Raw genomic sequence first — 144,179 nt, forward strand, 5'->3', positions numbered from 1 at the left:
ATGATGTATACGTGTACACCTGTGGGCTATTTTACCAATGACTTCGACTGACCACAACAGCTATATGCGCCATGATAATTTTCCGGTGGGGCAGTTTAATTCACGTAATGTACCCGTTGTGGCCGGACGGGATTGCGGATGACATAATGACCCGCTTGTCATGACGGTCTAGTACAGATTTTCGGGATAATGTGGAACTTAAAAAAAAAAAATCTTTGTTGAGAAGCGAAACATTGATTCTCCAACCTCTCTAATCCGAGAACGGCGCGTTACCATCTGAACTACATTCCATTGGTTTTGGAGTTGCCAGTTATCGATCTCGGAGCTTTTTACATGCAAAGAGACACGCCCTACTACTGAGTTTTACCCACTTATACATTTGAACGCTATGTTAGCTAAAGTAACTGTACATATTCCTTGAAAATCATTGACTGAAAATGGTGTGATATTTTTTCTATCATATTTTGAGGATTTTCATGTTTGGAGAAATTGAAATTACTACCATTCACAAAAAAATTATTGATATTCCGATCAAAATTTACGGTGCGTTTAGTGAGCAAACTTTAATAGTTGACTGCATACTCATGTGGAAGTATGATGATTACGTCAATAGATTTACTTTTAATGCACAGTAATGGAGTAACAAGTTCATTTGATAGGAAAGAAATAACTATGAAATGTACAGAAATTGGAATTTAGAGCATTTTCATAATGAAAAAAAAATCTGAAGACGATGCAAAGTGCAGTTCAGTTTCATAAACAAATTAAACAACCATAGGGACATCACACACCCCTGCCGCAAACCGACTTTCACTGAGAACCAATCACTCTCCTCCCTTCCTACTCGTACACATGCCTTACATCCTAGGTAAAAACTTTTCACTGCTTCTAGCAACTTACCTCCAACACCATATACTCTTAAGACCTTCTACAAAGCATCCCTATCAACCCTGTCATATGCTTTCACCAGATCCATGAATGCTACATACAACTCCATTTGTTTTTATAAGTATTTCTCACATACGTTCTTCAAAGCAAACACCTGATTCACATATCCTCTACCCCTTCTGAAGCCACACTGCTCTTCCCCAATCGGATGCTCCGTACATGCCTTCACCCTCTCAATCAATACCCTCTCATACAATTTCCCAGGAATTCTCATCAAACATATGCCTCTGTTGTCTGAATACTCATTTTTATCACTTTTGCCTTTCTAAAATGGCACTATGCATGCATTCCACCAATCCTCAGGCACTTCACCATGATCCATACATACACTGAACATCCTTACCAACTAATCAACAACACAGTCACCTCCTTTTTTAATAGATTCTACTGCAATACCATCCAAACCCGCCGCCTTGCCGGCTCTCATCTTCCGCAAAGCTTCCACTACCTCTTCTCTCTTAATCAAACCATTCTCCCTGACCCTCTCACGTTGCACACCACCCCGAACAAATCACCCTACATATGCAACTCTATCATCAATCACATTCAGCAAACCTTCAAAATACTCACTCCATCTCTTTCTCATTCCATCGCCACCTGTTATTATATCCCCATTTGCCCCCTTCACCGACGTTCCCATTTGTTCTCTTGTCTTAAGCACGTTATTTACCTCCTTCCAAAACATTTTTTTATTCCACCTAAGATTTAATGATACTCTCACACCCCAACTCTCATTTGTCCTCTTTTTCAACCCTTGCACCTTTGTCTTGACCTCCTGCCTCTTTCTTTTATACATCTCCCAATCATTTGCACTCCTTCCTTGCAAGTATCGTCTAAACGCTTATCTTTTTTCTTTTACTGACAAGTTACTTCATCCCACCACTCATTACCCTTTCTAATCTACCCATCTCCCGCCTTTCTCGTGCCACATGCATCTTTTGCACAAGCCATCACTGTTTCCCTAAATACTTCTTATTCTTCAACCACTACCCTCACGTCGTTCACTCTCACCTATTGCCATTCTACACTCAATCTCACCTTGTACTTCCTCAGACAAGTCTCCTTTCCAACCTCATTTACTCTCACCGCTCTCTTCTTCCCAACATTCCCTTTTTCTTTACATTTTGAAAGCCTCTACAACTCTTCACCTTCGCCTCCACAAGATAATGGTCAGACATCCCTCCAGCTACCCCTCTCAGCACATTAACATCCAAAAGCCTCTCTTTTACACGCCTATCAATGAACATGTAATCCAATAATGCCCTTCGACCATTTCTCCTACTCACATACTTATACTTATGTATATGTCTTTTTTTAAACCAGGTATTTCTAAGCACCAGTCTTTTTGCAGCACACAAATCCTCAAGTTCTTCACCATTTCCACTCACAATACTGAATACCCAGTGTATACCAGTTTTACCCTGCACTACCACATTACTCACCTTCGCATTTAAAACACCCATCACTATAACCCGATCTCGCGTATCAAAGCTGCTGACACACTCACTCGACTGCTCCCAAAACACTTCTCTCTTATGATCTTTCTTCTCATGACCAGGTGCATACGCACCAATAATCCCCATCTCTCTCCATCCACTTTCAGTTTTACCCACGTCAATCCAGAATTTACTTTCTTACGCTCTATCACATACTCCCACAACTCCGGCCTCAGGAGTAGTGCTACTCCTTCCTTAGCTTTTGTACTCTCACCAATCCTGAGTTTACTCTAGGGAAAGAAATAAGTATCATAGTGGCCCACTATTGAGTTGCAGATGGTCACATCATGATCATGTGTGTCACATCAGCTTCCAGAGTATTGCGTGGTCTAACAATTGGCGGGGGAAAACAAGCAGCCAGCTCTCGAAATGAAAAATCAAATCAATACCTACGCGAGCGCTCTACTACCCCATGCCAAATGTCGAAATCAGGGATTTTCACTTGCAAATTAAACGCTCTTTCATTGAGGGACACCTGCCTTGTATATTGGACCCCCCCCCCCCCACACACACACACACAAACGCGCGCCCGCTTAGGTTACTAACACAACTTACATTTTTTCTTGAACTGCATTGACTCTGAAATTGACTGAAAGCCGTATCAATATTTTTACTAACATGCTTTAGATGTGATGATATATAGAGCTAGAAATATCATTTATATTCTTAAAACATAAAATGACGGAATTAATTGATCTCACTTTGCGTTTAGTGAGGAATGGAGCGACATTGTATGTTGAATGGGTAAGATTTATACAAGTAGAGAAATGGGATTTTAGATGATATTGACAAGCAGCGAGATTATGAAAATTTTATAAGAAGCATAATGAAAAGAAAAAATTTTGGAAAAGAAATATCGTTTTGATATTGACAACTAGTTAAACCTTCTTATCAAGTAGATTTTCTTTACATATACGGCAAAGTTAAGCTAGCTCTCAGAATGATGTCAAGAATATTTCTTTTATTTTGCTTTTTTCTCCACTGACTTTGTATTTTTCCTTTTTTTTCACAAATGCTGCAGAAGAATCTTTTTTCTTCCTTAAAGGTAACTTTCTTTTTTGTGGATTTACATATGCTTACTTGGCTTTAAAGTCAACTGTTTACAGTTAAGTTTTTAAATGCATTGAAAGCTCTAGTAAAAAAATCAGTGTTTATGAATAGCTGACAGATATATATCAGGTTTCTCCCAGTATCATTATGCATTTCCAAAGCATAATAAAGGATCAGTGAGCTCGTGGTTTCAGCCATTTTCAAAGTTGTTGGATCATAAAGAAAATGGTAAGTTACTTTAGCTCTCCAGGCATTTAATATGCAAAGTGGTAGAGCGTTCGCTTTGCATGTGAAAGGCCCCAGGTTCGATCCCTGGCACCTACATGGCCATTGGGGTTTTGCCCAGATGATATAGCGCTAGCTCAGCATACTTCGAATTATAGGGAAAGAGGTTTCAAAGCAGCCCACCCTTGAGTTGCCGATGGCCACACAATAATCAAGTGACGCAGCATCTTACTGAGCATTGCTTGGTCTAGCTATTAGTAAGTTATCCAAGCAGCCAGTTCTCGGAAACAAAAATACTTATAGAAGAGGGAAAGTGTACCAACATTACGGCGTAGGGCAAGATGGTCAAGTTACCATTCCCTATACCACTTCTAACTACCATAATATCCATATGCATCATGACAATCATACAGCCCGTTGTGTCTGGTCGAGGTGGTGGGTGACATAATGGCCCACAGGTGAAAGTGGTCTGGTACAGATTTTCCTGGCACAACGCGTAACTGCAAAAGGATATATATTGTAGAGATACGGGACATCGATCCTCGTACTTCTCGCTTGCTATGCGAGCGCTCTACCATCTGAGCTACATCCCCATTCTGGATATCGAATTCAAGGCTTTTCACTTGCAAAACAAACACTCTTCCACAAAGATACACCAACCATGTATACTGGAAAGCTAAGGTGAATAAGAGGACTTTCAATTTTTCTTGAATTGCATTGACTCTGAAAATGACTAAAAGCCGTATCATATTTGATTATTACTATATTTTGAATGTAATGATGTATGGAGTTATTATCATTTTCATTTATAAAACCTATATTGACAGTTTTAATTGAAACTAAAGTACGTTTAGTGAGTTAGGCTGTAAGCGGTTAACTGCAAAGTGAAGCGTGTGTGGAATGATTACAGTAAATAAACTTATTGCAGGGAAATGGAACGACAGTGTATTTTGGATAGATAAAGTTCATAAAAGTAGAGAAATGACTACGAGATATTGACAAACAGCGAGATTATGAAAATTTTGTAACGAGCATGATGAAAAATATATTTTGAAGAAATATATCGTTTTCATATTGAGAACTAGCTAAACTTTCTAGCCTTGTAAATTTTCTTTGTTTAAAGTTATGCTAGTTTTCAGGATGAAGTCAAATACTTCTCTAATTTTTTGTCCTCTTAATTTCTACTTATTTTTGTTTTTACCAATATTGCAGAATAATCTTTTTCTTCCTCATGTATAAGTTATTTGCTGTGAATTTACGTACGCCTACTTGACTTTACATTCAACTGTTTACGGTTCAGTTTTTAAATGCACTGTAAGCTGAACATACCAGTTTTTATGAATAGCCGAGAGTTATGTATTAGGTTTCTCCCAGTATCATTATCCATTTCTAAAGCACAATAAAGGATCCGTACCCTCGTGATTTCACTCCTTTTCAAAGGTGGTGAATCATATACAAAATGATAAGTTACTTTAGCTTTCAAGGCATTTAATGTGCAAAGGGGTGTACGTAGCTCAAAGGCAAAGCGTTGCAGAGGAATCTTTTCTTCCTTAAGTATAAGTTTATTTACTGTGAATTTACATACGCCTACTTGACTTTACAGTCAGCTGTTTACAGTTCAGTTTTTAAATGCACTGTAGGCTCTGCTGAAAATATTCTGGTTTTTTTTTTCTTATTTGAGAGCTCTTGTCACGGACAAAAGTTCCTATAAAGGCCAGGACTTAATTGAAATATAGAGAGAATTATGAAAAGGAAAAAGAAAAGACAAGGGAAAGCATTTATGATTTTTAGAGGACGTGAAATGCCTTTCTTTTGAAGTGTGCCAGGTCAAAGTTATTGGGAAATACATGAGAAGATAGAAAGTTCCAAAGCTGACACGTGTAGGGAAAGAAAAAGGTGTCAAAGCGGCCCCGCCTTGAGTTGCTGATGGGTGCGCAATAATCATGTGACGTAGCAGTCGTGTTCTGGCTAGTCGTGGGGGAACACAAGCAGCCAGATCTCGGGAGCAAAAACCAAAATAATACCTATAAAGAAGGAATGTGAACCAACATTGCGGCGTAAGGAAAGCTGGTCAAGTTAACATTTCACTGGCCACTTCAACCTACTGGAATAACCATATGCATCATGACAATTTTGTAGCAAAACAGTTGAAACCACAAAGTGCACTCGTTGTGTTCGGTCAAGGAGGTGGATGACGTAATGACCCGCTGTTGATGGTGGTCCGGTACAGATATTCCTGAAACAACGTAAAAGCACCAAATTTGTTTTGTGGAGGTCTTAGGCAGCGATTCTCGTACCTTTGCACGCCAAGCGAGCGCCCTACCATCTGAGCCATTTATTTGAATTGCGAACGCGCTTCCACTGAGGTACACCCACCATGTATAGTGGAACGCTCAGGTAATTAAAACAACTTTTGAATTTTCTTGAATTGCATTGACTCTGAAAATGAATGAAAGCCATGTCATATCTTCTTACTATTATAATTTGAATGAAATGATATATGGAGTTATCAATATCATTTTCATATATAAAACATAAATTGACAGTCATAAATGAACTTTCGGTGCGTTTAGTGAGTTAACTGCATAGTGAACTGTATGTGGGATGATTATAGTCAATATAGTCTATTGCAGAGAATTGGAACGACAGTGTATTTTGAAAAGATAGAATTTATATAAGTAGAGAAATGAGGCTTTAGATGACATTGACAAAGAACGACATTATGAAGATTTTATAAAGAGCATGATGGAAAATAAGAATTTAAGAAAAAAATATCGTTTTGATATTAAGTTCAGAACTAGCTAGACTTTCTTGCCTTGTAAATTTTCTTTGCAGGAACAGCAGAGTTTTAGTTGGTTCTCAGGGTGAAGTCTAGAATCTTTTTTATTCTAATCTTTACGAGTTACTATAATTGTTGTATAAATATCTTACTCCTCTGAGAACCTAATTTTACTGTTAGTTTATATGCGCCATCTTAGATTTACAACCACCTATTTACAGTTAAGGCTTTTAATGATCTGTTTGCTCAGTTGAAAATGCCAGTTTATCTTATAGAGCTAGGAGTTATATTCAGCTTTTTCCCAGTATCACTAACTTCGCGGTTTCTGTCATTATCAAAGCTGCAAGAGATTGTAACTCAGTTGTAAGCGTTTGCTTTGCATATAAAAGGCCCTAGGTACGATGACAAGCACATCCATGATCATGGGAATCTAGCTCAGATGGTAGAGTGCTCGCTTTGTCTCCAAAAGCTGGATAATTCTCTCAATTACATAATGAAAAAATGTAAAACATCCTTTGCATGTGAAAGGGTCTGGGTTTGACCCACAGCACATCCATGGCCATTTTACCTCAGATGATGAAGCGCTCGCTTAGCATGTGAGAGGCAAGTGGATCGATGCGCCGGATCTCAAGAAGCTGGATGATTTTTGCAGCTATATAATATATTAGGAAAATGTGTACCACCACTTTCACCAAAGGTTGTCATTTCACTAGCCACTTTCCACCGACCACAATAACTATTTGTATCATGACAATTTTGCAGCAAAACAACTTAAACCATATATTGCACCCATTGTGTCCGGTCGAGGTGGTGGGTAACATAATACCCGCGGGTGATTGTGGTCTGGTATATATTTTCTTGGTACAACGTATAACTGCAAAAAGAGATATTTTGTGGAGATGCGGGGCATTGATTCTCGCACCTCTCGCATGTTAAGCGAGCGCTCTACTATCTGAGCTACATCCCCATGTCGAATATCGAACTTAGCGTTTTCACTTGCAGAGCGAACGCTCTTACACTGAGATACAGCCACCTTGTACAAGGTAACGAAAACAACTTCTAATTTTTCTTGAATTACATTGACTCGGAAATAGACTGAAAGCCGTATCATATTCTATAACTATTACATTCTAATTGTAATTATATATGGAGTAATTAATATCATTTTCATCTATAGAAATAGAACATAGATTGACGATCTTAACTGAACTTACAATGCGTTTAGTGAGTTAGCTGTAAGCAGTTGACTGCAAAGTTAAACTATTGCAGAGTAATGGAACGACGTGGCATTTTCAGTAGATGAGATCTGTATAATGTAGGGAGATAAGACTTTAGATGATACTGACAAACAGCAAGATTATGATTTAATATGGTACACAATGAAAAAAAAAATTTATGAAAAAAATATCGTTTTGATATTGAGAACTAGCTAAACTTTCCTGCTTTGTAGATTTTCTTTCCGGGAACAACAAAGTTTATCTCGTTCTCAGGATGAAGTCTTAGATTTTTTTTACTAGTTTCTATTAGTCTTTTCTTTATGAATGCTGTACAAATATCTTTCTCTTCTATAAGTATAATTATGTTTACTGTTAATTCATAAACGCTTTTTTGAGTTTACAGTCATCTATTTACAATTAAGTCTTAGAATGTTCTGTAAGCCCTATTGAGAATATTACTTCATTTTCTCTAGCTGAGAGGTATATTCAGCTTTTCCCAATATCACTATACTCGCGATTTCAGTCATTTTGAAAGCTGTTGCATTTTATGGAAAATGATAAGTTCATTTACCTTTTCAGGCATTTTTGACCTGCAAGATACTGTAATTCAGTTGTAAGGGCGTTCGTTTTGCATGTGAAAGGCCTGATTCGATGAAAAGCAACTCCATGATGATGAGGATTTACCTCAGATGAAAGCGTGCTCGCTTAGCATGTGAGGGGTGCTTGGATAAATGCCCCTCGTCTCCAGATGCTGGATAATTTTATCTTTTATATAATGTAAATTTATTCACCCGCCTTCACCTGTAAGCTACTATTCTACCAATCATGTTGACTCACCACAACAGCTATATTCACCACGGTAATTTGCAGTGGAACAGTTTAATTCACATAATGTATCCGTTATGGCCGGATGGGTTTGGTAGATGACATAATAAACCGCAAGTGATATAGCGTATAACTGAAAAAAGAAATGCTTGGTTGAGATGCAGAACATTGATTTTCCTACCCCTCTCATGTGAGACCAGCGCGCTAACATTTGAGTTGCATATCATTGGTCCTAGAGTTGACGTATATCGATCTCGGAACTTTTTACATGCAAAGAGAACACTTTGCTTCTGAGCTTCACCTTCTTAATTATTTACATCCCTTTGAGGGTTGAATGCCTGGGAAGCTAAGATAGCGTTTCATTTTCCATATAGTCCATCAACTTTGAAAATGAATGTAACAGCATACATAGTTTTTCATTATAATGCCTTGAAGACGTATAATGATACTGGTAGAAGCTAGATATTACTTCCAGCTGCAAAAAATAATCTGGTATTCTGAATAGAGCTTACAATCCAGATAAAGATCTGTGAAGAGTTCACTATAGACTCAAGAATGCGTATGTACATTTACCATAAGTAAACTTGATACTTTTATAACATTTGTAAACGATTTTTTTCTCTTCTGAATATCAGTTTATAATCTATAAACGAGAGTATAATTGATCCCTTCATGTTTCCTGAGAATTCATCCTAGGATTCTTCATAAGTAAACCAAAAGCGCTACAACTGAGTGCACCCCCTTGCAGGTTCAGTACCTAGGAAAATACAGTAACTTCACTCTCCATATAATCCATCAGCTTTGAAAATAACTGAAAATGCGGGAATAGTCTTTCATAATACTGCTTTTAAAATGCGTGATAAGACTGGGAAAAGTTGAATATTACTCCCAGCTATGCAAACGAGATGATATAATCAAAAGTGTTTATGATTATCTTAAAGAGTTATTTCAAACTGTTGACTGTAAACTAAGGAAGGCGTGTATAAATTCACATTAAGTAAACTTATCCGTAAGGAAAAGAAAGATGTTTGTACATCATTTACAAACAATTCAGACGAATTTGATAAGAAAACAAAAATTAAAAGAAAATACTCGACTTCATCCTGAGAACCAGCTGAACAAAATTTTGCTGTTCTTGCCAAAAAAAATTTGCATTACACAAAGTTTGGTTGGTTCTCAAAATCAAAACTATACTTTTTATTTTCAATTTGCCTTACACTATATATGAAATCTTCATTATTCTTTTTTTCATCAATATAGCCTGAAGACCTGTTTCTCTACACTTCATAATATTCTTAATAGAGCTTGATGTTGCATTCCTATTGATCAAGCGTAAGTTTATTTCCTGTAATCTTTATACATCCGCTTCAGTTTACCGTCAACTGTTTACAGTTATCTCCTTAAACACATTGTAAGTTTTATTAAGAATATCAGATTGTTCTACAGGTGACAGTAATATCAATTGCCCCATATATGATAGTCAGACATTATGATACCTCACTGTCATTTTCATAGTCAATGCATTTCAAAGAAAATGGAAAGTTACATTAGCTACCTTAGCGTTCGTATATACAAGGGGCTGTATCTCAGTGGTGGCACGTTCGCAATTCATGTGAAAAGCTCCGAGTTCGATATCCGGCACCTCTAGGGCCATTGGGGTGTAGCTCAGATGGTAGAGCAATCGCTTAGCATGCAAGAGGTACGACATCCCCGCTAACTTAACCTTTTTTTGTTATGCATTGTGCCAGGAGAATCTGCTCTGGACCACTTTCACCTGCGGCCCATTATGTCAACAAACCACTGTTCCACTGCAAAATTTCCGTAGTGCATATGGTTATTGTGGTCATTCAAGGTGGCGGAGAAATAGTAACTTACAGGTTAGGGTGGTGGTACAGATTTTCTTGGGACAGTCTATACTTAAAAAGAAAAAAAAAGAAAGTCCAGGTCATGAACATGCGAGGCTTCGCTCCTCGTACCTCTTGTATGCTAAGGAAAACCTCTCCCATCTGAGCTACATCCTCATGACTATGGAGGTGCAAGGAATCAAACCCTTCGCCTTTCACATGCAAAGCAAAAGCTCTACTACTGAATTACAATCCCTTGCAGGTTGAATGCCTGGAAAGCTAAACCAACTTTTCATTTTCCATACAAATCAACAGCTTTGAAAATTACTGAAACCCCGTACACAGTGCTTCATTTTAATGGTTTGCAATGTATCGCGATACTGGAAGAAACAAAAATGTTACCACCAACTTTACAAAATGAATTGATTTACTCGATAGAAATTGCAACACTTGACTGTAATTTCAAAAAGTTGTCTGTAGATTCACAAAAAGCAAACTTATCCTTGCAAAAAATATGTTTTACAACATTTGTAAACAACAATTCTGGCGTTTTATATAAGAATAAAGAATTTGAGTTTATATAGTATACATACACAGAAAAATTGAAGATAAAAGAATCATAAACTTAATCCTGAGAACCAGCTAAACTTTACTGTTTATACAAAAGTATCATGACAACAAAGTTAAGCTGGTTCTCAATATCATAATATATTTGTTCTTTTATCTTTACATTTTTAAAAAGTAATGAAAAGGAATTCAAACAGCAACAGACCATTGGGTCCTTTCGAGGATGTTTATGATAGTGAAAATGTTAAAAACTCCAGAATAGTGGGGTAAAAGTTAGACGGCATAAAGATGTCTCAAATAGAATAAGCTGCAAAGTGTCGTTTTTACTATGGAAGCACAAATAATGAAAGTTGCGGACTTGAAGCGAAGTATATATCAAGCCTATTCTTACACACATCTTGATTTAAAGCAGTGCTTTCAACCACTCTACTTGGCAAATCGTTCCGTACGTTAACAATCCTGTTGAAGAAAAAGTACTTCCCCTCATTCGAGGTAAATCGTCTGTCCACGAGTTTCTATCCATTCCTACAGTAGAATCAGGCAAATCAAGTCTTATGTAACTTGATAGAGCAAGATTATCAAAGCCTTTGATCATTTTGAGTTCTTCAATCAGATCGCCTGTAAAGCTTCTCTTTTCTAAGCGAAATGGATTCAAGTCGTTTAATTTCGTCTAGTAGGCTTTGTTTCTCAGTCTGGGAATTATCTTGGTAGCTGTACTTTCTCCATTCTATATACGTCTTTTTTTGAGATAGGGTGACCAAGACTTAGGACAATATTCAACAGGTGGACAAACTTATGAATTGTAAAGAGTAAATTCGAAGGCTCTACCTGTGAAGGGAAGAAGTTTGTTTGCTCTTCTCGCTGCTTCTGTGCACTCCTTACTTGGTTTTAGGTCACTAGAGATTATCACATCCAAGTCTTTTTCATTACTTACTCTTTTTTACTGTAATAGTCATACATCCGTTTCAGTTTACAGTCAATTATTTACAGCTAGCTCCCTAAACGCACAGTTCTATTAAGAATATCAATTTATGTTCTACAGATGACAGTAACATTAATTTTTTCACGTACAGGTACCTTCAAAATATGATAGTCAAACAGACTGATACCGTATTGTTATTTACCAAGTCAATGTATTTCAAGGAAAATGAAAAATTAGCTAAGCTACCTTTGCGTTCAAATATACACAAGGGGCACTAGCTCTGTGGTGTAGCGTTCGATTTGCATGTGAAGATCCCCGTGTTCAATCCCTATGTAGCTCAGATGGTTGAGCGCTCGCTTAGCATACGTGAAGTACAAGGATCGATGCCCCGCATCTCCACAAATTGAACTTTCTGCTGTTATACTTTGTACCAGGAATATCTGTGCTAGACCACCTTTACCAGTGGGTCATTATGTTTGACCATTATATTTTGAAGATATCTATATACAAAATGATTAATGTTACTTTCATCTGTAGAACGTAGATTGATATTCTTAATAGAACTTGTGCGTTTAAGGTAATAGGTGTAATCAACTGAACCTGGTATAGGACTACTACAAAAAAATAGAAAATATGTAGAAATATTTGACTTGATGCATACATATACAACGTAAAGTTCTTTTGATGAGAATGAAATCATAAAATGTAGCGAAACAAGTCTTCACGGCATATTTGGAAAAAAATTGTGAAGATTTAATACAGCGTAACGAAAATTTTAAAGGAAAAAGAGAGATAAAAGAATTTTGATATTGAGAGCCAGTTAAACCTTGTTGTCATGCAATATCTCTGCATGAACAGCAAAGGCTAGCTGGTTATCAGGATTATGTCTCGATTGATTAATTTCATTATTTCTCTGTATTCAAAATTAATTTTTTATCAAACTCATCAAAATTGTTGTTTGCAAATATTGTACAAGCATACGCGTTTTTCAGTTTACATTCAACAGTTTACAGTTAAATCTTCAAATGCACTATCAACACTTTTGAATATATCATTTTGTTTGTATAGCTGTGAGTAATAGTCAGTTTCTTCCAGCACCGATGTATATCTTCAAAGCATCATAGTGAAATGCTATGGTCGAATTTACAGTCTGTTTCAAAGCTGAAGAATTATGCAAAACTAAGTTATTTTACCTTCCAATGCACTTAACCTGCTCAGTTTTAGCATAGTCTTTAAGCGTTTCCATTGCATGTGAAAGGTCCAGGGTTCGATTCCTGGCACCTCCATGGCCATGGATTTTTAAGTCAGATGGTAGCGCACTTCCTCAGCATCTGAAAGGTTCGGGAATCGATGCCCGGTATCTTCACAAGCTGGAACTTTTTCGCAGCTGTGCACTGTACCAGGAAATAATGTACCACCTCCTTCACCTGCTGTTTACTATTTCATCAGCCAACCTTGACAGATCACATCAACCATATATATCACGACAAGTTTGTAATGGAACAGTTTATGTCATATGTTGAACCCTGTGGCCGGTCGAAGGTGATGTTGATCTTGTAAGGGTTGGAGCAATTACGTTTTAAAAATCAAATTACAGTTACAGTTATAGATACTTTCCATTTCTTAAATCACACATATGATTATAAACACATTTAGTTGATCAGTTATAATTACAACTTCCAAAACTTGGAAAAAAATCATTTTGGTAAAAGATACACTAATTTTGCATTGTAAAGTTATCCCTTATTTACAAACAAGTGTCACAAACTATTTTGAAAAAAAAATCATTTTAATAGAAGTTACGTATGGTAATTAAAAAGCTGGTAATTTTTCAAACAATTCACAATTGCACTTTATCAATTGCATTGAACGGAAATAAGTGACACCAAATTGAGTTCTGTCATCAGTGAAAAAATTTTCGGCAATGCTGAAAACTCGCTCTCATGAAGCAGATGTAACAGTACATCCAATCACCTATTTTGCTAGGTTCTTCAGTGGATGCAAAGTTTGAGACATTTCAGTATAGCATTGGGTCACTTAGAAATGCTCTTGTTATGTAAGTCAATCCAATTTGAACCTAGGATCCAAAAAAGCCGCTGCTTTAACATATCTCATTTCCATGTAAGGATCCAACCTTTTCTTCACAGAGTCCAATTGGACTTTAGCTAGTTGTTCACAGGACTGTAATTGGGTGTTATGATTATGAATTTGATTCTCTAGTGAAAATTTAAGTCCCTGGATCACTGGTTCAAAAGCAGATATGGTCACCTTCTTCTGCCCCTCCACAACTTCCATGGCCTCTGAAAAGGTTCGAGGAAAATCACAAGCTCCTTTAAGACAGAAATCTCTACTGGCTTAATTTTCTTACTCCTCTGGTCTCTCTGGGACAGAAGACCAGTTGCATTATTCACTTCTACAGAGTTTTTGAGTTTGTATAATGCTTTGTTTTTCTTATCATCGGACTGATATTTTTGTTTGGGTAGGGTCAAGGGATCAATAGGGCGGACTCGAACGCTAGTGAGTACCGCTTCCGCTACCGCCGTTATTTTTTGTACCAGTACCGCTACCGCCACCGCCTGTATCTTAAAAGCCCCGCTTGCCCACCTTTGTATTTACAAGGTAACCAGCACTACTTTCCTCCTCCTTCACAATTACAATTAAATTACATTTACTTGATCACAATTGATTATGATTACAATCAATCACCTCAACTTTATTTTCAATTACAAATTACAATGTTTCTGTAGTTAATTGCATTTCAGATGAATTACAATTACAATTACTCCAACCCTGACATGGCACAGATTTTCCTGATGCAATGTATAACTGCAAAAAGGTTCATTTTTTGGAGATGCTTGGAAATTATCAGAAATAAAGCCAATATTTCCTTTCCTAAAGTGCTCAACGATTGTACACTCATTGTTTGAACGTCAAATAACATGAAACGTTTTGAAGACATAATAAGACTATCTGTGTAATAGCATAGATAGTTTCAGGGATCCACTGCAGTTTGTGTATTGAAAAAAAATAAGAATGTGCAGGTTGCAAGTGTGACTTTCATGAATGAGATAAGCAAACATTTAGACAGACATAACTCAAAAGCAAGAATTCTATACATTTATTTTAGCTCTGCCTTTAATACAATCCAGCCACAAATTTTGTTAGATATATCAATAGGGATCGATGTAAACTGTAACTTACTGAAATGGATCTTCCACTTCTTAACAAAGAGGCTATACCAAGATAGATTACGCTAAGTCTAACATAACTTTTACTAATACAGGTGCACCCTAGGGATAAGTTTTCCCCTACATTGTTTAGTTTGTATACTGAGACTGTAGAGGTACTTTTAGCAATTGCACTATTTTGAAATATGCTGATGATACAGTAATCATAGAAGAAAATGTAAAGGATAATTGTAATAATTATATTGCACAGGTTAGTTGCTTTTTTGAGTGGTGTTAAACAAATCATCTGCACTTGAATGTAAAGAAAACTAAAGAGATTATAATAGATTTTAAGACAAAAAACTACATGTACCAGACTTGATTACAATCGAAGATGAAAATTTAGAAAGAGTCAGTATAAGTCTCTAGGCAAATGCTGGTATGGCATATAAGAAATGTAATAAAAGAATTGCACTTTGTACTTACCTAAGAAAAAGAAAAAGTCTGAATATAGATGACACAACAATTAATATCGTTTATAGGTCAACTATAGAATCAATCTTATGTTTTTCAAATACCGCCTGATATGGCAGGCTAATCTAGTAAAGATGAAATAAGCTTGATAAAATTGCTAAGAAAGGTAGGAAATTGGGTGCAAACACTAAAGCATTAGACATGCTGTATCAGGAATATGCAATGAAGCAGATGAACATTATGCTAGATGCAACCCATCCTCTACACTAGGGATTCTCACCTTTTTGATCCCAAGCACCCTTTTCACCATATGTCAGAATATCATTCCCCTTTTCTAAGATTGTCTGACTCAAAAGGTGAATTCCAAATTTCATGCAAACACTATTGAAAAAATTCATTTCTTCTATATTAGCACATATACATTTACTTGGGGCTAATGGGGAGGTGATAATAAGTAGTGGTGATGTGAGAAGGAGATGGATTGAGTATTTTGAAGGTTTGTTGAATGCGTTTGATGATAGAGTGGCAGATATAGGGTGTTTTGGTCGAGGTGGTGTGCAAAGTGAGAGGGTTAGGGAGAATGATTTGGTAAACAGAGAAGAGGTAGTAGAGGATTGGCGGAATGTTTGCATAGTGCCATTATACAAAGGCAGAGGGGATACAAATGAGTGCTCAAGTTACAGAGGTATACGTTTGTTGAGTATTCCTGGGAAACTATATGAGAGTGTATTGATTGAGAGGGTAAAGGCATGTACAGAGCATCAGAATGGGGAAGAGTAGTGTGGTTTCAGAAGTGGTAAAGGATGTGTGGATCAGGTGTTTGCTTTGAAGAATGTATGTGAGAAATACTTAGAAAAGCAAATGGATTTGTATGTAGCATTTATGGACTTGGAGAAGGCATATGATAGAGTTGATAGAGATGCTCTGTGAAAGGTATTAAGAATATATGGTGTGGGAGGCAAGTTGTTAGAAGCAGTGAAAAGTTTTTATCGAGGATGTAAGGCATGCGTCCAAGTAGGAAGATAGGAAAGTGATTGGTTCTCAGTGAATGTTGGTTTGCGGCAGGGGTGCGTGATGTCTCCATGGTTGTTTAATTTGTTTATGGATGGGGTTATTAGGGAGGTGAGTGCAAGAGTTTTGGAAAGAGGGGCAAGTATGCAGTCTGTTGTGGATGAGAGAGCTTGGGAAGTGAGTCAGTTGTTGTTCGCTGATGATACAGCGCTGGTTGCTGATTCGGGTGAAAAACTGCAGAAGCTGGTGACTGAGTTTGGTAAAGTGTGTGAAAGAAGAAAGCTGAGAGTAAATGTGAATAAGAGCAAGGTTATTAGGTACAGTAGAGTTGAGGGGCAAGTCAATTGGAAGGTAAGTTTGAATGGAGAAAAACTGGAGGAAGTAAAGTGTTTTAGATATCTAGGAGTGGATTTGGCAGCGGCTGGAATCATGGAAGGCGGAAGTGAATCAGAGGGTGGGGGAGGGAGCGAAAGTTCTGGGTGCATTGAAAAATGTGTCGAAGTCGAGAACGGTATCTTGGAAAGCAAAAATGGGTTTGTTTGAAGGAATAGAGGTTCCAACAATTTTGTATGGTTGCGAGGCGTGGGTTATAGATTGAGTTGTGCGGAGGAGGGTGGATGTGCTGGAAATGAGATGTTTGAGGAAAATATGTGGTGTGAGGTGGTTTGATCGAGTAAGCAATGAAAGAGTAAGAGAGATGTGTGGTAATAAAAAGAGTGTGGTTGAGAGAGCAGAAGAGGGTGTTCTGAAAAGGTTTGGTCACATGGAGAGAATGAGTGAGGAGAGATTGACAAAGAGGATATATGTGTCAGAGGTGGAGGGAACGAGAAGAGGTGGGAGACCAAATTGGAGGTGGAAAGATGAGTGAAAAAGATTTTGAGTGATCAGGTTCTGAACATGCAGGAGGATGAAAGGCGTGCAAGGAATAGAGTGAATTGGAACGATGTGGTATACCGGGGTCGACGTGCTGTCAATGGATTGAACCAGGGCATGTGAAGCGTCTGGGGATAAACCATGGAAAGTTCTGTGGGGCCTGGATGTGGAAAGGGGGCTTTGGTTTCGGTGCATTATACATGACAGCTAGAGACTGAGTGTGAACGTATGTGGCCCTTTGTTGTCTTTTCCTAGCGATACCTCGCGCACATGTGGGGGAGGGAATTGTTATTTCATGTGTGGCGAGGTGGCGACGTGAATGAATAAGGGCAGACAGTATGAATTGTATACATGTGTATATGTGTTTACGTCTGTGTGTTTATATATATGTATAGGTTGAGATGTATAGGTATGTATATGTGCGTGTGTGGACGCGTATGTATATACATGTGTATGTGGGTGGGTTGGGCCATTCTTTCGTCTGTTTCCATACGCTACCTCGCTAACGCGGGAGACAGCGACAAAGTATAATGGAAATATAAAGTAACATTTACTTGGCTTATCTTTATAGAGGAGTTCTACAAATTTGATAGCAAAAACATTTTGATGGATCTTAAAACTTGAATAGAAGTACTGTAGTTTTTTGTACATTCATAACTAATTACTTAACATACTAAACTGAAGCATACTTCAGTAAACTCAAAGTTCGTTAGAATGCCAGGGTATTGTAATGCAATAAACAAAAAGGTCAGTGGAATGCCAGGGTATTGTGACTCATTTTATACTGATGAAGATCACAGTCAGTGAGAAATATGTTTTTTCTTCCCCATTTCTTGGATATGCGGATTGCTTGAAAGGGCACAACTCACATAATTTTCAACCTCCAATTTACTTCGTTGCTTCGATATCATTTGCAACAGAGTCGAATAACCTAACTCACAAAGACATGTCGGCAAAAATGGAACTAGTGAATGGATAGATTTTTCTGCTACTTTTGGGTAGGAATTGCACGTCAAAGCCAAAATTCTGTAATTGATTTTTCATCTATCATATCTCTTGCTCCCAATTCCCCTCCCCCCTCCCCATCCACTGAAACCCGAGAATTCCCCCCTGGATGAGAACCTTTGCTCTACACCAATACTGTGTATTTTTCTAAGGTCAGGAAGAAGATTGCGTCTGCCTATACAGCGCCCCGATAGATTCAGGAAATTATTTGTACCAAAAAGCATTCTACTGTTTAACCATCTAAAAGAATAGATGATCCTTTATGTGATATTTTTGTTGCACTTTCATGTGATATTTCATAATTTGCATTATATAGTTCTTATACTTGTTAACCTTGAATTGAGCTTCTGGCCATAATTTCATTATGTATGATGTGTGCAATTTCAAAATAAAGACATCTTATCGTATCTTATCTTATATTCGTACCTCTTGCATGCAGAGCGAGCGCTCTACCATCTGAGCTACATCATCTATGGACCTGGAGGTGCTGGAAACCGAACCTAGGGATTTTCATGTGCAAAGGGTAGGTTTTGCTACTGAACTATACCCCTAAGGTACCCTTTCACTTCCTCTGATATGCATTGATTCTGAAGATTCTCACTAATTATGTATTTGAAGATAATTGTATAAGGATTAATCAACATTATTCTTATCCACAGAACATAAATTGATATTATAGATGGAACATACAGAGCTATTAGGGAGTCAACTGCAAGTATTTAAATGAAAACCTACGCGAGTGTGTGATAATTACAATACGTAAACTTACTATCTATTTCAAAGCATAAGAACGTTAGGCTCTTTCGGTAAGAAAGAAATTACGAAATATAAAAAAACTAGAATTCGGTCATTTTCATGTAGAGGAAAATTATACATAAAGCGAATCAAAAACTGAAAAGCAAAAAAAAAGGAAATCCTTTTCATATTGAAAACCAGCTTAACTTTTCTGTCATGATCATTTTTGCATGAGCAGCAAAGTTTAGCTGGTTCTCACATGAAGATTGTGTTTTCCCTTTTATTGTTTCTGTGTGTTTTTCCTTCAAATCTTCAATTCCATCTAAATCGTCTGAAATCTTGTTTATAGATATTCTAAAAGCATCTTTCTCTGAAAGTAAAATTAAAAAGGAAAGATGAAAATATCGTTTGGATTTTTAAGACCTGCCAAACTTTACTGTCACGCAATAGGCTCTTTTGTCTCTTCAGATTTTCTCTGTATATGAACTTCATCTTTTCTTACTCAAAAGCACCTGATTTGTTCTTAACAAATGTTGTCCAAGCATATTTCTTTTCATTACGGATGAATTTGCTTACAGTGAATTTACAAACGTTTAAATCTAAGTCTTTAAATGCACTGTAAGCACTATTAAGAATATTGGTTTATATTCTATAGCTAAAATTAGTAAATAACCTTCCCAGTATAATCATATATCTTCAGAGCATTATGATGAATGAATATGCTCGTGGTTCCAAATTCATTATATGGAAAAGTTACATAATTTCCCAGACATTTAACCTGCAAGGGGTATAGGTCAGTGGTAAAGCGTTCACCTTGCATGTGAAAGGCCCTGAGTTCGTTCCTCATCATATCCAGGGCCGAAGGGATCAAGTTCAAATGGTAGAGCGCTCGCTCAGCATGACAGAGATACGGGGATCGATGACCTGCATTTCCACAAACTGGATCTTTTTTTCGCAGCTATGCACCGTACCTAGAGAATGTTTACTACCACCTTCACCTGTCAGTTGATATTTAACCCGCCACCTCACAACAACTATATGTACCACGACAATCTTGTCGTGGAATAACTTAAGCCACATTGCTCCGGTTGTGGCCGGTCGCATGTGAGAAAATCTGTGACAGATTTTCCCGGTACAATGAATAATTGCAGAATGGCTCATTTTGCGGCTGATGCCTACCTCTTCCATGCTAAGTGAGCGCTCTACCATCTGAGATATATCGCCATGACCCTGGAGGTGTCAGAAATCGAACATGATAAGCAAACGCTCTACCACAAAGTTACGTCCTCTTGTATATTTGAACGTTAAGGCAGCTAAGGTAACTTTTCATTGTCCTTTAAATTCCATGCCTATCTAAATGAATTCGGTATCATTATTTATGTTATCATGTTTTGAAGATAATTATGCATAGAGTGATTAATATTACTGTCATCTATGAAACAAACATTGATATTCTGAATAGATCTTACAGAGCATTTAGTGAGATAACCGTAAACAGCTGATGAAACTGAAAATGTTTAATGATGATTACATTAAATCCGATTACCCATAATGAAGAGAAAGACTTCGAACTCTTTTGATAATAAAGAAATTATGAAATGTATAGAAACAGGACTTCAGCCATTTTGATATAGAAAAGAGATTATGAAGATTTGATATAGAGCAAAGTGAAAAGTAGAAAGGAACGAAAAATATCGCTATGGTATTGAGGACCAAATAAATTTTACTGTCATGATAATTTTCTTTGCATCAGCTGAAAAGTCCAGTTGGTTCTCAGGAGAAGTCTAAGATTTTTTGTCTTTTCACTTGTTTCTTCATCAAAACCGTCTGACTTGATATTTACAAGTATTGTACAAGCATATTTCTCTTCCTTAAAGATAAGTTTACTAACTGTGAATTTAAGTGAGTCTTTAAATTGTGTAAGCTCTATTGAGAATATCAGTTTATTTTGTATAACCAGGAGTAATAATCAGATTCTTCTAGTGTTATTATTCTTCTTCAACGCATTATAATGAAACTCTACTCTAACGAATTCAGCAATTTTCAAAACAGTTGGATTACATAGAAAATGAAAAGTCACTTTAGCTTTTACCACTTATCTGTCTAGCAAAGGGGTATAGCTCAGTGGTAATGCGTTCACTTTCCTTGTGAAAGACCCAAGATTCCATCCCCGGCATCTTCATGGACATGGGGATGTAGCTCAGACTGTAGAGCGCTCGCTTAGCATGCGAGAGGTACGTGGATCGATGCCCCGCATCTCCACAAACTGGATCTTTAACGCAGCTGTACGCCGTAACAAGAAAACGTTTATCACCACTTTCACCTGTAAGTTACTATTTCACCCGCTACCTAGCAACAACCATGTGTACCGCGACAATTTTGTAGTAGAATAGATTAAACCACATATTGTTCCTGTTGTGGCTAGTCGCAGTTGAGGTGATCTAGTGAAGATTTTTCCTGATACAACGAACGACTGCAAAAAGGTTCATTTGCGGTGGCGCGTACCTTTCGCATGCTAAGCGAGTGATCTACCATCTGAGGTGCATCGCCATGTCCCTAGAGGTGCCGGTGATCGAGCTATGAGCTTTCACATGATAAGTGAACGCTCTTCCACTGATCTACATTTTCTTGTATATTAGAATAGTAAAGTATGTAAGGTAGCTTTTCATTTTTCTTGAAATTCGCTGCTTTTAGAAAGGACAGTTCGGTGTCATGATTTTTTTAATATTATATTTTGAAGGTAATTATGCATGGAGTAATTGATATTACTGTCATCTATGAAACATACATTGATATTCTGAATAGAACTCTCAGAGCGCTTAGTGAGTTAACTGTAAACAACCGATTAACTGAAAATTGCTAATGATGATTACATTAAATACGATTACTCATAATGAAGAGGAAGACTTCGAACCCTTTTCATAAGAAAAAAATTATGAAATGTAAAGAAACAGGACTTCGACCATTTTAATAAAAAAAAAGAGATTATGAAGATTTGTTACAAAGCAAGTTGAAAAGTAAGAAGGAAAGAAATATATCGGTATGATATTGAGAACCAGATAAACTTTATGTAATTTGATGGTTGTTAGGACGAAGTCTAGGATATTATGTCCTTTCATTTGTTTCTCTCTCTATCTAAAGTTCATTCTGTTTTTCATCAAAGCCGTCTCAATTGCTGTTTATGAATGCTGTACGAACACCTTTCTCATCCTTAAAGATAAGTTAACTAACTCTGAATTTACGTTTTTAAATACGCTGCAGGACCTATTGAGAATATCAGTTTATTTTGTATAGCTAGGAGTAATAATTAGTTTTTCCTAGTATTACTATATCTCTTCAACACATTATAAGGAAACACTAAGCTCAAGGTTTGAAGTCAGTTTCAAATTAGGTGGATTATATAGAAAATGAAAAGTCACTTTAGCTTAACAGTTATTAGAATTGCATTCGCTCTGCTCGTGAAAAACCCCAGATTCCATCCCCAGCACTTTCATATGAAATCCATGGGGATATAGTTCAGATGGTAGAGCGCTCGCTTAGCATGCGAGAAGTACGGGGATCGATGCCCTGCATCTCCACAAGCCTAAACTTTTTTTTTTTTTTTTCAGCTATACGCGGTTTCCAGGTGAAGGTGACTTGGCACAGATTTTCCTGATACAATGTTTAACAGGAAAATGGGTTTCTTTGTGGAGATGCAAGGTCGTGGTGGCTGATGAAATAGTAACCCACTGGTGAAGGTGTTCGTAGACATTTTCCTAGCACAGTGTATAGCTGCTTAAAAGATCCACCTTGTGGAGATGCGGGGCATCGATCCCCGTACCTCTCGCATGCTAAGCGAGCGCTCTACCATCTGAGCTACATCCCCGTGGTCTTTTGAAAGCGCTAGGGACGGAATATGCGGCATTTCGCGTGCAAAGCGAAAGCTTTGTCACTGAGCTACATCCCCTTGCAGATCAAATACTGGTAAGTTAAAGTGACCTTTCATTTTCCATATAATCCATCTTCTTTGAAAACTACTGAAACTGCGAGTATAGTTTGTCAATATAATACTTTGAAGGCGTATAATAATGGTTGGAAAGGCTGATCATTACTCCTAGCCATAGAAAATGTATCAATATTCTCAATAAAGTTCACAGTGTACTTAATGAGTTTAATATAAATAGTTTACTGTAAATTCAAGAAAACGTAAGTAAATTTACTGTTAGTGAATCTATCTTTAGGGTAGAGAAAGATGCTTGTACATTTGTAAACAACAATTCAGACAGTTTAGACGGAAAGGAAGATAAAGTTTGAATAGAGAGAAACAAACAAAAATGCAATTAAAAAATGTCCTAGAACTTCATCCAGAGAACCAGCTAAACTTTGCTGCTCATGTAAAGAAAATTACCATGACAGCAAAGTTCTTGGTTTTCAATATCATACTGATATTTTTCTTTCATTTCAACTCTTCATTTTGCTCTCTAACAAATCTTCATAATCTTTTTTTTATCAAAATGGAAGAAGTCCTGTTTCTTTACATTTCATATTTTTTTATCTTATCAAAAGAGTTTGAAGTCCCCTTTCTCTACATTTTGAGTAATCGTATTCAATGTAATCGTCATTCGCCATTCTTATTTTAATTAGATGTTTACAGTTATCTCACTAAATTCTCTGTAAATTCTATTAAGAAGATCGGTGTATGTTCCATAGATGACAACAATACTAATAACTTCAAGCATAATTAACTTCAAAACAATAGTAAGAAATTATTATACCAAATTGTCATATCTGTATTGCCAGGAATTTCAAGAAAAATGAGAATTTACCTTATCTACCTTAATGTTCAAATATACAAGAGGCTGTAGCCCAGTGATAGAGCGTTCACTTACCATGTGAAAGCTCTGACTTTGATCTCCAGCACCTCCAGGAACATTGCGATGTATTTCAGATCATGGTAGAGCGCTCAATTAGCATGCAAAATGTAAGCATCACCGCAAAATGAGCCTTTTTACAGTTATTCCTTGTACCAGAAAAAAGTTCTAGATACCCTAACCTGCCACTGGCAATAATTGGAATAATATGTGGCTTAAGCTATTTCACTACAAAATTGTCATGGTACATATAGTTGTTGTGAGGTGGCGGGTTGAATAGTAACCAACAATTAAAGATGGTGGTAAACATTCTCTTGGTACGGCGTATAGCTGCGAAAAAGTTCCAGTTTGTGGAGATGCGGAGCATCGATCCCCCGTACCTCTAGCACGCTAAGCGAGCGCTCTACCATCTGAGCTACATCCCTGTGGCCTTGGAGATGCCGGAGAACAAACTCAGGGCTTTTCAAATGCAAAATGAACGCTCTACATCTGAGCTACATCCCTTGCAGGGTGAATGCTAGGGAAATTTAAGTAACTTTTCCTTGTAATCCAACTGCTTTGAAAATGACTGAAACCGCGAGCACAGTTATTCATTATATTGCTCTAGAGACGTATAATGTTACTGGGAGAAGTTAATCACTAATCCTACCAGTACAATATAAACTAATTTTCTCAACAGAGCTTACAGTACATTTAAAGACTCAAATGCAAACATATGACTGTAAACTCAGAAAGACGTATGTAAATTCACCGTAAGTAAATTCATCCTCAAGAGAAAGAAAGATGCTTGAACAGCATTTTCAAGCAATAGCCTGGACGCTTTTGACGAATGAAATATGAAGTATTGCGTGACAGCAAAGTTGAGCTGGTGTTAAAAATTCAAGCAATACTTTCATCTTTCATTTTCTACTTTTAGTGAAAGACGTTTCACAATATTTATAAACAAGAGCTCAGAGCATTGAATTACAAATGGTGAACTGAATGTGAAATGCACAGAAATAATGAAAGGAAAAAATAATCTTAGTCTGAGAACCAACCAAACTTTGTTGCTGATGGAAAAAAAAATGTAATAGCTGCAAAGATAAGCTGTGTGTGTGTGTGTGTGTGTGTGTGTGTGTGTGTGTGTGTGTACCCTATCCTGAATCAGGTACCCATTTTACCGACGAACCCCAGGGCTGGATGAAAAGCTGGGTTGACTGTGGACCGACTGCTGCAACCAGTGCTCGACCCTAGGGGTACCGTGAATGCGTCACCGTCACTGTTTACTATTCAATTTCTAGGTATCAAAATGGAATTCCAGCTATTTTTTTTTTTACACAATTTCTTTCGTATCAAAGAGCTTAACGTTCTTTTTCTTTGAATCTAAAAGTAAGTTTACGTATCATAATTGTCATACACCAGCTAAAGTTTGCATTCAACTACTTACACTCGACTCACTTTAGGTTCTGTATATTCCATTCAGAATATCAATTTATGTTCTATAGATAAGAATGATACTAACCTTTATAGGATTAATCTTCGAACTATGATAGTAAGAAATAATGATAACGCATTCTCATTTTCAGAATCAGTGCATTTCGAGGAAAATTAAAAGTTATTTAAGTTATATATATATATATATATATATATATATATATATATATATATATATATATATATATATTTCTTTTTCTTTCATACTATTCGCCATTTCCCGCCTCAGTGAGGTAGCGTTAAGAACAGAGGACTCTGAGGGATTATCCTCACCCTTCTCTGTTCCTTCCTTTGGGAAAAAAAAAAAGATGAGGGGAAGATTTCCAGCCCCCTGCTCCCTTCCCTTTTAGTCGCCTTCTACGACACGCAGGGAATACGTGAGAAGTATTTTTTCTCCCCTATCCCCAATTATAATATATGTATATATATATATATATATATATATATATATATATATATATATATATATATATATATATATATATTTTAATATACTTAATCACTGTTTCACACGTCAGAGACGTAGCGTAGGAAAGACGAAGAACGACCCACCCACACATATCCATATATATATATATATATATATATATATATATATATATATATATATATATATATATATATACATAAACGCCCATATACATATATGTATACAAATGTACATATTTATATTTGCTTGCCCTCATCCATTCTCGTCGCCACCCCGCAACACTAGAAATAGCATTCCCCCCACCCATATATATATATAAATATATAAGAAGGAACCAGGGAGTGCTGTCTTTTGTTATATTATTATTATTGTTTATTATTATCATTATTATTATTATTATTATTATTATTATTATTATTATTATTATTATTATTATTATATCCCTGGGGATAGGGGTTTAAGAATACTTCCCACGTATTCCCTGCGTGTCGTAGAAGGCGACTAAAAGGGGAGGGAGCGGGGGGCTGGAATTCCTCCCCCTCTATTTTTTTTTTTAAATTTTCCAAAAGAAGGAACAGAGGGGGGCCAGGTGAGGATATTCCAAAAAAGGCCCAGTCCTCTGTTCTTAGCGCTACCTCGCTAATGCGGGAAATGGCAAATAGTTTAGAAAAAAAAAAAAAAAGATATATATATATATATATATATATATATATATATATATATATATATATATATATATATATATATATATATATATCTATTTATTTTCTTTTATTTATTATACTTTATCGCTGTCTCCCGCGTTAGCGAGGTAGCGCAAGGAAACATTCGTTCACACTCAGTGTCTAGCTGTCATTGTAATGCACCCGAAACCACGGCTCCCTTTCCACATCCAGGCCCCACAGAACTTTCCATGGTTTACACCAGACGCTTCACATGCCCTGGTTCAACCCGTTGACAGCACGACGACCCCGGTATACCACATCGTTCCAATTCACTCTATTCCTTACACGCCTTTCACCCTCCTTCATGTTCAGGCCCCGATCACTCAAAATATTTTTCAATCCATCTTTCCACTTCCAATTTAGACACCCACGTCTCTTTGTTCCTTCCACCTCTGACACATATATCCTCTTGGTCAATCTCACTTCAATCTTTCGCTCCATGTGACCAAACCATTTCAAAACACCCTCTTCTCCTCTCTCAACCACACTCTTTTTATTACTACACATCTCTCTTAACCTTTCATTACTTACTCGATCAAACCACCTCACACCACATATTGTCCTCAGACATATCATTTCCAGCACATCCACCCTCCTTCGCACAACTCTATCCATAGCCCACGCCTCAAAACCATGTAACACTGCTGGAACCACTATTCCTTCAAACATTCCCATTTTTCTTTTCCAAGATAACGTTCTCGACTTCCACATATTCGTCAACGCGCCCAGAACTTTCGCCCACGTCTCTTTGTTCCTTCCACCTCTGACACATATATCCTCTTGGTCAATCTCACTTCAATCTTTCGCTCCATGTGACCAAACCATTTCAAAACACCCTCTTCTCCTCTCTCAACAACACTCTTTTTATTACTACACATCTCTCTTACCCTTTCATTACTTACTCGATCAAACCACCTCACACCACATATTGTCCTCAGACATATCATTTCCAGCACATCCACCCTCCTTCGCACAACTCTATCCATAGCACACGCCTCAAAACCATGTAACACTGCTGGAACCACTATTCCTTCAAACATTCCCATTTTTCTTCTCCAAGATAACGTTCTCGACTTCCACATATTCGTCAACGCGCCCAGAACTTTCGCCCCCTTCCCCACCCTATGATTCACTTCCGCTTCCATGGTTCCATCCCCTGCCAAAGCCCCTCCCAGATATCTAAAACACTTCGCTTCCTCCAGTTTTTCTCCATTCAAACTTACCACCCAATTGACTTGTCCCTCAACCCTACTGTACCTAATAACCTTGCTCTTATTTACATTTACTCTCAGCTTTCTTCTTTCACACACTTTACCAAAATCAGTCAACAGCTTCTGCAGTTTCTCACATGAATCAGCCACCAGCGCTGTATCATCAGCGAACAACAACTGACTCACTTCCCAAGCTCTCTCATCAACAACAGACTGCAAACTTACCCCTCTTTCCAAAACTCTTGCATTCACCTCCCTAACGACCCCATCCATAAACAAATTAAACAACCATGAAGACGTCACACACCCCTGCCGCAAACCTACATTCACTTAGAACCAATCACTTTCCTCATTTCCTACACTTACACATGCATTACATCCTCGATAAAAACTTTTCACTGCTTCTATTAACTTGCCTCCCACACCAAATATTCTTAATACCTTCCACAGAGCATATCTATCCACTCTGTCATATGCCTTCTCCAGATCCATAAATGCTACATACAAATCCATTAGCTTTTCTAGGTATTTCTCGCATACATTCTTCAAACAAGCATCTGATCCACACATCCTCTACCACTTCAGAAACCACACTGCTCTTCCCCAATTTGATGCTCTGTACATGCCTTCACCCTCTCAATCAATACCCTCCCACATAATCTTCCAGAAATACTCAACAAACGTATGCCTCTGTAATTTGAGCACTCACAGTTATCCCCTTTGCCTTGTACAATGACACTATGCAAGCATTCCGCCAATCCTCAGGCACCTCACCATGAGTCATACATACATTAAATAACCTTACCAACCAGTCAACAATACAGTCACCCCCTTTTTTGATAAATTCCACTGCAATACCATCTAAACCCGATGTCTTGCCAGCTTTCATCTTCCGCAAAGCTTTTACTGCCTCTTCTCTGTAAACCAAATCCTTCTCCCTAACCCTTCCACTTTGCACACCACCTCGACCAAAGCACCCTATATCTGCCACTCTAACATCAAACACATTCTACAAATCTTCAAAATAGTCACTCCATTTTCTTCTCACATCACCACTACTTGTTATCACTTCACATTTGCACCCTTCACTGATGTTCCCATTTGTTCCCTTGTCTTATGCACTTTATTTACCTCTTTCGAAAACATATTTTTATTTTCCCTAGAATTTAATGATACTCTTTCACACCAACTGTCATTTGCCCTCTTTTTCACCTCTTGCACCTTTCTCTTGACCTCCTGCCTCTTTCTTTTATACATCTCCCACTCATTTGCATTCTTTCCCTGCAAAAATCGTCCAAATGTCTCTCTCTTCTCTTTCACTAATTATCTTACTACTTCATCCCACTACTCACTTCCCTTTCTAATCTGCCCACCTCCCACGCTTCTCATTCCACAAGCATCTTTTGCGCAAGCCATAACTGCTTCCCTAAGTACATCCCATTCCTCCCCCACTCCTCTCACGTCCTTTGTTCTCACCTTTTTCCATTCTGTACTCAGTCTCTCCTGGTACTTCCTCACACAAGTCTCCTTCACATACTCACTTACTCTCACCACTCTCTTCACCCTAACATTCTCTCTTCTTTTCTGAACACCTCAACAAATCTTCACTTTCGCCTCCACAAAATAATGATCAGACATCCCTCCAGTTGCACCTCTCAGCACATTAACATCCAACAGTCTCTTTCGCGCGCCTATCAATTAACACCTAACCCAATAACGCTCTCTGGCCATCTTTCCTACTTACATACGTATACTTACGTATATCTCTCTTTTTAAACCAGGTATTCCCAATCACCAGACCTTTTTCAGCACAAAAATCTACAAGCTCTTCACCATTTCCATTTACAACACTGAACACCCCATTTACACCAATTATTCCCTCAACTGCCACATTACTCACCTTTGCATTCAAATTACCCATCACTATAACCCGGTCTCATACATCAAAACTACTAACACACTCACTAAGCTGCCATATATATATATATATATATATATATATATATATATATATATATATATATATATATATATATATATATATATATATATATATATATATATATATATATATATATATATACATACATATATATTCTTTCTTTCTTTCACACTATTCGCCATTTCCCGCATTAGCGAGGTAGCGTTAAGAACAGAGGACTGGGCCTTTGAGGGAATATCCTCACCTGGCCCTCTTCTCTGTTCCCTCTTTTGGAAAAAAAAAAAAAAGGCGTAGAAAGCGACTAGAGGGGACGGGAGCGGGGGGCCAAAAATCCTCCCCTCCTTGTATTTCAACTTTATAAAATGGGAAACAGAAGGAGATACGCGGGGAGTGCTCATCCTCCTCGCAGGCTCAGATTGGGGTGTCTAAATGTGTGTGGATGTAACCAAGATGTGAAAAAAGGAGAGATATATAGTATGTTTCAGGAAAGGAGCCTGGATGTTTTGGCTCTGAGTGAAACGAAGCTCAATTGTAAAGGGGAAGAGTGGTTTGGGAATGTCTTGGGAGTACAGTCAGGGGTTAGTGAGAGGACAAGAGCAAGGGAAGGAGTAGCACTACTCCTGAAACAGGAGTTGTCGGAGTATATGATAGAATGTAAGAAAGTAAATTCTAAATTAGTATGGGTAAAACTGAAAGTTGATGGAGAGAGATGGGTGATTATTGGTGCATATGCACCTGGGCATGAGAAGAGAGATCATGAGAGGCAAGTGTTTTGGGAGCAGCTGAATGAGTGTGTTAGTGGTTTTGATGCACAAGACCGGGTTATAGTGATGGGTGATTTGAATGCAAAGGTGAGTAATGTGGCAGTTGAGGGAATAATTGGCATACATGGGGTGTTCAGTGTTGTAAGTGAAAATGGTGAAGAGCTTGTAGATTTATGTGCTGAAAAAAGGACTGGTGATAGAGAATACCTGGTTTAAAAAGCGAGATACACATAAGTATACGTATGTAAGTAGGAGAGATGGCCAGAGAGCGTTATTGGATTACGTGTTAATTGACAGGCACGCGAAAGAGAGACTTTTGGATGTTAATGTGCTGAGAGGGGCAACTGGAGGGATGTCTGATCATCTTGTGGAGGCGAAGGTGAAGATTTGTATGGGTTTTCAGAAAAGAAGAGAGAATGTTGGGGTGAAGAAGGTGGTGAGAGTAAATGAGCTTGGGAAGGAGACTTGTGTGAGGAAGTACCAGGAGAGACTGAGTACAGAATGGAAAAAGGTGAGAACAAAGGAGGTAAGGGGAGTGAGGGAAGAATGGGATGTATTTAGGGGAGCAGTGATGGCTTGCGCAAAAGGTGCTTGTGGCATGAGAAGCGTGGGAGGTGGGTTGATTAGAAAGGGTAGTGAGTGGTGGGATAAAGAAGTAAGATTATTTGTGAAAGAGAAGAGAAAGGCATTTGGACGTTTTTCGGAGGGAAAAAAATGCAAATGAGTGGGAGACGTATAAAAGAAAGAGACTGGTGCAAGAGGTGAAAAAGAGGGCAAATGAGAGTTGGGGTGAGAGAGTATCATTAGATTTTAGGGAGAATAAAAAGATGTTTTGGAAGGAGGTAAATAAAGTGCGTAAGACAAGGGAGCATATGGAAACTTCAGTGAAGGGGGTTAATGGGGAGGTGATAACAAGTAGTGGTGATGTGAGAAGGAGATGGAGTGAGTATTTTGAAGGTTTGTTGAATGTCTTTGATGAGAGAGTGGCAGATATAGGGTGTTTTGGTCGAGGTGGTGTGCAAAGTGAGAGGGTTAGGGAAAATGATTTGGTAAACAGAGAAGAGGTAGTAAAAGCTTTACGGAAGATGAAGCCGGCAAGGCAGCAGGTTTGGATGGTATTGCAGTGGAATCTATTAAAAAAGGGGGTGACTGTATTATTGACTGGTGGGTAAGGTTATTTAATGTATGTATGATTCATGGTGAGGTGCCTGAGGATTGGCGGAATGCGTGCATAGTGCCATTGTATAAAGGCAAAGGGGATAAGAGTGAGTGCTGAAATTACAGAGGTATAAGTTTGTTGAGTATTCCTGGGAAATTATATAGGAGGGTATTGATTGAGAGGGTGGAGGCATGTACAGAGCATCAGATTGGGGAAGAGCAGTGTGGTTTCAGAAGTGGTAGAGGATGTGTGGATCAGGTGTTTGCTTTGAAGAATGTATGTGAAAAATACTTAGAAAAGCAAATGGATTTGTATGTAGCATTAATGGATCTGGAGAAGGCATATGATAGAGTTGATAGAGATGCTCTGTGGAAGGTACTAACAATATATGGTGTGGGAGGCAAGTTGTTAGAAGCAGTGAAAAGTTTTTATCGAGGATGTAAGGCATGTGTACGTGTAGGAAGAGAGGAAAGTGATTGGTTCTCAGTGAATGCAGGTTTGCGGCAGGGGTGTGTTATGTCTCCATGGTTATCTAATTTGTTTATGGATGGAGTTGTTAGGGAGGTGAATGCAAGAGTTATGGAAAGAGGGGCAAGTATGCAGTCTGTTGGGGATGAGAGAGCTTGGGAAGTGAGTCAGTTGTTGTTCGCTGATGATACAGCGCTGGTGGCTGATTCATCTGAGAAACTGCAGAAGCTGGTGACTGAGTTTGGTAAGTGTGTGAAAGAAGAAAGTTAAGAGTAAATGTGAATAAGAGCAAGGTTATTAGGTACAGTAGGGGTGAGGGTCAAGTCAATTGGGAGGTAAGTTTGAATGGAGAAAAACTGGAGGAAGTAAAGTGTTTTAGATATCTCGGAGTGGATCTGGCAGCGGATAGAACCATGGAAGCGGAAGTGAATCATTGGGTTGGGGAGGGGGCGAAAATCCTGGGAGCCTTGAAGTATGTGTGGAAGTCGAGAACATTATTTCGGAAAGCAAAATTGGCTATGTTTGAAGGAATAGTGGTTCCAGCAATGTTGTATGGTTGTGAGGCGTGGGCTATGGATAGAGTTGTGCGCAAGAGGGTGGATGTGCTGGAAACGAGATGTTTGAGGACATGTGGTGTGGGGTGGTTTGATCGAGTAAGTAATGTAAGGGTAAGAGAGATGTCTGGAAATAAGAAGAGCGTGGTTGAGAGAGCAAAGAGGGTGTTTTGAAATGGTTTGAGCACATGGGGAGAATGAGTGAGGAAAGATTGATCAAGAGGATATATGTGTCGGAGGTGGAGGGAACAAGGAGAAATGTGAGACCAAATTGGAGGTGGAAAGATGGAGTGAAAAGATTTTGAGTGATCGGGGCCTGAACATGCAGGAGGGTGAAAGGAGGGCAAGGAATAAAGTGAATTGGATCGATGTGGTATACCGGGGTCGACGTGCTGTCAATGGATTGAATCAGGGCATGTGAAGCGTTTAGGGTGGGCCCTGGAGGGTTCTGTGGGGCCTGGATATGGAGGGGAGCTTTGGTTTCGGGCATTATTGCATGACGGCTGGAGACTGAGTGTGAACGAATGGGGCCTTTGTTGTCTTTTCCTGGCGCTACCTTGCACACATGAGGGGGAGGGGGATGTTATTCTGTGTGCAGCGGGGTGGCGATGGGGGTGAGTAGTGGCATACAGTGTGAATTGTGTGCATGTGTATATATGTGTGTGTCTGTGTGTGTATATGTATGTGTACGTTGGGATGTATGGGTGTGTATATTTCCGTGTGGTTAAGTGTATGTGTATACATGTGTGTGTGGGTGGGATGGGCCATTTCTTTCGTCTGTTTCCTTGCGCTACCTCGCAAACGCGTGAGACAGCGACAAAGCAAAATAAATATATATATATATATATATATATATATATATATATATATATATATATATATATATATATATATATATATATATATATATATATATATATTCAAGCTAAAAGTTTGTTTTCTAAATTGTTTCTTACATTTTTCATATGTATATATATGTATGTGTGTGTGTGTGTGTGTGTGTGTGCGTGTGTGTGTGTGTGTGTGTGTGTGTGTGTGTGTGTGTGTGTGTGTTTATATATGTATATTATCCCTGGGGATAGGGGTGAAAGAATACTTCCCACGTATTCCTCGCGTGTCGTAGAAAGCGACTAGAGGGGACGGGAGCGGGGGGCCGGAAATCCTCCCCTCCTTGTATTAACTTTCTAAAATGGGAAACAGAAGAAGGAGTCACGCGGGGAGTGCTCATCCTCCTCGAAGGCTTAGAGTGGGGTGCCTAAATGTGTGTGGATGTAACCAAGATGTGAAAAAAGGAGAGATAGGTAGTATGTTTGAGGAAAGGAACCTGGATGTTTTGGCTCTGAGTGAAACGAAGCTCAAGGGTAAAGGGGAAGAGTGGTTTGGAAATGTCTGGGGAGTGAAGTCAGGGGTTAGTGAGAGGACAAGAGCAAGGGAAGGAGTAGCAATACTCCTGAAACAGGAGTTGTGGGAGTATGTCATAGAATGTAAGAAAGTAAATTCTCGATTAATATGGGTAAAATTGAAAGTTGATGGAGAGAGGTGGGTGATTATTGGTGCATATGCACCTGGGCATGAGAAGAAAGATCATGAGAGGCAAGTGTTTTGGGAGCAGCTAAATGAGTGTGTTAGCGGTTTTGATGCACGAGACCGGGTTATAGTGATGGGTGATTTGAATGCAAAGGTGAGTAATGTGGCAGTTGAGGGAATAATTGGTATGCATGGGGTGTTCAGTGTTGTAAATGGAAATGGTGAAGAGCTTGTAGATTTATGTGCTGAAAAAGGACTGATGATTGGGAATACCTGGTTTAAAAAGCGAGATATACATAAGTATACTTATGTAAGTAGGAGAGATGGCCAGAGAGCGTTATTGGATTACGTGTTAATGGACAGGCGTGCGAAAGAGAGACTTTTGGATGTCAATGTGCTGAGAGGTGCAACTGGAGGGATGTCTGATCATTATCTTGTGGAGGCTAAGGTGAAGATTAGTATGGGTTTTCAGAAAAGAAGAGTGAATGTTGGGGTGAAGAAGGTGGTGAGAGTAAGTGAGCTTGGGAAGGAGACCTGTGTGAAGAAGTATCAGGAGAGACTGTGTACAGAATGGAAAAAGGTGAGAACAATGGAAGTAAGGGGAGTGGGGGAGGAATGGGATGTATTTAGGGAATCAGTGATGGATTGCGCAAAAGATGCTTGTGGCATGAGAAGAGTGGGAGGTGGGCTGTTTAGAAAGGGTAGTGAGTGGTGGGATGAAGAAGTAAGAGTATTAGTGAAAGAGAAGAGAGAGGCATTTGGACGATTTTTGCAGGGAAAAAATGCAATTGAGTGGGAGAAGTATAAAAGAAAGAGACAGGAGGTCAAGAGAAAGGTGCAAGAGGTGAAAAAAAAGGGCAAATGAGAGTTGGGGTGAGAGACTATCAGTAAATTTTAGGGAGAATAAAAAGATGTTCTGGAAGGAGGTAAATAGGGTGCGTAAGACAAGGGAGCAAATGGGAACTTCAGTAAAGGGCGTGAATGGGGAGGTGATAACAAGTAGTGGTGATGTGAGAAGGAGATGGAATGAGTATTTTGAAGGTTTGTTGAATGTGTCTGATGACAGAGTGGCAGATATAGGGTGTTTGGGTCGAGGTGGTGTGCAAAGTGAGAGGGTTAGGGAAAATGATTTGGTAAACAGAGAAGAGGTAGTAAAAGCTTTGCGGAAGATGAAAGCCGGCAAGGCAGCAGGTTTGGATGGTATTGCAGTGGAATTTATTAAAAAAGGGGGTGACTGTATTGTTGACTGGTTGGTAAGGTTATTTAATGTATGTATGACTCATGGTGAGGTGCCTGAGGATTGGCGGAATGCTTGCATAGTGCCATTGTACAAAGGCAAAGGGGATAAGAGTGAGTGCTCAAATTACAGAGGTATAAGTTTGTTGAGTATTCCTGGTAAATTATATGGGAGGGTATTGATTGAGAGGGTGAAGGCATGTACAGAGCATCAGATTGGGGAAGAGCAGTGTGGTTTCAGAAGTGGTAGAGGATGTGTGGATCAGGTGTTTGCTTTGAAGAATGTATGTGAGAAATACTTAGAAAAGCAAATGGATTTGTATGTAGCATTTATGGATCTGGAGAAGGCATATGATAGAGTTGATAGAGATGCTCTGTGGAAGGTATTAAGAATATATGGTGTGGGAGGCAAGTTGTTAGAAGCAGTGAAAAGTTTTTATCGAGGATGTAAGGCATGTGTACGTGTAGGAAGAGAGGAAAGTGATTGGTTCTCAGTGAATGTAGGTTTGCGGCAGGGGTGTGTGATGTCTCCATGGTTGTTTAATTTGTTTATGGATGGGGTTGTTAGGGAGGTAAATGCAAGAGTTTTGGAAAGAGGGGCAAGTATGAAGTCTGTTGGGGATGAGAGAGCTTGGGAAGTGAGTCAGTTGTTGTTCGCTGATGATACAGCGCTAGTGGCGGATTCATGTGAGAAACTGCAGAAGCTGGTGACGGAGTTTGGTAAAGTGTGTGGAAGAAGAAAGTTAAGAGTAAATGTCAATAAGAGCAAGGTTATTAGGTACAGTAGGGTTGAGGGTCAAGTCAATTGGGAGGTGAGTTTGAATGGTGAGAGGCTGGAGGAAGTGAAGTGTTTTAGATATCTGGGAGTGGATCTGTCAGCGGATGGAACCATGGAAGCGGAAGTGGATCATAGGGTGGGGGAGGGGGCGAAAATTTTGGGAGCCTTGAAAAATGTGTGGAAGTCGAGAACATTATCCCGGAAAGCAAAAATGGGTATGTTTGAAGGAATAGTAGTTCCAACAATGTTGTATGGTTGCGAGGCGTGGGCTATGGATAGAGTTGTGCGCAGGAGGATGGATGTGCTGGAAATGAGATGTTTGAGGACAATGTGTGGTGTGAGGTGGTTTGATCGAGTAAGTAACGTAAGGGTAAGAGAGATGTGTGGAAATAAAAAGAGCGTGGTTGAGAGAGCAGAAGAGGGTGTTTTGAAATGGTTTGGGCACATGGAGAGAATGAGTGAGGAAAGATTGACCAAGAGGATATATGTGTCGGAGGTGGAGGGAACGAGGAGAAGAGGGAGACCAGATTGGAGGTGGAAAGATGGAGTGAAAAGGATTTTGTGTGATCGGGGCCTGAACATGCAGGAGGGTGAAAGGAGGGCAAGGAATAGAGTGAATTGGAGCGATGTGGTATACAGGGGTTGACGTGCTGTCAGTGGATTGAATCAAGGCATGTGAAGCGTCTGGGGTAAACCATGGAAAGCTGTGTAGGTATGTATATTTGCGTGTGTGGACGTGTGTATGTACATGTGTATGGGGGGGGTTGGGCCATTTCTTTCGTCTGTTTCCTTGCGCTACCTCGCAAACGCGGGAGACAGCGACAAAGTATAAAAGAAAAAAAAAAAAAAAAAAAAATATATGTGTATATATATATATATATATATATATATATATATATATATATATATATATATATATATATATATATATATATATATATATATATATATATATATACAGAGAGAGAGAGAGAGAGAGAGAGAGAGAGAGAGAGAGAGAGAGAGAGAGAGAGAGATTGATAGATAAGATATGGAAAACGCAAACAAAATATAAGAACACTCGGGAAAACGAAGAACATAGCACATAAAAGTAAGAGATAACACTACAAGCGAGACAAACAACAGAATCATGAAGGGTAGCATCAGTAAAAATCTAATATAACATGTGGAAACAGAAATATAGAAAACTTACAGTTAAGCTAAATCACAGAAAAATAGTATTACACGAGGCAGGAATAAAGAAAATCCATCACCAAATACACTAAGTAGGTCAAGCGAGGCTGACATGTTCGCTCGTAATGAACAACAACATGGTAGGTCACTCTGGAAGATTCAGTCGAAGTAATATGGTATGTGAGTACTGATACAGACTTGCATCTGGACCATCTTCTTTAAACAAAGTTAACATACATTGAATAAACCAATCATATATATTTTTCATTATGCTGAAGGAACCACCGTGTGCAGTTTGAGAAATTGTTTTACAATAATTGTTCTACAATGAAATGAATGTGGTACATAATGTTGTTGTGGCAGGTGATTTGGTAACCCGCAGGTAAAGGTGTTCTGGAATAGATCTTTCTGGCACAAAATATAACTGCATAAAACGTTTAGGCTTGTGGAGATGCGGGGCATCGATCCCCGTACCTCTCGCATGCTAAGCGAGCGCTCTACCATCTGAGCTACATCCCCATGACCCTGGAGGTGCCGGGGATCGAACCCGGGGCCTTTCACATGCAAAGCGAACGCTCTACCACTGAGCTACACCCCCTTGCATGTTCAGCGCTAGGGTAGCATAAGTAACTTTTCATTTTTCCTAAAATGCACTAGATTAGAAAATAACTGATTCAGATTCCATACATTTCCGTTAGTATAAACTTAAAATAGCAATATGTGTAGTAACAAAATTATACAGGGATCTTTCTCTGTACGATAGATAACTTTACATTGTGTTTTCAAGATATGCAGTCTACAGTCACATGTTTCTGATAAGCTCCATAAATGCTCGGTAAACTATGTGACGAATATCAGTGTGGTTTCAGAAGTGGCAGAGGATGTGTGGATCAGGTGTTTGCTTTGAAGAATTTGTGTGAGAAATATTAAGAAAAACAGATGGATTTGAATGTAGCATTTATGGATCTAGAGAACACATAGGATTGACAGACATGGTTTGTGGAAGGTCTTAAGATTATATGCTGTAGGAGATAAGCTACTTGAAACAATAAAAAGTTTTTACCAAGGGTGTTAGGCATGTGTATGAGTAGGAAGAGAGGAAATTGAGTGGTTCCCAGTGAAATTTGGTCTCCAGCAGGGGTGTGTGATATGCCATTAGTTGTTTAATTTGTTTATAGATGGAGTGCTTGAGGAATTAGATGCAAGAGCTTTGGATGGAGGGGTGAGTATGCAGTCTCTTGGAGATGAGAGGTCATGGGAAGTGAATCAGTTGTTGTTTGCCAGTGATACAGCTCTGGTGGTTGATTCGAGTGAGAAACTGCAGAAGTTGTTGACTGAATTTGGAAAAGTGTGTGAAAGGAGATAGTTGAGAGTAGATGAGAATAAGAGAAAAATTATTAGGTTCGGTAGGATAAGGGTATGATATTGTTGGAACTACTAAAGTTCCCATCTTCCACACATTCGTCGTCGCTCCCAGAACATTCACACCTTCCACCACCCTGTGACTCACTTCCTCTTCATTGGTTCCTTTTGCGACTAAGTCCAAACCCAGATACCTAAAACACTCCACTGCCTCAAGTTTTTCGCCTTTAAAACTTGCATCCCATTTATCTTGTCCTTTATCCTACCAAACCTAATATTTTTTCTCTTATTCACATTTACTCTCTATTTTCTCCTTTCAGACACTTCCAAACTCAGTCACCAACTTCTGAAGTTTCTCACTCGAATCAACCACCAGAGTTGTATCATCGGCGAACAACAACTGATTCACATCTCGGGACCTCTCATCTCCAACAGACTGCATACTCACCCCTCAATCCAAAGTTCTTGCACTTAATTCCTTAACCACTCCATCCATAAACAAATTAAACAACAAATGGTATATGACACACCACTGCCGGAGACCAAATTTCACTGGGAACCACTCAATATCCTCTCTTCCTACTCATACACATGCCTTACATCCTTGGTAAAAACTTTTCACTGCTTATAATAGCTTACCTCGTACAGCATATAATCTTAAGACCTTCCACAAACCAACTCTGTCAATCCTAAGTGTTCTCTAGATCCATAAATGCTACATACAAATCCATTTGCTTTTTTAAGTATTTTTCACATACATTCGTCAAAGCAAACATCCGATCCACACATCCTCTACCACTTCTGAAACCACACTGATATTCTTCACATTTAGGGAGTTTACCAGAAACATGTGACTGTAGACTGGAAAAGGTGCATAGCTTCACAACTCGATGTAAAGTTACCTATCGTACAGAGAAAGATCCCTCTATAATTTTGTTACTACACATATTGTTTTTTTTTTTTTTTTTTTTTTATACTTTGTCGCTGTCTCCCGCGTTTGCGAGGTAGCGCAAGGAAACAGACGAAAGAAATGGCCCAACCGCCCCCCCCCCCATACACATGTACATACACACGTCCACACACGCAAATATACATACCTACACAGCTTTCCATGGTTTACCCCAGACGCTTCACATGCCTTGATTCACTCCACTGACAGCACGTCAACCCCTGTATACCACATCGCTCCAATTCACTCTATTCCTTGCCCTCCTTACACCCTCCTGCATGTTCAGGCCCCGATCACACAAAATCTTTTTCACTCCATCTTTCCACCTCCAATTTGGTCTCCCTCTTCTCCTCGTTCCCTCCACCTCCGACACATATATCCTCTTGGTCAATCTTTCCTCACTCATTCTCTCCATGTGCCCAAACCATTTCAAAACACCCTCTTCTGCTCTCTCAACCACGCTCTTTTTATTTCCACACATCTCTCTTACCCTTACGTTACTTACTCGATCAAACCACCTCACACCACACATTGTCCTCAAACATCTCATTTCCAGCACATCCATCCTCCTGCGCACAACTCTATCCATAGCCCACGCCTCGCAACCATACAACATTGTTGGAACCACTATTCCTTCAAACATACCCATTTTTGCTTTCCGAGATAATGTTCTCGACTTCCACACATTTTTCAAGGCTCCCAAAATTTTCGCCCCCTCCCCCACCCTATGATCCACTTCCGCTTCCATGGTTCCATCCGCTGACAGATCCACTCCCAGATATCTAAAACACTTCACTTCCTCCAGTTTTTCTCCATTCAAACTCACCTCCCAATTGACTTGACCCTCAACCCTACTGTACCTAATAACCTTGCTCTTATTCACATTTACTCTTAACTTTCTTCTTCCACACACTTTACCAAACTCAGTCACCAGCTTCTGCAGTTTCTCACATGAATCAGCCACCAGCGCTGTATCATCAGCGAACAACAACTGACTCACTTCCCAAGCTCTCTCATCCCCAACAGACTTCATACTTGCCCCTCTTTCCAGGACTCTTGCATAACACCCACATATTGTTATTTTAAGATTATACTAACGGAAATGTATGGAATCTCAATCAGTTATTTTCTAATCTAGTGCATTTTAGGAAAAATGAAAAGTTACTTATGCTACCCTAGCGCTGAACATGCAAGGGGGCGTAGCTCAGTGGTAGAGCGTTCGCTTTGCATGTGAAAGGCCCCGGGTTCGATCCCCGGCACCTCCAGGGTCATGGGGATGTAGCTCAGATGGTAGAGCGCTCGCTTAGCATGCGAGAGGTACGGGGATCGATGCCCCGCATCTCCACAAGCCTAAACGTTTTATGCAGTTATATTTTGTGCCAGAAAGATCTATTCCAGAACACCTTTACCTGCGGGTTACCATATCACCTGCCACAACAACATTATGTACCACATTCATTTCATTGTAGAACAATTATTGTAAAACAATTTCTCAAACTACACACGGTGGTTCCTTCAGCATAATGAAAAATATATATGATTGGTTTATTCAATGTATGTTAACTTTGTTTAAAGAAGATGGTCCAGATGCAAGTCTGTATCAGTACTCACATACCATATTACTTCGACTGAATCTTCCAGAGTGACCTACCATGTTGTTGTTCATTACGAGCGAACATGTCAGCCTCGCTTGACCTACTTAGTGTATTTGGTGATGGATTTTCTTTATTCCTGCCTCGTGTAATGCTATTTTTCTGTGATTTAGCTTAACTGTAAGTTTTCTATATTTCTGTTTCCACATGTTATATTTAAATTTTTACTGATGCTACCCTTCATGATTCTGTTGTTTGTCTCGCTTGTAGTGTTATCTCTTACTTTTATGTGCTATGTTCTTCGTTTTCCCGAGTGTTCTTATATTTTGTTTGCGTTTCCTATATCTTATCTATCCATCTATCTATCAATCTATATGTATGTATATATATATAAATATATGTATACACACACATATATATATATATATATATATATATATATATATATATATATATATATATATATATATATATATATATATATATATATATATATTTTGCTTTGTCGCTGTCTCCTGCATTTGCGAGGTAGCGCAAGGAAACAGAAGAAAGAAATGGCCCAACCCACACCCATACACATGTATATACATACACGTCCACACACGCAAACATACACACCCATACATTTCAATGTACACATATATATACACACAGAGACACATACATATATACCCATGCACACAATTCACACTGCCTGCCTTTATTCATTCCCATCGCCACCTCGCCACATATGGAATACCATCCCCCTCCCCCCTCATGTGTGCGAGGTAGCGCTAGGAAAAGATAACAAAGGCCCCATTCGTTCACACTCAGTCTCCAGCTGTCATGCAATAATGCCCGAAACCACAGCTCCCTTTCCACATCCAGGCCCCACACAACTTTCCATGGTTTACCCCAGACGCTTCACATGCCCTGATTCAATCCACTGACAGCACGTCAACCCCGGTATACCACATCGTTCCAATTCACTCTATTCCATGCCCACCTTTCACCCTCCTGCATGTTCAGGCCCCGATCACTCAAAATCTTTATCACTCCATGTTTCCACCTGCAATTAGGTCTCCCACTTCTCCTCGTTCCCTCCACCTCTGACACATATATCCACTTGGTCAATCTTTCCTCACTCATTCTCTCCATGTGTCCAAACCATTTCAAAACACCCTTTTCTGCTCTCTCAACCTCGCTCTTTTTATTTCCACACATCTCTCTTACCCTTACATTACTTACTCGATCAAACCACCTCACACCACACATTGTCCTCAAACATCTCATTTCCAGCACATCCACCCTCCTGCGCACAACTCTATCCATAGCCCACGCCTCGCAACCATACAACATTGTTGGAACCACTATTCCTTCAAACATACCCATTTTTGCTTTCCGAGATAAAGTTCTCGACTTCCACACATTCTTCAATGCTCCCAGGATTTTCGCCCCCTCCCCCACCCTATGATTCACTTCCGCTTCCATGGTTCCATCCGCTGCCAGATCCACTCCCAGATATCTAAAACACTTTACTTCCTCCAGGTTTTCTCCGTTCAAACTTACCTCCCAATTGACTTGACCCTCAACCTATTGTACCTAATAAGCTTGCTCTTATTCACATTTACTCTTAACTTTCTTCTTTCACACACTTTACCAAAGTCAGTCACCAGCTTCTGCAGTTTCTCACATGAATCAGCCACCAGCGCTGTATCATCAGCGAACAACAACTGACTCACTTTCTCTCTCCTCCACAACAATATATATATATATTTTTTTCTTTTTTTTTTTTTTGCTTTGTCGCTGTCTCCCGCGTTTGCGAGGTAGCGCAAGGAAACAGACGAAAGAAATGGCCCAACCCACCCCCCCATACACATGTATATACATACGTCCACACACGCAAATATACATACCTACACAGCTTTCCATGGTTTATCCCAAACGCTTCACATGCCCTGATTTAATCCACTGACAGCACGTCAACCCCGGTATACCATATCGATCCAATTCACTCTATTCCTTGCCCTCTTTTCACCCTCCTGCATGTTCAGGCCCCGATCACACAAAATCTTTTTCACTCCATCTTTCCACCTCCAATTTGGTCTCCCACTTCTCCTCGTTCCCTCCACCTCCGACACATATATCCTCTTGGTCAATCTTTCCTCACTCATTCTCTCCATGTGACCAAACCATTTCAAAACACCCTCTTCTGCTCTCTCAACCACGCTTTTTTTATTTCCACACATCTCTCTTACCCTTACGTTACTTACTCCAACAAACCACCTCACACCACACATTGTCCTCAAACATCTCATTTCCAACACATCCATCCTCCTGCGCACAACTCTATCCATAGCCCACGCCTCGCAACCATACAACATTGTTGGAACGACTATTCCTTCAAACATACCCATTTTTGCTTTCCGAGATAACGTTTTCGACTTCCACACATTCTTCAAGGCTCCAAGAATTTTCGCCCCCTCCCCCACCCTATGATCCACTTCCGCTTCCATGGTTCCATCCGCTGCCAGATCCACTCCCAGATATCTAAAACACTTTACTTCCTCCAGTTTTTCTCCATTCAAACTTACGTCCCAATTGACTTGACCTTCAACCCTACTGTACCTAATAACCTTGCTCTTATTCACATTTACTCTTATATATATTCTTTTTTCTTTTATACTATTCGCCATTTCCCGCGTTAGTGCGGTAGCATTAAGATCATAGGACTGGGCCTTTGAGGGAATATCCTCACCTGGCCACCTTCTCTGTTCCTTCCTTTAGAAAAATAAAAAAGAAAACGAGAGGGGAGGGTTTCAAGCCCCACGCTCCCTTCCCTTTTAGATGCCTTCTACGACACGCAGGGAATACGTGGAAGATATTCTTTCTCCCCTATCCCCTGGTATAATACACATACATACATATATATATATATATATATATATATATATATATATATATATATATATATATATATATATATATATATATATATATATATGTATACATATATTTCATTTTATTTATTTTGCTTTATCGCTGTCTCCCGCGTTAGCGAGGTAGCGCAAGGAAACAGACGAAAGAATGGCCCAACCCACCCACATACACATGTATATACATACACGTCCACACACGCAAATATACATACCTATACATCTCAATGTACACATATATATACACACACAGACATATACATATATACACATGTACATAATTCATGCTGTCTGCCGTTATTGATTCCCATCGCCACCCCGCCACACATGGAATAACAACCCCCTCCCCCCTAATGTGTGCGAGGTATCGCTAGGAAAAGACAACAAAGGCCCCATTCGTTCACATTCAGTCTCTAGCCGTCATGTAATAATGCACCGAAACCACAACTTTCTTTCCACATCCAGGTCCCACAAAACTTTCCATGGTTAGCCCCAGACGCTTCACATGCGCTGGTTCAATCCATTGGCAGCACGTCGACCCCGGTATACCAAATCATTCCAATTCACTCTATTCCTTGCACGCCTTTCACCCTCCTGTATGTTCAGGCCACGATCACTCAAAATCTTTTTCACTCCATCTTTCCACCTCCAATTTGGTCTCCCACTTCTCCTCCTTCCCTCCACCTCTGACACATATATCCTCTTCCTCAATCTTTCCTCATTCATTCTCTCCATGTGAGCAAACCATTTCAAAACACCCTCTTCTGGTCTCTCAACCACATTCTTTTTAGAACCACACATCTCTTTTACCCTATTATTACTTACTCGATCAAACCACCTCACACCACATATTGTCCTGAAACATCTCATTTCCAGCACATCCACCCTCCTGCGCACAACTCTATCCATAGCCCACGCCTCACAACCATACAACATTGTTGGAACCACTATTCCTTCAGACATACCCATTATTGCTTTCCGGGATACTGTTCTCGACTTCCACACATTCTTCAACGCTCCCCCCCTGCCCCACCCTATGATTCACTTCCGCTTCCGTGGTTTCATCCGCTGCTAAATACACTCCCAGGTATCTAACACACTTCACTTCTTCCAGTATTTCTCCATTCAAACTTACCCCCAATTAACTTGATCATCAACCCTACTGTACCTAATAACCTTGATCTTATTCACATTTACTCTCAACTTTCTTCTTTCACACACTTTACCAACCTCATTCACCAGCTTCTGCAGTTTCTCACATGAATCAGCCACCAGCGATGTATCATCAACGAACAGCAACTGACTCACTTCCCAAGCATACTTGCCCCTCTTTCCAAAACTCTTCCATTCACCTCCCTAACAACCCCATCCATAAACAAATTAAACAACCATGGAGACATCACACACCCCTGCAGCAAACCTACATTCACTGAGAACTGATCACTTTTTTCTCTTCCTACACGCACATATGCCTTACATCTTCGATAAAAATTTTTCACTTGCCTTCCGCACCATATATTCTTAATACCTTCCACAGAGCATCTCTATCAACTCTAACATATGCCTTCTCCAGATCCATAAATGCTACATACAAATCCATTTGCTTTTCTAAGTACTTCTCACATACATTCTTCAAAGCAAACACCTAATCCACACATCTACCACTTCTGAAACCACACTGCTCTTCCCCAATCTGATGCTCTGTACATGCCTTCACCCTCTCAATCAACAACCTCCCATTTAATTTCCCAGGAATACTCAACAAACTTATACCTCTGTAATTTGAGCACTCACCTTTGTCCCCTTTGCCTTTGTACAATGGCGCTAAGCAAGCATTCCTCCAATCCTCAGGCACCTCACCATAAATTTACCAACCAGCCAACAATACAGTCACCCAATTTTTTAATAAATTCCACTGCAATACCATCTAAACCCGCTGCCTTGCGAGCTTTCATCTTCCGCAAAGCTTTTACTACCTCTTCTCTGTTTACCAAATCATTTTCCCTAACCCTCTCACTTTGCACACCACCTCGACCAAAGCACCCTATATCTGCCACTCTATCATCAGACACATTCAACAAACCTTAAAAATACTCACTCCATCTCCTCACATCACCACTACTTGTTATCACCTCCCCATTTGCCCCCTTCACCGATGTTCCCATTTGTTCCCTTGTCTTACGCACTTTATTTACCTCTTTCCAAAACATATTTTTATCCTCCCTAAAATTTAATGATACTCTCTTACCCCAACTCTCATTTGCTCTCTTTTTCACATCTTGCACCTTTCTCTTGACCTCCTGCCTCTTTCTTTTATACATCTCCTACTCATTTGCTTTATTTCCTTGCAAAAATCGTCTAAATGTCTCTCTCTTCTCTTTCACTAATAATCTTACTTCTTCATCCCACCACTCACTACCCTTTCTATTCTGCCTACCTCCCACGCTTCTTCTGCCACAAGCATCTTTTGCGCAAGCCATCACTGCTTCCCTAAATACATCCCATTCCTCCCCCACTCCTAACCATATAAATTGTCAAAATGGTTAGTTTCTTTATTAAGCCCTTTAGTGGGTAAGGTATCAAATTCTAATATCATGAACAATGTAGATTTAGTCAAAAAGCTAAACAATATCAATATTAATGTTGATTTGAAACTAGTTAGCTTTGATGTTTCCTCACTTTTCACTAAAGTTCCAGTTGATGACCTTTTAGAATATCTATTTGATGTCTTGGATGATATACATTTAACTGTTTCAAAGTCTAATTTTATTGAACTGATAAAATTGTGTATTAAAGACTGCGTATTTCAATTTAACGGAGATTATTATGCTCAAAAATTTCGTATGGCAATGGGTAACCCTCTTTCACCTGTAATAAGTAATCTTTATATGGAATTTTTTGAAACAAAATTACTAAAGGATATCTTACCTTCTAATGCAATTTGGTTTAGGTATGTAGATGATGTTCTTTGTGTTTGGCCAACAAATGAAAATTTACAAATATGTCTCCCCTTACTTAACAATTTAGTACCATCCATCAAATTTACTGTAGAAAATGAAAATAATGGTATGTTACCATTTTTAGATTGCATAATCCATAGACAAGGAAACAAGTTTAAGTTTAGCATATACAGAAAACCCACCAATGTATGCTAATATATCCATTATTACTCATCTCAACATGACAGAGTTAAATTATCATCATTTCAATCTATGTTCCTTAAGGCATTACGTATTTGCAGTCCAGAGTTTATTGATGATGAGTTTGAGAAGATATATTCTATTGGATCTAACTTAAAGTACCCTTGATCTTTCATTGATAAATCCCTTAAGTTAGCAAAGAAATCGTTTTACAGAGTTAAGCCCAAACCTCCCATTGACACCAAGAATCTTTTAGTTCTCCCTTTTAATAATACTTTCACTTTGCTTCCCATGTTGCTTAAATCCTTTAATGTAAATGTTGCCTTTAGCAACAATAATACTATAAAGAATATCTTAATCAGGAATTCACCAGAAAATTCTCTTGGTTGCACCTATAAAGTGCCTTATAGAAACTGTGATAAATTTTATATTTGTCAGACTGGTAAGGATCTTTCTGATAGACTTAAGCAACATAAATATAGTATAAGAACGGGACAAGAACCAAGTGCCTTGTTTAGTCATGTTAAAGGCTATGATCATTGTATTCACTGGAGTAACCCCATCTCAGTTATTAACTCAAACTCTATTACCAAGAGAAATATCATTGAATCTTCTATTATTAGATACACAAAGAATCAAAATCTTGATATTAGTGATGGTCTATACAAATTAGATAATTTTATTGTTGATAAGATTTGTAAAATGATAAGTTTATGAACACTCGTTGTATGTTTTGGACAATCACATGTTTACCAAATAGCGTCCTAGCTTCGTCTCTTCGATGTATATCAACTGACTGTTATATTTCTTTCTTGTGTCTCCCCTGATGATGTGATTATTACACGAAAGTGCACTTGGGAACTTTTCGTCTTTCATTTTCCCGGTGGACTCATAGGAAAAAAGTGGATCATAGGGTGGGGGAGGGGGCGAAAATTCTGGGGGCCTTCAAGAATGTGTGGAAGTCGAGAACATTATCTCGGAAAGCAAAAATGGGTATGTTTGAAGGAATAGTGGTTCCAACAATGTTGTATGGTTGCGAGGCGTGGACTATGGATAGAGTTGTGCGCAGGAGGATGGATGTGCTGGAAATGAGATGTTTGAGGACAATGTGTGGTGTGAGGTGGTTTGATCGAGTGAGTAACGTAAGGGTAAGAGAGATGTGTGGAAATAAAAAGAGCGTGGTTGAGAGAGCAGAAGAGGGTGTTTTGAAGTGGTTTGGGCACATGGAGAGGATGAGTGAGGAAAGATTGACCAAGAGGATATATGTGTCGGAGGTGGAGGGAACAAGGAGAAGAGGGAGACCAAATTGGAGGTGGAAAGATGGAGTGAAAAAGATTTTGTGTGATCGGGGCCTGAACATGCAGGTGGGTGAAAGGGGGGCAAGGAATAGAGTGAATTGGAGCGATGTGGTATACCGAGGTTGACGTGCTGTCAGTGGATTGAATCAAGGCATGGAAAGCTGTGTAGGTATGTATATTTGCGTGTGTGGACGTGTGTATATACATGTGTATGGGGGGGTTTAGGCCATTTCTTTCGTCTGTTATCTTGCGCTACCTCGCAAACGCGGGAGACAGCGACAAAGTATAATAAAAAAAGATAAAATAATGTATATATATATATATATATATATATATGTATATATATATATATATATATATATATATATATATATATATATATATATATATATATATATATATATGTATATATATATATATATATATATATATATATATATATATATATGTATGTATATTTATATATATATATATATATATATATATATATATATATATATATATATATATATATATATATATATATATATATATATATATATATATATATATAAATATATATATATATATATATATATATATATATATATATATATATATATATATATATATATATATATATATATATATATATATATATATATATATATATATATATATATATATATATATATATATATATATATATGTATCTCGACTTCCACACATTCTACAAGGCTTCCAGGATTTTCGCCCCCTCCCCCACCCTACGATCCACTTCCGCTTCCATGTTCCATCCGCTGCCAGATCCACTCCCAGATATCTAAAACACTTTACTTCCTCCAGTTTTTCTCCATTCAAACTTACCTCCCAATTGCCTTGACCCTCAACCCTACTGTACCTAATAACCTTGCTCTTATTCACATTTACTCTTAACTTTCTTCTTTCACACACTTTACCAAACTCAGTCACCAGCTTCTGCAGTTTCTCACATGAATCAGCCACCAGCGCTGTATCATCAGCGAACAACAACTGACTCACTTCCCAAGCTCTCTCATCCACAACAGACTTCATACTTGCCCCTCTTTCCAAAACTCTTGCATTCACCTCCCTAACAACCCCATCCATAAACAAATTAAACAACCATGGAGACATCACACACCCCTGCCGCAAACCTACATTCACTGAGAACCAATCACTTTCCTCTCTTCCTACACGTACACATGCCTTACATCCTTGATAAAAACTTTTCACTGCTTCTAACAACTTGCTTCACACACCATATATTCTTAATACCTTCAACAGAGCATCTCTATCAACTCTATCATATGCCTTCTCCAGATCCATAAATGCTACATACAAATCCATTTGCTTTTCTAGGTATTTCTCACATACATTCGTCAAAGCAAACACCTGATCCACACATCCTCTACCACTTCTGAAACCACACTGCTCTTCCCCAATCTGATGCTCTGTACATGCCTTCACCCTCTCAATCAATACCCTCCCATATAATTTACCAGGAATACTCAACAAACTTATACCTCTGTCGAGAACATTATCTTGGAAAGCAAAAATGGGTATGTTTGAAGGAATAGTGGTTCCAATAATGTTGTATGGTTGCGAGGCGTGGGCTATGGATAGAGTTGTGCGCAGGAGGATAGATGTGATGGAAATGAGATGTTTGAGGACAATGTGTGGTGTGAGGTGGTTTGATCGAGTAAGTAACGTAAGGGTAAGAGAGATGTGTGGAAATAAAAAGAGCGTGGTTGGGAGAGCAGAAGAGGGTGTTTTGAAATGGTTTGGGCACATGGAGAGAATGAGTGAGGAATGATTGACCAAGAGGATATATGTGTCGGAGATGGAGGGAACAAGGAGAAGTGGGAGACCAAATTGGAGGTGGAAAGATGGAGTGAAAAAGATTTTGTGTGATCGGGGCCTGAACATGCAGGAGGGTGAAAGGAGGGCAAGGAATAGAGTGAATTGGAGCGATGTGGTATACCGGGGTTGACGTGCTACCAGTGGATTGAATCACGGCATGTGAAGCGTCTGGGGTAAACCATGGAAAGCTGTGTAGGTATGTATATTTGCGTGTGTGGACGTATGTATATACATGTGTATTGGGGTGGGTTGGACCATTTCTTTCGTCTGTTTCCTTGCGCTACCTCGCAAACGCGGGAGACAGCGACAAAGCAAAAAAAAAAAAAAAATATATGTATATTTATTTATTTATTCATTTACTTATTCATTTATTTTCCTTTGTCGCTGTCTCCCGCGTTAGCGAGGTAGCGCAAGGAAACAGACGAAACAATGTCCCAACCCGCCCACATGCACATGTATATACATACACGTCCACACACGCAAATATACATATCTATACATCTCAATGTACATATATATATATATACACACACACAGACGTATACATATAAACACATGTACATAATTCATACTGTCTGCCTTTATTTGTTCCCATCGCCACCCCGCCACACATGGAATAACAACCCCCTACCCCCCTCATGTGTGCGAGGTAGCGCTAGGAAAAGACACCAAAGGCCACATTCGTTCACACTCAGTCTCTAGCTGTCATGTAATAATGTACAGAAACCAAAGCTCCTTTTCCACATCCAGGCCCCACACAACTTTCCATGGTTTAACCCAGACACTTTACATGCCCTGGTTCACTCCACTGACAGCACGTCGACCACGGTATACCACATCGTTCCAATTCACTTTATTCCTTGCACGCCTTTCACCCTCCTGCATGTTCAGGCCCCGATCATTCAAAATTTTTTTCACTCTATCTTTCCACCTAAAATTTGGTCTCCCACTTCTCCTCGTTCCCTCCACCTCTGACACATATATCCTCTTGGTCAATCTTTCCTCACTCATTCTCTCCATGTGAACAAACCATTTCAAAACACCCTCTTCCGCTCTATCAACCACACTCTTTTTATTTCCACGCATCTCTCTCACCCTTACATTACTTACTCGATCAAACCACCTCACTCCACATATTGCCCTCAAACATCTCATTTCCAGCAAATCCACCCTCCTGCGCACAATTCTATCCATAGCCCACGCCTCGCAACCATACAACATTGTTGGAACCACTATTTCATCAAACATACCCATTTTTGCTTTCCGAGATAATGTTCTCGACTTCCAAACATTCTTCAATCTCCCGGGATTTTCGCCTCCTCCCCCACCCTATGATTCACTTCCGCTTCCATCGTTCCATCCGCTGCCACATCCACTCCCAGATATCTAAAACACTTTACTTCCTCCAGTTTTTCTCCATTCAAACAGACTGCATACTTACCCCTCTTTCCAAAACTCTTCCATTCACCTCCCTAACAACCCCATCCATCAACAAATTAAACAACCATGGAGACATCACACACCCCTGCCGCAAACCTACATTCACTGAGAACCAATCACTTTCCTCTCTTACTACACGTACACATGCCTTACATCCTCGATAAAAACTTTTCACTTCTTCTAACAACTTGCCACCAACACCGTATATTCTTAAAACCTTCCACAGAGCATCTCTATCAACTCTATCATATGCCTTCTCGAGATCCATAATTGCTACATACAAATCCATTTGTTTTTCTAAGTATTTCTCACATACATTCTTCAAAGCAAACACCTGATCCACACATCCTCTACCACTTCTGAAACCACACTGCTCTTCCCCAATCTGATGCTCTGTACATGCCTTCACCCTCTCAATCAATACCCTCCCATATAATTTACCAGGAATACTCAACAAACTTATACCACTGTAATTTGAGCACTCACTCTTATCCCCTTTGCCTTTATGCAATGGCACTATGCACGCATTCCGCCAATCCTCAGGCACCTCACCATGAATCATACATACATTAAATAACCTTACCAACCAGTCAACAATACAATCACCCCCTTTTTTAGTAAATTCCACTGCAATACCATCCAAACTTGCTGCCTTGCCGGCTTTCATCTCCGTAAAGCTTAATTACCAAATCATTTTCCCTAACCCTCTCACTTTGCACACCACCTCGACCAAAACACCCTATATCTGCCACTGTATCATCAAACACATTCAACAAACCTTCAAAATACTCACTCCATCTCCTTCTCACATCACTACTACTCGTTATCACCTCCCCATTAGCCCTCTTCACTGAAGTTCCCATTTGCTCCCTTGTCTTACGCACCCCATTTACCTCCTTCCAAAACATCCTTCCTCTTTCTTTTATACCTCTCCCACTCATTTGCATTTTTTCCCAGCAAAAATTGTCCAAATGCCTCTATCTTCTCTTTCACTAATAATCTTACTTCTTCATCTCACCACTCACTACCTTTTTAATAATCCCACCTCCCACGCTTCTCATGCCACAAGCATCTTTTGCGCAAGCCATCACTGCTTCCCTAAATACATCCCAATCCTCCCCCACTCCCCTTACCTCCTTTTTTTCACCTTTTTCCATTCTGTACTCAGTCTCTCCTGGTACTTCCTCACAAAAGTCTCCTTCCCAAGCTCACTTACTCTCACCACCAATCTTTCCTCACTCATTCTCTCCATGTGCCCAAACCATTTCAAAACACCCTCTTCTGCTCTCTCAACCACGCTCTTTTTATTTCCACACATATCTCTTACCCTTACGTTACTTACTCGATCAAACCACCTCACACCACACATTGTCCTAAAACATCTCAGTTCCAGCACATCCATCCTCCTGCGCACAACTCTATCCATAGCCCACGCCTCGCAACCATACAACATTATTGGAAACACTATTCCTTCAAACATACCCATTTTTGCTTTCCGAGATAATGTTCTCCACTTCCACACATTCTTCAAGGCTCCCAGGATTTTCGCCCCCTCCCCCACCCAATGATCCACTTCCGCTTCCATGGTTCCATCCGCTGCCAGATCCACTCCCAGATATCTAAAACACTTCACTTCCTCCAGTTTTTATCCATTCAAACTTACCTCCCAATTGACTTGACCCTCAACCCTACTGTACCTAATTACCTTGCAATTATTCACATTTACTCTTAACATTCTTCCTTCACACACTTTACCAAACTCAGTCACCAGCTTCTGCAGTTTCTCACATGAATCAGCCACCAGCGCGGTATCATTAGCGAACAACAACTGACTCACTTCCCAAGCTCTCTCATCCCCAACAGACTTCATACTTGCCCCTCTTTCCAAAACTCTTGCATTCACCTCCCTAACAACCCCATCCATAAACAAATTAAACAACCATGGAGACATCACACACCCCTGCCGCAAACCTACATTCACTGAGAACCAATTACTTTCCTCTCTTCCTACACGTACACATGCCTTACATCCTCGATAGAAAATTTTCACTGCTTCTAACAACTTGCCTCCCACACCATATATTCTTAATACCTTCCACAGAGCATCTCTATCAACTCTATCATATGCCTTCTCCAGATCCATAATTGCTACATACAAATCCATTTGCTTTTCTAAGTATTTCTCACATACATTCTTCAAAGCAAACACCTGATCCACACATCCTCTACCACTTCTGAAACCACACTGCTCTTCCCCAATCTGATGCTCTGTACATGCCTTCACCCTCTCAATCAATACCCTCCCATATAATTCACCAGGAATACTCAACAAACTTATACCTCTGTAATTTGAGCACTCACTCTTATCCCCTTTGCCTTTGTACAATGGCACTATGCACGCATTCCGCCAATCCTCAGGCACCTCACCATGAGTCATACATACATTAAATAACCTTACCAACCAGTCAATAATAGAGTCAACCATTTTTTAATAAATTCCACTGCAATACCACCCAAACCTGCTGCCTTGCCGGCTTTCATCTTCCGCAAAGCTTTTACTACCTCTTCTCTGTTTACCAAATCATTTTCCCAAACCCTCTCACTTTGCACACCACCTCGACCAAAACACCCTATATATCTGCCACTGTATCATCAAACACATTCAACAAACCTTCAAAATACTCACTGCATCTCCTTCTCACATCACCACTACTTGTTATCACCTCCCCATTTGCGCCCTTCACTGAAGTTCCCATTTGCTCCCTTGTCTTACGCACTTTATTTACCTCCTTCCAAAACATCTTTTTATTCTCCCTAAAATTAAATTTCTTTTAAACTATTCGCCATTTCCCGCGTTAGCGAGGTAGCGTTAAGAACAGAGGACTGGGCCTTTTTTGGAATATCCTCACCTGGCCCCCTCTGTTCCTTCTTTTGGAAAATCAGAAAAAAAAAAAAAAAACGAGAGGGGAGGATTTCCAGCCCCCCGCTCCCTCCCCTTTTAGTCGCCTTCTATGACACGCAGGGAATACGTGGGAAGTATTCTTAATTCCGTATCCCCAGGAATAATATATATATATATATATATATATATATATACATATATATACATATATATATATATATATATATATATATATATATATATATATATATATATATATATATATATATATATATATATATATGTATATATAGAATATATATATATATATATATATATATATATATATATATATATATATATATATATTTTTTCAAACTATTCGCCATTTCCCGCGTTAGCAAGGTAGCGTTAAGAACAGAGGACTGGGCCTCTGAGGGAAAATCCTCACCTGGCCCCCTTCTCTCTTCCTTCTTTTGGAAAACTAAAAAAAAAAAAAGAAAAAGAGGGGAGGATTTCCAGCCCCCCGCTCCCTCCCCTTTTAGTCGCCTTCTACGACACGCAGGGAATACGTGGGAAGTATTCTTTCTCCCCAATCCCCAGGGGATATATATATATATATATATATATATATATATATATATATATATATATATATATATATATATATATATATATATATATATATATATATATATATATATATATATATATATGTATATATATATATATATATATATATATATACATATATATATATATATATATATATATATATATATATATATATATATATATATATATATATATATATATATATATATTTTATCATTTTGCTTTGTCGCTGTCTCCGGCGTTTGCGAGGTAGCGCAAAGAAAAAGACGAAAGAAATGTGCCAACCCACCCTCATACACACGTATATACATACACGTCCACACATACAAATATACATACCCATACATCTCAATGTAAACATATATATACACACAGAGACACATACATATATACACATGCACACAATTCACACTGTCTGCCTTTATTCATTCCCATCGCCACCTCGCCACACATGGAATAACATCCCCCTCCCCCCTCAGGTGTGCGAGGTAGCGCTAGGAAAAGACAACCAAGGCCCCATTCGTTCACACTCAGTCTCTAGCTGTCATGCAATAATGCCCGAAACCAAGGCTCCCCCTCCTCATCCAGGCCCCACAGAACTTTCCATGGTTTACCCCAGACGCTTCACATGTCCTGATTCAATACGCTGACAGCACGTCGACCCCGGTATACCACATCGATCCAATACACTCTATTCCTTGCCCACCTTTCACCCTCTTGCATGTTCAGGCCCCGATCACTCAAAATCTTTTTCACTCCATCTTTCCACCTCCAATTTGGTCTCCCACTTCTCGTTCCCTCCACCTCTGACGCATATATCCTCTTGGTCAATCTTTCCCCACTCATTCTCTCCCTGTGCCCAAACCATTTCAAAACACCCTCTTTTGCTCTCTCAACCACGCTCTTTTTATTTCCACACATCTCTCTTACCCTTACACTACTTACTCGATCAAACCACCTCACTCCACATATTGTCCTCAAACATCTCATTTCCAGTACATCCACCCTCTTACGCGCAACTCTATCTATAGCCCACGCCTCGTAACCATACAACATTGTTGGAACCACTATTCCTTCAAACATACCCATTTTTGCTTTCCGAGATAATGTTCTCGACTTCCACACATTCTTCAAGGCTCCCAGGATTTTCGCCCCCTCCCCCACCCTATGATTCACTTCCGCTACCATGGTTCCATCCACTGCCAGATCCACTCCCAGATATCTAAAACACTTTATTTCCTCCAGTTTTTCTCCATTCAAACTTACCTCCCAATTGACTTGACCCTCAATCCTACTGTACCTAATAACCTTGCTCTTATTCACATTTACTCTTAACTTTCTTCTTTCACACACTTTTCCAAACTCAGTCACCAGCTTCTACAGTTTCTCACATGAATCAGTCACCAGCGCTGAATCATCAGCGAACAACAACTGACTCACCTCCTAAGCTCTCTAATCCCCAACAGACTGCTGCCCCTCTTTCCAAAACTCTTGCATTCACCTCCCTAACAACCCCATCCATCAACAAATTAAACAACCATGGAGACATCACACACCCCTGCCGCAAACCTACATCCACTGAGAACCAATCACTTTCCTCTCTTCCTACGAATACACATGCCTTACATCCTCGATAAAAACTTTTCTCTGCTTCTAACAACTTGCCACCCTCACCATATATTCTTAGTACCTTCCACAGAGCATCTCTATCAACTCTATTATATGCCTTCTCCAGATCCATAAATGCTACATACAAATCCATTTGCTTTTCTAAGTATTTCTCACATACATTCTTCAAAGCAAACACCTGATCCTCACATCCTCTACCACTTCTGAAACCACACTCCTCTTCCCCAATCTGATGTTCTGTACCTGCCTTCACCCTCTCAATCAATACCCTCCCATATAATTTACCAGGAATACTTAACGAACTTATACCTCTGTAATTTGGGCACTCACTCTTATCCCCTTTGCCTTTGTACAATGGCACTATGCAAGCATAGTTTAGGAAGAGAGGAAAGTGATTGGTTTTCAGTGAATTTGGTTTGCAGCAGGGGTGTGTGATGTCTCCATGGTTGTTTCATTTGTTTATGGATGGGGTTGTTTGGGAGGTGAATGCAAGAGTTTTGGAAAGAGGAGCAAGTATGCAGTCTGTTGGGGATGAGAGAGCTTGGAAAGTGAGTCAGCTGTTGTTCTCTGATGATACAGCGCTGGTGGCTGATTCATGTGAGAAACTGCAGAAGCTGGTGACTGAGTTTGGTAAAGTGTGTGAAAGAAGAAAGTTAAGAGTAAATGTGAATAAGAGCAGGGTTATTAGGTACAGTAGGGTTGAGGGTCAAGTCAATTGGGAGGTGAGTTTGAATGGAGAAAAACTGGAGGAAGTGAAGTGTTTTATATATCTGGGAGTGGATCTGGCAGCGGATGGAACCATGGAAGCGGAAGTGGATCATAGGGTGGGGGAGGGGGGCGAAAATTCTGGGAGCCTTGAAGAATGTTTGGAAGTCGAGAACATTATCTCGGAAAGCAAAAATTGGTATGTTTGAAGGAATAGTGGTTCCAACAATGTTGTATGGTTGCGAGGCGTGGGCTATGGATAGAGTTGTGCGCAGGAGGATGGATGTGCTGGAAATGAGATGTTTGAGGACAATGTGTGGTGTGAGGTGGTTTGATCGAGTAAGTAACGTAAGGGTAAGAGAGATGTGTGGAAATAAAAAGAGCGTGGTTGAGAGAGCAGAAGAGGGTGTTTTGAAATGGTTTGGGCACATGGAGAGAATGAGTGAGGAAAGATTGACCAAGAGGATATATGTGTCGGAGGTGGAGGGAACGAGGAGAAGAGGGAGACCAAATTGGAGGTGGAAAGATGTAGTGAAAAAGATTTTGTGTGATCGGGGCCTGAACATGCAGGAGGGTGAAAGGAGGGCAAGGAATAGAGTGAATTGGAGCGATGTGGTATACCGGGGTTGACGTGCTGTCAGTGGATTGAATCGGGGCATGTGAAGCGTCTGGGGTAAATCATGGAAAGCTGTGTAGGTATGTATATTTGCGTGTGTGGACGTATGTATATACATGTGTATGGGGGTTTGTTGGGCCATTTCTTTCGTCTGTTTCCTTGCGCTACCTCGCAAACGCGGGAGACAGCGACAAAGCAAAAAAAAAAAAAAAAAAAATATATATACATATATATATATATATATATATATATATATATATATATATATATATATATATATATATATATATATATATATACATATATATATATATATATATATATATATATATATATATATATATATATATATATATATATATATATATATATATATTTTTTTTTTTTTTTTTTTTTATACTTTGTCGCTGTCTCCCGCGTTTGCGAGGTAGCGCAAGGAAACAGACGAAAGAAATGGCCCAACCCCCCCAACACACATGCATATACACACGTCCACACACGCAAATACACATACCTACACAGCTTTCCATGGTTTACCCCAGACGCTTCACATGCCTTGATTCAATCCACTGACAGCACGTCAACCCCGGTATACCACATCGCTCCAATTCACTCTATTCCTTGCCCTCCTTTCACCCTCCTGCATGTTCAGGCCCCGATCACACAAAATCTTTTCACTCCATCTTTCCACCTCCAATTTGGTCTCCCTCTTCTCCTTGCTCCCTCCACCTCCGACACATATATCCTCTTGGTCAATCTTTCCTTACTCATCCTCTCCATGTGCCCAAACCACTTCAAAACACCCTCTTCTGCTCTCTCAACCACGCTCTTTTTATTTCCACACATCTCTCTTACCCTTACGTTACTCACTCGATCAAACCACCTCACACCACACATTGTCCTCAAACATCTCATTTCCAGCACATCCATCCTCCTGCGCACAACTCTATCCATAGCCCACGCCTCGCAACCATACAACATTGTTGGAACCACTATTCCTTCAAACATACCAATTTTTGCTTTCCGAGATAATGTTCTCGACTTCCACACATTCTTCAAGGCCCCCAGAATTTTCGCCCCGTCCCCCACCCTATGATCCACTTCCGCTTCCATGGTTCCATCCGCTGACAGATCCACTCCCAGATATCTAAAACACTTCACTTCCTCCAGTTTTTCTCCATTCAAACTCACCTCCCAATTGACTTGACCCTCAACCCTACTGTACCTAATAACCTTGCTCTTATTCACATTCACTCTCAACTTTCTTCTTCCACACACTTTACCAAACTCAGTCACCAGCTTCTGCAGTTTCTCACATGAATCAGCCACCAGCGCTGTATCATCAGCGAACAACAACTGACTCACTTCCCAAGCTCTCTCATCCCCAACAGACTTCATACTTGCCCCTCTTTCCAAAACTCTTGCATTTACCTCCCTAACAACCCCATCCATAAACAAATTAAACAACCATGGAGACATCACACACCCCTGTCGCAAACCTACATTCACTGAGAACCAATCACTTTCCTCTCTTCCTACACGTACACATGCCTTATATATATATATATATATATATATATATATATATATATATATATATATATATATATATATATATATATATATATATATATATATATATATATATATATATATATATATATATATATATAAGGCATATATATATATATATATATATATATATATATATATATATATATATGATAGTTGCGCTTCAGATAGTTAAAGGGCATTTAGGGAGCTAACTGTAAACGGGTTACTGTAGACTCGAAAATGTGCATTATTTGAAAACTGTAAGCAAATTTACCATTCATGTTGAGATACATGCCTTTGAAATTTAGTTACTACACATAATGTGATCTTAAGAATAAACCAATCACATATATTATTTTCATGATGCTGAAGGAGCCACCGTGTTCTGTTTGACGAATAAACTGTCCTACAATGAAATGGATGTGATACATAAGGTTGTCGTGGCAGGTGATTGGTAACCCGCTGGTAAAGGTGTTCTGGAATTGATCTTTCTGGTACAAAATATAACTGCATAAAAAGGTTAGGCTTCTGGAGATGCGGGGCATCGATCCCCGTACATCTTGCAGGCTGAGCGAGCGCTCTACCATTTGAGCTATATCCCCATGACTCTGGAGGTGCCGGGGATCGAACCCGGGACCTTTCACATGCAAAGCGAACGCTCTACCACTGAGCTACATGTTCAGTGCTGGGGCAGCAAAAGCAACTTTTCATTTTTCTTAAAATGCACTAGATTTTAAAATAGCTGATAGAGATACCATACATTTTCGTTAGTATACTCTTAAAATAACAACATGTGTAGTAACAAAATTATACAAGCGTCTTTTTCTATACGATAGGTAACTTTACTTCGCGTTTTCATGCAATGCGCCTTTTCCAGTCTACAGTCATATGTTTCTGGTAAACTCCCTGAATGCTCTGTAAACTATATGAAGAATATCCGTGTGGTTACAGAAGTGGTACAGGATTTGTGGATCAGGTGTTTGCTTTGAAGAATGTGCGTGAGAAATATTAAGAAAAACAGATGGATTTGTATGTAGCATTTATGGATCTGGAGAACATTTAGGATTGACAAAGATGGTTTGTGGAAGGTCTTAAGATTATATGCTGTACGAGGTAAGCTGCTAGAAGCAGTGAAAAGTTTTTACTGAGAAGGTAAGGCATGTGTATGAGTAAGAAGAGAGGAAATTTAGTGGTTCCCAATGAATTTTTTTCTCCGACAGGGGTGTGTGATATACCATTAGTTGTTTAATTTGTTTATGGATGGAGTGGTTAAGGAATTAAATGCAAGACCTTTGGATGGAGGGGCGAGTATGCAGTCTGTTGGAGACAAAAGGTTCGGAGATGTGAATAAGTTGTTGTTTGCCGATGATACAACTCTGTTGGCTGATTCGAGTGAGAAATTGCAGAAGTTGGTGACTGAGTTTGGAAAAGTATTCCCTGCGTGTCGTAGAAGGCGACTAAAAGCGGAGGGAGCGGTAGGGCTGAAAATCCTCCCCTCTCGTTTTCTCTTTTTTTCAAAAGAAGGAACAAAGAAGGCGGCCAGGTGAAGACATTCTCTCAAAGGCCCATGCCGCTGTTCTTAGCACTACGTTGCTAACGCGGAATATGGCGAATAGTATGAATGGTCCCAGAATATATATATATATATATATATATATATATATATATATATATATATATATATATATATATATATATCCCTCAAGATAGGGAAGAAAGAATAACTTCCACGCATTCCTCACGTGTCGTAGAAGGCGACTAAAGAGGACGGGAGCGGGGAACCAGAAAGCCTCCCCTCCTTGTATTTTAACATTCTAAAAGGGGAAACAGAAGAAGTAGTCACGCGAGGAGTGCTCATCCTCCTCGAAGGCTCAGATTTGGGTGTCTAAATGTGTGTGGATGTAACCAAGATGAGAAAAAAGGAGAGATAGGTAGTATGTTTGAGGAAAGGAACCTGGATGTTTTGGCCCTGAGTGAAACGAAGCTCAAGGGTAAAGGGGAAGAGTGGTTTGGGAATGTCTTGGGAGTAAAGTCAGGGGTTAGTGAGAGGACAAGAGCAAGGTAAGGAGTAGCACTACTCAGGAACCAGGAGTTGTGGGAGTATGTGATAGAGTGTAAGAAAGTAAACTCTAGATTGATATGGGTAAAACTGAAAGTTGATGGAGAGAGATGGGTGATTATTGGTGCATATGCACCTGGGCATGAGAAGAAAGATAATGAGAGAGGAGTGTTTTGGGAGCAGCTGAATGAGTGTGTTAGTGGTTTTGATGCACAAGGCCGGGTTATAGTGATGGGTAATTTGAATGCAAAGGTGAGTAATGTGGCAGTTGAGGGAATAATTGGTATATATGGAGTGTTCAGTGTTGTAAATGGAAATGGTGAAGAGCTTGTAGATTTATGTGCTGAAAAAGGACTGGTGATTGGGAATACCAGGTTTGAAAAGCGAGATATACATACGTATACTTATGTAAGTAGGAGAGATGGCCAGAGAGCGTTATTGGATTACGTGTTAATTGATAGGCGCACGAAAGAGAGACTTTTGGATGTTAATGTGCTGAGAGGTGCAAATGGAAGGATGTCTGATCATTATCTTGTGGAGGCGAAGGTGAAGATTTCTTGGGGTTTTCAGAAAAGAAGAGAGAATGTTGGGTTGGGAAGGAGACTTGTGTGAGGAAAGTACCAGGAGAGACTGAGTACAGAATGGAAAAAGGTGAGAACAAAGGAGGTAAGGGGAGTGGGGGAGGAATGGTATGTATTTAGGGAAGCAGTAATGGCTTGCGTAAAAGATGCTTGTGGCATGAGAAGCGTGGGAGGTGGGTTGATTAGCAAAGGTAGTGAGCAGTGGGATGAAGAAGTAAGATTATTAGTGAAAGAGAAGAGAGAGGCATTTGGACGATTTTTGCAGGGAAAAAATGCAAATGAGTGGGAGAGGTATAAAAGAAAGAGGCAGGAGGTCAAGAGAAAGGTGCAAAGAGGGCAAATGAGAGTTGGGGTGAGAGAGTATCATTAGATTTCAGGGAGAATAAAAAGATTTTTGGAAGGAGGTCAATAAAGTGCGAAAGACAAGGGAGGAAATGGATACTTCAGTGAACGGCGCTAATGGGGAGGTGATAACAAGTAGTGGTGATGTGAGAAGGAGATAGAGTGAGTAATTTAAGGTTTGTTGAATGTGTTTGATGATAGAGTGGCAGATATAGGGTGTTTTGGTCGAAGTGGTGTGCAAAGTGAGAGGGTTAGGGAAAATGATTTGGTAAATAGAGAAGAGGTAGTAAAAGCTTTACGGAAGATGAAAGCCGGCAAGGCAGCAGGTTTGGATGGTATTGCAGTGGAATTTATTAAAAAAGGGGGTGACTGTATTGTTGATTGGTTGGTAAGGTTATTTAATGTATGTATGACTCATGGTGAGGTGCCTGAGGATTGGCGGAATGCGTGCATAGTGCCATTGTACAAAGGCAAAGGGGATAAGAGTGAGTGCTCAAATTACAGAAGTATAAGTTTGCTGATTACTTCTGGTAAATTATATGGAAGGGTAATGATTGAGAGGGTGAAGGCATGTACAGAGCATCAGATTGGGGAAGAGCAGTGTGGTTTCAGAAGAAGTAGAGGATATGTGGATCAGGTGTTTGCTTTGAAGAATGTATGTGAGAAATACTTAGAAAAGCAAATGGATTTGTATGTAGCATTTATGGATCTGGAGAGGCATATGATAGAGTTGATAGAGATGCTCTGTGGAAGGTTTTAAGAATATATGGTGTGGGAGGCAAGTTGTTAGAAGCAGAGAAAAGTTTTTATCGAGGATGTAAGGCATGTGTACGTGTAGGAAGAGAGGAAAGTGATTGGTTCTCAGTGAATGTAGGTTTGCGGCAGGGGTGTGTGATGTCTCCATGGTTGTTTAATTTGTTTATGGATGGGGTTGTTAGGGAGGTGAATGCAAGAGTTTTGGAAAGAGAAACAAGTATGCAGTCTTTTGTGGATAAAGAGAGCTTCGGAATTTAATCAGTTGTTGTTCGCTGATGATACAGCACTGGTGGCTGATTCATGTAAGAAACTGCAGAAGCTGGTGACTGAGTTTGGTAAAGTGTGTGAAAGAAGAAAGTTAAGAGTAAATGTGAATAAGAGCAAGGTTATTAGGTGCGGTAGGGTTGAGGGTCAAGTCAATTGGGAGGTAAGTTTGAATGGAGAAGAACTGGAGGAAGTAAAGTGTTTTAGATATCTGGGAGTGGATCTGGCAGCGGATGGAACCATGGAAGCGGAAGTGGATCATAGGGTTGGGGAGGGGGCGAAAATTCTGGGAGCCTTGAAGAATGTTTGGAAGTTGAGAACATTATCTCGGAAAGCAAAAATGGGTATGTTTGAAGGAATAGTGGTTCCAACAATATTGTATGGTTGCGAGGCGTTAGCAATGGATAGAGCTGTGCGCAGGAGGATGGATGTGCTGGAAATGAGATGTTTGAGGACAATATGTGGAGTGAGGTGGTTTGATCGAGTAAGAAATGTAAGGGTAAGATTGACCAGGAGGATATAAGTGTCAGAGGTGGAGGGAACGAGTAGAAGTGGGAGACCAAATTGGAGGTGGAAAGATGGAGTGAAAAAGATTTTGAGTGATCGGGGCCTGAACATGCAGGAGGGTGAAAGGCGTGCAAGGAAAAGAGTGAATTGGAACGATGTGGTATACCGGGGTCGACGTGCTGTCAATGGATTGAACCAGGGCATGTGAAGCGTCTGGGGTAAACCATGGAAAGTTGTGTGGGGCGTGGATGTGGAAAGGGAGCTGTGGTTTCGGTGCATTATTACATGACAGCTAGAGACTGAGTGTGAACGAATGGGGCCTTTGTTATCTTTTGCTAGCGCTACCTCGCACACATGAGGGGGGAGGGGGTTGTTATTCCATGTGTGGCGAGGTGGCGATGGGAACAAATAAAGGCTGACAGTATGAATTATGTACATGTGTATATATGTATATGTCTGTGTGTGTATATATATGTGTACATTGAGATGTATAGGTATGTATGTTTGCGTGTGTGGACGTGTATGTATATACATGTGTATGTGGCCGGGTTGGGCCATTCTTTTGTCTGTTACCTTGCGCTACCTCGCTAACGCGGGAGACAGCGACAAAGCAAAGTAAATAAATAAAAATAAACAAAATACATATATATATATATATATATATATATATATATATATATATATATATATATATATATATATATATATTCCCTGGGGATAGGGGAGAAAGAATACTTCCCACGTATTCCCTGCGTGTCGTAGAAGGCGACTAAAAGGGGAGGGAGCTGGGGGCTGGAAATCCTCCCCTCTCAATTTTTTTTAATTTTCCAAAAGAAGGAACAGAGAAGGGGGCCAGGTGAGGATATTCCCTCAATGGCCCAGTCCTCAGTTCTTAACGCTACCTCGCTAACGCGGGAAATGGCGAATAGTTTGAAAAAAAAAAAAATATATATATATATATATATATACATATATATATATGTGTGTGTGTGCATACATATATATATATATACATATATATATATATATATATATATATATATATATATATATATATATATATATATATATATATATATATATATATATATATATATATATATATATATATATATATATATATGGTTTCAGAAGTGGTAGAGGATGTGTGGATCAGGTGTTTGCTTTGAAGAATGTATGTGAGAAATACTTAGAAAAACAAATGGATTTGTATGTAGCATTTATGGATCTGGAGAAGGCATATGATAGAGTTGATAGAGATGCTCTGTGGAAGGTATTAAGAATATATGGTGTGGGAGGAAAGTTGTTAGAAGCAGTGAAAAGTTTTTATCGAGGATGTAAGGCATGTGTACGTGTAGGAAGAGAGGAAAGTGATTGGTTCTCAGTGAATGTAGGTTTGCGGCAGGGGTGTGTGATGTCTCCATGGTTGTTTAATTTGTTTATGGATGGGGTTGTTAGGGAGGTGAATGCAAGAGTTTTGGAAAGAGGGGCAAGTATGAAGTCTGTTGGGGATGAGAGAGCTTAGGAAGTGAGTCAGTTGTTGTTCGCTGATGATACAGCGCTGGTGGCTGATTCATGTGAGAAACTGCAGAAGCTGGTGACTGAGTTTGGTAAAGTGTGTGAAAGAAGAAAGTTAAGAGTAAATGTGAATAAGAGCAAGGTTATTAGGTACAGTAGGGTTGAGGGTCAAGTCAATTGGGAGGTGAGTTTGAATGGATAAAAACTGGGGGAAGTGAAGTGTTTTAGATATATGAGAGTGGATCTGGCAGCGGATGGAACCATGGAAGCGGAGGTGGATCATAGGGTGGGGGAGGGGGCGAAGATTCTGGGAGCCTTGAAGAATGTGTGGAAGTCGAGAACATTATCTCGGAAAGCAAAAATGGGTATGTTTGAAGGAATAGTAATTCCAGCAATGTTGTATGGTTGCGAGGCGTGGGCGATGGATAGAGTTGTGCGCAGGAGGATGGATGTGCTGGAAATGAGATGTTTGAGGACAATGTGTGGTGTGAGGTGGTTTGATCGAGTAAGTAACGTAAGGGTAAGAGAGATGTGTGGAAATAAAAAGAGCGTGGTTGAGAGAGCAGAAGAGGGTGTTTTGAAATGGTATGGGCACATGGAGAGAATGAGTGAGGAAAGATTGACCAAGAGAATATATGTGTCGGAGGTGGAGGGAACGAGGAGAAGAGGGAGACCAAATTGGAGGTGGAAAGATGGAGTGAAAAAGATTTTGTGTGATCGGGGCCTGAACATGCAGGAGGGTGAAAGGAGGGCAAGGAATAGAGTGAATTGGAGCGATGTGTTATACCGGGGTTGACGTGCTGTCAGTGGATTGAATCAAGGCATGTGAAGCGACTGGGGTAAACCATGGAAAGCTGTGTAGGTATGTATATTTGCGTGTGTGGACGTATGTATATACATGTGCATGGGGGTGGGTTGGGCCATTTCTTTCGTCTATTTCCTTGCGCTACCTCGCAAACGCGGGAGACAGCGACAAAGCAAAAAAAAAAAAAAAAAATATATATATATATATATATATATATATATATATATATATATATATATAGATAGATAGATAGATAGATAGATAGATAGATAGATAGATAGATAGATAGACAGATAGATAAGATATGGAAAACGCACACAAAATATAAAAACACTCGGGAAAACAAAGAACATAGCATATAAAAGTAAGAGATAACACCACAAGCGAGATAAATAACAGAATCAAGAAAGGTAGCATCAGTCAAAATCTAAATACAACATATGGAAACAGAATTATAGATATATTTACAGTCAATCAAAAACACAGAAAAACAATATTACACGAGGTAGGAATATAGAAAATCCATCACTAAATACACTAAGTAGGTCAAGCGAGACTGACATGTTCGCTCGTAATGAACAACAACATGGTAGGTCACTCTGGAAGATTCAGTCGAACTAATATGGTATGTGAGTACTGATACAGACCTGCCTCTGGACCATCTTCTTTAAACAAAGTTAACATCCACCGAATAAACCAATCGTATGTTATTTACATGTCGCTGAAGGAACCACCGTGTACAGTTTGAAACATAAATTCTCCTACAATGAAATGGACGTGGTACATAATGTTGTTGTGGCAGGTGATTTCGTAAACCGCAGGTAAAGGTGTTCAGGAATAGATCTTTCTGACAAAAAATGTAACTGCACAAAAAGGTTAGGCTTCTGGAGATGCGGGGCATCGATCCCCGTACCTCTCGCATGCTAAGCGAGCGCTCTACCATCTGAGCTACATCCCCATGACTCTGGAGGTGCCGGGGATCGAACCCGGGGCCTTTCACATGCAAAGCGAACGCTCTACCACTGAGCTACACCCCCTTGCATGTTCAGTGCTAGGGTAGCATAAGTAACTTGTCATCTTTCCTAAAATGCACTAGATTTGAAAATGACTGATAGAGATACAATACATTTACGTTAGTACAATCTTAAATTAACAATATTTGTAGTAACAAAATTATACATGCATCTTTCTCTATCGGTAGGTAACTTTACATCGTGTTTTCAAGCAATGCACCTTTTCCAGTCTACAGTCACATGTTTCTGGTAAACTTCCTAAATGCTCTTTAAACTATGTGAAGAATATCAGTGTGGTTTCAGAAGTGGTAGAGGATACGTGGATCAGGTGTTTGCTTTGAGGCATTTGTATGAGAAATATCAAGTAAAACAGGAGGATTTGTATGTATCATTTATGGATCTGGAGAACGCATAGATTGACAGACATGGTTTGTGGAAGGTCTTAAGATTATATGGAGTAGGAGGTACGCTACTTGAAGCAGTAAAAAGTTTTTACCAAGGATGTAAGGCATGTGTATGAGTAGGAAGAGAGGAAATTGAGTGGTTCCCAGAGAAATTTGGTCTCCGGCAGGGGTGTGTTATATACCACTAGTTGTTTAATTTGTTTATGGATGGACTGCTTGATGAATTAGATGCAAGAGCTCTGGATGGAGGGGTGAGAATGCAGTCTGTTGGAGATGAGAGGTCCTGGGAAGTGAATCAGTTGTTGTTTGCCCATGATACAACTCTGGTGGCTGATTCGAGTGAGAAACTGGAGAAGTTGGTGACTGAGTTTGGAAAAGTGTGTGAAAGGAGAAAGTTGAGAGTAGATGTGAATAAGAGAAAAATTATTAAATTCGGTAGGATAAGGGTATTATATTGTTTGAACTACTATTCCTTCAAAAATACCCATTTTTGCTCTCCGAGATAACGTTCCCTTCTTCCGCACATCCTTATTCGCTCCCAGAACCTAAGCCCCTTCCCCCACCCTGAGACTCACTTCCTTTTCCATGGTTCCTTTCGCGACTGAGTCCAAACCCAGGTGTCTAAAACACTCCACTGCCTCTAGTTTTTCGCCCTTCAAACTTGTATCCCATTTATCTTCTCTCTTATCCTACCGAACCTAATATTTTTTTCCTTATTCACATTTGCTCTCAACTTTCTCCTTTAACACACTTTTCTAAACTCAGTCACCAACTTTTGCAGTTTCTCATTCGAATCAGCCACCAGAGATATACCATCGGCGAACAAAAACTGATTCACTTCTCGAGGCCTCTCATCTCCAACAGACTGCATACTCGCCCCTCCATCCAAAGCTCTTGACTCTAATTCCTTAACCACTCCATCCATAAACAAATTAAACAACTAATGGTACATCACATACCCCTGCCGGACACCAAATTTCACTGGGAAACACTCACTTTCCACTCTTCCTACTCATACACATGCCTTACACCCTTGGCAAAAAGTTTTCACTGCTTCTAGTAGCTTACCTCCTACAGCATATAATCTCAAGACAGTCCACAAACTATCTCTGTCAATCGTATGTGTTCTCCAGATCCATAAATGCTACATACAAATCCATCTGTTTTTCTTAATATTTCTCAGACACATTCTTCAAAGCAAACACCTGATCCACGCATCCTCTACCACTTCTGAAACTACACTGATATTCTTCACATAGTTTAAAGCGCATTTAGGGAGTTTACCAAAAACATGTGACTGTAGACTGGAAAAGGTGCATTGCTTGAAAACACGATGTAAAGTTACCTATCGTATAGAGAAAGATGCTTGTATAATTTTGTTACTATACATATTATTATTTTAAGATTATACTAACGAAAATGTATTGTATCTCTATCAGTTATTTTCAAAATTAGTGCATTTTAGGAAAAATAAAAAGTTACTCTTGCTGCCTTAACACTAAACAAGCAATGGGGTGTAGCTCAGTAATAGAGCGTTCGCTTTGCACGTGAAAGGCCCCAGGTTCGATCCCAGCACCTCTAAGGTCATGGGGATGTAGCTCAGATGGTAGAGCGCTCGCTTAGCATGCGAGAGGTACGGGGATCGATGCCCCGCATCTCCACAAGCCTAACCTTTTTATGCAGTTAAATTTTGTACCAGAAAGATCATTTCCAGAACACCTTTTCCTGCGGGTTACCAAATCACCTGCTACAACAACACTATGTATCACATTCATTTCATTGTAGGACAGTTTATTCCTCAAACTGGACACGGTGGCTCCTTCACCATCATCAAAATAATATGTGATTGGTATATTCTGTGGATGTTAACTTTGTTTAAAGAAGATGGTCCACAGGCAAGTCTGTATCGGTACGCACATACCATATTAGTTCGACTGAATCTTCCAGAGTGATCTACCATGTTGTTGTTCATTACGAGCGAACATGTTGGCGGTCTCGCTTGACCTGCTTAGTGTATATGAATCGTACTAATATGGTATATGAGCACCGATCCAGACTTGGATCTGGACCATCTTCTTTATCGAAAGTTAACATCTATTGAATCAAATAATCGGTTATATTTTTCATTACGTTGGAGGAGCCAACGCGTGCAGTTCCTGGAATGAACTGTTCCATTGTGAAATGGTCGTGATACATAGTTTTCTTGTGGCAGGTGATATGATAACCTACAGGTGGTGTTCGGGAATAGATCTTTCTGGCATAAGATATAGCTGCAAAATATATTAGGCTTATGGAGATGCGGGGCATCGATCCCCGTACCTCTCGCATGCTAAGCGAGCGCTCTACCACTGAGCTATACCCCCATACGTAATCAGTGCTACAGCAGCTAAAGTAACTTTTCATTTTCCATGGAATGCACCAGCTCTGAAAATAAATGAAAGAGATACCATACCTTTTCGTTAGTATATTCTTAAAATCAGAATATGTGCAGTAACTAAATTTCAAAAGCATCTATCTCAACAGGAATGGTAAATCTACTTATTGTTTTCAAATACCTTCCTCAGAGCATCTCTATCAAATCTATCATATGCTTTCTCCGGATCCATGAATGCTACATACAAATCCATTTGCTTTTCTAAGTATTTCTCACATACATTCTTCAAAGCAAACACCTGATCCACACATCCTCTACCACTTCTGAAACCACACTGCTCTTCCCCAATCTGATGCTCTGAACATGCCTTCACCCTCTCAATCTCTACCGTCCCATATAATATACAAGGAATACTCAACAAATTTGTAGGTCTGTAATTTGAGCACTCACTTTTATCCCCATTGCCTTTGTACAATGATGGCATTATGCAAGCATTCCTGCCAATCCTCAGGCACCTCACCATGAGTCATACATACATTAAATATCCTTACCAACCAGTCAGCAATACAGTCACACTCTTTTTTAATAAATTCCACTGCAATACCATCCAAACCTGCTGCCTTGCCGGCTTTCATCTTCCGCAAAGCTTCTACTACTTCTTCTCTGTTTACCAAATTCATTCTCCTTAACCCTCTCACTTTGCACACCACCTCGACCAAAACACCCTATATCTACCACTCTATCATCAAATGCATTTCAACAAACCTTCAAAATACTCACTCCGTCTCCTTCTCACATCACCACTACTTGTCATAACCTCCCCATTAGCTCCCTTCACTGAAGTTTCCATTTGTTCCCCCTTCTCATACACTTTATTTACCTCCTTCCAAAACATCTTTTTATTTTGTATAAAATTTAATGATACTCTCTCACCCAACTCTCATTTGCCCTCTTTGTCACCTCTTGCACCTTTCTCTTGACCTCCTGCTTCTTTCTGTTATACATCTCCCATCCATTTGCATTATTTCCCTGCAAAAGAATGAGTGAGGAAAGATTGATAAAGAGGATATATATGTATCAGAGGTGGAGGGAACGAGGAGAAGTGGGAGACCAAATTAGAGGTGGAAAGATGGAGTAAAAATGATTTTGAGTGATGTGGGTCTGAACATGCAGGAGGGTGAAAGGCGAGCAAGGAATAGAGTGAATTAGAACTATGTGGTATACCGGGGTCGACGTGCTGTCAATGGATTGAACCAGGGCATGTGAAGCGTCTTGCGTAAACCATGGAAAATTCTGTGGGGCCTGAAAAGGAAGCTTTGATTTCGGTGCATTATACATGACAGCTAGAGACTGAGTGTGAACGAATGTGGCCTTTGTTGTCTTTTCCTAACGCTACCTCGCACACATGCGGGGAGAGGGGGTCGTTATTGAATGTGTGGCGGGGTGGCGACGGAAATCAATAAGGGCAGACTGTATGAATTTTGAACATGTTTATATATGTATATGCCTGCGTGTGTATAGGTATGTATACGTTGAGATGTATAGGTATATAAATATATATATATATATATATATATATATATATATATATATATATATATATATATATATATATATATATATATATATATATATATATATATATATATATATATATATATATATTTATATATATATATATATTTTTTTTTTTTTTTTTTTTTTTTTATACTTTGTCGCTGTCTCCCGCGTTTGCGAGGTAGCGCAAGGAAACAGACGAAAGAAATGGCCCAACCCCCCCCATACACATGTACATACACACGTCCACACACGCAAATATACATACCTACACAGCTTTCCTTGGTTTACCCCAGACGCTTCACATGCCTTGATTCAATCCACTGACAGCACGTCAACCCCGGTATACCACATCGCTCCAATTCCCTCTATTCCTTGCCCTCCTTTCACCCTCCTGCATGTTCAGGCCCCGATCACACAAAATCCTTTTCACTCCATCTTTCCACCTCCAATTTGGTCTCCCTCTTCTCCTCGTTCCCTCCACCTCCGACACATATATCCTCTTGGTCAATCTTTCCTCACTCATCCTCTCCATGTGCCCAAACCACTTCAAAACACCCTCTTCTGCTCTCTCAACCACGCTCTTTTTATTTCCACACATCTCTCTTACCCTTACGTTACTCACTCGATCAAACCACCTCACACCACACATTGTCCTCAAACATCTCATTTCCAGCACATCCATCCTCCTGCGCACAACTCTATCCATAGCCCACGCCTCGCAACCATACAACATTGTTGGAACTACTATTCCTTCAAACATACCCATTTTTGCTTTCCGGGATAATGTTCTCGACTTCCACACATTTTTCAAGGCTCCCAAAATTTTCGCCCCTCCCCCACCCTATGATCCACTTCCGCTTCCATGGTTCCATCCGCTGACAGATCCACTCCCAGATATCTAAAACACTTCACTTCCTCCAGTTTTTCTCCATTCAAACTCACCTCCCAATTGACTTGACCCTCAACCCTACTGTACCTAATAACCTTGCTCTTATTCACATTTACTCTTAACTTTCTTCTTCCACACACTTTACCAAACTCCGTCACCAGCTTCTGCAGTTTCTCACATGAATCCGCCACCAACGCTGTATCATCAGCGAACAACAACTGACTCACTTCCCAAGCTCTCTCATCCCCAACAGACTTCATACTTGCCCCTCTTTCCAAGACTCTTGCATTTACCTCCCTAACAACCCCATCCATAAACAAATTAAACAACCATGGAGACATCACATATATATATATATATATATATATATATATATATATATATATATATATATATATATATATATATATATATATATATATATATATATATATATATATATATATATGCTGAGAACCAATCACTTTCCTCTCTTCCTACACGTACACATGCCTTACATCCTCAATAAAAACTTTTCACTGCTTCTAACAACTTTCCTCCCACACCATATATTCTTAATACCTTCCACAGAGCATCTCTATCAACTCTATCATATGCCTTCTCCAGATCCATAAATGCTACATACAAAATCCATTTGCTTTTCTAAGTATTTCTCACATACATTCTTCACAGCAAACACCTGATCCACACATCCTCTACCACTTCTGAAACCACGCTGCTCTTCCCCAATCTGATGCTCTGTACATGCCTTCACCCTCTCAATCAATACCCTCCCATATAATTTACCAGGAATACTCAACAAACTTATACCTAGGTTTGCGGCAGGGGTGTGTGATGTCTCCATGGTTGTTTAATTTGTTTATGGATGGGGTTGTTAGGGAGGTACATGCAAGAGTTTTGGAAAGAGGGGCAAGTATGAAGTCTGTTGGGGATGAGAGAGCTTGGGAAGTGAGTCAGTTGTTGTTCGCTGATGATACAGCGCTGGTGGCTGATTCATGTGAGAAACTGCAGAAGCTGGTGACTGAGTTTGGTAAAGTGTGTGGAAGAAGAAAGTTAAGAGTAAATGTGAATAAGAGCAAGGTTATTAGGTACAGTAGGGTTGAGGGTCAAGTCAATTGGGAGGTGAGTTTGAATGGAGAAAAACTGGAGGAAGTGAGGTGTTTTAGATATCTGGGAGTGGATCTGGCAGCGGATGGAACCATGGAAGCGGAAGTGGATCATAGGGTGGGGGAGGGGGCGAAAATTCTGGGGGCCTTGAAGAATGTGTGGAAGTCGAGAACATTATCTCGGAAAGCAAAAATGGGTATGTTTGAAGGAATAGTGGTTCCAACAATGTTGTATGGTTGCGAGGCGTGGGCTATGGATAGAGTTGTGCGCAGGAGGATGGATGTGCTGGAAATGAGATGTTTGAGGACAATGTGTGGTGTGCGGTGGTTTGATCGAGTGAGTAACGTAAGGGTAAGAGAGATGTGTGGAAATAAAAAGAGCGTGGTTGAGAGAGCCGAAGAGGGTGTTTTGAAGTGGTTTGGGCACATGGAGAGAATGAGTGAGGAAAGATTGACCAAGAGGATATATGTGTCGGAGGTGGAGGGAACGAGGAGAAGAGGGAGACCAAATTGGAGGTGGAAAGATGGAGTGAAAAAGATTTTGTGTGATCGGGGCCTGAACATGCAGGAGGGTGAAAGGAGGGCAAGGAATAGAGTGAATTGGAGCGATGTGGTATACCGGGGTTGACGTGCTATCAGTGGATTGAATCAAGGCATGTGAAGCGTCTGGGGTAAACCATGGAAAGCTGTGTAGGTATGTATATTTGTGTGTGTGGACGTATGTATATACATGTGTATGGGGGGGGTTCGGCCATTTCTTTCGTCTGTTTCCTTGCGCTACCTCGCAAACGCGGGAGACAGCGACAAAGTAAAAAAAAAAAAAAAAAAAAAAAAAAAAATATATATATATATATATATATATATATATATATATATATATATATATATATATATATATATATATATATATATATATATATGTGGAGGCACCACATCAGGCAAGAGGACGAGGCAGTTTCATTAGCTCCTCTTCGCCAACGGAACTACCTTGGCCACAAGTGATGCTACTACGTTTGTGAATCAAGAACCATTGCAACACAAACCTCGCCAGGTGGTAGTGTCCCGCAGTGTATCGAGACAGACTTCCCCAGAACTTTTTTAAAGGGGAAGTAAATGTTTATACTTGTGTTACTGGAGTGATAGTTTTCATACATGGTGCTTTGACAAGAAAATAGTGAAATTGGAAAAAATGTAGCTTAAATATTGAAGCTTATTGATACAGTGGTTAAATTGATGAGAACTACTATTGACTTTTGTGGAAATAAATTAAACATTTCCTTTTTCCATAGCCAGAGGTTGAACCATTATGTGACATTCATTTTTTTTTTTCTTTTCATTTCAAGCTAGAAGTTTCAGTTTTCTAAATTGTTTCTTACATTTTTCATATGTATATATATGTATGTGTGTGTGTGTGTGTATATGTGCGTGTGTGTGTGTATGTGTGTGTATGTGTATATATATATATATATATATATATGTATATTATCCCTAGGGATAGGGGTGAAAGAATATTTCCCACGCATTCCTCGCGTGTCGTAGAAAGCGACTAGAGGGGACGAGAGCGGGGGGCCAGAAATCCTCCCCTCCTTGTATTTTCTTAACTTTCTAAAATGGGAAACAGAAGAAGGAGTCACGCGGGGAGTGCTCATACTCCTCGAAGGCTCAGATTGGGGTGCCTGAATGTGTGTGGATGTAACCAAGATGTGAAAAAAGGAGAGATAGGTAGTATGTTTGAGGAAAGGAACCTGGATGTTTTGGCTCTGAGTGAAACGAAGCTCGAGGGTAAAGGGGAAGAGTGGTTTGGGAATGTCTTGGGAGTAAAGTCAGGGGTTAGTGAGAGAACAAGAGCAAGGGAAGGAGTAGCAGTACTCCTGAAACAGGAGTTGTGGGAGTACGTGATAGAATGTAAGAAAGTAAATTCCCGATTAATATGGGTAAAACTGAAAGTTGATGGAGAGAGATGGGTGATTATTGGTGCATATGCACCTGGGCATGAGAAGAAAGATCATGAGAGGCAAGTGTTTTGGGAGCAGCTGAATGAGTGTGTTAGTGGTTTCGATGCACGAGACCGGGTTATAGTGATGGGTGATTTGAATGCAAAGGTGAGTAATGTGGCAGTTGAGGGAATAATTGGTGTACATGGGGTGTTCAGTGTTGTAAATGGAAATGGTGAAGAGCTGGTAGATTTATGTGCTGAAAAAGGACTGATGATTGGGAATACCAGGTTTAAAAAGCGAGATATACATAAGTATACTTATGTAAGTAGGAGAGATGGCCAGAGAGCGTTATTGAATTACGTGTTAATTGACAGGCGCGCGAAAGAGAGACTTTTGGATGTTAATGTGCTGAGAGGTGCAACTGGAGGGATGTCTGATCATTATCTTGTGGAGGCTAAGGTGAAGATTTGTATGGGTTTTCAGAAAAGAAGAGTGAATGTTGGGGTGAAGAGGGTGGTGAGAGTAAGTGAGCTTGGGAAGGAGACTTGTGTGAGGAAGTACCAGGAGAGACTGAGTACAGAATGGAAAAAGGTGAGAACAATGGAAGTAAGGGGAGTGGGGGAGGAATGGGATGTATTTAGGGAATCAGTGATGGATTGCGCAAAAGATGCTTGTGGCATGAGAAGAGTGGGAGGTGGGTTGATTAGAAAGGGTAGTGAGTGGTGGGATGAAGAAGTAAGAGTATTAGTGAAAGAGAAGAGAGAGGCATTTGGACGATTTTTGCAGGGAAAAAATGCAGTTGAGTGGGAGACGTATAAAAGAAAGAGACAGGAGGTCAAGAGAAAGGTGCAAGAGGTGAAAAAAAGGGCAAATGAGAGTTGGGGTGAGAGAGTATCATTAAATTTTAGGGAGAATAAAAAGATGTTCTGGAAGGAGGTAAATAAAGTGCGTAAGACAAGGGAGCAAATGGGAACTTCAGTGAAGGGCGCAAATGGGGAGGTGATAACAAGTAGTGGTGATGTGAGAAGGAGATGGAGTGAGTATTTTGAAGGTTTGTTGAATGTGTTTGATGATACAGTGGCAGATATAGGGTGTTTTGGTCGAGGTGGTGTGCAAAGTGAGAGGGTTAGGGAAAATGATTTGGTAAACAGAGAAGAGGTAGTAAAAGCTTTGCGGAAGATGAAAGCCGGCAAGGCAGCAGGTTTGGATGGTATTGCAGTGGAATTTATCAAAAAAAGGGTGACTGTATTGTTGACTGGTTGGTAAGGTTATTTAATTTATGTATGACTCACGGTGAGGTGCCTTAGGATTGGCGGAATGCGTGCATAGTGCCATTGTACAAAGGCAAAGAGGATAAGAGTGAGTGCTCAAATTACAGAGGTATAAGTTTGTTGAGTATTCCTGGTAAATCATACGGGAGGGTATTGATTGAGAGGGTGAAGGCATGTACAGAGCATCAGATTGGGGAAGAGCAGTGTGGTTTCAGAAGTGGTAGAGGATTTGTGGATCAGGTGTTTGCTTTGAAGAATGTATGTGAGAAATACTTAGAAAAGCAAATGGATTTGTATGTAGCATTTATGGATCTGGAGAAGGCATATGATAGAGTTGATAGAGATGCTCTGTAGAAGGTATTAAGACTATATGGTTTGGGAGGCAAGTTGTTAGAAGCAGTGAAAAGTTTTTATCGAGGATGTAAGGCATGTGTACGTGTAGGAAGAGAGGAAAGTGATTGGTTCTCAGTGAATGTAGGTTTGCGACAGGGGTGTGTGATGTCTCCATGGTTGTTTAATTTGTTTATGGATGGGGTTGTTAGGGAGGTGAATGCAAGAGTTTTGGAAAGAGGGGCAATTATGAAGTCTGTTGTGGATGAGAGAGCTTGGGAAGTGAGTCAGTTGTTGTTCGCTAATGATACAGCGCTGGTGGCTGATTCATGTGAGAAACTGCAGAAGCTGGTGACTGAGTTTGGTAAAGTGTGTGGAAGAAGAAAGTTAAGAGTAAATGTGAAAAAGAGCAAGGTTATTAGGTACAGTAGGGTTGAGGGTCAAGTCAATTGGGAGGTGAGTTTGAATGGAGAAAAACTGGAGGAAGTGAAGTGTTTTAGATATCTGGGAGTGGATCTGGCAGCGGATGGAACCATGGAAGCGGAAGTGGATCATAGGGTGGGGGAGGGGGCGAAAATTCTGGGAGCCTTGAAGAATGTGTGGAAGTCGAGAACATTATCTCGGAAAGCAAAAATGGGTATGTTTAAAGGAATAGTGGTTCCAACAAAGTTGCATGGTTGCGAGGCGTGGGCTATGGATAGAGTTGTGCGCAGGAGGGTGGATGTGCTGGAAATGAGATGTTTGAGGACAATGTGTGGTGTGAGGTGGTTTGATCGAGTAAGTAACGTAAGGGTAAGAGAGATGTGTGGAAATAAAAAGAGCGTTGTTGAGAGAGCAGAAGAGGGTGTTTTGAAATGGTTTGGGCACATGGAGAGAAAGAGTGAGGAAAGATTGACCAAGAGGATATATGTGTCGGAGGTGGAGGGAACGAGGAGAAGTGGGAGACCAAATTGGTGGTGGAAAGATGGAGTGAAAAACATATGTTTGATCGTGGCCTGAACATGCAGGAGTGTGAAAGGAGGGCAAGGAATAGAGTGAATTGGATCGATGCGGTATACCGGGGTTGACGTGCTGTCAGTGGATTGAATCAGGGCATGTGAAGCGTCTGGGGTAAACCATGGAAAGCTGTGTAGGTATATATATTTGCGTGTGTGGACGTATGTATATACATGTGTATGGGGGTGGGTTGGGCCATTTCTTTCGTCTGTTTCCTTGCGCTGCCTCGCAAACGCGGGAGACAGCGACAAATCAAAAAAAAAAATATATATATATATCTTTTATATATATATATATATATATATATATATATATATATATATATATATATATATATATATATATATATGAAAAATGCAAGCAAAACATAAAAACATTCGAAAAAAGACAGAACATAGCACATAAAAGTAAGAGAAAACGCTAAAAGCGAAACAGTTAACAAAATCAAGAAGGGTAGTTTCAGTAACAATCTAAATACAACATATGTAACACAAATATAAATAAACTTACAGTTAAGCAAAAACACAGAAGAACAATATCACACGAGGAAGGAATACAGAAATTTCATCACTAAATACACTATGTCCAGGGAGACCGACAACATGCTCGCTCGTAATGAACATCAATATGGTAGGTCACTCTGGAAGATTGATTCTCACTGAATAGTATACGAGTACCGATACAGACTTAAATCTGGACCATCTTCTTTAAACAAAGTTAACATCCACTGAATAAAACAATCGAATATTTTTTTCATGACGTTGAAGGAGCCACCTTGTGCAGTTTATGGAATAAACTGTTCTATTGTGAAATGGTCGTGGTACAGTGTTGTTGTGGCAGGTGATATGATTACCCGCAGGTAAAGGTGTCTTGGAGTAAAAATTTTTGACACAAAATATAGTTGCAAAAAAACGTTAGGTATGTGGAGATGCGGGGCATCGATCCCCGTACCTCTCGCATGCTAAGCGAGCGCTCTACCATCTGAGCTACATCCCCATGACCCTGGGGTGCCGAAGATCGAACCCGGGGCCTTTCACATGCAAAGCCAACGCTCTACCACTGAGTTATACCCCCTTACATAATCAGTGCTACGGCGGCTAAAGTAACTTTTCATTTTTCATGGAATGCACCAACTTTGAAAATTACTGAAAGCGATACCATACCTTTTCGCTCGCATATCCTTAGAATAATATGTGTAGTAACTAAATTTCAAGAACATCTTTCTTTATACGCGTTATGCACATTTCGAGTCTACAGTCACCTGTTTGTGGTAATCTCCCTAAAAGTTTTGTAAGATATGTGAAGAATATCAATTTGATATATCTTTCTTTCTTTCATACTATTCGCCATTTCCCGCGTCAGCGAGGTAGCGTTAAGAACAGAGGACTGGGCCTCTGAGGAAACATCCTCATCCAGCCCCCTTCTCTGTTCCTTCCTTTGGAAAAAAAAAAAAAAAAAAAAAAAAAAAAAAAATATATATATATATATATATATATATATATATATATATATATATATATATATATATATATATATATATATATATATATATTTTCTTTTGCTTTGTCGCTGTCTCCCGCGTTTGCGACGTAGCGCAAGGAAACAGACGAAAGAAATGGCCCAACCCACCCCCATACACATGTATATACATACGGCCACACACGCAAATATACATACCTACACAGCTTTCCATGGTTTACCCCAGACGCTTCACATGCCCCGATTCAATCCACTGACAGCACGTCAAACCCGGTATACCACATCGCTCCAATTCACTCTATTCCTTGCCCTCCTTTCACCCTCCTGCATGTTCAGGCCCCGATCACACAAAATCTTTTTCACTCCATCTTTCTACCTCCAATTTGGTCTCCCACTTCTCCTCGTTCCCTCCACCTCCGACACATATATCCTCTTGGTCAATCTTTCCTCACTCATTCTCTCCATGTGCCCAAACCATTTCAAAACACCCTCTTCTGCTCTCTCAACCACTCTCTTTTTATTTCCACACATCTCTCTTACCCTTACGTTACTTACTCGATCAAACCACCTCACACCACACATTGTCCTCAAACATCTCATTTCCAGCTCATCCGCCCTCCTGCGCACAACTCTATCCATAGCCCACGCCTCGCAACCATACAACATTGTTGGAACCACTATTCCTTCAAACATACCCATTTTTGCTTTCCGAGATAATGTTCTCGACTTCCACACATTCTTCAAGGCTCCCAGGATTTTCGCCCCCTCCCCCACCCTATGATCCACTTCCGCTTCCATGGTTCCATCCGCTGCCAGATCCACTCCCAGATATCTAAAACACTTTACTTCCTCCAGTTTTTCTCCATTTAAACTTACCTCCCAATTGACTTGACCCTCAACCCTACTGTACCTAATTACCTTGCTCTTATTCACATTTACTCTTAACTTTCTTCTTTCACACACTTTACCAAACTCAGTCACCAGCTTCTGCAGTTTCTCTCATGAAACAGCCACCAGCGCTGTATCATCAGCGAACAACAACTGACTCACTTCCCAAGCTCTCTCATCCACAACAGACTTCATACTTGCCCCTCTTTCCAAAACTCTTGCATTCACCTCCCTAACAACCCCATCCATAAACAAATTAAACAACCGTGGAGACATCACACACCCCTGTCGCAAACCTACAGTCACTGAGAACCAATCACTTTCCTCTCTTCCTACACGTACACATGCCTTACATCCTCGATAAAAACTTTTCACTGCTTCTAACAACTTGCCTCCCACACCATATATTCTTAATACCTTCCACAGAGCATCTCTATCAACTCTATCATATGCCTTCTCCAGATCCATAAATGCTACATACAAATCCATTTGCTTTTCTAAGTATTTCTCACATACATTCTTCAAAGCAAACACCTGATCCACACATCCTCTACCACTTCTGAAACCACACTGCTCTTCCACAATCTGATGCTCTGTACATGCCTTCACCCTCTCAATCAATACCCTCCCATATAATTTACCAGGAATACTCAACAAACTTATACCTCTGTAATTTGAGCACTCACTCTTATCCCCTTAGCCTTTGTACAATGGCACTATGCACGCATTCCGCCAATCCTCAGGCACCTCACCATGAGTCATACATACATTAAATATCCTTACCAACCAGTCAATAATACAGTCACCCCCTTTTTTAATGAATTCCACTGCAATACCATCCAAACCTGCTGCCTTGCCGGCTTTCATCTTCCGCAAAGCTTTTACTACCTCTTCTCTGTTTACCATATCATTTTCCCTAACCCTCTCACTTTGCACACCACCTCGACCAAAACACCCTATATCTGCCACTCTATCATCAAACACATTCAACAAACCTTCAAAATACTCACTCCATCTCCTTCTCACATCACCACTACTTGTTATCACCTCCCCATTTGCGCCCTTCACTGAAGTTCCCATTTGCTCCCTTGTCTTACGCACTTTATTTACCTCCTTCCAAAACATCATTTTATTCTTCCTAAAATTTAATGATACTCTCTCACCCCAACTCTCATTTGCCCTCTTTTTCACCTCTCGCACCTTTCTCTTGACCTCCTGTCTCTTTCTTTTATACATCTCCCACTCAATTGCATTTTTTCCCTGCAAAAATCGTCCAAATGCCTCTCTCTTCTCTTTCACTAATAATCTTCCTTCTTCATCCCACCACTCACTACCCTTTCTAATCAACCCACCTCCCACTCTTCTCATGCCACAAGCATCTTTTGCGCAATCCATCACTGATTCCCTAAATACATCCCATTCCTCCCCCACTCCCCTTACTTCCATTGTTCTCACCTTTTTCCATTCTGTACTCAGTCTCTCCTGGTACTTCCTCACACAAGTCTCCTTCCCAAGCTCACTTACTCTCACCACCCTCTTCACCCCAACATTCTCTCTTCTTTTCTGAAAACCCATACAAATCTTCACCTTAGCCTCCACAAGATAATGATCAGACATCCATCCAGTTGCACCTCTCAGCACATTAACATCCAAAAGTCTCTCTTTCGCGCGCCTGTCAATTAACACGTAATCCAATAACGCTCTCTGGCCATCTCTCCTACTTACATACGTATACTTATGTATATCTCGCTTTTTAAACCAGGTATTCCCAATCACTAGTCCATTTTCAGCACATAAATCTACAAGCTCTTCACCATTTCCATTTACAATACTGAACACCCCATGTATACCAATTATTTTCCTCAACTGCCACATTACTCACCTTTGCATTCAAATCACCCATCACTATAACCCGGTCTCGTGCATCAAAACCACTAACACACTCATTCAGCTGCTCCCAAAACACTTGCCTCTCATGATCTTTCTTCTCATGCCCAGGTGCATATGCACCAATAATCACCCATCTCTCTCCATCCTTTCAGTTTTGCCCATATTAATCGAGAATTTACTTTCTTACATTCTATCACATACTCCCACAACTCCTGTTTCAGGAGTACTGCTACTCCTTCCCTTGCTCTTGTCCTCTCACTAACCCCTGACTTTACTCCCAAGACATTTCCAAACCACTCTTCCCCTTTACCCTTGAGCTTCGTTTCACTCAGAGCCAAAACATATATATATATATATATATATATATATATATATATATATATATATATATATATATATATATATATATATATATATATATATATATATATATATATATATATATATATATATATATATATATATATATATATATATATATATATATATATATATAATATATATATATATATATATATATATATATATATATATATATATATATATATATATATATATATATATATATATATATATATATATATATATATATATATATATATATATATATATATATATATATATATATATATATATATATATATATATATATATATATATATATATATATATATATATATATATATATATATATATATATATATATATATATATATATATATATATATATATATATATATATATATATGTATATATATATATATATATATATATATATATATATATATATATATATATATATATATATATATATATGTATATATATATATATATGTATATATATATATATATATATATATATATATATATATATATATATATATATATATATATATATATATATATATATATATATATATATATATATATATATATATATATATATATATATATATATATATATATATATATATATATATATATATATATATATATATATATATATATATATATATATATATATATATATATATATATATATATATATATATATATATATATATATATATATATATATATATATATATATATATATATATATATATATATATATATATATATATATATATATATATATATATATATATATATATATATATATATATATATATATATATATATATATATATATATATATATATATATATATATATATATATATATATATATATATATATATATATATATATATATATATATATATATATATATATATATATATATATTATATATATATATATATATATATATATATATATATATATATATATATATATATATATATATATATATATATATATATATATATATATATATATATATATATATATATATATATATATATATACATATATATATATATATATATATACATAGGAGAGATAGGTAGTATGTTTGAGGAAAGGAACCTGGATGTTTTGGCTCTGAGTGAAACGAAGCTCAAGGGTAAAGGGGAAGAGTGGTTTGGAAATGTCTGGGGAGTGAAGTCAGGGGTTAGTGAGAGGACAAGAGCAAGGGAAGGAGTAGCAATACTCCTGAAACAGGAGTTGTGGGAGTATGTGATAGAATGTAAGAAAGTAAATTCTCGATTAATATGGGCAAAATTGAAAGTTGATGGAGAGAGGTGGGTGATTATTGGTGCATATGCACCTGGGCATGAGAAGAAAGATCATGAGAGGCAAGTGTTTTGGGAGCAGCTGAATGAGTGTGTTAGCGGTTTTGATGCACGAGACCGGGTTATAGTGATGGGTGATTTGAATGCAAAGGTGAGTAATGTGGCAGTTGAGGGAATAATTGGTATGCATGGGGTGTTCAGTGTTGTAAATGGAAATGGTGAAGAGCTTGTAGATTTATGTGCTGAAAAAGGACTGATGATTGGGAATACCTGGTTTAAAAAGCGAGATATACATAAGTATACTTATGTAAGTAGGAGAGATGGCCAGAGAGCGTTATTGGATTACGTGTTAATTGACAGGCGTGCGAAAGAGAGACTTTTGGATGTTAATGTGCTGAGAGGTGCAACTGGAGGGATGTCTGATCATTATCTTGTGGAGGCTAAGGTGAAGATTAGTATGGGTTTTCAGAAAAGAGGAGTGAATGTTGGGGTGAAGAAGGTGGTGAGAGTGAGTGAGCTTGGGAAGGAGACCTGTGTGGGGAAGTACCAGGAGAGACTGTGTACAGAATGGAAAAAGGTGAGAACAATGGAAGTAAGGGGAGTGGGGGAGGAATGGGATGTATTTAGGGAATCAGTGATGGATTGCGCAAAAGATGCTTGTGGCATGAGAAGAGTGGGAGGTGGGCTGTTTAGAAAGGGTAGTGAGTGGTGGGATGAAGAAGTAAGAGTATTAGTGAAAGAGAAGAGAGAGGCATTTGGACGATTTTTGCAGGGAAAAAATGCAATTGAGTGGGAGAAGTATAAAAGAAAGAGACAGGAGGTCAAGAGAAAGGTGCAAGAGGTGAAAAAAAGGGCAAATGAGAGTTGGGGTGAGAGACTATCAGTAAATTTTAGGGAGAATAAAAAGATGTTCTGGAAGGAGGTAAATAGGGTGCGTAAGACAAGGGAGCAAATGGGAACTTCAGTGAAGGGCGTAAATGGGGAGGTGATAACAAGTAGCGGTGATGTGAGAAGGAGATGGAATGAGTATTTTGAAGGTTTGTTGAATGTGTCTGATGACAGAGTGGCAGATATAGGGTGTTTTGGTCGAGGTGGTGTGCAAAGTGAGAGGGTTAGGGAAAATGATTTGGTAAACAGAGAAGAGGTAGTAAAAGCTTTGCGGAAGATGAAAGCCGGCAAGGCAGCAGGTTTGGATGGTATTGCAGTGGAATTTATTAAAAAGGGGGGTGACTGTATTGTTGACTGGTTGGTAAGGTTATTTAATGTATGTATGACTCATGGTGAGGTGCCTGAGGATTGGCGGAATGCGTGCATAGTGCCATTGTACAAAGGCAAAGGGGATAAGAGTGAGTGCTCAAATTACAGAGGTATAAGTTTGTTGAGTATTCCTGGTAAATTATATGGGAGGGTATTGATTGAGAGGGTGAAGGCATGTACAGAGCATCAGATTGGGGAAGAGCAGTGTGGTTTCAGAAGTGGTAGAGGATGTGTGGATCAGGTGTTTGCTTTGAAGAATGTATGTGAGAAATACTTAGAAAAGCAAATGGATTTGTATGTAGCATTTATGGATCTGGAGAAGGCATATGATAGAGTTGATAGAGATGCTCTGTGGAAGGTATTAAGAATATATGGTGTGGGAGGCAAGTTGTTAGAAGCAGTGAAAAGTTTTTATCGAGGATGTAAGGCATGTGTACGTGTAGGAAGAGAGGAAAGTGATTGGTTCTCAGTGAATGTAGGTTTGCGGCAGGGGTGTGTGATGTCTCCATGGTTGTTTAATTTGTTTATGGATGGGGTTGTTAGGGAGGTAAATGCAAGAGTCCTGGAAAGAGGGGCAAGTATGAAGTCTGTTGGGGATGAGAGAGCTTGGGAAGTGAGTCAGTTGTTGTTCGCTGATGATACAGCGCTGGTGGCTGATTCATGTGAGAAACTGCAGAAGCTGGTGACTGAGTTTGGTAAAGTGTGTGGAAGAAGAAAGTTAAGAGTAAATGTGAATAAGAGCAAGGTTATTAGGTACAGTAGGGGTGAGGGTCAAGTCAATTGGGAGGTGAGTTTGAATGGAGAAAAACTGGAGGAAGTGAAGTGTTTTAGATATCTGGGAGTGGATCTGTCAGCGGATGGAACCATGGAAGCGGAAGTGGATCATAGGGTGGGGGAGGGGGCGAAAATTTTGGGAGCCTTGAAAAATGTGTGGAAGTCGAGAACATTATCTCGGAAAGCAAAAATGGGTATGTTTGAAGGAATAGTGGTTCCAACAATGTTGTATGGTTGCGAGGCGTGGGCTATGGATAGAGATGTGCGCAGGAGGATGGATGTGCTGGAAATGAGATGTTTGAGGACAATGTGTGGTGTGAGGTGGTTTGAGCGAGTGAGTAACGTAAGGGTAAGAGAGATGTGTGGAAATAAAAAGAGCGTGGTTGAGAGAGCAGAAGAGGGTGTTTTGAAATGGTTTGGGCACATGGAGAGAATGAGTGAGGAAAGATTGACCAAGAGGATATATGTGTCGGAGGTGGAGGGAACGAGGAGAAGAGGGAGACCAAATTGGAGGTGGAAAGATGGAGTGAAAAAGATTTTGTGTGATCGGGGCCTGAACATGCAGGAGGGTGAAAGGAGGGCAAGGAATAGAGTGAATTGGAGCGATGTGGTATACAGGGGTTGACGTGCTGTCAGTGGATTGAATCAAGGCATGTGAAGCGTCTGGGGTAAACCATGGAAAGCTGTGTAGGTATGTATATTTGCGTGTGTGGACGTGTGTATGTACATGTGTATGGGGGGGGTTGGGCCATTTCTTTCGTCTGTTTCCTTGCGCTACCTCGCAAACGCGGGAGACAGCGACAAAGTATAAAAAAAAAAAAAAAAATATATATATATATATATATGTATATATATATATATATATATATATATATATATATATATATATATATATATATATATATATATATATATATATATATATATATATATATATTTATATATATATATATATATATATATATATATATATATATATATATATATATATATGTATTTTTTTTTTTTTTGGAGAAAAATGTAGCTTAGACATTGAAGCTTATTGACACAGTGGTGAAATTGATGAGAACTGCTATTGACGTTTGTGTGAATAAATTGTACATTTCCTTTTCCATAGCCAGAGGTTGAACCATTATGTGACATTCATTTTTTTTTTCATTCATTTCAAGCTAAAAGTTTGTTTCTAAATTGTTCTTACATTTTTCATATGTATATATATGTATGTGTGTGTGTGTGTGTGTGTGTATGTGCATATGTGTGTGTGTGTGTGTGTGTGTGTATATGTATATATATATGTATATTATCCCTGGGGATAGGGGTGAAAGAATACTTCCCACGTATTCCTCGCGTGTCGTAGAAAGCGACTAGAGGGGACGGGAGCGGGGGGCCGGAAATCCTCCCCTCCTTGTATTAACTTTCTAAAATGGGATATATATATATATATATATATATATATATATATATATATATGTATATATATATATATATATATATATATATATATATATATATATATATATATATATATATATATATATATATATATATATATATATATATATATATATATATATATATATATATATACATATATATATATATATATATATATATATATATATATATATATATATATATATATATATATATATATATATATATATATATATGTATATTGTTGAATGTGTTTGATGATAGAGTGGCAGATATAGGGTGTTTTGGTCGAGGTGGTGTGCAAAGTGAGAGGGTTAGGGAAAATGATTTGGTAAACAGAGAAGAGGTAGTGAAAGCTTTGCGGAAGATGAAAGCCGGCAAGGCAGCAGGTTTGGATGGTATTGCAGTGGAATTTATTAAAAAAAGGGGGTGAGTGTATTGTTGACTGGTTGGTAAGGTTATTTAATGTATGTATGACTCATGGTGAGGTGCCTGAGGATTGGCGGAGTGCGTGCATAGTGCCATTGTACAAAGGCAAAGGGGATAAGAGTGAGTGCTCAAATTACAGAGGTATAAGTTTGTTGAGTATTCCTTGTAAATTATATGGGAGGGTATTGATTGAGAGGGTGAAGGCATGTACAGAGCATCAGATTGGGGAAGAGCAGTGTGGTTTCAGAAGTGGTAGAGGATGTGTGGATCAGGTGTTTGCTTTGAAGAATGTATGTGAGAAATACTTAGAAAAGCAAATGGATTTGTATGTAGCATTTATGGATCTGGAGAAGGCATATGATAGAGTTGATAGAGATGCTCTGTGGAAGGTATTAAGAATATATGGTGTGGGAGGAAAGTTGTTAGAAGCAGTGAAAAGTTTTTATCGAGGATGTAAGGCATGTGTACGTGTAGGAAGAGAGGAAAGTGATTGGTTCTCAGTGAATGTAGGTTTGCGGCAGGGGTGTGTGATGTCTCCATGGTTGTTTAATTTGTTTATGGATGGGGTTGTTAGGGAGGTAAATGGAAGAGTTTTGGAAAGAGGGGCAAGTATGAAGTCTGTTGGGGATGAGAGAGCTTGGGAAGTGAGTCAGTTGTTGTTCGCTGATGATACAGCGCTGGTGGCTGATTCATGTGAGAAACTGCAGAAGCTGGTGACTGAGTTTGGTAAAGTGTGTGGAAGAAGAAAGTTAAGAGTAAATGTGAATAAGAGCAAGGTTATTAGGTACAGTAGGGTTGAGGGTCAAGTCAATTGGGAGGTGAGTTTGAATGGAGAAAAACTGGAGGAAGTGAAGTGTTTTAGATATCTGGGAGTGGATCTGGCAGCGGATGAAACCATGGAAGCGGAAGTGGATCATAGGGTGGGGGAGGGGGCGAAAATTCTGGGGGCCTTGAAGAATGTGTGGAAGTCGAGAACATTATCTCGGAAAGCAAAAATGGGTATGTTTGAAGGAATAGTGGTTCCAACAATGTTGTATGGTTGCGAGGCGTGGGCTATGGATAGAGTTGTGCGCAGGAGGATGGATGTGCTGGAAATGAGATGTTTGAGGACAATGTGTGGTGTGAGGTGGTTTGATCGAGTGAGTAACGTAAGGGTAAGAGAGATGTGTGGAAATAAAAAGAGCGTGGATGAGAGAGCAGAAGTGGGTGTTTTGAAGTGGTTTGGGCACATGGAGAGGATGGGGTGAGGAAAGATTGACCAAGAGGATATATGTGTCGGAGGTGGAGGGAGCAAGGAGAAGAGGGAGACCAAATTGGAGGTGGAAAGATGGAGTGAAAAAGATTTTGTGTGATCGGGGCCTGAACATGCAGGAGGGTGAAAGGAGGGCAAGGAATAAAGTGAATTGGAGCGATGTGGTATACCGTGGTTGACGTGCTGTCAGTCGATTGAATCAAGGCATGTGAAGCGTCTGGGGTAAACCATGGAAAGCTGTGTAGGTATGTATATTTGCGTGTGTGGACGTATGTATATACATGTGTATGGGGGGGGGGGTTGGGCCATTTCTTTCGTCTGTTTCCTTGCGCTACCTCGCAAACGCGGGAGACAGCGACAAAGTAAAAAAAAAAAAAAAATATATATATATATGTACATATGATATGGAAAGCGCAAAGATTATATAAAAATAACTTTGAAAAACACTGAACATAGTACATACAAGTAAGGGAAAATACTGAAAGCGAGATAATTAACACAATCAAGAAGGGCAGTGTCAGTAACAATTTGAATACAACATATGGGAACAGAAATATAGAAAAATCGACAGTTAAGCAAAAACACAGAAGAACAATATCACACGAGGCAGGAATATAGAAAATCCATCACTGAATACACTAAGTAGGTCAAGCGAGACCGACATGTTCCTTCGTAATGAGCAACAATATCGTAGGTCACAGGAATCTGAATCGTACTCATATGGTATATGAGTACCGATATAGACTCGGACCTGGACTATCTTCGTTGTAGATATTCTTTTCATTATGTTTAAGGAGCCACCGCGCGAAGTTCGTGGAATGAACTGTCCTACTATGAAGTGGTCGTGATACTTAGTGTTGTCGTAGCAGGTGATAATGATAACCCACAGGGGAAGGTGTTCTGGAATAGATCTTTCTGGCACAAAACATAGCTGCAAAGGTTAGCCTTATGGAGATGCGGGGCATCAATCCCGTACCTCTCGCATGCTAAGCGAGAGCTCTACCGTCTGAGCAACATCCCCATGATTGTAGGGGTGCCGGGGATAGAACCCGGGGCTTTTCACACGCAAAGCGAACGCTCTACCGCTGAGCTACACCCACCTTATATATTCAGAGCTACGGCAGCTATAGTAACGTCTAATTTTTCATGGAATGCACCAGTTTTGAAAATGATTGAGAGCGGTACTATGCCTTTTCGTTAGTATATTCTTAGAATAACAATATGTCCAGTAACTAAATCTTAAAAGCATCATTCTCTACGTGAAGGGTAAGTTTACTTACTGTTTTCATATATATATATATATATATATATATATATATATATATATATATATATATATATATATATATATATATATATATATATATATATATTTTTTTTTTTTTTTTTTTTTTTTTTTTTTACCTCCCAAGCGCACTTTCGTGTAATAATCACATCATCAGGGAAGATACAAGAGAGAAATATAACAATCAGTTGATATGCAAAGAAGAGACGTAGCTTGGACGCCATTTGGTAAACATGCAATTGTCCAAGACAATCTTGGTCTTGGACAATCGCGTGTTTACCAAAAGGCGTCCTTCCTTCGTCTCTTCGATGTATATCAACCGACGGTTATATTTCTATCTTGAGTCTCCCCTGATGATGTGATTATTAAACGAAAGTGCACTTGGAAATTATCGTGTTTCATTTTCCCCATGGACTCATAAGAATATCTTGAAAACGGGCAAAATTCTGATCCTTTTCAATATATATATATATATATATATATATATATATATATATATATATATATATATATATATATATATATATATATATATATATATATATATATATTATTATTATTATTATTATTATTATCACTATTATTATTTTGCTTTGTCGCTGTCTCCCGCGTTAGCGAGGTAGCGCAAGGAAACAGACGAAAGAATGGCCCAACCCACCCACATACACGTGTATATACATACGTGTCCACACACGCAAATATACTTACATATACATCTCAACGTATACATATTTATACACACACAGACATATACATATATACACATGTACATAATTCATATTGGCTGCCTTTATTCATTCCCATCGCCATCCCGCCACACATGAAATAAAAACCCCATCACCCCTCATGTGTGCGAGGTAGCGCTGGGAAAAGACAACAAAGGCCCCATTCGTTCACACTCAGTTTCTAGCTGTCATGTAATAATGCACCGAAACCACAGCTCCCTTTCGACAACCAGGCCCCACACAACTTTCTATGGTTTACCCCAGACGCTTCACATTCAGTGGTTCAATCCATTGACAGCACGTCGACCCCGGTATACAACATCGTTCCAATTCATTCTAGTCCTTGCACACCTTTCACCCTCCTGCATGTTCAGGCCCCGATCACTCAAATTCTTTTTCACTCCATCTTTCCACCTCCAATTTGGTCTCCCACTTCTCCTCGTTCCCTCAACCTCTGACACATATATCCTCTTGGTCAATATATCCTCACTCATTCTCTCCATGGGATCAAACCATTTCAAAACTCCCTCTTCTGCTCTCTCAAATACACTCTTTTTATTACCACACATCTCTCTTACCCTATTATTACTTACTCAATCAAACAACCTCACACCACATACTGTCCTCAAACAACTCATTTCTAGCACATCCACCCTCCTCCGCACAACCCTATTTATAGCCCATGCCTCGCAACCATAAAACACTGTTGGAACCACTATTCCTTCAAACATACCCATTTTTGCTTTCCGAGAAAATGTTCTCGACTTCCACACATACTTCAATGCTCCCAGAACTTTCGCCCCCTCGCCCACCCTATGATTCACTTCCACTTCCATGGTTCCATCCGCTGCCAAATCCACTCCCAGATATCTAAAACACTTCACTTCCTCCAGTTTTTCTCCATTCAAACTTACCTCCCAATTGGCTTGTCCCTCAACCCTACTGTACCTAATGACCTTGCTCTTAGTCACATAAGCAAACATTATATAAAACCACTCGGAAAGAGACAGAACATAGCACATAAAAGTAAGGGAAAACACTAAAAGCGAAACAGTTAACAAAATCAAGAAGGGTAGTATAAGTAATTAGATACAACATATGGAAACAGAAATATAGAAAACTTATATTTAAGCAAAAACACAGAAGAACAATATTACACGAGGTAAAAATATAGAAAATGTATCACTAAATACACTAAGTAGGTCCAGCGAGAGCGACAACATGCTCGCTCGTAATGAACAACAATATGGTAGGTCACTCTGGAAGATTGAATCGTACTGACATAGTATACGAGCACCGATGCAGACTTAGATCTGGACAATCTTCCTTAAACAAAGTTAACATCCACTGAATGGAACAATCGAATATTTTTCTTCATGACGTTGAAGGAGCGACCGTGTGTAATTTGGGGAATAAACTGTTCTTTGTGAAATGGTCGTGGTACAGTGTTGTTGAGGCAGGTGATATGATAAACCGCATGTGAAGTTGTTCTGGAATAAGACTTTTTGGCACAAAATATAGCTGCAAAAGAAAACATTAGGTTTATGGAGATGCGGGGCATCGATCCCCGTACCTCTCGCATGCTAAGCGAGCGCTCTATCATCTAAGCTACATCCCCATGACCCTGGGTGTGCCGGGGATCGAAGCCGGGGCCTTTCACATGCAGAGCGAATGCTCTACCACTGAGCTACACCCCCTTGCGAGTCTGGTTCTACGGCAGCTGTAGTAACTTTTCACTTTTTACGGAATGCACTTGGCCTCCTTCTCTCTTCCTTCTTTTAGAAAATTAAGAAGAAAAAGGGAAGGGACGATTTCCAGCCCCCCGCTCCCTCCCGTTTGGTCGCCTTCTACGACAAGCAGGAAATACGTAGGAAGTATTCTTTCTCCCCTATGTATAGGGATAATATATATATATATATATATATATATATATATATATATATATATATATATATATATATATATATATATATATATTTTATTTATTTATTTGTTTTGCTTTGTCGCTGTCTCCCGCGTTTGCTGGGTAGCGTTAAGAACAGAGAACTGGGCCTTTTTTGGAATATCCTCACCTGGCCCCACTCTGCTTCTTGTTTTGGAAAATAAAAAAAAAAAAACTAGAGGGGAGGATTTCCAGCCCCCCGCTCCCTCCCCTTTTAGTCGCCTTCTACGACACGCAGGGAATACGTGGGAGGTATTCTTAATCCCCTATCCCCAGGGATAATATATATTTTTTTTTTTTTTTTATACTTTGTCGCTGTCTCCCGCGTTTGCGAGGTAGCGCAAGGAAACAGACGAAAGAAATGGCCCAACCCCCCCCCATACACATGTACATACACACGTCCACACACGCAAATATACATACCTACACAGCTTTCCATGGTTTACCCCAGACGCTTCACATGCCTTGCTTCAATCCACTGACAGCACGTCAACCCCTGTATACCACATGACACCAATTCACTCTATTTCTTGCCCTCCTTTCACCCTCCTGCATGTTCAGGCCCCGATCACACAAAATCTTTTTCACTCCATCTTTCCACCTCCAATTTGGTCTCCCTCTTCTCCTCGTTCCCTCCACCTCCGACACATATATCCTCTTGGTCAATCTCTCCTCACTCATTCTCTCCATGTGCCCAAACCATTTCAAAACACCCTCTTCTGCTCTCTCAACCACGCTCTTTTTATTTCCACACATCTCTCTTACCCTTACGTTACTTACTCGATCAAACCACCTCACACCACACATTGTCCTCAAACATCTCATTTCCAGCACATCCATCCTCCTGCGCACATCTCTATCCATAGCCCACGCCTCGCAACCATACAACATTGTTGGAACCACTATTCCTTCAAACATACCCATTTTTGCTTTCCGAGATAATGTTCTCGACTTCCACACATTTTTCAAGGCTCCCAAAATTTTCGCCCCCTCCCCCACCCTATGATCCACTTCCGCTTCCATGGTTCCATCCGCTGACAGATCCACTCCCAGATATCTAAAACACTTCACTTCCTCCAGTTTTTCTCCATTCAAACTCACCTCCCAATTGACTTGACCCTCACCCCTACTGTACCTAATAACCTTGCTCTTATTCACATTTACTCTCAACTTTCTTCTTCCACACACTTTACCAAACTCAGTCACCAGCTTCTGCAGTTTCTCACATGAATCAGCCACCAGCGCTGTATCATCAGCGAACAACAACTGACTCACTTCCCAAGCTCTCTCATCCCCAACAGACTTCATACTTGCCCCTCTTTCCAGGACTCTTGCATTTACCTCCCTTACAACCCCATCCATAAACAAATTAAACAACCATGGAGACATCACACACCCCTGCCGCAAACCTACATTCACTGAGAACCAATCACTTTCCTCTCTTCCTACACGTACACATGCCTTACATCCTCGATAAAAACTTTTCACTGCTTCTAACAACTTGCCTCCCACACCATATATTCTTAATACCTTCCACAGAGCATCTCTATCAACTCTATCATATGCCTTCTCCAGATCCATAAATGCTACATACAAATCCATTTGCTTTTCTAAGTATTTCTCACATACATTCTTCAAAGCAAACACCTGATCCACACATCCTCTACCACTTCTGAAACCACACTGCTCTTCCCCAATCTGATGCTCTGTACATGCCTTCACCCTCTCAATCAATACCCTCCCATATAATTTACCAGGAATACTCAACAAACTTATACCTCTGTAATTTGAGCACTCACTCTTATCCCCTTTGCCTTTGTACAATGGCACTATGCACGCATTCCGCCAATCCTCAGGCACCTCACCATGAGTCATACATACATTAAATAACCTTACCAACCAGTTAACATTACAGTCACCCCCTTTCTTAATAAATTCCACTGCAATACCATCCAAACCTGCTGCCTTGCCGGCTTTCATCTTCCGCAAAGCTTTTACTACCTCTTCTCTGTTTACCAAATCATTTTCCCTAACCCTCTCACTTTGCACACCACCTCGACCAAAACACCCTATATCTGCCACTCTGTCATCAAACACATTCAACAAACCTTCAAAATACTCATTCCATCTCCTTCTCACATCACCGCTACTTGTTTTCACCTCCCCATTTACGCCCTTCACTGAAGTTCCCATCTGCTCCCTTGTCTTACGCACCCTATTTACCTCCTTCCAGAACATCTTTTTATTCTCCCTAAAATTTACTGATAGTCTCTCACCCCAACTCTCATTTGCCCTTTTTTTCACCTCTTGCACCTTTCTCTTGACCTCCTGTCTCTTTCTTTTATACTTCTCCCACTCAATTGCATTTTTTCCCTGCAAACATCGTCCAAATGCCTCTCTCTTCTCTTTCACTAATACTCTTACTTCTTCATCCCACCACTCACTACCCTTTCTAAACAACCCACCTCCCACTCTTCTCATGCCACAAGCATCTTTTGCGCAATCCATCACTGATTCCCTAAATACATCCCATTCCTCCCCCACTCCCCTTACTTCCATTGTTCTCACCTTTTTCCATTCTGTACACAGTCTCTCCTGGTACTTCCCCACACAGGTCTCCTTCCCAAGCTCACTTACTCTCACCACCTTCTTCACCCCAACATTCACTCCTCTTTTCTGAAAACCCATACTAATCTTCACCTTAGCCTCCACAAGATAATGATCAGACATCCCTCCAGTTGCACCTCTCAGCACATTAACATCCAAAAGTCTCTCTTTCGCACGCCTGTCAATTAACACGTAATCCAATAACGTGTTAATATATATATATATATATATATATATATATATATATATATATATATATATATATATATGTTTTATTTTCCCCGTGGACTCTAGGAATATCTTGATCACGCGCAAAATTGTGATCCTTTTCAATATATATATATATATATATATATATATATATATATATATATATATATATATATATATATATATGTATATATATATATATATATATATATATATATATATATATATATATATATATATATATATATATATATATGTATATATATATATATATATATATATATATATATATATATATATATATATATATATATATATATATATATATATACATATATATATATATATATATATATATATATATATATATATATATATATATATATATATATATATATATATATATATATCAAATTGATATTCTTCATATTGTTTATTGAGTTTACCGCAAGCAGGTGACTGTAGAATGGAAAACGTGCATAACTGAGAACACTACCCTTCATATAGAGAAAGATGCTTTTAGAATATATTTACTACACATATCATTTTAAGATTATACTAATGAAAAGATATGGTGCCTCTTTCAGTTATTTTCAAAGATGGTGCATTCTTTGAAAAATGAAAAGTTACTTTAGCTGCCGTAGCACTGAGTATGCAAGGGGGGTGTAGCTCAGTAGTAGAGCGTTCGCTTTGCATGTGAAAGGCCCCGGGTTCGATCCCCGGCACCTCCAGGGTCATGGGGATGTAGCGCAGATGGTAGAACGCTCGCTTAGCATTCAGGAGGTACTGGGATCGATCCCCTGCATCTTCATAAGCCTAACATATTTTGCAGCTATATTCTGTGCCAGAAAGATATATTCCAGACCACCTTCATCTGCGGGTTACCATATCACCAAAAAAAAACTATGTATCACGACCATTTCACAGTAGGACAGTTTATTCCACCAATTGCAAAATGTCGTGAAAAATGTATCCGATTGGTTTATTTAGTGGATCTAACTTTTTTTAAAGAAGATGGTTCAAATCCAAGTGTGCCTCTGTCTCGGAAGGCTACAGAAGCCGCCCACTTATGGATACAATTCCACTTCTGTCCCAAACGGGTTCTCTTTTTGACCGCTGACCTCCCATCTTTCCTCCCTTGCTCGATACAAACTTTTTTGAGGAATGTGGAGGACGCCCAACGCCATGGAGGCGGCCATGCAGATGACGAGCTGGGTGTCGACGCCCATTCACCATGAAACGTTCTCCAGCAGCAGTTCTCGCCTGTAGCCATTACTGATCAAGGCTTCTCTGTCCCAGAATGAAAGATCTGAACTAACAGACCCTGCCAAGCTCTAATTGTAGGCACTGGCGGCTCGTAACTGCAAATTAAAGAGACTGCAAACGACCCACGTGTCATGTTGAATGAAACTTGATTGTTTAGTCTCCTCAGCTTTACAGTATGGGTAGGCAGACCATAGATAGGTTATACAAAGTAGAGTACTTTGATATAAACTCCATGAGACGGTTCTTTGAAATAAAGCTATCCAATAATTCTTCCCTGGATACTTTAATTTCTGTCATTTTGTTATTCAATAGACAATATCAAAAATGTTATAGGTCTATCGTTGATCATAGTATCATACAACAAGCTTTATACTGTCTTCATGTTGAAAAGCATAACCATCAGGTGAAGGTGGTCTGGTGCAGATTTTTCTGGTGGAGAAAGGCATCGATCCACGTACTAACCGCATGCTCAGCGAGCGTGCTACCATCTAAGCTATATCCACACAGCCTTGGAGGTGTCGAGGATTGTATTCTACGCTAAAGCAGCTAAATTCATCATTTTCCATGAAATGCTTCTACCTTGAGTTAAGCCCCTATAATACCTTTTCATCCCTATGCTTTGAAGATATGTGTTGCTGTTTGAAGTAACTAATTATCATTCTTAACTTTGGAAACTAAATGATCAGTCGAATAAAAGCTTATTGAAAAAATTATTGATACTTAGAGAAACTAACGATTATTTCCAGTTTCAGTAAATTACATCAACAATCTCAAACAATCTTTCATTGTACCTAAGGGCTAACAGAACAAAGATGACTGAATAATCAAGAAGGTTCATGAGTTGATTACAGTGAATAAACTAAACGTCGACTAAAACAATGATATTTGTAAATGATTTTAGACAAAACTCCATACTATCTTCAATAAGAGAATTTTCAAGCTCAAATAATTTTCCTTTAATACTAGTTAAGATGGCTTAGGCACCTGAATGCTTTGCTCAAATTTACAATGGGTGGGGGAAGGGGCGAAGGTTCTGGAAATGATGAAGAACGTGTGTGGTAGATGTGTTGGAAATAAAATGAGAACAATATGTGGTTTGAGGTGGTTTGATCGAGTAAGTAATGTGAGGGTAAGAGAGATGTGTGGAAATAAAAAGAGTGTGGTTCAGAGCAGGAGAGCGTGTGTTGAAATGGTTTCGACATATGGAGAGAATATGTGAGGAAAGATTCACAAAGACAATATATGTGTCAGAGGTGGAAGGAAACAAGGAGAAGCGAGAGACCAAATTGGAGGTGGAAAGATGGAGTGAAAAAGATTTTGAGTGATCGGGGCGTGAACATGCAGGAGGGCGAAAGGAGGGCAAGGAATAGAGTGAATTGGATCGATGTGGTATACCGGGGTTGATGTGCTGTCAGTGGATTGAATCAGGGCATGTGAAGCGTCTGGGGTAAACCATGGAAAGCTGTGTAGGTATGTATATTTGCGTGTGTGGACGTATGTATATACATGTGTATGGGGGTGGGTTGGGCCATTTCTTTCGTCTGTTTCCTTGCGCTACCTCGCAAACCCGGGAGACAGCGACAAAGCAAAAAAAAAAAAAAAAAAAATATATATATATATATATATATATATATATATATATATATATATATATATATATATATATATATATATATATATATATATATATGAAATCGAATAGGCAAACATTATATAAAACCACTCGGAAAGAGACAGCACATAGCAAATAAAAGTAAGGGAAAACACTAAAACCGAAACAATTAACAAAATCAAGTAGGGTAGTATCAGTAATTAGATACAACATATGGAAACAGAAATATAAAAAACTTACATTTAAGCAAAAACACAGAAGAACAATATCACACGAGTTAGAAATCTAGAAAATCTATCACGAAATACGCTAAGTAGGTCCAGCGAGAGCGACAACATGCTCGCTCGTAATGAACAACAATATGGTAGGTCACTCTGGAAGAATGAATCGTACTGACATAGTATAGGACCACCGATACAGACTTAGATCTGGACTATCTTCTTTAAACAAAGTTAACATCCACTGAATGAACCAATCAAATATCTTTATTTTCTTCATGACGTTCAAGGAGCCACCGTGTGCAGTTTATGGAATAAACTGTCCTATTGTGAAATGGTCGTGGTACAGTGTTGTTGTGGCAGGTGATATGATAACTCGCATGTGAAGCTGTTCTGGAAAAAGACTTTTTGGCACAAAATATAGCTGCAAAAAAAGGTTAGGCTAGTGGAGATGCGGGGCATCGATCCCCGTACCTCTCGCATGCTAAGCGAGCGCTCTACCATCTGAGCTACATCCCCATTACCCTGGAGGTGCCGGGGATCGAACCCGGGGCCTTTCACATGCAAAGCGAACGCTCTACCACTGAGCTACACCCCCTTGCGTGTCTGGTGCTACGGCAGCTGTAGTAATTTTTCACTTTTCACGGAATGCACTTGGCCCCTCTCTCTCTTCCTTCTTTTGGAAAATTAAAAGAAAAAAAAAAAAGAGGGGATGATTTCCAGCCCCTTGCCCCCTCCCATTTAGCCGCCTTCTACGACAAGCAGGAAATACGTGGGAAGTATTCTTTCTCCCCTATGTATAGGGTTTATGGAGTTTACCGCAAGCAGGTGACTGTAGAATGGAAAAGGTGTATAACTTGAGAAAACTACCCTTCATATAGAGAAAAATGGTTTTAAAATATATTTACTACAAATCATATACTAACGAAATGTTATGGTACCTCTTTCAGTTATTTTCAAAGCTGGTGCATTCTGTGAAAAATGAAAAGTTACTTTAGCTGCCGTAGCACTGAATATGCAAGGGGGGTGTAGCTCAGTGGTAGAGCGTTCGCTTTGCATGTGAAAGGCCCCGGGTTCGATCCCCGGCACCTCCAGGGTCATGGGGATGTAGCTCAGATGGTAGAAAGCTCGCTTAGCATGCGGGAGGAACTGCTATCGATCCTCTGCATCTTCATAAGCCTAACATATTTTGCAGCTATATTTTGCGCCAGTAAGATATATTCCAGACCACCTTCATCTGCGGGTTACCATATCACCAAAAAAAAACCTATGTATAACGACCATTTCACAGTAGGACAGTTTATTCCACCAATTGCAAAATGTCGTGAAAAATGTATCCGATTGGTTTATTTAGTGGATCTAACTTTATTTAAAGAAGATGGATCAAATCCAAGTGTGCCTCTGTCTAGGAAGGCTACAAAGGCCGCCCACTCATAGATACGATTCCACTTCTGTCTCAAACAGGCTCTTTTTCTAACTGCTGAAATCTCATCTCTCCTCCCTTACTCGATACACACTTTTTTGAGGAATGTGGAGGACGCCCAACGCCATGGAGGCGGCCATGCAGATGCCGAGCTGGGTGTCGACGGCCATTCACCATGAAACGTTCTCCAGCAGCAGTTCTCGCCTGTAGCCATTAATGATCAAGGCTTCTCTGTCCCAGAATGAGAGAGCTGAACGAACAAACCCTGCCAAGCTCTAGTTGTAGGCACTGGCGGCTCGTGACTGCAAATTAGAGAGACTGCAATCGACCCACGCGTCATGTTGAATGAAACTTGAATGTTTAGTCTCCTCAGCTTTACATTATGGGTAGGCAGACCATAGATAGGTTATACAAAGTAGAGTAGCTTGATATAAACTCCATGAGACGGTTCTTTGAAATAACAAAATTATCCAATAATTCTTCCATAGATACTTTAATTTCTGTGTTATTTTGTTATTCAATAGATGATATCAAAAATGTTATAGGGTCTATCGTTCATCATAGTATCATACAACAAGCTTTATACTGTCTTCATGTTGAAAAGCATAACCATCAGTTGAAGGTGGTCTGGTGCAGATTTTTCTGGTGGAGAAAGACATCGATCCACGTACTACCCGCTTGCTCAGCTAGCGTGCTACCATCTAAGCTATATCCACACAGCCTTGAAGGTGTCGAGAACTGTATTCAACGCTAAAGCAGCTAAATTCATCATTTTCCATGAAATGCTTCTATCTTGAGTTAAGCCCCTATAATACCTTTTCATCCCTATACTTTGAAGATATGTGTTGCTGTTTGAAGTAACTAATTATCATTCTTAACTTTGGAAACTAAATGATCAGTCGAATAAAAGCTTATTGAAAATATCATTGATACTTAGAGAAACTAACGATTATTTCCAGTTTCAGTAAATTACATCAACAATCTCAAAAAATCTTTCACTGTACCTAAGGGCTAACAGAACAAAGATGACTGAATAATCAAGAAGGTTATGAGTTGATTACAGTGAATAAACTAAACATTGACTAAAACAATGATATTTGTAAATGATTTTAGACAAGACTCCATACTATTTTCAATAAGAGAATTTTGAAGCTCAAATAATTTTCATTTAATACTAGTTAAGATGGCTTAGGCACCTGAATGCTTTACTCAAATTTACCATGGGTGGGGGAAGGGGCGAAGGTTCTGGAAATGATGAAGAACGTGTGTGGTAGATGTGTTGGAAATAAAATGAGAACAATATGTGGTTTGAGGTGGTTTGATCGAGTAAGTAATGTGAGGGTAAGAGAGATGTGTGGAAATAAAAAGAGTGTGGTTCAGAGCAGGAGACCGTGTGTTGAAATGGTTTCGACATATGGAGAGAATATGTGAGGAAAGATTTACAAAGACAATATATGTGTCAGAGGTGGAAGGAAACAAGGAGAAGCGAGAGACCAAATTGGAGGTGGAAAGATGGAGTGAAAAAGATTTTGAGTGATCGGGGCGTGAACATGCAGGAGGGCGAAAGGAGGGCAAGGAATAGAGTGAATTGGATCGATGTGGTATACAGGGGTTGATGTGCTGTCAGTGGATTGAATCAGGGCATGTGAAGCGTCTGGGGTAAACCATGGAAAGCTGTGTAGGTATGTATATTTGCGTGTGTGGACGTAAGTATATACATGTGTATGGGGGTGGGTTGGGCCATTTCTTTCGTCTGTTTCCTTGCGCTACCTCGCAAACCCGGGAGACAGCGACAAAGCAAAAAAAAAAAAAAAAAAAATATATATATATATATATATATATATATATATATATATATATATATATATATATATATATATATATATATATATATATATGAAATCGAATAGGCAAACATTATATAAAACCACTCGGAAAGAGACAGCTCATAGCGCATAAAAGTAAGGGAAAACACTAAAACCGAAACAATTAACAAAATCAAGTAGGGTAGTATCAGTAATTAGATACAACATATGGAAACAGAAATATAAAAAACTTACATTTAAGCAAAAACACAGAGTAACAATATCACACGAGGTAGAAATCTAGAAAATCTATAACGAAATACGCTAAGTAGGTCCAGCGAGAGCGACAACATGCTCGCTCGTAATGAACAACAATATGGTAGGTCACTCTGGAAGATTGAATCGTACTGACATAGTATAGGACCACCGATACAGACTTAGATCTGGACTATCTTCTTTAAACAAAGTTAACATCCACTGAATGAACCAATCAAATATCTTTATTTTCTTCATGACGTTCAAGGAGCCACCGTGTGCAGTTTATGGAATAAACTGTCCTATTGTGAAATGGTCGTGGTACAGTGTTGTTGTGGCAGGTGATATGATAACTCGCATGTAAAGCTGTTCTGAAAAAAGACTTTTTGGCACAAAATATAGCTGCAAAAAAAGGTTAGGCTAGTGGAGATGCGGGGCATCGATCCCCGTACCTCTCGCATGCTAAGCGAGCGCTCTACCATCTGAGCTACATCCCCATTATCCTGGAGGTGCCGGGGATCGAACCCGGGGCCTTTCACATGCAAAGCGAACGCTCTACCACTGAGCTACACCCCCTTGCGTGTCTGGTGCTACGGCAGCTGTAGTAATTTTTCACTTTTCACGGAATGCACTTGGCCCCTCTCTCTCTTCCTTCTTTTGGAAAATTAACAGAAAAAAAAAAAAAGAGGGGAGGATTTCCAGCCCCTTGCCCCCTCCCCTTTAGCCGCCTTCTACGACAAGCAGGAAATACGTGGGAAGTATTCTTTCTCCCCTATGTATAGGGTTTATAGAGTTTACCGCAAGCAGGTGACTGTAGAATGGAAAAGGTGTATAACTTGAGAAAACTACCCTTCATATAGAGAAAGATGGTTTTAAAATATATTTACTACAAATCATATACTAACGAAATGTTATGGTACCTCTTTCAGTTATTTTCAAAGCTGGTGCATTCTGTGAAAAATGAAAGGTTACTTTAGCTGCCGTAGCACTGAATATGCAAGGGGGGTGTAGCTCAGTGGTAGAGCGTTCGCTTTGCATGTGAAAGGCCCCGGGTTCGATCCCCGGCACCTCCAGGGTCATGGGGATGTAGCTCAGATGGTAGAAAGCTCGCTTAGCATGCGGGAGGAACTGCTATCGATCCCTTGGCATCTTCATAAGCCTAACATATTTTGCAGCTATATTTTGCGCCAGTAAGATATATTCCAGACCACCTTTATCTGCGGGTTACCATATCACCAAAAAAAAACCTATGTATAACGATCATTTCACAGTAGGACAGTTTATTCCACCAATTGCAAAATGTCGTGAAAAATGTATCCGATTGGTTTATTTAGTGGATCTAACTTTATTTAAAGAAGATGGATCAAATCCAAGTGTGCCTCTGTCTAGGAAGGCTACAAAGGCCGCCCACTCATAGATACGATTCCACTTCTGTCTCAAACAGGATCTTTTTCTAACTGCTGACCTCCCATCTTTCCTCCCTTACTCGATACACACTTTTTTGAGGAATGTGGAGGACGCCCAACGCCATGGAGGCGGCCATGCAGATGCCGAGCTGGGTGTCGACGGCCATTCACCATGAAACGTTCTCCAGCAGCAGTTCTCGCCTGTAGCCATTACTGATCAAGGCTTCTCTGTCCCAGAATGAAAGAGCTGAACTAACAGACCCTGCCAATCTCTAATTGTAGGCACTGGCGGCTCGTGACTGCAAATTAGAGGTACTGCAAACGACCCACGCGTCATGTTGAATGAAACTTGATTGTTTAGTCTCCTCAGCTTTACAGTATGGGTAGGCAGACCATAGATAGGTTATACAAAGTAGAGTACTTTGATATAAACTCCATGAGACGGTTCTTTGAAATAACAAAGCTATCCAATAATTCTTCCATGGATACTTTAATTTCTGTGTTATTTTGTTATTCAATAGATGATATCAAAAATGTTATGGGTCTATCGTTCATCATAGTATCATACAACAAGCTTTTAACTGTCTTCATGTTGAAAAGCATAACCATCAGTTGAAGGTGGTCTGGTGCAGATTTTTCTGGTGGAGAAAGACATCGATCCACGTACTACCCGCTTGCTCAGCTAGCGTGCTACCATCTAAGCTATATCCACACAGCCTTGAAGGTGTCGAGAACTGTATTCAACGCTAAAGCAGCTAAATTCATCATTTTCCATGAAATGCTTCTATCTTGAGCTAAGCCCCTATAATACCTTTTCATCCCTATACTTTGAAGATATGTGTTGCTGTTTGAAGTAACTAATTATCATTCTTAACTTTGGAAACTAAATGATCAGTCGAATAAAAGCTTATTGAAAATATTATTGATACTTAGAGAAACTAACGATTATTTCCAGTTTCAGTAAATTACATCAACAATCTCAAACAATCTTTCATTGTACCTAAGGGCTAACAGAACAAAGATGACTGAATAATCAAGAAGGTTTATGAGTTGATTACAGTGAATAAACTAAACATTGACTAAAACAATGATATTTGTAAATGATTTTAGACAAGACTCCATACTATTTTCAATAAGAGAATTTTGAAGCTCAAATAATTTTCCTTTAATACTAGTTAAGATGGCTTAGGCACCTGAATGCTTTACTCAAATTTACCATGGGTGGGGGAAGGGGCGAAGGTTCTGGAAATGATGAAGAACGTGTGTGGTAGATGTGTTGGAAATAAAATGAGAACAATATGTGGTTTGAGGTGGTTTGATCGAGTAAGTAATGTGAGGGTAAGAGAGATGTGTGGAAATAAAAAGAGTGTGGTTCAGAGCAGGAGACCGTGTGTTGAAATGGTTTCGACATATGGAGAGAATATGTGAGGAAAGATTTACAAAGACAATATATGTGTCAGAGGTGGAAGGAAACAAGGAGAAGCGAGAGACCAAATTGGAGGTGGAAAGATGGAGTGAAAAAGATTTTGAGTGATCGGGGCGTGAACATGCAGAAGGGCGAAAGGAGGGCAACGAATAGAGTGAATTGGATCGATGTGGTATACCGGGGTTGACGTGCTGTCAGTGTATTGAATCAGGGCATGTGAAGAGTCTGGGGTAAACCATAGAAAGCTGTGTAGGTATGTATATTTGCGTGTGTGGCCGTATGTATATACATGTGTATGGGGGTGGGTTGGGCCATTTCTTTCGTCTGTTTCCTTGCGCTACCTCGCAAACCCGGGAGACGAAAGAAAAAAAAAGATATATATATATATATAAAGATATATATATATATATATATATATATATATATATATATATATATATATATATATATATATATATGAAATCGAATAGGCAAACATTATATAAAACCACTCGGAAAGAGACAGCACATAGCAAATAAAAGTAAGGGAAAACACTAAAACCGAAACAATTAACAAAATCAAGTAGGGTAGTATCAGTAATTGGATACAACATATGGAAACAGAAATATAGAAAACTTACATTTAAGCAAAAACACAGAGGAACAATATCACACGAGGTAGAAATCTAGAAAATCTATCACGAAATACACTAAGTAGGTCCAGCGAGAGCGACAACATGCTCGCTCGTAATGAACAACAATATGGTAGGTCACTCTGGAAGATTGAATCGTACTGACATAGTATAGGACCACCGATACAGACTTAGATCTGGACTATCTTCTTTAAACAAAGTTAACATCCACTGAATGAACCAATCAAATATTTTTATTTTCTTCATGACGTTCAAGGAGCCACTGTGTGCAGTTTATGGAATAAACTGTCCTATTGTGAAATGGTCGTGGTACAGTGTTGTTGTGGCAGGTGATATGATAACTCGCATGTGAAGCTGTTCTGAAAAAAGACTTTTTGGCACAAAATATAGCTGCAAAAAAAGGTTAGGCTACTGGAGATGCGGGGCATCGATCCCCGTACCTCTCGCATGCTAAGCGAGCGCTCTACCATCTGAGCTACATCCCCATTACCCTGGAGGTGCCGGGGATCGAACCCGGGGCCTTTCACATGCAAAGCGAACGCTCTACCACTGAGCTACACCCCCTTGCGTGTCTGGTGCTACGGCAGCTGTAGTAATTTTTCACTTTTCACGGAATGCACTTGGCCCCTCTCTCTCTTCCTTCTTTTGGAAAATTAACAGAAAAAAAAAAAGAGGGGAGGATTTCCAGCCCCTTGCCCCCTCCCCTTTAGCCGCCTTCTACGACAAGCAGGAAATACGTGGGAAGTATTCTTTCTCCCCTATGTATAGGGTTTATAGAGTTTACCGCAAGCAGATGACTGTAGAATGGAAAAGGTGTATAACTTGAGAAAACTACCCTTCATATAGAGAAAGATGGTTTTAAAATATATTTACTACAAATCATATACTAACGAAATGTTATGGTACCTCTCAGTTATTTTCAAAGCTGGTGCATTCTGTGAAAAATGAGAAGTTACTTTAGCTGCCGTAGCACTGAATATGCAAGGGGGGTGTAGCTCAGTGGTAGAGCGTTCGCTTTGCATGTGAAAGGCCCCGGGTTCGATCCCCGGCACCTCCAGGGTCATGGGGATGTAGCTCAGATGGTAGAAAGCTCGCTTAGCATGCGGGAGGAACTGCTATCGATCCCCTGCATCTTCATAAGCCTAACATATTTTGCAGCTATATTTTGCGCCAGTAAGATATATTCCAGACCACCTTCATCTGCGGGTTACCATATCACCAAAAAAAAAACCTATGTGTAACGATCATTTCACAGTAGGACAGTTTATTCCACCAATTGCAAAATGTCGTGAAAAATGTATCCGATTGGTTTATTTAGTGAATCTAACTTTATTCAAAGAAGATGGATCAAATCCAAGTGTGCCTCTGTCTAGGAAGGCTACAAAGGCCGCCCACTCATAGATACCATTCCACTTCTGTCTCAAACAGGATCTTTTTCTAACTGCTGAAATCTCATCTCTCCTCCCTTACTCGATACATACTTTTTTGAGGAATGTGGAGGACGCCCAACGCCATGGAGACGGCCATGCAGATGCCGAGCTGGGTGTCGACGCCAATTCACCATGAAACGTTCTCCAGCAGCAGTTCTCGCCTGTAGCCATTACTGATCAAGGCTTCTCTGTCCCAGAATGAAAGAGCTGAACTAACAGACCCTGCCAAGCTCTAATTGTAGACACTGGCGGCTCGTGACTGCAAATTAGAGGACTGCAAACGACCCACGTGTCATGTTGAATGAAACTTGATTGTTTAGTCTCCTCAGCTTTACAGTATGGGTAGGCAGACCATAGATAGGTTATACAAAGTAGAGTACTTTGATATAAACTCCATGAGACGGTTCTTTGAAATAACAAAGCTATCCAATAATTCTTCCATGGATACTTTAATTTCTGTGTTATTTTGTTATTCAATAGATTATATCAAAAAAGTTATAGGTCTATCGTTCATCATAGTATCATACAACAAACTTTTAACTGTCTTCATGTTGAAAAGCATAACCCTCAGCTGAAGGTGGTCTGGTGCAGATTTTTCTGGTGGAGAAAGGCATCGATCCACGTACTACCCGCTTGCTCAGCTAGCGTGCTACCATCTAAGCTATATCCACACAGCCTTGAAGGTGTCGAGAACTGTATTCAACGCTAAAGCAGCTAAATTCATCATTTTCCATGAAATGCTTCTATCTTGAGTTAAGCCCCTATAATACCTTTTCATCCCTATACTTTGAAGATATGTGTTGCTGTTTGAAGTAACTAATTATCATTCTTAACTTTGGAAACTAAATGATCAGTCGAATAAAAGCTTATTGAAAATATTATTGATACTTAGAGAAACTAACGATTATTTCCAGTTTCAGTAAACTACATCGACAATCTCAAACAATCTTTCATTGTATCTAAGGGCTAACAGAAAAAAGATGACTGAATAATCAAGAAGGTTAATGGGTTGATTATAGTGAATAAACTAAACGTTGACTAAAACAATGATATTTGTAAATGATTTTAGACAAGACTCCATGCTATTTTCAATAAGAGAATTTTGAAGCTCAAATAATTTACCTTTAATACTAGTTAAGATAGCTTAGGCACCTGAATGCTCTACTCAAAGTTACCGTGGGTGGGGGAAGGGGTGAAGGTTCTGGAAACGATGAAGAATGTGTGAAAGGCGAGAACGATAACTCGGAGAGCAAAAATTGGAATGTTTAAAGGAATAGTGGTTCCAACAATCTTAAATGGTTGCGAAGTATGGGCCATAGATAGGGTTGTACGGAGGAGAATGGATGTGTTGGAAATAAAATGAGGACAATATGTGGTGTGAGGTGGTTTGATCGAGTAAGTAATGTGAGGGTAAGAGAGATGTGTGGAAATAAAGAGTGTGGTTCAGAGCAGGAGAGCGTGTGTTGAAATACTTTCGACATATGGAGAGAATGTGTGAGGAAAGATTGACAAAGACAATATATATGTCAGAGGTGGAAGGAACAAAGAGAAGCGAGAGACCAAATTGGAGGTGGAAGGATAGAGTGAAAAAGATTTTGAGCGACTGGGGCCTGAATATAAGAGAGGGTGAGAGGCGTGCAAAGAATACAGTGAACTGAAACGATGTGTTATACCGGGGTCGACGTACTGTCAATGTGCTGAACCACTGCATGAAAGCGTCAGTGGTACCATGAAAAAGGTCTGTAGGGCCTGGATGTGGATAGGGACCTGTCGTTTCGGTGCATTACACATGACAGCTAGAGACTGAGTGTGAACGAATGTGACCTTTTTGTCTGTCTTCCTATCCCTGCCTCGCTGAAGCAGGGGAAACCGATGCTGTTTTCTGTAGGGCGGGTTAGTGACAGGAACGGATGAAGGCAAGCAAGTATACATGTATGCAATGTCTGCGCATTTGTATGTGTATGCTGACATATATATGCATATGTCTGTGCGTATGTGGGCGTTTATGCATAGATCTTTTTTTCGTTTTTTTTTTTTGCTTTGTCGCTGTCTCCCGCGTTTGCGAGGTAGCGCAAGGAAACAGACGAAAGAAATGGCCCAACCCACCCCCATACACATGTATATACATACGTCCACACACGCAAATATACATACCTACACAGCTTTCCATGGTTTACCCCAGACGCTTCATATGCCCTGATTCAATCCACTGACAGCACGTCAACCCGGTATATCACATCGATCCAATTCACTCTATTCCTCGCCCTCATTTCACCCTCATCGTTCCCTCCACCTCCGACAATATATCCTCTTGGTCAATCTTTCCTCACTCATTCTCTCCATGTGCCCAAACCCTTTTTAAAATGGAGACATCACACACCCCTGCCGCAAACCTTAATTCACTGAGGAACCAATCACTTTCCTCTCTTCCTACACGTACACATGCTTACATCTCGAGAAAAACCTTTCACTGCTTTAACAACTTTTCCTCCCACACCATATATTCTTATTACCTTCCACAGAGCATCTCTATCAAACTCTATCATATGCTTCTCCAGATCATAAATGCTACATTTTTTTACAAATCCATTTGCTTTTCTAAGTATTTCTCTCATAATATATTCTATATGATCTATACTATATATTATATATATATATTATCTATAATATATATATATATTTTATATATATAGTATATATACATATTATCCCTGGGGTAGGGGAAGGAGAAAGATACTTCCGACGCGTTCCTCACGTGTCGTAGAAGGGGACTAAAGGGGACGGGAGTGGGGGGCTGGATCCCTCCCCTCCTTGTTAATTATAACTTTCTAAAAGGGGGAAACTGAGGAGTCACGCGGTGAGTGCTCATCCTTCTCGAAGGTCAGATTGGGGTGTCTAAATGTGGTGGCGTAACCAAGATGAGATAAAGAAGAGATAGGTAGTATGTTTCAAGAAAGGAACCTGGATGTTTTGGCTTTAAGTGAACGAAGCTCAAAGGTAAAGGGGAAGTTTGGTTTTGGGGATGTTTTGGGATTAAAGTCCAGGGGTTAGTGAGGGGACAAGAGCAAGGGAGGGTAGCACTACTCCTAAAACATGGACTGGGTGGTAGTATGTGAAAGAGTGTCAAGAAAGTTTTTTAAAATAGAGAAATTGATAGGGTAAAACTGAAAGTGGAGGAGAGAGATGGGTGATTATTTGCACATATGCACATGGGCATGAGAAGAAAAAAAAAAACATCATAATGGGTAAGTGTTTTTGGGAGCAGCTGAGTGAGTGTGTTATTAGTTTTGATGCACGAACGGGGTTATTGTGAATGGGTGATGTGAATGCAAAGGTGAGTAATGTGGAAGTTGAGGGAATAAATGGTGTACATGAAATGTTCACCGTTGTAAATGGAAATGGTGAAGAGCTTGTAGTTTTATGTTGCTGGGAAAGGACTGGTGATTGGGAATAACTGGTTTTAAAAAGATGATATACATTAAGTATACGTATATAGTTGAGAGATGGCCAAGAGACGTTATTGGATTACGTGTAATTGAGAGGCCGTTGCGAAAGAAAGACGTTGGATGTAACGTGCTGAGAGTTTAGGTGCAACTGGGGGGATGTCTAATCATTATCTTGTAGAAGCGAAGGTGAGATTTGTAAGGGTTTTCAGAAAAAGAAGAAGAGAAAGTTGGATGAAGAGAGTGTGAAGAGTAAGTGATCTTGGGCAGCTGACTGGATGTGAGGAAGTTACCAGGAGAAGAATGAGTGCAGAAATGAAAAGAGTTAGAAGCAAAGAACATAGTGGAGAGGAGAGGAATGGGATGAAATTTAGGGAAGCAGTGATTGCTTGCGCAAAAGATGCTTGTGGCATGAGAACCATGGGAGGTGGGCAGATAGAAGGGGTAGTGAGTGGGAGATGTATTAAAAGAAAGAGGCAGGAGCTTCAAGGAGGGAAAGGTGCAAGAGGTGTAAAAGAGGGCAAATGAGAGTTGGAGAGAGAGAGTATCATTAATTTTGGGAGAATAAAAAGATGTTTTGGAAGGAAGTTATAATGTGTGTAAGACGAAGGAATCAAATGGGAAACTCTAGTGGAAGGGGGCTCAAGGGGAGGTTTGATAACAGTAGTGGTGATTGTGAGATGGAGATGGATTGAATATTTTGAGGTTTCCCTAATGAGTTTCATGACATAGTGGGTAGATCTAGGGTGTTTTGGTCGAGGTGGTGTGCAAAGTGAGAGTGTTATAGGAGAATGATTGGTAAACTGAGAGAGGTTAGTAAAAGCTTTATGGAAGATGAAAGCCGGCAAGGCAGCGGGTTTCGATGGTATTGCAGTGAATATATTTTAAAAAGGGGGTGACTGCATAGTTGACTGAATGGTAAGGTTATCTTAATGTATGTTATGAATCATGGTGAGGTGACTGTGAGGATTGGCGGAATGCTTGCATAGTGCCATTGTATAATAGCAAAATTGGATTAAAAATGAGTGCTCAAATTAAAGAGGTATAAGTTTCATGAGTATTCCTGGGGAAAATATAATGGGGAGGGTATTCATTGACGAGGGTGAACATTTACAGAGCATCATATTGGGGAAGGGCAGTGTGGTTCAGAAGTGGTAGAGGATATGTGGATCAGGTGGTTGCTTGAAGAATGTTGTGAGAAATTACTTAGAAAAGCAAATGGAATTTGTATGTAAACATTTTATTGGATCTGGAGAAAGGCATATGATTAGAGTTGATAAGATGCTCTGTGAAGGTATTAAGAATATAGATGTGTGGAGGGAGGTTGTTAGACGCAGTGAAAAAGATTTTATCGAGTGATGTAAGCATGTGAACGTGTACGAAGAGAGGAAAGTGATTGTTTCTCAGTGAATGTAGGTTTGCGTACAGGGATGTGTGATGTCTCCATGGTTGGTTTAATTTGTTTATGGATTGTGGGTTTTTAGGGAGGTGAATGCATGAGTTATGGAAAAAGAGGGGCAAGTATGCAGTCTATTTGTGATATGAGAGAGGTTGGAGTGATGTCAGTTCTTGTTCGATAATGATAGCGCTGTGGCTGATTAATGTGAGAAACTACACAAAGCTGGTGTCTAAGTTTGGTAAAGTGTGTGAAAGAAGAAATCTGGAGAGGTAAATGTGAATAAGAGCAAGGTTATTAGGTACAGTAGGGTTGTGGGGACAATCAAGTTGGGAGGTAAGTTTGAATGGAAAAAAAAACGGAGGAAGTGAAGTGTTTTAGATATCTGGGAGTTGATTTGGACCGGATGGAACAATGGAAAGTGGAAGTAATGCATAGGGTGTGAGAGGGGGCGAAAGTTCTGGGAGCGTTGGAGAATGTGTGAAGTCGAGAAAACATTATCTCGGAAAGCCAAAAATGGGTATGTTTGAAGGAATAGTGGTTCCAACAATGTTATATGGTTGCGAGGGTGGGCTTATACATAGGAGTTGTGCGGAGGAGGTGGATGTGCTGGAAATTAGATGTCTGACGACAATATGTGGTGTGAGGTGGTTTGAACGAGTAAGTAATGTGAGGGTAAGAGAGATGTGTGGAAATAAAGAGTGTGGTTCAGAGCAGGAGAGCGTGTGTTGAAATACTTTCGACATATGGAGAGAATGTGTGAGGAAAGATTGACAAAGACAATATATATGTCAGAGGTGGAAGGAACAAAGAGAAGCGAGAGACCAAATTGGAGGTGGAAGTATAGAGTGAAAAAGATTTTGAGCGACTGGGGACTGAATATAAGAGAGGGTGAGAGGCGTGCAGAGAATACAGTGAACTGAAACGATGTGTTATGCCAGGGTCGACGTACTGTCAATGTGCTGAACCACTGCATGAAAGCGTCAGTGGTACCATGAAAAAGGTCTGTAGGGCCTGGATGTGGATAGGGACCTGTGGTTTCGGTGCATTACACATGACAGCTAGAGACTGAGTGTGAACGAATGTGACCTTTTTGTCTGTCTTCCTATCCCTGCCTCGCTGAAGCAGGGGAAACCGATGCTGTTTTCTGTAGGGCGGGTTAGTGACAGGAACGGATGAAGGCAAGCAAGTATACATGTATGCAATGTCTGCGCATTTGTATGTGTATGCTGACATATATAAGCATATGTCTGTGCGTATTTGGGCGTTTATGCATAGATCTTTTTTTCTTTTTTTTTTTTTTTTGCTTTGTCGCTGTCTCCCGCGTTTGCGAGGTAGCGCAAGGAAACAGACGAAAGAAATGGCCCAACCCACCCCCATACACATGTATATACATACGTCCACACACGCAAATATACATACCTACACAGCTTTCCATGGTTTACCCCAGACGCTTCATATGCCCTGATTCAATCCACTGACAGCAGGTCAACCCCGGTATACCACATCGATCCAATTCACTCTATTCCTCGCCCTCCTTTCACCCTCATCGTTCCCTCCACCTCCGACACATATATCCTCTTGGTCAATCTTTCCTCACTCATTCTCTCCATGTGCCCAAACCATTTCAAAACACCCTCTTCTGCTCTCTCAACCATGCTCTTTTTATTTCCACACATCTCTCTTACCCTTACGTTACTTACTCGATCAAATCACCTCACACCACACATTGTCCTCAAACATCTCATTTCCAGCACATCCATCCTCCTGCGCACAACTCTATCCATGGCCCACGCCTCGCAACCATACAACATTGTTGGAACCACTATTCCTTCAAACATACCCATTTTTCCTTTCCGAGATAATGTTCTCGACTTCCACACATTCTTCAAGCCTACCAGAATTTTCGCCCCCTCCCCCACCCTATGAACCACTTCCGCTTCCATGGTTCCATCCGATGCCAGATCCACTCCCAGATATCTAAAACACTTTACTTCCTCCAGTTTTTATCCATTCAAACTTACCTCCCAATTGACTTGACACTCAATCCTACTGTACCTAATAATCTTGCTCTTATTCACATTTACTCTTAACTTTCTTCTTTCACACACTTTACCAAACTCAGTGACCACCTTCTGCAGTTTCTCACATGAATCAGCCACCAGCGCTGTATCATCAGCGAACAACAACTGACTCACTTCCCAAGCTCTCTCATCCCCAACAGACTTCATACTTGCCCCTCTTTCCAAAACTCTTGCATTCACCTCCCTAACAACCCCATCCATAAACAAATTAAACAACCATGGAGACATCACACACCCCTGCCGCAAACCTACATTCACTGAGAACCAATCACTTTCCTCTCTTCCTACACGTACACATGCCTTACATCCTCGAGAAAAACCTTTCACTGCTTCTAACAACTTTCCTCCCACACCATATATTCTTAATACCTTCCACAGAGCATCTCTATCAACTCTATCATATGCCTTCTCCAGATCCATAAATGCTACATACAAATCCATTTGCTTTTCTAAGTATTTCTCACATATATATATATATATATATATATATATATATATATATATATATATATATATATATATATATATATATATATATATATACATATTATCCCTGGGGTAGGGGAGAAAGAATACTTCCGACGCTTTCCTCACGTGTCGTAGAAGGGGACTAAAGGGGACGGGAGTGGGGGGCTGGAAACCCTCCCCTCCTTGTATTTTAACTTTCTAAAAGGGGAAACTGAAGGAGTCACGCGGTGAGTGCTCATCCTTCTCGAAGGCTCAGATTGGGGTGTCTAAATGTGTGTGGACGTAACCAAGATGAGAAAAAAGAAGAGATAGGTAGTATGTTTCAAGAAAGGAACCTGGATGTTTTGGCTTTAAGTGAAACGAAGCTCAAAGGTAAAGGGGAAGTTTGGTTTGGGAATGTTTTGGGAGTAAAGTCAGGGGTTAGTGAGGGGACAAGAGCAAGGGAAGGAGTAGCACTACTCCTAAAACATGACTGGTGGTAGTATGTGAAAGAGTGTAAGAAAGTAAACTCTAGATTGATAGGGTAAAACTGAAAGTGGATGGAGAGAGATGGGTGATTATTTGCACATATGCACCTGGGCATGAGAAGAAACATCATAAGAGGTAAGTGTTTTGGGAGCAGCTGAGTGAGTGTGTTAGTAGTTTTGATGCACGAGACGGGGTTATTGTGATGGGTGATGTGAATGCAAAGGTGAGTAATGTGGAAGTTGAGGGAATAAATGGTGTACATGAAATGTTCACCGTTGTAAATGGAAATGGTGAAGAGCTTGTAGATTTATGTGCTGGGAAAGGACTGGTGATTGGGAATACCTGGTTTAAAAAGAGATATACATAAGTATACGTATATAAGTTGAAGAGATGGCCAGAGAGCGTTATTGGATTACGTGTTAATTGATAGGCGTGCGAAAGAAAGACTTTTGGATGTTAACGTGCTGAGAGGTGCAACTGGGGGGATGTCTAATCATTATCTTGTAGAAGCGAAGGTGAAGATTTGTAAGGGTTTTCAGAAAAGAAGAGAGAATGTTGGGATGAAGAGAGTGGTGAGAGTAAGTGATCTTGGGCAGCTGACTTGTGTGAGGAAGTACCAGGAGAAAATGAGTGCAGAATGGAAAAAGGTGAGAACAAAGAACATAAGGGGAGTGGAGGAGGAATGGGATGTATTTAGGGAAGCAGTGATTGCTTGCGCAAAAGATGCTTGTGGCATGAGAACCATGAGAGGTGGGCAGATTAGAAAGGGTAGTGAGTGGTGAGATGTATAAAAGAAAGAGGCAGGAGCTCAAGAGGAAGGTGCAAGAGGTGTAAAAGAGGGCAAATGAGAGTTGGAGAGAGAGAGTATCATTAAATTTTAGGGAGAATAAAAAGATGTTTTGGAAGGAAGTTAATAATGTGTGTAAGACGAGGGAATCAATGGAAACTCTAGTGAAGGGGGCTCATGGGGAGGTGATAACAAGTAGTGGTGATGTGAGAAGGAGATGGATTGAATATTTTGAAGGTTTCCCTAATGTGTTTCATGACATAGTGGTAGATATAGGGTGTTTTGGTCGAGGTGGTGTGCAAAGTGAGAGTGTTAAGGAGAATGATTTGGTAAACAGAGAAGAGGTAGTAAAAGCTTTATGGAAGATGAAAGCCGGCAAGGCAGCGGGTTTCGATGGTATTGCAGTTGAATTTATTTAAAAAGGGGGTGACTGCATAGTTGACTGATTGGTAAGGTTATCTAATGTATGTATGACTCATGGTGAGGTGACTGAGGATTGGCGGAATGCTTGCATAGTGCCATTGTATAAAGGCAAATTGGATAAAAGTGAGTGCTCAAATTACAGAGGTATAAGTTTCATGAGTATTCCTGGGAAATTATATGGGAGGGTATTCATTGAGAGGGTGAAACCATTTACAGAGCATCATATTGGGGAAGGGCAGTGTGGTTCAGAAGTGGTAGAGGATATGTGGATCAGGTGGTTGCTTTGAAGAATGTATGTGAGAAATACTTAGAAAAGCAAATGGATTTGTATGTAACATTTATGGATCTGGAGAAGGCATATGATAGAGTTGATAGAGATGCTCTGTGGAAGGTATTAAGAATATATGATGTGGGAGGCAGGTTGTTAGAAGCAGTGAAAAGATTTTATCGAGGATGTAAAGCATGTGAACGTGTACGAAGAGAGGAAAGTGATTGTTTCTCAGTGAATGTAGGTTTGCGACAGGGATGTGTGATGTCTCCATGGTTGTTTAATTTGTTTATGGATGGGGTTTTTAGGGAGGTGAATGCATGAGTTTTGGAAAAGAGGGGCAAGTATGCAGTCTTTTGTGAATGAGAGAGGTTGGGAAGTGAGTCAGTTCTTGTTCGATAATGATACAGCGCTGGTGGCTGATTCATGTGAGAAACTACACAAGCTGGTGACTAAGTTTGGTAAAGTGTGTGAAAGAAGAAATCTGAGAGTAAATGTGAATAAGAGCAAGGTTATTAGGTACAGTACGGTTGAGGGACAAATCAATTGGGAGGTAAGTTTGAATGGAAAAAAACTGGAGGAAGTGAAGTGTTTTAGATATCTGGGAGTTGATTTGGCACCGGATGGAACAATGGAAGTGGAAGTAAATCATAGGGTGTGAGAGGGAGCGAAAGTTATGGGAGCGTTGGAGAATGTGTGGAAGTCGAGAACATTATCTCGGAAAGCAAAAATGGGTATGTTTGAAGGAATAGTGGTTCCAACAATGTTATATCGTTGCGAGGCGTGGGCTACTGATAGAGTTGTGCGGAGGAGGGTGGATGTGCTAGAAATGAGATGTTTGACGACAATATGTGGTGTGAGGTGGTTTCATCGAATAAGTAATAATAGGGTAAGAGAAATGTGTCGTAATAAAAAGAGTGTGGTTCAGAGAGCAGAAGAGGGTGTTTTGAAATGGTTTGGTCACATGGAGAGAGTGAGTGAGGAAAGATTGACTAAGAAGATATATGTGTCAGAGGTGGAGGGAATGAGGAGAAGTGGGAGACCGAATTGGAAGTGGAAATATGGAATGAAAAAGATATTGAGTGATCGGGGACTGAACATGCAGGAAGGTGAAAGGCGTGCAAGGAATACAGTGAATTGGAACGATGTCGTATACCGGGGTCGACGTGCTGTCAATGGATTGAACCAAGGCATGTGAAAAGTCTGAGGTAAACCTTGGAAATTTCTGTGGTGTCTGGCTATGGAAAGGAAGCTGTGCTTTCGGTGCATTATTCCATGACAGCTAGCGACTGAGTGTGAACGAAAGTGGCCTTTATTGTCTTTTCCTAGCGCTACCTCGCACACATGAGGGGGAAGTGGTTTTTATTTCATGTGTGGTGTGGTGGCGATGGGAATGAATAAAGGCAGCCAGTATGAATTATGTACATATGTATATATGCATGTGTCTGAGTGTGTATATATATGTATACGTTGAGATGTATAGGTATGTATATTTTGCGTGTGTGGACGTGTATGTATATACATGTGCAAGTGGGTGGGTTGGGCAATTCTTTCGTCTGTCTCCTTGCGCTACCTCACTAACGCGGGACACAGCGACAAAGGAAAATAAATAAATAAATAAATAAATATATATATATATATATATATATTTTTTTTTTTATACTTTGTCGCTGTCTCCCGCGTTTGCGAGGTAGCGCAAGGAAACAGACGAAAGAAATGGCCCAACCCACCCCCATACACATGTATATACATACGTCCACACACGCAAATATACATACCTACACAGCTTTCCATGGTTTACCCCAGACGCTTCACATGCCTTCATTCAATCCACTGACAGCACGTCAACCCCGGTATACCACATCGCTCCAATTCACTCTATTCCTTGCCCTCCTTTCACCCTCCTGCATGTTCAGGCCCCGATCACACAAAATCTTTTTCACTCCATCTTTCCACCTCCAATTTGATCTCCCACTTCCCGTTCCCTCCACCTCCGACACATATATCCTCTTGGTCAATCTTTCCTCACTCATCCTATCCATGTGCCCAAACCACTTTAAAACACCCTCTTCTGCTCTCTCAACCACGCTCTTTTTATTTCCACACATCTCTCTTACCCTTACGTTACTTACTCGATCAAACCACCTCACACCACACATTGTCCTCAAACATCTCATTTCCAGCACATCCATCCTCCTGCGCACAACTCTATCCATAGCCCACGCCTCGCAACCATACAACATTGTTGGAACCACTATTCCTTCAAACATACCCATTTTTGCTTTCCGAGATAATGTTCTCGACTTACACACATTCTTCAAGGCCCCCAGAATTTTCGCCCCCTCCCCCACCCTATGATCCACTTCCGCTTCCATGGTTCCATCCGCTGCCAGATCCACTCCCAGATATCTAAAACACTTCACTTCCTCCAGTTTTTCTCCATTCAAACTCACCTCCCAATTGACTTGACCCTCAACCCTACTGTACCTAATAACCTTGCTCTTATTCACATTTACTCTTAACTTTCTTCTTCGACACACTTTACCAAACTCAGTCACCAGCTTCTGCAGTTTCTCATATGAATCAGCCACCAGCGCTGTATCATCAGCGAACAACAACTGACTCACTTCCCAAGCTCTCTCATCCACAACAGACTTCATACTTGCCCCTCTTTCCAAAACTCTTGCATTTACCTCCCTAACAACCCCATCCATAAACAAATTAAACAACCATGGAGACATCACACACCCCTGCCGCAAACCTACATTCACTGAGAACCAATCACTTTCCTCTCTTCCTACACGTACACATGCCTTACATCCTCGATAAAAACTTTTCACTGCTTCTAACAACTTTCCTCCCACACCATATATTCTTAATACCTTCCACAGAGCATCTCTATCAACTCTATCATATGCCTTCTCCAGATCCATAAATGCTACATACAAATCCATTTGCTTATATATATATATATATATATATATATATATATATATATATATATATATATATATATATATATATATATATATATATATATATATATATATATATACATATATATATATATATATATATATATATATATATATATATATATATATATATATATATATATATATATATATATATATATATGAAATCGAATAGGCAAACATTATATAAAACCACTCGGAAAGAGACAGCTCATAGCACATAAAAGTAAGGGAAAACACTAAAACTGAAGCAATTAACAAAATCAAGTAGGGTAGTATCAGTAATTGGATACAACATATGGAAACAGAAATATAGAAAACTTATATTCAAGCAAAAAAACAGAGGAACAATATCACAGGAGGTAGAAATCTAGAAAATCTATCACGAAATACACTAAGTAGGTCCAGCGAGAGCGACAACATGCTCGCTCGTAATGAACAACAATATGGTAGGTCACTCTGGAAGATTGAATCGTACTGACATAATATAGGACCACCGATACAGACTTAGATCTGGACTATCTTCTTTAAACAAAGTTAACATCCACTGAATGAACCAATCAAATAGTTTTATATTCTTCATGACGTTCAAGGAGCCACCGTGTGCAGTTTATGGAATAAACTGTCCTATTGTGAAATGGTCGTGGTACAGTGTTGTTGTGGCAGGTGATATGATAACTCGCATGTGAAGCTGTTATGAAAAAAAGACTTTTTGGCACAAAATATAGCTGTAAAAAATGGTTAGGCTAGTGGAGATGCGGGGCATCGATCCCCGTACCTCTCGCATGCTAAGCGAGCGCTCTACCATCTGAGCTACATCCCCATTACCCTGGAGGTGCCGGGGATTGAACCCGGGGACTTTCACATGCAAAGCGAACGCTCTACCACTGAGCTACACTCCCTTGCGTTTCTTGTGCTACGGCAGCTGTAGTAATTTTTCACTTTTCACGGAATGCACTTGGCCCCTCTCTCTCTTCCTTCTTTTGGAAAATTAAAAAAAAAAAAAGAGGGGAGGATGTCCAGCCCCTTGCCCCCTCCCCTTTAGCCGCCTTCTACGACAAGCAGGAAATACGTGGGAAGTATTCTTTCTCCCCTATGTATAGGGTTTATAGAGTTTACCGCAAGCAGGTGAATGTAGAATGGAAAAAGTGTATAACTTGAGAAAACTACCCTTCATATAGAGAAAGATGGTTTTAAAATATATTTACTACAAATCATATACTAACGAAATGTTATGGTACCTCTTTCAGTTATTTTCATAGCTGGTGCATTCTGTGAAAAATGAGAAGTTACTTTAGCTGCCGTAGCACTGAATATGCAAGGGGGGTGTAGCTCAGTGGTAGAGCGTTCGCTTTGCATGTGAAAGGCCCCGGGTTCGATCCCCGGCACCTCCAGGGTCATGGGGATGTAGCTCAGATGGTAGAAAGCTCGCTTAGCATGCGGGAGGAACTGCTATCGATCCCCTGCATCTTCATAAGCCTAACATATTTTGCAGCTATATTTTGCGCCAGTAAGATATATTCCAGACCACCTTCACCTGCGGGTTACCATATCACCAAAAAAAAAACCTATGTATAACGATCATTTCACAGTAGGACAGTTTATTCCACCAATTGCAAAATGTCGTGAAAAATGTATCCGATTGGTTTATTTAGTGGATCTAACTTTATTTAAAGAAGATGGATCAAATCCAAGTGTGCCTCTGTCTAGGAAGGCTACAAAGGCCGCCCACTCATAGATACGATTCCACTTCTGTCTCAAACAGGCTCTTTTTCTAACTGCTGAAATCTCATCTTTCCTCCCTTACTCGATACATACTTTTTTGAGGAATGTGGAGGGCGCCCAACGCCATGGAGGCGGCCATACAGAAGCCGAGCTGGGTGTCGACGGCCATTCACCATGAAACGTTCTCCAGCAGCAGTTCTCGCCTGTAGCCATTAATGATCAAGGCTTCTCTGTCCCAGAGTTAGAGAGCTGAACGAACAAACCCTGCCAAGCTCTAGTTGTAGGCACTGGCGGCTCGTGACTGCAAATTAGAGACACTGCAATCGACCCACGCGTCATGTTGAATGAAACTTGAATGTTTAGTCTCCTCAACTTTACAGTATGGGTACGCAGACCGTCGATCGGTCATACAAAGTATAACTTTGTTATTTCTTTGAAATAACAAAGTTATCAAATAATTCTTCCATAGATCCTTTAATTTCTGTGTTATTTTGTTATTCAATAGATGATGTCAAAAAAGTTATAGGTCTATCGTTCATCATAGTATCATACAACAAACTTTTAACTGTCTTCATGTTGAAAAGCATAACCCTCAGCTGAAGGCGGTCTGGTGCAAATTTTTCTGGTGGAGAAGGGCACCGATTCACGTACTAACCGCTTGCTCAGCGAGCATGCTACCATCTAAGCTATATCCACACAGCCTTGAAGGTGTCGAGAACTGTATTCAACGCTAAAGCAGCTAAATTCATCATTTTCCATGAAATACTTCTACCTTGAGTTAAGCCCCTATAACACCTTTTCATCTCTATGCTTTGAAGATATGTGTTGCTGTTTGAAGTAACTAATTATCATTCTTAACTTTGGAAACTAAATGATCAGTCGAATAAAAGCTTATTGAAAATATTATTGATACTTAGAGAAACTAACGATTATTTCCAGTTTCGAAAACTACATCAACAATATCAAACAATCTTTCATTGTACCTAAGGGCTAACAGAACAAAGATGACTGAATAATCAAGAAGGTTCATGAGTTGATTACAGTGAATAAACTAAACGTTGACTAAAACAATGATATTTGTAAATAATTTTAGACAAGACTCCATACTATTTTCAATAAGAGAATTCTGAAGCTCAAAAAATTTTACTTTAGTACTAGTTAAGATGGCTGAGGCACCTGAATGCTCTACTCAAAGTTACCGTGGGTAGGGGAAGGAGTGAAGGTTCTGAAAACGATGAAGAATGTGTGAAAGGCGAGAACGATAACTCGGAGAGCAAAAAATGGAATGTTTAAAGGAATAGTGGTTCCAACAATTTTCTAAGGTTACGAGGTATGGGCCATAGATAGGGTTGTACGGAGGAGAATGGATGTGTTGGAAATAAAATGCAGACAATATGTGGTGTGAGGTGGTTTGATCGAGTAAGTAATGTGAGGGTAAGAGAGATGTGTGGAAATAAAGAGTGTGGTTCAGAGCAGGAGAGCGTGTGTTGAAATACTTTCGACATATGGAGACAATGTGTGAGGAAAGATTGACAAAGACAGTATATGTGTCAGAGGTGGAAGGAACAAGGAGAAGCGAAAGACCACATTGGAGGTGGAAGGATGAAGTGAAAAAGATTTTGAGCGATTGGGGCCTGAATATAAGAGAGGGTGAGAGGCGTGCAAAGAATACAGTGAACTGAAACGATTTGTTATACCGGGGTCGACGTACTGTCAATGTGCTGAACCACTGCATGAAAGCGTCAGTGGTACCATGAAAAAGGTCTGTATATATATATATATATATATATATATATATATATATATATATATATATATATATATATATATATATATATATATATATATATATATATATATATATATATATATATATATATATATATATATATATATATATATATATATATATATATATATATATATATATATATAAATATATATATATATATATATATATATATATATATATATATATATATATATTCTTTTTTTTTTTGGAAAAAAATATATATATATATATATATATATTTATTTATTATTTCGCTTTGTCGCTGTCTCCCGCGTTTGCGAGGTAGCGCAAGGAAACAAACGAGAGAAATGGCCCAACCCACCCCCATACACATGTATATACATACACGTCCACACACGCAAATATACATACCTATACATCTCAATGTACATATATATATACACACACAGACACATACATATATACCCATGCACACAATTCACACTGTCTGCCTTTATTCATTCCCATCGCCACCTCGCCACACATGGAACACCATCCCCCTCCCCCCTCATGTGTGCGAGGTAGCGCTAGGAAAAGACAACAAAGGCCACATTCGTTCACACTCAGTCTCTAGCTGTCATGCAATAATGCCCGAAACCACAGCTCCCTTTCCACATTCAGGCCCCACACAACTTTCCATGGATTACCCCAGACGCTTCACATGCCCTGATTCAATCCACTGACAGCAGGTCAACCCCGGTATACGACATCGATCCAATTCACTCTATTCCTTGTCCGCCTTTCACCCCCCTGCATGTTCAGGCCCCGATCACACAAAATCTTTTTCACTCCATCTTTCCACCTCCAATTTGGTCTCCCACTTCTCTTCGTTCCCTCCACCTCCGACACATATATCCTCTTGGTCAATCTTTCCTCACTCATTCTCTCCATGTGCCCAAACCATTTCAAAACACCCTCTTCTGCTCTCTCAACCACGCTCTTTTTATTTCCACACATCTCTCTTACCCTTACATTACTTACTCGATCAAACCACCTCACACCACACATTGTCCTCAAACATCTCATTTTCAGAACATCCACCCTCCTGCGCACAACTCTATCCATAGCCTACGCCTCGCAACCATACAACATTGTTGGAACCACTATTCCTTCAAACAAACCCATTTTTGCTTTCCGAGATAATGTTCTCGACTTGCAAACATTCTTCAAGGCTCCAAGAATTTTCGCCCCCTCCCCCACCCTATGATTCACTTCCGCTTCCATGGTTCCATCCGCTGCCAGATCCACTCCCAGATATCTAAAACACTTTACTTCCTCCAGTTTTTCTCCATTCAAACTTACCTCCCAATTGACTTGACCCTCAACCCTACTGTACCTAATAACCTTGCTCTTATTCACATTTACTCTTAACTTTCCTCTTTCACACACTTTACCAAACTCAGTCACCAGCTTCTGCAGTTTCTCACATGAATCAGCCACCAGCGCTGTATCATCAGCTAACAACAACTGATTTACTTCCCAAGCTCTCTCATCCACACCAGACTTCATACTTGCCCCTCTTTCCAAAACTCTAGCATTCACTTCCCTAACAACCCCATCCATAAACAAATTAAACAACCATGGAGACATCACACCCCCTTGCCGCAAACCTACATTCACTGAGAACCAATCACTTTCCTCTCTTCCTACACGTACACATGCCTTACATTTTCGATAAAAACTTTTCACTTCTTCTAACAACTTGCCTCCCACACCATATATTCTTAATACCTTCCACAGAGCCTTTCTATCAACTCTATCATATGCCTTCTCCAGATCCATAAATGCTACATACAAATCCATTTGCTTTTCTAAGTATTTCTCACATACATTCTTCAAAACAAACACCTGATCCACACATCCTCTACCACTTCTGAAACCACACTGCTCTTCCCCAATCTGATGCTTTGTACATGCCTTCACCCTCTCAATCAATCCCCTCCCATATAATTTACCAGGAATACTCAACAAACTTATACCTCTGCAATTTGAGCACTCACTCTTATCCCCTTTGCCTTTGTACAATGGCACTATGCACGCATTCCGCCAATCCTCAGGCACCTCACCATGAGTCATACATACATTAAATAACCTTACCAACCAGTCAACAATACAGTCACCCCTTTTTAAATAGATTCCACTGCAATACCATCCAAACCTGCTGCCTTGCCGGCTTTCATCTTCCGCAAAGCTTTTACTACCTCTTCTCTGTTTACCAAATCATTTTCCCTAACCCTCTCACTTTGCACACCACCTCGACCAAAACACCCTATATCTGCCACTGTATCATCAAACACATTCAACAGACCTTCAAAATACTCACTCCATCTCCTTCTCACATCACCGCTACTTGTTATCACCTCCCCATTTGCGCCCTTCACTGAAGTTCCCATTTGCTCCCTTGTCTTACGCACTTTATTTACCTCCTTCCAGAACATCTTTTTATTCTCCCTAAAATTTAATGATACTCTCTCACCCCAACTCTCATTTGCCCTTTTTTTCACCTCTTGCACCTTTCTCTTGACCTCCTGTCTCTTTCTTTTATACATCTCCCACTCAATTGCATTTTTTCCCTGCAAAAATCGTCCAAATGCCTCTCTCTTCTCTTTCACTAATACTCTTACTTCTTCATCCCACCACTCACTACCCTTTCTAATCAACCCACCTCCCACTCTTCTCATGCCACAAGCATCTTTTGCGCAATCCATCAATGATTCCCTAAATACATCCCATTCCTCCCCCACTCCCCTTGCTTCCATTGTTCTCACCTTTTTCCATTCTGTACTCAGTCTCTCCTGGTACTTCCTCACACAGGTCTCCTTCTCAAGCTCACTTACTCTCACCACCCTCTTCACCCCAACATTCACTCTTCTTTTCTGAAAACCCATACAAATCTTCACCTTAGCCTCCACAAGATAATGATCAGACATCCCTCCAGTTGCACCTCTCAGCACATTAACATCCAAAAGTCTCTCTTTCGCACGCCTGTCAATTAACACGTAATCCAATAACGCTCTCTGGCCATCTCTCCTACTTACATGCGTATACTTATGTATATCTCGCTTTTTAAACCAGGTATTCCCAATCATCAGTCCTTTTTCAGCACATAAATCTACAAGCTCTTCACCATTTCCATTTACAACACTGAACACCCCATGTATACCAATTATTCCCTCAACTGCCACATTACTCACCTTTGCATTCAAATCACCCATCACTATAACCCGGTCTCGTGCATCAAAACCACTAACACACTCATTCAGCTGCTCCCAAAACACTTGCCTCTCATCCTCCTCGAAGGCTCAGAGTGGGGTGCCTAAATGTGTGTGGATGTAACCAAGATGTGAAAAAAGGAGAGATAGGTAGTATGTTTGAGGAAAGGAACCTGGATGTTTTGGCTCTGAGTGAAACGAAGCTCAAGGGTAAAGGGGAAGAGTGGTTTGGGAATGTCTGGGGAGTAAAGTCAGGGGTTAGTGAGAGGACAAGAGCAAGGGAAGGAGTAGCAATACTCCTGAAACAGGAGTTGTGGGAGTATGTGATAGAGTGTAAGAAAGTAAATTCTCGATTAATATGGGTAAAACTGAAAGTTGATGGAGAGAGGTGGGTGATTATTGGTGCATATGCACCTGGGCATGAGAAGAAAGATATATATATATATATGCACATAGCAAATAAAAGTAAGGGAAAACACTAAAAACGAAACAGTTAACAAGATTAAGTAGGGTAGTATCAGTAATTAGATACAACATATGGAAGCAGAAATATAGAAAACTTACATCTAAGCAAAAACACAGAAGAACAATATCACACGAGGTAGAAATCTAGAAAATCTATCACGAAATACACTAAGTAGGTCCAGCGAGAGCGGCAACATGCTCGCTCGTAATGAACAACAATATGGTAGGTCACTCTGGAAGATTGAATCGTACTGACATAGTATACGAGCACCGATGCAGACTTAGATCTGGACCATCTTTCTTAAACAAAGTTAACATCCACTGAATGGAACACTCGAATATTTTTTTTCACGAAGTTGAAGGAGCCACTGTGTGCAGCTTATGAAATAAACTGTTCTATTGTGAAATGTTCGTGGTACAGTGTTGTTGTGACAGGTGATATGATAACTCGCAGGTGAAGTTGTTCTGGAATAAGACTTTTTTGGCACAAAACATAGCTGCAAAAAAAAGTTAGGCTAGTGGAGATGCGGGGCATCGATCCCCGTACCTCTCGCATGCTAAGCGAGCGCTCTACCATCTGAGCTACATCCCCATGACCCTGGAGGTGCCGGGGATCGAACCCGGGGCCTTTCACATGCAAAGCGAAAGCTCTACCACTGAGCTACACCCCCTTACGTGTCTGTTACACGGCAGCTGTAGGAAATTTTTCACTTTTCACGGAATGCACTTGGCCCCTCTCTCTCTTCCTTCTTTTGGAAAATTAAAAAAAAAAAAAGAGGGGAGGATTTCCAGCCCCTTGCTCCCTCCCCTTTAGCCACCTTCTACGACAAGCAGGAAATACGTAGGAAGTATTCTTTCTCCCCTGTGTATAGGGATAATATATACATATATATTTATATATATATATATATATATATATATCTTTCTTTTCTTTTCTTTCAAACTATTCGCCATTTCCCGCATTAGCGAGGTAGCGTTCAGAACAGAGGACTGGGCCTTTGAGGGAATACCCTCACCTGGCCCAATTCTCTGTTCCTTCTTTTGGAAAATTAAAAAAAAACGAGAGGGGAGGATTTCCAGCCCCCTGCTCCCTCCCCTTTTAGTCGCCTTCTACGACACGCAGGGAATACGTGGGAAGTATTCTTTCTCCCCTATCCCCAGGGAAAATATATATATATATATATATATATATATATATATATATATATATATATATATATTTATTATCCCTGGTGATAGGGGAGAAAGAATACTTCCCACGTATTCCCTGCGTGTCGTAGAAGGCGACTAAAAGGGGAGGGAGCGGGGGGCTGGAAATCCTCTCCTCTTGTTTCTTTTTTCATTTTTCCAAAAGAAGGAAAAGAGAAGGGGGCCAGGTGAGGATATTCCCTCAGAGGCCCAGTCCTCTGTTCTTAACGCTACCTTGCTAACGCGGGAAATGGCGAGTAGTTTGAAAGAAAAAAGAAATATATATATATATATTTATATATATGTATATATATATATATATATATATATATATATATATATATATATATATATATATATATATATATATATATATATATATATATAACCAAGAGAATATATGTGTCGGAGGTGGAGGGAACGAGGAGAAGAGGGAGACCAAATTGGAGGTGGAAAGATGGAGTGAAAAAGATTTTGTGTGATCGGGGCCTGAACATGCAGGAGGGTGAAAGGAGGGCAAGGAATAGAGTGAATTGGAGCGATGTGGTATACAGGGGTTGACGTGCTGTCAGTGGATTGAATCAAGGCATGTGAAGCGTCTGGGGTAAACCATGGAAAGCTGTGTAGGTATGTATATTTGCGTGTGTGGACGTATGTATATACATGTGTATGGGGGTGGGTTGGGCCATTTCTTTCGTCTGTTTCCTTGCGCTACCTCGCAAACGCGGGAGACGGCGGCAAAAAAAAAAAAAAAGAAAAAAAAAATTATATATATATATATATATATGTATATATATATATATATATATATATATATATATATATATATATATATATATATATATATATATATATATATATATATATATATATATTGCTTTGTCGCTGTCTCCTACGTTTGCGAGGTAGCGCAAGGAAACAGACGAAAGAAATAGCCCAACCCACCCCCATACACATGTATATACATACACGTCCACACGCGCAAGTATACATACCCATACATCTCAATGTACACATATATATACACACACAGACATATACATATATACACATGCACACAATTTACACTGTCTGCCTTTATTCATTCCCATCGCCACCTCGCCACACGTGGAATAACATCCCCCTCCCCCCTCATGTGTGCGAGGTAGCGCTAGGAAAAGACAACAAAGGCCCCATTCATTCACACTCATTCTCTAGCTGTCATGCAATAATGCCCGAAACCACAGCTCCCTTTCCACATCCAGGCCCCACACAACTTTCCATGGTTTACCCCAGACGCTTCACATGCCCTGATTCCATCCATTGACAGCACGTCGACCCCGTTATACCACATCGATCCAATTCACTCTATTCCTTGCCCGCCTTTCACCCTCCTGCATGTTCAGGCCCCGATCACTCAAAATCTTTTTCACTCCATCTTTCCACCTCCAATTTGGTCTCCCACTTCTCCTCGTTCCCTCCACCTCTGACACATATATCCTCTTGGTCAATCTTTCCTCACTCATTCTCTCCATGTGCCCAAACCATTTCAAAACACCCTCTTCTGCTCTCTCAACCACGCTCTTTTTATTTCCACATATCTCTCTTACCCTTACATTACTTACTCGATCAAACCACCTCACACCACATATTGTCCTCAAACATCTCATTTCCAGCACATCCACCCTCCTGAGCACAACTCTATCCATAGCCCATGCCTCGCAACCATACAACATTGTTGGAACCACTATTCCTTCAAACAGCCATTTTTGCTTTCGGAGATAATGTTCTCGACTTCCACACATTCTTCAAGGCTCCCAGGATTTTCGCTCCCTCCCCCACCCTATGACATAAGACATATATATTTATATATATGTATATATTTATATATATATAAATACATATATATATATATATATATATATATATATATATATATTTTCTTCTTTTTTATTCCCAAAGAAGGAACAGAGAAGGGGGCCAGGTGAGGATATTCCCTAAAAGGGCCACTCCTCTGTTCTTAACGCTTCCTCGCTAATGCGGGAAATGGCGAATAGTATGAAAGAAAAGAAGAAAGATATATATATATATATATATATATATATATATATATATATATATATATATATATATATATATATATATATATGTATATATATATATATATATATATATATATATATATATATATATATATATATATATATATATATATATATATATATATATATATATATATCTGTGTGTTTGTGTGTGTGTGTGTGTGTGTGTTTATGGAGATCTTCTCTTAAGCATGCTGCATTGAATATGACTGCTAATTTAGCATTCATCTGTTTCTCAACCTTGTTCTCAACACGTCTAATACTGCTCAGGTAAATCACCTATAAACCGACCATGTTGCATAACAGGGGTAGAGCCAAGATCAGGTGGAAAACAGTCGCGTAATTCTCTTAAGTTACGCAGTAACACAACGTTACGTGACTCCTGTCACATTCTCAAATATAAAGAAGATACAGCATGGTCCAGGTTTATATATGAAAGTCAAGATAAGGAAAAAAAATATTGACCAATGAGAAACGAATGTGGTAGGCGGCTACTTCCTTGTCTAACCAATGAAGCCTCCTCTCAGGTCATTTATTGGTCTCTCGTCGGAAGAGGTCAAATGTCGAGCGCTGAATAATGCCTCCCTTTCTTGGATATATTTTCAAAGCAATGGGACAACTCCTCGTTAAATGCTTAGGTAAAGAGAGCCCTTTTCCTCTGCTCGTCGTGGACCTTACCAATTAAAAACTAATCCGGATCTCTCAAGTCTTAGTTAATAATGGATTCTGGAACTTAGAGATCTGCATTTATACTTTTAGGAACCTGATCACAAGGTATCGATTAACAACACAATAAGATAACCACAGAAGCAGACTTCACCAAACCAAACGCCACCAAATCAGACACTGCCCCCTGATCCCATCCCCCTTTACCAGAAGGCCATCATGGCCACTTATTACAAGCTGGATGAACGTGTGATCAAGGGCATAATCAGGAAGAACCTAAAGTCTACCAGCAACAAACAGAAAATAGATTTCATATTCTATTACCAAAGCAAGACAACCAAGCAACAAGACCAACGATTTTCTAGAGGTGTCATATACTCGAATCCAGTGGCCACATGAAGACCGCACGCCCCGTACGTCGTTGATGGGCAAGACCACCAATAAGTTGCCCCGATGTCTTTCGTGTCTTCTACAGAGTGGAAGCTCAAAGAGATATCTGAAATCCAGCAACAACTTCGCTCTCACAAGAGAGATGTTGGAGAAAGGAACGTCTATATAAGACCCTCTACCAGATCCCAGACGCCTTCATTTACTCGATGCCCTCTATATCAAGGAGAGATCCCGAAGATGATTCTGAGGACTGACGCTCTTCTGGTATTACCCAGCGATAGACATCTGACCTGTCCATCGAAAGCGGACGAAAATGTGATGACCTCACCTAGCAGTACGCCCCGACAACACGAAGCGACGAGCTTATATTTGTCATACGAGGGAGTAGCCACCTACCACATTCATCTCTCATTAATCAATTATTCTTTTCGCTATCGTCGACTTTTGTAAATAAACCTGCACTATGCGGTACTTTCCTTACACTTGAGAATGTGACACGAGCCACGAAACGTTGTGTTACTGTGTACTTAGGAAGAAATGCTTCACTGACTTCATCCTGAGTTTGATTCTACCCCTGCTCTGGCCAGCTTTTAAATAGGTAATCTACCTGAACAGCATAAAAGAACCGTTCGTCAAGCTGAAAACATCAGTAAGAAACTGATAACTACTGAATTTGGAGTCATATTCAGTGAAACATACACATATATATTGTTTTATGTACCCAGGAATAGACATAGCAGTGAGTGGAACCATAGAAGCGGAAGTTAGTCATAGGGTAAGGAAGGAAGCAAAGGCTCAGGGAGCACTAGTGAATGTCTGGAAAGAGAGAACGTTATCTGGGAGAGCAACATTGAGTATGTTTGAAGATATATTAGTCCCAACAATATTCTATGGATGTGAAGCATAAGCTATGAATAAGGCTGCGCAGAGGAGGATGGATGTGTTGGAAATGAAATGCTTGAGGACAATATGTGGTGAGAGGTGGCTTGATCGAGTAAGTAATAAATGGGTAAGAGAGATGTGTATTAATAGTTATAGAGATTGTGTATGAGAGAACTGAAGAGAATGTGCTGAGATGCTGGGACATATGGACAGAATGAGAGAGGAAAGGATAACAAAAGAGGATATATGTGTTAGAAGTAGAGAGAACAAAGAGAACAGGGGGAGCTTATTGGAGATGGAAATATTGAGTGAAAAAGATGTGGAGCGATCATGGTTTGAATATACAGGAGAGTGAAAGGCGTGCACGGGACAGAGTGAATTGGAACTATGTGGTATACTGGGGTTGACATGCTGTCAGTGGACTGAACCGAGGTAAACCATAGAAAGGTCTGTAGGGCCTGGATGTGGACAGGGAGCCGTGATTTCGGTGCAATACATATAGCAGCTAGAGAATGGATGTGAGCGGTTGCTGCTTTTCCTTGTCTGTTTCTGGCGCTACCTCTCTAACACGGGAAACGACAATCAAATATATATATATATATATATATATATATATATATATATATATATATATATATATATATATATATATATATATGTATATATATATATATATATATATATATATATATATATATATATATATATATATATATATATATATATATATATATATATATATATATATATATATATATATATATACATATATATATATATATATATATATATATATATATATATATATATATATATATATATATATATATACAGAAAATCATAGTCACGTACCTTTATAGATGGAAAAACACCTTTATGAAAAGGAAACACGAGAATCCTGAGCGCTTTCTTGTATTACCACATTTCCTCATTGAGTGAGAAATTAGAGACATTAGAGGTTATACATACAGAACCTGAGGAAACATGGAATGGGGTCATGTAACCTTGTAATTAGTGAGAGGCGACGTTGGCATAAGAATCTGCTTAACTCACATTCTGCTTGACCTTGTCCTGTCATCTCACGGATGACCTCACTCAGGTAAAACCGGACAGGTGGTTGACCTACGTCATACAACATAAACTCAATAAACAGTTAATAAACCTTTTTACAATTTTCTCTGCAACAGATAGATCTAATTCGCACGTGCCTAAACTGATATTCAATTCGTAATCAGAATGTTGTCTGATATACTTTATATATATATTTTACACTTAAATAACAAAAATATTACGATCTTACGACCACATTCCCCGCGCTTTCATTCCCCAGGCAAGATTTTATATAAGAGAAAGATAAGTTTTCATTTTCATTTCAGATTCACCACAAGATCGATGCTAACAATGCCTTTATGGGACGATAACTGTATCACCACAACCCATGATAGTCCTCAACCAGCCAAGTTGGTTACTTGTGACTTCTAGGTTAGAGGTTGTCTGGTCTATACTTCGGGGTGTAGATTTTTGTCAGAAATTCTAGTAATGATAAGCGTTAAATTATATGAGATAATTTAGTGACTTCACGCCTGGATAACGTTAAGTGGTTTAAATTGCTTGTAATCTACATCGAAGGTAAAGGACGTCCTAAATCATACATTTGTCCACGCGTCATTTAAACCACTGAATCATTATATCTTGCTTAGATAAAGTCAGATTATTTTACTTTGAACAGAAGTAGAAGCTTCTTGAATTTCATCACTTTAGAATACTCTCTGCTTATCTATCCTGCAGTTATGACCTCGTATATAAAAGATCTGGAAAGTGTAAGGTCCGTCTCCTCCATAGTTTAGGTCAAGCCCGAGTGTAATTCCAGATCCCTGTTTGAATGAGCTGTGTGTTCAGCATATTATTTTCGAGATGGTGCAACCAACTGTAGGTTTCAAGTGTATCTACCATTTATAGCATCGGTGGTCCTTTATAGCAAGGAAAATTGACCTTAAACAAAATCATTCAAGCCCTGGAGTGATCTACAGGATACATTTGTCGAAGGTGTAGGATCGCGTTGACCGGCCGATTTCCATCGGAATCTATAGAGTAGTCGGTATAAGATGGAGAACGATACGGAAGACTGAGCTCTCATTTACAAACACATCTTGAAGTGTGAGCCTAAGAGTGTGTTGTAGGCCTATTCATACGTATCATATCTTAGATAGACGATCGAAAAGATCAAATCTAATTAACCATAGGTCATCAAAAAAGGGGCTATTTATATTTCTTTTACAGTTCAGGAAAAAAGGTCGAGTATGATACAGAGCAACGTCTCTTAAGTGCAGTCTACCAAGGCTTTCTCATAGTGACATTTTATTTTCTTTCGGCCTGGAGAATGAATATACTTAAAACACCAAAATTTTCCGTTCGCCTGAAAACATCATTTTCATGAAATACTCTTTCTGTTAGGAGGTCAAACGTGTATCATTTTTGGTGAATGAATGTAAAGTTACCGGAAGAAAAAAAGAGATTATTTTTCCGTTTGAGGGGAGATCTCATATCCTGAAAATCTCACTTAACTGAAACGTCCCACCACTGATTTAGTAATACAGCAATTTCTATCTTTCTCGCCGTTATCATATGATCAGATAGACTTATATGGATATTCTCGTCATGGATGTTACTGAAACCTTGTCTTATCACCAGCATCTGAAATCAGAATAAGTGTACGATTTCCCGCCATGTACTATAGTACAGTGATAAGAGCCAAACATAAAGTGGCCACTGTAAGCCAAAACTGCCATTATGTCTTCGTCAGCGAGCCTCGGGGCACGATAGCTACTTCCTCATACCAGTAACAACTGCACTATAAAGGGTTTTTAATTAGGGCTACCATTCGGGGCCGAGAAAGAATTCAACGTCCATGTTGCACCTAGGTCACGGTCAATGAACACAAATGAACACAACAGTTAAGGTCAGCATCCGCTATACTGTCACGGCTTTGATTTCGTCCTATGCATCTGAGAAATAAGAAGCAGCTTGATGCAGTAATGAAGTACATATCAAAGAGGTTTGTGGTACTGGCCGAGAAAGAAACGCTTTCCTCTGTGATCCGTGAAACCACATAAGTGAGACTTGTCTCATTTGTGAACGATGAGGAAAGAAAAAGATATTTTGACAGTTGAAAATAACGTTGCTTTGGTTTTTGTCTACAAATTCCTCTCAGATTTTGGACAACTGGGGACCAGCCAACATCATAATGAGAATGAGTGATCTCGAAAAGTGAGACAGAAAATTTGGACCGTCTCTTGCCCAAAGCTTTGGGAAAAAGGGTAAGGAGAGAACAGACAAATTCCTACATTTTGTCTGTTTTGTTACCTCCTCAGAGTAGCTTGTAAGCAAGCTGATCAGTTAAAGTAACCCAGGAAGAATCCACAGTTGACTTATGAGATCTTTTGGCTGCCAGCCGAACTCCCCAGAGGTAACACGAGTGGCTGTGTAAACCTGAAACATCTGAGGAGAGTAGACGCGAACTTTAGTTTGTCATGTTTTCTTTCTTATCTAAATATGGTAATTTCTTCGCCCTGTATCTTGTGATGAAGGTTTTCCATTCTATAGGTACTCAACTCGTAAAGAACTTCATAACCCTCCACAACAGTATTGATGGCTGGGAGCGATAGGGAGTTGAGTTTAAAGTTCCCGCGCACCCTGTCACCACAGCGGGCATATAAAACATTAAAGCCGTATCGTAAAAAAGTTTCCCCCTTGATGTATAACAGGATTTTGTGATATTCTGGTGGGAGCGAGATGAGAGGGGTCCCTTTTGTACTTGTAACATTTTATAACACGCAGCTCAACGGTGGTCTGATACTGCTCTGTTACTGTTGTGGTGGGCAACCTGATATTAATACAGCAGTCCCCGTTGAGCCGATACTGTAATCACCTGTATGAGCTAACAACAGGGTTGTGATAACGATAATACCGCCGGAAATAATGTGTTTAATTACGTCCCTAAATCTTTCATACTTGTTAACGAAATTTCTAATAGCTCAAGAGGTGACGGCGTCCAAAATAATAATCTGAGGATTTTGTTTGTAGATCTAGCACCTGTCATGTCAAATATGAATAAGATATAAGTTGATATTTTGGGGAGGGACATCGGTGAGGGAGGGTAGCAGACATTAGGCTCGGACCACAATTCTCATGCAGCTGATTGGATATGTTGTTGATAAGTTATATGGTCGGGTTTATCTACCAGGATAGTAGCTACACAACGCCTGTACCGCCCTTTACCTGGCTGTTCAGCGATAGGAAATGTTGAGGTTTGCAACAAGTTGTAGTCCTTTTGTGTTTTTGTGGTTGATGTTTTTCACGAAATGATTACTTGAGGTTCACATAAGACTAAGTTTCCAAAGGCAAGATCATTGGCTCATTATGACTCATTCGTTGTGCCAGGGTTTAGGTGGATTAGTTTTTTATGTTAGGCTTTAGATATGACTGGTTAGTTGTGTTGCGCTTTAGGTATGACTGGTTGGTTCTGCTGCGCTTTAGGTATAAATGGTTTGTTGTGCTGGGCTTTAGCGTGACCGGTTGGATGTGTTGCGCTTTGCGTTAGGTATGACTGGTTGGTTGTACTGGGCTTTAGATATGACTGGTTAGTTACACTGGGCTTTAGGTATAACAGGTTTGTTGTGTTGGGTTTTAAGTATAACTGATTGGTTGTGTTGGGGTTTAGGCATAATTGGTTGATTGTACTCGGCTTTAGGTAGGATTGATTGACTGTACTCGGCTTTAGGTAGGATTGGTTGACTGTACTCGGCTTTAGGTAGGACTGGTTGGTTTTACTGGGCTTTAGGTATGACTGGTTGGTTTTACTGGACTTTGGGATCGACTTGTCGGTTATGATGGGCATTAGGTGTTACTGGTTGTTTGTGGTGGGGTGGGTTTTAGGTATGACTAGTTGGATGTGTTGTGCTTTAGGTGTGATTTGTTGGTTACGCTGGGCTATATACGTATGACTTGTTGTTGTGCTGGGCTTTAGGTATAATTGGTTGTTTATGCTGACTGTTGCTAAGGTCATGAAGACCATCAGGTTTCAGTGTATAACAATCAGTTGAATATGCCTAAACAATGGAATTTTCCTCTGCTGTTTATGACAATTCTTGGGTCATGTTTCTTGGTTGTTGTAGTTCACGTTGTAGATCTTGTGGTTCAATCAGATTGTGTTCCTGCCTTCTCAGCGATTGTTGTGGGCCACTAAGGCTTGCTCATTGGTTGTTGCACGTCTTTATGGCTCGCTCACTGGTTATTAGGGGTCACTTTGACTTGCTCATTGGTTGTTGTAAATCACTAAGGCTTGCTCAGTGGTTGATGTAGCTCGTAAAGGTTAGATTAGTGGTTGCCGTAAATCACTATGGTTTGGTCAGTGGTTGTTGTAGGTCACTGTGGCTTGGTCAGTGGTTGCTGGAGGTCACTATGGTTTGGTCAGTGGTTGTTGTGGGTCATTCGGACTTGGCAAGTAATAGCTGTAAGTCACAAAGGATTGGTAAGTGATCGTTAAGTCACTCAGGCTTGGTAAATGCTTGTTGCAGGTCACTTTAGTTTGGTTAGTGGTTGTTGTGGGTCACTGTAGCTTGGTAAATAGTTATTGCAGATCGGTGGTTGTGTTAGGTCATTATGTCTTGTTCAGTGGTTGTTATAGGATCTCAGATCAAGCTATCTCAGTTTTTATTGCGACTCAGTTACTGCTGCTATGGCCCACTCACTAATTCCTATGATACTCTTAAAAGTTGGTGGGACCCACTCATGGTAGCTAGGATACACTAGGTGGTAGTTGCGACCAACTCACTCGTATCTAGGATACCGTTGGTTATCGATGCGGCTCACTCAACTCACTAGTTGGACATAAACTTGATGGTTAATACGGCCTGCTCAATGCTTATTCATCATATGTTATAATGGACGCCATCCAAGCATGTAGACTAACTTCTAATTTCATATATGAGATCATTATGCCTCCTTTCCTTTGAGAAAGTAGTGATTCCAATGACTGATTTTCGGGGAAAGAACCGGGAGCACAGTACCCAGTCCCAGGGGCTTGACACTCGTCTGTCGCAGCTGCGAACTTCTTCAGGAAGATAGTACCTGATTTTATAACATTCAGGACATCAATAAAAGTATCTTGTACGGCTAACAGTCGTGTGAAATATCTCTGCACTTCTATCTGCTGCTCAGTTCTAGGAGAGTGATGTATATATTCCGTCAACAAACTCTTTTTGAAAGTAGTCGCTTAAACGTTGAAACTACATAAGTACATATACATATCATATTATGTAGGCCGATGGACGAGACAAATGTATATACCACTGCTCGGATTCGAACCCTAGGCTAGGCGCCTGGCTACCTAGGCCACATGGAGGTTTAAAGACACAGTCACCACACTTCTGGTGCCTTTTACGTATGTCCCAACCTCATCTCGGTGGGAGCAGCATAGGCCTTAATCTTATCTATCGGCTTTGATGGCCGATAGACGCAGGAGGCCGATGGAGCAGACAGATGCATATACCACGGGTTTGGATTCAACAACCATCGAACCTGGACATGAATAATGTCCAAGCTACCCCCGCTAAGATGACGTTGGGACACACGTAAACACGCTAGAAGTCTAGAGTGTGTCTTTTAACCTCCGTGTGGCCGAGGCAGCCGGACGCTATACTTAGGGTTCGAATCCGACCCGTAGTACATACATAGAGATGCACTGTGGAAGGTATTAAGAGTATATGGTATGGGAGGTAAGTTGCTATAAGCAGTGAAAAGTTTTTATCGAGGATGTAAGGAATGTGTACGGGCAGGAAGAGAGGAAAGTGATTGGTTCTCAGTGAATATCGGTTTGCAGCAGGGGTGCGTGATGTCTTCATGGTTGTTTAATTTGTTTATAGATAGGGTTGTTAGGGAGATGAATGCAAGAGTTTTGGAGAGAGAGGCAAGTATGCAGTCTGTTGTGGATAAGAGGACTTGGAAAGTGAGTCAGTTGTTGTTTGCTGGTGGCTGATTAGGGTAAGAAACTGCAGAAGCTGGTGACTGAGTTGGGTAAAATGTGTAAAAGAAGAAAGCTGAGAGTAAATGTGAATAAGAGCAAGGTTATTAGGTTAAGTAGGGCTGAGGGACAAGTCAACTGGGAGGTAAGTTTCAATGGAGAAAAACTGGAGGAAGTGAAGTGTTTTAGATATCTGGGAGTGGATTTGGCAGTGGATGGAATCATGGAAGCGGAAGTGAGTCACAGGGAGGGGAAGGGGCGAAAGTACTGGGAGCGTTGAAGAATGTGAGGAGAGCGAGAACACTATCTCGGAAAGCAAAAATGGGTATGTTTGAAGGAATAGTGGTTCCAGCAATGTTATATGGATGCAGGGCGTGGGCTATAGATAGGGTTGTGCGGAGGAGGGTAGATGTGTTGGAAATGAGATGTTTGAGGACAATATGTGGTGTGAGGTGCTTTGATTGAGAAAGTAATGTAAGGGTGAGAGAGATATTTGGTGATAAAAAGAGTGTAGTTGAGAGGGCAGAAAAGGGTGTTTTAAAATGGCTTGGTCACACGAGGAGAATGAGTGAGGAAGGATCGACAAAGAAGATATATGTGTCAGAGGTGGAGGGAACGAAGAGAAGTGGGAGACTAATTGGAGGTGGAAGGGTGGAGTGAATAAGATTTTGGGCAATCGGGGCCTGAACATGCAGGAGGGTGAAAGGCGTGCAAAGAATAGATTGAACTGGAACGATGTGGTATATCAGGGTCGACGTGCTGTCAGTGGATTTAATCATTCAGCCATTCAGGTATCTTATCCATTGGTGATTTTAAGGTTTGTTGTCTTGTGGTTTAGTGTCCGCAATCTGTCAGATGGGAGGTGACGATCATCATTCTTTGACTTACATACAGTGGTCTGTCTTCATTCATGTTTGACATACTTGTCAACGATTTTGGATCAGTGGTAATACAATAGTCAAGTCTCATTCTGAAGTAATATATCATACACAATCTTGCCTAACACACTACCTACAGAAGTTTAGTAGCATATACAGTGTCAAGGTTGAGTTGTATATAGGAAATAATGTTAAGAAAATTCAGCTTTAGTTCAAGAGGTTGAAGTTAATGGCAAGTATAAGAATTTTCTTTTTATGAACTATAATACAGATCTGCACTACGGTATAATCAACAGATTTATTCTATTCCTATGTGAAATGATAATTATACTAATCTAAATTACCGGTAGATAGAGCTGTGTTAGTTATGTGAAAGTCCTAATGTAATCTTCCGCCTCATAAATATTTGTTGAGAGTAATTTAACGCTGAATTATCGATACAGTGTATCAAGCTTGCACTGGACCACAAGCGGTTTTGCCAAATAATGTTCTGATATCAGGAACTGAATGAACATTATGAATATATATATATATATATATATATATATATATATATATATATATATATATATATATATATATATTCCTATGAGTCCACGGGGAAAATGAAACACGAAAAGTTCCCAAGTGCACTTTCGTGTAATAATCATATCATCAGGGGAGACACAAGAGAGAAAAGAAATATATATATATATATATATATATATATATATATATATATATATATATATATATATATATATATATATATATATATATATATATATATATATATGTATATTGATGAAGGCTGTCCTCTTCCTACACTAAAGCTTCACCCAGCCATTATACCCACCCCGCCTGTGTCCATCCCCACAGCGTTCCCACACGACGCCCACATTCGTTGACATAAGACCCGCATCGGAACCCTCTACGATAGCCCATCGCCTCCATATCCCATTCCCATATAAACGACATTTGGACATCAACCTTGTCGCGTCACTAGTCAGGTGCGGGCCAGGTGGCAGGAATGTGAATGATCGAATGAAAGAGAAAAAGTAGGCTGTATGGGGGCCCAACTGACGCACACAAGAAAGGGGTCGAAAAAATGGTTGTTAAGGGAGGGGTTCACGAAAAGAAGTGGGTGTGTGAGTGGTGCAGTTGTATGGGCGTCGCCTATGGACACGTGGACGACACAGGGAAGGGTATGTTGGCTTGATGGTTGACAGGGTGACAAGAAGCTTGGTTTTTAGGACGGATGAGACATGGACGTTTCAGCTGTCTGCAGCGGTAGATCAGGTTTCACGGATAGGCCTGTGATGACGGGAGTGTGTGGTAGATGAGCTGGGGGAGTGGGTGTGTGGTGCTGGTGGCAGAGTATATGGCCCTGGCGATTGGGTGTGTGGTGCTAATGTTCGAGTGCGTGTTGTTCCAATGTTAGGGTGGATTGTGCAGTACTGGGTTGGAGTATTTGGAACTAGTGTTAAGGAGTGTAATGTGCAGTACTGATGGTGAAATGTGTGTTGCTAGTAGTAGGGTTTGGATTCTTGCTACAAAATGCGGCGGGCTTATTGTGCACTTCTGCCTAACAAGTGGTATGTGGCGCAAAAGAGAACAAGGATTGCACAAAAGCAGCAGAAAATGTGATTGCATTACGTATCAAAATACATTTTAATTGACATTTTTCTTATAGACGAAGTTGGGACACTTCTCATGAGTCTGGAACAAACCATCGCTATGGACGAAATACTTATACATATTTTATAATGTGTGGTAGACATTGTCCCTGAAGTCACTCATTTTACAACACTCAGACGCGTAGCGTTATAGGATGTGATAATATGACAAGTCTGGATTTTCTGCAGTGATTATCATCAAGAGAAGCAAAGCTCCCATGGGTACCCATATCTGTGGTGTATGATCCAGGTAGTGGGATGTGTGGTGCTGGTGGTAGGGTGAGTGGTATATGATACTGGTGTGTGAGTTTGTGGTGCAGCTGATGGGAGGTCATGCTAGTAGTGAGATGTTCGGTGTTTGGTATTGGTGATAGAGTGAGGGATCTGGGGTACTAGCGGTAAGATGTATGGTCCTGGTCAAGAAGTGTGGGGTGTGTAGGACAAGTGGTAAGATTTGTAGTACCGGTGATAGAGAGTGGGTTGTGTGGTCAAGTTGTGTGGTTGCAGGATGTGTAGAGGGTAGTGCTGGTAGTGCTATGGTGCTGATGAGTCGGTAGGGAATGTGTGGTTCTTCTGTTGGAGCATGAACGTTTGATGTGTGGAGCTGGTGGTGGGATGTATTGTGATATGTGTGTGTGTGTGTGTGTGTGTGTGTGTGTGTGGAGGGGGGGGTTGTGTGTGTGTGTGTGTGTGTGTTTTGTGTGTGTGTGGGTTGGGGGGGTTGGATGAAGTGTCGGTGGTAAGATTTGGTTAAGTTTTTGTGTGCGTCTTAGGGATGCGTTTTATGTGTGCTACATGGGATTAAACTGGCGAATTCAGGTAGCAGAAGACCTGATAGTCTACGACGAGATTACATTCTGAAGATAACCTTAACCCCTCATGTACCTATATTGATAAAAAAAAGATAGTAAAGCGGAAGGCTCCTCCTTACTCTCCAATACCTGTTTTATCAACCTGCATAAAAATAGCTCTGAAGATGGTTTTCGACGAAATTGTTTATGTCTGCCCAGTCTGCTCGATTTCTTATTATCAACATATATGATAAAACTGAAGCAGCTGATGTCATCTATCTAGATTTTCAAAAAGTATTCGATTGAGTTCTGCATCAAAGGTTACTAGCAAAAATTAAGTCGCTTGATGTTGATGGGGTTATACTTAGGTGTATAGGAAATTAGTTTATCGGCCGTAAACAGAGTTGGGTTAATGGTCAATCCATAGAATTATTGGACATAACAAGTGGTGTGTCACAAGGATCAGTCACAGGACCAGTTCTCATTCTCATATACTATATCAATGTTTTGCTAATCTAGTACAATGTAAGTTATCGAAATTTATGATGATACTAAGTTAGGAAATAAATCTACAGAATATTGAAATTCTACAATTGCAAACCGACATAGACAAGCTGATTGATTATGCTTGTAGTAGCAAATCAATTTTGATACTGATAATTGCAAAGTTTTTCATATCAATAGTTAAAACGAAAAGGTTAACTACAGTACGAATGCTGTTGAACTGCAAAAGGTAAATGAGGAAACAGATTTAGATGAAATAATCTCTGGTGACCTAAAACTAAGTAAGCATTGCAAAGAAGCAGCGAAAAGAGCTGACAAGATTCTTGGATCGATAGGTAAGGCTTTCGAATTTAATTCTAGGGAAATCATCCTCACTCTTCACAATTCATTGGTTCATCCTTATCATGAATATGTGTTCAGTTTTGGCCACCTACTTGAAAAAAGCCTTAGACACTGTAGACAGAGTACAGCATCGAGCTATTAAGATAATCCCTTGGCTAGGGAACTAATCCTATGTGAGCCAACCAAATGACTTGAACGTATCTGGTTTAGAAAAGAGAAGGTTCGGAGGTGAACTAGTACAAGCATTCAAAATTATTAA

At 39.7% G+C, this 144,179-nt stretch overlaps 28 non-coding genes across 28 annotated transcripts; 8 read left to right on the forward strand and 20 right to left on the reverse strand.

Moving 5' to 3' along the window:
- Window positions 1–22,930: 22,930 nt before the first annotated feature.
- On the reverse strand, window positions 22,931–23,003 carry TRNAA-AGC (transfer RNA alanine (anticodon AGC)). The gene has a single exon. It is a non-coding gene; the product is annotated as a tRNA-Ala (tRNA).
- A 14,871-nt stretch (window positions 23,004–37,874) lies between these two features.
- Window positions 37,875–37,947, reverse strand: TRNAA-AGC (transfer RNA alanine (anticodon AGC)). Its single transcript has one exon. It is a non-coding gene; the product is annotated as a tRNA-Ala (tRNA).
- A 7-nt stretch (window positions 37,948–37,954) lies between these two features.
- TRNAA-UGC (transfer RNA alanine (anticodon UGC)) lies at window positions 37,955–38,026 on the reverse strand. Its single transcript has one exon. It is a non-coding gene; the product is annotated as a tRNA-Ala (tRNA).
- Window positions 38,027–40,932: 2,906 nt separating this feature from the next.
- TRNAA-UGC (transfer RNA alanine (anticodon UGC)) lies at window positions 40,933–41,004 on the forward strand. The gene has a single exon. It is a non-coding gene; the product is annotated as a tRNA-Ala (tRNA).
- A 7-nt stretch (window positions 41,005–41,011) lies between these two features.
- On the forward strand, window positions 41,012–41,084 carry TRNAA-AGC (transfer RNA alanine (anticodon AGC)). The gene has a single exon. It is a non-coding gene; the product is annotated as a tRNA-Ala (tRNA).
- Window positions 41,085–60,593: 19,509 nt separating this feature from the next.
- On the reverse strand, window positions 60,594–60,665 carry TRNAA-UGC (transfer RNA alanine (anticodon UGC)). The gene has a single exon. It is a non-coding gene; the product is annotated as a tRNA-Ala (tRNA).
- Window positions 60,666–67,701: 7,036 nt separating this feature from the next.
- Window positions 67,702–67,774, reverse strand: TRNAA-AGC (transfer RNA alanine (anticodon AGC)). The gene has a single exon. It is a non-coding gene; the product is annotated as a tRNA-Ala (tRNA).
- Window positions 67,775–67,781: 7 nt separating this feature from the next.
- TRNAA-UGC (transfer RNA alanine (anticodon UGC)) lies at window positions 67,782–67,853 on the reverse strand. The gene has a single exon. It is a non-coding gene; the product is annotated as a tRNA-Ala (tRNA).
- Window positions 67,854–69,821: 1,968 nt separating this feature from the next.
- Window positions 69,822–69,894, forward strand: TRNAA-AGC (transfer RNA alanine (anticodon AGC)). Its single transcript has one exon. It is a non-coding gene; the product is annotated as a tRNA-Ala (tRNA).
- A 630-nt stretch (window positions 69,895–70,524) lies between these two features.
- TRNAA-AGC (transfer RNA alanine (anticodon AGC)) lies at window positions 70,525–70,596 on the reverse strand. Its single transcript has one exon. It is a non-coding gene; the product is annotated as a tRNA-Ala (tRNA).
- Window positions 70,597–79,619: 9,023 nt separating this feature from the next.
- On the reverse strand, window positions 79,620–79,692 carry TRNAA-AGC (transfer RNA alanine (anticodon AGC)). The gene has a single exon. It is a non-coding gene; the product is annotated as a tRNA-Ala (tRNA).
- Window positions 79,693–90,800: 11,108 nt separating this feature from the next.
- Window positions 90,801–90,874, reverse strand: TRNAA-UGC (transfer RNA alanine (anticodon UGC)). Its single transcript has one exon. It is a non-coding gene; the product is annotated as a tRNA-Ala (tRNA).
- A 2,535-nt stretch (window positions 90,875–93,409) lies between these two features.
- Window positions 93,410–93,481, reverse strand: TRNAA-UGC (transfer RNA alanine (anticodon UGC)). Its single transcript has one exon. It is a non-coding gene; the product is annotated as a tRNA-Ala (tRNA).
- A 3,721-nt stretch (window positions 93,482–97,202) lies between these two features.
- Window positions 97,203–97,274, forward strand: TRNAA-UGC (transfer RNA alanine (anticodon UGC)). The gene has a single exon. It is a non-coding gene; the product is annotated as a tRNA-Ala (tRNA).
- A 2,811-nt stretch (window positions 97,275–100,085) lies between these two features.
- TRNAA-AGC (transfer RNA alanine (anticodon AGC)) lies at window positions 100,086–100,158 on the reverse strand. Its single transcript has one exon. It is a non-coding gene; the product is annotated as a tRNA-Ala (tRNA).
- Window positions 100,159–100,165: 7 nt separating this feature from the next.
- TRNAA-UGC (transfer RNA alanine (anticodon UGC)) lies at window positions 100,166–100,237 on the reverse strand. Its single transcript has one exon. It is a non-coding gene; the product is annotated as a tRNA-Ala (tRNA).
- Window positions 100,238–100,661: 424 nt separating this feature from the next.
- TRNAA-UGC (transfer RNA alanine (anticodon UGC)) lies at window positions 100,662–100,733 on the forward strand. Its single transcript has one exon. It is a non-coding gene; the product is annotated as a tRNA-Ala (tRNA).
- A 2,813-nt stretch (window positions 100,734–103,546) lies between these two features.
- TRNAA-AGC (transfer RNA alanine (anticodon AGC)) lies at window positions 103,547–103,619 on the reverse strand. The gene has a single exon. It is a non-coding gene; the product is annotated as a tRNA-Ala (tRNA).
- Window positions 103,620–103,626: 7 nt separating this feature from the next.
- On the reverse strand, window positions 103,627–103,698 carry TRNAA-UGC (transfer RNA alanine (anticodon UGC)). The gene has a single exon. It is a non-coding gene; the product is annotated as a tRNA-Ala (tRNA).
- A 425-nt stretch (window positions 103,699–104,123) lies between these two features.
- Window positions 104,124–104,195, forward strand: TRNAA-UGC (transfer RNA alanine (anticodon UGC)). Its single transcript has one exon. It is a non-coding gene; the product is annotated as a tRNA-Ala (tRNA).
- Window positions 104,196–106,998: 2,803 nt separating this feature from the next.
- On the reverse strand, window positions 106,999–107,071 carry TRNAA-AGC (transfer RNA alanine (anticodon AGC)). The gene has a single exon. It is a non-coding gene; the product is annotated as a tRNA-Ala (tRNA).
- A 7-nt stretch (window positions 107,072–107,078) lies between these two features.
- TRNAA-UGC (transfer RNA alanine (anticodon UGC)) lies at window positions 107,079–107,150 on the reverse strand. The gene has a single exon. It is a non-coding gene; the product is annotated as a tRNA-Ala (tRNA).
- A 421-nt stretch (window positions 107,151–107,571) lies between these two features.
- TRNAA-UGC (transfer RNA alanine (anticodon UGC)) lies at window positions 107,572–107,643 on the forward strand. The gene has a single exon. It is a non-coding gene; the product is annotated as a tRNA-Ala (tRNA).
- A 13,435-nt stretch (window positions 107,644–121,078) lies between these two features.
- Window positions 121,079–121,151, reverse strand: TRNAA-AGC (transfer RNA alanine (anticodon AGC)). Its single transcript has one exon. It is a non-coding gene; the product is annotated as a tRNA-Ala (tRNA).
- A 7-nt stretch (window positions 121,152–121,158) lies between these two features.
- TRNAA-UGC (transfer RNA alanine (anticodon UGC)) lies at window positions 121,159–121,230 on the reverse strand. The gene has a single exon. It is a non-coding gene; the product is annotated as a tRNA-Ala (tRNA).
- A 420-nt stretch (window positions 121,231–121,650) lies between these two features.
- On the forward strand, window positions 121,651–121,722 carry TRNAA-UGC (transfer RNA alanine (anticodon UGC)). Its single transcript has one exon. It is a non-coding gene; the product is annotated as a tRNA-Ala (tRNA).
- Window positions 121,723–128,041: 6,319 nt separating this feature from the next.
- TRNAA-AGC (transfer RNA alanine (anticodon AGC)) lies at window positions 128,042–128,114 on the reverse strand. Its single transcript has one exon. It is a non-coding gene; the product is annotated as a tRNA-Ala (tRNA).
- Window positions 128,115–128,121: 7 nt separating this feature from the next.
- On the reverse strand, window positions 128,122–128,193 carry TRNAA-UGC (transfer RNA alanine (anticodon UGC)). Its single transcript has one exon. It is a non-coding gene; the product is annotated as a tRNA-Ala (tRNA).
- Between the last annotated feature and the right edge of the window lie 15,986 nt (window positions 128,194–144,179).

Source organism: Panulirus ornatus, chromosome 13 (genome assembly GCF_036320965.1).
Source record: "Panulirus ornatus isolate Po-2019 chromosome 13, ASM3632096v1, whole genome shotgun sequence".
Taxonomy (NCBI): Eukaryota; Metazoa; Arthropoda; class Malacostraca; order Decapoda; family Palinuridae; genus Panulirus; species Panulirus ornatus.